The sequence below is a fragment of the Lagenorhynchus albirostris genome, chromosome X (assembly GCF_949774975.1).
Source record: "Lagenorhynchus albirostris chromosome X, mLagAlb1.1, whole genome shotgun sequence".
Classification (NCBI taxonomy): domain Eukaryota; kingdom Metazoa; phylum Chordata; class Mammalia; order Artiodactyla; family Delphinidae; genus Lagenorhynchus; species Lagenorhynchus albirostris.
Window position 1 is genome coordinate 87,553,306 of NC_083116.1, and position 144,179 is coordinate 87,697,484.

The following is a 144,179-nucleotide window of genomic DNA, read 5'->3' on the forward strand; positions in this document are numbered from 1 at the left end:
AGACCCATTGAGGGGAAGCCAAGACCACAAATAAGGCTTCCTAAAATGTTTTTCTGTTTGTTTTTGACTAAGCGAGTTCTTAGTTAGCCTTTATTTTTTTTTGTATCCACCTTCTAATTTGTTTTTTTTCATAGGTACCAACAAAACAGCTCTTCATATGAGAGCTCTCTTAAAATTTACCAATTTAGAAGTTGCTAAAATTTAAAGGATCCATCATCTGGCCTTTGACAAGTAGCATCTTAATAGTGACTCAAACCAAAAAGATGCAAGAGGAGTCCTCACAAGATACTGTAAAGGATTTGCAGCCTTTACAAGATCCAGAAAGTTAACTCCCAAAATTAGTCTAAGAAAGTAAATACCTTCATTGCACAGGCAGATGCAATGAAGGTTGAAATGACAAAGGCCCCTGAGAGTTGGCACAGACAGACAAAAGACTGCTTGGAATCCCATTCTATTTCACTGGCTACCAAATGTACACTGTATGTGTATGTTCCAGATGGCAGAGACCAAGCTCTTATAATCCTAAAATTTATATGGAACCCCAAAACATCCCCCAAATCCAAAGCAATCTTGAGAAAAAAGAACAAAGCTGGAGGTATCGGGCTCCCAGACTTTGGACTACACCACAAAGCTACAGTAATCAAAACAGTATGGTACCTGCACAAAAACAGATATATAGATCAATGAAACAGTATAGATATCCCAGAAATAAACCCACACACTTACGGTCAATTAATCTACAACAAAGGAAGCAAGAATATACAATGGGGAAAGGACAGTCTCTTCAATAAGTGGTGCTGGGAAAACTGGACAGCTACATGTAAAAGAATGAAATTAGAAATTTTTCTCACACCATATACAAAAATCAAGATGGATTAAAGGCCTAAATGTAAGACTGGATACCATAAAACTCCTGGAGGAAAACATAGGCAGAACACTCTTTGACATAAATTGAAGCAATATTTTTTCAATCCATCTCCTAAAGTAAAGGAAATAAAAGCATAAATAAACAAATGGGACCCAATTAAACTTAAAAGCTTTTGCACAGCAAAGGAAACCATAAACAAAATGAAAAGACAACCTACTCAATGGGTGAAAATATTTGCAAATGATATGACTGTTAAAGGATTAAAATCCCACATATATAAACAGCTCATACAACTCAACATCAAAAAAAAACCCAATTAAAAAATGGGTAGAAGAACTGCATAGACATTTTTCCAAAGAGGAAGTGCAGGTGGCCAACAGGCACATGCAATGATGCTCAACATCGCTAATCATCAGGGAAATGCAAATCAAAACCACAATGAGATGTCACCTCACACCTGCAGAATGGCTACCATCAAAAAGTCTACAAATAACAAATGTTGGCGAGGATGTGGAGAAAAGGGAACCCTTGTATGTTGTTGGTGGAAATGTAAACTGGTACAGCCACTGTAGAAAACAGTATGGAGGTTTTGCAAAAAGCTAAAAATAGAACTACCATATGACTATACACACACATACACACACACACATACACACACCCCACTCCTGGGTATATATCTGAAAAAAAACCCCCACTAATTTGAAAAGATACATGTACCCCAATATTCATAGCAGCATTATTTACAATTGCCAAGACATGGAAGCAACCTAAGTGTCTATCAACAGATGAATGGATAAAGATGTTTTATATGTACACAATGGAATACTACCCAGCTGTAAAAAAGAATGAAATAATGCCATTTTCAGCAAGATGGATGGACATAGAGATTATTGTATTAAGTGAAGTATGTCAGAGCAAGGCAAATACTATATGATATCATTTACATGTGAAATCTAAAATATGACACAAATGAACCTATCTACGAAACAGAAACAGACCCACAGACAGAGAAAACAAACTTATGGTTACCAAAGGGGAAAGAGGATGGAGGAGGGGTAAATGATGAGTTTGGGATTAGCAGATACAAACTACTATGTATAAAACAGATAGACAAGGATTTACTGTATAGCACAAGGGACTATATTCAACTTTCTATAATAAACCATAATGGAAAAGACTTTGAAAAAGAATATGTATATATATGTATAACTGAATCACTTTGCTGTACACCAGAAACTAACACAATGTTGTAAATCAACTATACTTCAATAAAAAAATGATATTTTGCCATTTGCAGCAGCTAAGTGAAATAAGCCAAAGACAAATACTGTATGATATTGCTTATATGTGGAATCTAAAAACTACAACAAACTAGTGAATATAACATAAAAGAAGCAGACTCACAGATATAGAGAACAAGCTAGTGGCTACCAGTGGGGGAGGGGCAATAAAGGGGTAGGGGAGTGGGAGGTACAAACTATTGGGTGTAAGATGGGCTCAAGGATATATTGTACAACACGGGGAATATAACCAATATTTTGTAATAACTGTAAATGGAAAGTAGCCTTTAAAATTGTATAAAAATAAAACATTTTTTTAAAAATTAAAAAAGAAGTTAAACATATTTTTACCATATGACCCAGACATTTCACTATTAGGTATTTACCCAAGAGAAAAGAAAGCATGTCTATGCAAAGGGTTGTATATAAATGTTCACAGAAGCTTTATGTCTAATACCAAAACATGAAAAACAAATATCCATCAACACATGTTTGAATAAACAAATTGTGGTATATCCATACAATGGAATACCGCTCAGCAGTAAAAAGTATTAACTACTGATACACACAATTGTTTTGGATGAATCTCAAAATAATCATGCTAAGTGAAAGAGACAAAACAAAAAGGAATATACATTACGTATTTCAATTTATATAAAACTCTCTTGAAAATGCAACACAGTACATAAAGAAAGCAGGTCAGTAATTGTCCATGGATGAGGCCTGGTGGGGAAGGACATAAGGGACCATTGGGGGTAATGTATTTGTTTGTTAACTTGGTGATGGTTTCATGGGAATATATGTATGTCCAAACTTATCAAATCATATGTTTAAATATGTCCATTTATTTTATCTCACTTATACTTCAATTAAGCTGTAAAAAAGGGAAGGGAAAGTAGAGGAAGGGAAAGGAAGGGGAAAGGGGAAAGGGAAGTATGAGGGAAGGAAGGAAGGAAAGGAAAGAAGGAAAAGGAAGGAAAGGAAAGAAAGTGAGAGAGAAAGTAAGAGAGAAAGGGAGAAAGAAGGAAATAAAGAGAAAGATAAAAACACTTAGAGAAAGAAAACAGAAAAGAAAAAATCCTAAAGTTTCTTACAAATGCCTGAGGTCTGTAAAATGCTACCCTTATTTAAGGTTTGTACTGAAAACTGTAGTACTTACTATACAAAATGATATAGAAAAAGGAATTGGAATAATTCCGCCTCAACTCACACCTGAATACCAGAGTGCATCTGGTACCTGATATACAAAAGATGCACATATGTTGGCTAAACAGATAGTATCTAGAATGATCCCCAGATTGGAAGGTAGATATTTTTTGTATAAATGTCACAACAAAAGATTAATTAATTTGACAACTATTCAGTGATCCCCACCATATTTTAGGCATTGGCTTGGATTCTGGCTCTGGCAATGACCAAGGAAGCATGGTCTCACATTCTGTTGAGGAAGGCAATCATATGATCAATAAAGGTCACATGATCATTAGCTGGACTAGATAGTCTTTGCAGGTACAGTGTACTGACATGAAAATAAAAGGCACAGGAGAAGATAAGAAAGTGAAATTGACTGGAGATGACAGGTCATGGAAGAGGGAGGAACACCAGTAGAGCAGGCTCTCTCTGTGTGGAAGTGATCACTTGATTTTCACAGTGCTACTGACTTTTTGGTTCATGTCTTCAATTTTGTCAATTTAAGATCAAATGATATGTAAGCCTTTTACCTATAAAACAAAACATAACAGTTTTAGCTGTAATTAGCTGGTTTTTATTCATCCAACCAGACATCCGTTCAGCAGATATTTTTGAGGGGCTGTTTAGCATCAATAATACTTGTTTGGGAAGCCTTCAGTGTCATATCTAATGCAGTCCCACTGTGAGGCCAGATCTGAGGCTGAGGGAGTAACAGAAGGTCCTAATTATGTTATGAACCTACTATATCTGGGACACACTGATTCTTGATGGTTCTGAAAAAGGAAAAGAATGATAGGTACAAGCCCTCCCTGAGTGAAGAAAATTAAGGTTAGAGAAATATCCTGAGTTCATGCATTTCTTATAGGTTATTTTCAACAAATAAATATTTTGTAAATTAGTTTTTATTCTTTATTAAGCACATAGCTTGTGGTATCACCATTAATTCAATAAATAATTATTTCTGGATACCAGGCCCCAGGGCACTTTCCTGAGTTCTGGGGATACAAAACATTCAGGCTCCATTCAAGTTATCAAAATTCTCACAGTCCAATGGGAGGATGGTTATACAGAAATGTAATTTCCAGAAATGTGTAGAAGGCTCTGGCAAGGTTAAGAACAAGGGGCTCTGGGAATACAGAGGAAAGACCCTAAATCGCAGCTGGAGGGGTGGGTGAACAGGATCAGGATAGGTACTTCTCAGAGGAAGGATTATGTACTAGATACCATTATTAACCCCAATTTACATATGAGGAGACCAAGGGTCTGGTTATATTTGCTCAGAGTCACACAGTAATCCCAAGGTATGGCCAGTTTTCAGACCCAAGTCTGTGTGATCTCAGTGCCCTCTGCAGTTTACATTACCCTTGTTTTATTTATTTATTTATTTGTTTGTTTGTTTATTTATTTAAACTTAACAGCCATTCTTTATTTTTCTAAAAGACCTTAGAAAACAAGGACTAGAAGGACATTTTAAAAATGCCACATAGACGATAGTAAATTTCTCTGGTACATTACCCTTGTTTTAAAATGTAGATTTTATTATTATTCACGTATGGTTAGGCCAACAGACCAAGAGAGGATTGCCATTGAAAAGACAGTTTGTTACTCACAGTTCCCTAGAAGAGGGGGCATGCCATGACAGGCAGGGCCACGGGGAAGCACCATGGTTAGTCAGCAGGCAGGGAGAGGGGGCTGGGGGAGGGCAACATGGGCAAGAGCCTTTATTGTGGTTTTTGCTGGAAGAAATGGTCAGGGCAGGGTAAGCAGGTTTAGGATTGGCAAGTTTGAATAATTTTAGTGGGCTCTGGGGCATAGGGACTCCACCTACTTGTCTGGTACCTGGCTCTTGGGTAATTAGGGCAGGAGAATAGTGACCTAAGTGTGAGAACACCCATGAGAGCCTGATAAAGAATGTAGTTCGGGTGTGGGCTTCTATTGGCTGATTTGCATTTGGAAGGAGTATTATCTCTAGGAATGAGCTAACCCTGGGAGGGGTAGTCCCTTCCAGTGTCAGCAAGGCCACAAGATGGCAAAGCATTGGAATAAAAAATATGCTTAATACAACCCTGCAGTCACTGTTATGACAATGTCATCTGTTTTTTTTTTCTTTTTTTTTCTGAGTTTAATGTTTGGGAGTTTTATTAGCGTTTATATTGACTTATACATTAAAATTCAACACAAAAGGAGAGATCAAAACCATGTGACATATAGAAACACATATCAGACTACCACATAACCCTACTCTCTAAAATCTATGTGTCATGTCTTAATACTGGGCATTTAACAAGTGTGATACAAATCTGAAATAAGCAAATAATAAGTTTCCATTATAGGCATTATTCACTTCTCTAGATTTTGCAATCTTTGTAAAGCTTCTTTTATACCAAATGTTTTGCTTTTTTTATATATGTTCACGGTACTGGCAAATCTTTCCACAGTGTGCTTACCACCACACCATGTTAAACACATATTATAAAGTGGATGTAATTGTAAGCCCACAGATTTAAGCGATAATTCTCTGCCTTGTTTTTACTCCACATTTAATCAACATAATTATTTTTTGATTTCAGACCAATACCCTAAAGTTGAATGTCATCTGTTTTAACTCACAGCCACCACTACATTTCCTGGGACTCTACTTGCCCAGAATTTTTGTTTTAAAAATCCTATAAAATACAGTATTAGGACTGGCTACATAATTTGTGGGGCCTAGTACAAAATGAAGATGCTGGGTACCTTGCTCAAAAAATCATTAAGAATTTTAAGACAATGGTAGCTCATCATTAAACTAATCAGGGGCCTTAGCAACTGCACATGTCACATGCCACGAAACCAGCCCTGTACAGCATAGTAGTCAATCAGCAGGCAACTTCCAGGGAAAAGACTACAGAAGGTCTTTCTGGTATTTCCTGGTTCCTCATCACAATAGAACCCTGGGGTAAAAGCTCAGCTTAGCTGTGAATGATGCAGTTCTCTGACATAGGCCTTTCCCCTTCCCTTTCCCAGTTCACAGCTGTTTCAGGGGATTGGACACTTTTTAGATGCAGGGACACAAAGGAAGACTACATCTTTTCATAATACTAGAGAGGGTGCAAAAATTTCCAAGAAGAGCTCAGTAATGTCACTTTCTAAGTAGCTTGCTCCTGATTCTAGGTAGATTAATCTTCCCTGTACAATAAATTATAATCTCTTGCTATGATCATTTTCACATGTGCCTTTGAGATAATGTTGGCTGAGCTGGAATTTTTCACTTTCCATTTGAAGTTTGTGTGAATAGAGTGATTTTACACAATACAAAACAACACCTTTCTTCGTATTAAACAGCAGCATATTAATGTGTCCGAACTATCGCGTTTCCTTCCTATTATATCTTATTAATCAGTAACCACTGTTCCTGAATTTCATTATCCATAAAACTGAGCTCAGTATGAACACCTATTCCCTAAGACTGTTTTGTGAATTAGAAGAGTTAGTATATGTACAAATATTAAAATTTGTACAGGACTTAGCACAGATAAACATACTATGATTGTTATCTGTTATATCTACATGTCATGCAATGTGTAAAGATAACTTGCAGGCAATAATGTAAATCCCAGGTGTATTCTATTCATCCACGAATTAAGAAGGCAAAAAATTCCTGGAGGAAAATACCCTTCTCATAAGTACTTACATAAATACTTCAAGTGCAAATTTGTTAAATTCCTAGAGTTTGTACTTTGGAAGCTAAACACTTTGCTTTTTACATTTTTATGCAGTGGCTTCTGGTGTTGGCAAAAATGTTGCTCAATAGCCTGTAGAAATATGTACATATTATAAAGTAAGTACAATAATGAGTTGTCCTTTCTATTTTTGAAATAGCTAATTTGATTTTAAAGTATTATTGCTTGACGGGACTTCCCTGGTGTTCCAGTGGTTAAGACTTCACCTTTCAATGCAGGGGTACAGGTTTGATCCCTGGTCAGGGAGCTAAGATCCCACGTGTCGCGTGGCCAAAAAATAAAACAGAAGCCATATTGTAACAAATTCAATAAAGACTTTTAAAAAAATGGCCCACATGAAAAAAAATCTTAAAAGAAATTAAAGGATTATTGCTTGAGAAAGATCTGTAAAATGTTAAGAATCTAGCTGCTGGAGTTAGAAATATCTGGGTATATGATCATAATCCTAATCAGAATAAGAGCCATCTTTACTGGGCACTCACTATGTGCCAGATGCTGTCGGAAGCACTTAACACACACCATCCATTTTAGTCCTTGCAACAATCTAGGAGGCATGCACTCTTATTGTGCTTCATTAACAAATGAGGAAATTTAGGATCCCAGGTTCCTTAACTTATGTAGGAACACATAGTGAGTCAACAGAAAATCAGAATTTAAACTAGGAATTCTGATTCTAGAGCCAAGCACAACTAGCAATGATATATCAAGAGTCAGAAAGTTTCTCTGAGCCTCAATTTCCACATCTGTAAAATGGTAATAAATATAGGCCCTCTGACCTGAGGTTGTGAGACTTCCTGAATTAAAATTGTCTACTTTGAATTCTAGTTTTGATCATCAGTAGAATAATTAAAGAATTAGTATGTTGGAGGAGCTTCAAGATGGCGGAAGAGTAAGACATGGAGATCACCTTCCTCCCCACAAATACATCAGAAATACATCTACATGTGGAACAACTCCTAAAGAACACCTACTGAATGCTGGCAGAAGACCTCAGACCTTCCAAAAGGCAAGAAACTCCCCCACGTACCTGGGTAGGGCAAAAGAAAAAAAAAACAGAGACAAAAGAATAGGGACGGGACCTGCACCTCTGGGAGGGAGCTGTGAAGGAGAAAAGGTTTCCACACACTGGGAAGCCCCTTCGCGGGCGGAGACTGCAGGTGGCGGCGGGGGGAAGCTTCGGAGCCACCAAGGAGAGCACAGCAACAGGGGTGTGGAGGGCAAAGCAGAGAGATTTCCGCACAGAGGATTGGTGCCGACCAGCACTCACCAACTCAAGAGGCTTGTCTGCTCACCCGCCGGGACGGGTGGGCGCTGGGAGCTGAGGCTCGGGCTTCGAAGGTCGGATCCCAGTGAGAGGACTGGGGTTGGTTGCGTGAACACAGCCTGAATGGGGCTGTGCACCACAGCTAGCCGGGAGGGAGTCCGGGGAAAAGTCTGGAGCTGCCGAAGAGACAAGAGACTTTTTCTTGCCTCTTTGTTTCCGGGTATGTAAGGAGAGGGGATTAAGAGCTCCACTTAAAGGAGCTCCAGAGACGTGCGCAAGCCGCGGCTATCAGCACGGACCCCAGAGACGTGCATGAGATGCTAAGGCTGCGGCTGCTGCTGCTGCCACCAAGAAGCCTGTGTGCGAGCACAGGTCACTATCCACACCTCCCCTCCCGGGAGCCTGTGCAGCCTTCCACTGCCAGGGTCCCGTGATCCAGGGACAACTTCCCTGGTAGAATGCACGGCGCACCTCAGCCTGCTGCAACATCACGCTGGCCTCTGCTGCCACAGGCTCGCCCCACATCCGTACCCCTCCCTCCCCACGGCCTGAGTGAGCCAGAGCCCCCAGATCAGCTGCTCCTTTAACCCCGTCCTGTCTGAGCAAAGAACTGACGCCCTCAGGTGACCTACACACAGAGGCGGGTCCAAATCCAAAGCTGAAACCCAGGAGCTGTGCGAACAAAGAAGAGAAAGGGAAATTTCTCCCAGCAGCCTCAGGAGCAGCGGATTAAAGCTCCACACTCAACTTGATGTACCCTGTATCTGTAGAATACCTGAATAGACAACGAATCATCCCAAATTGAGGAGGTGGACTTTGGGAGCAACGAGATACATATATATATTTTTTTCCCACTTTTTCTCTTTTTGTGAGTGTGTATGTGTATGCTTCTGTGTGTGATTTTGTCTGTATAGCTTTGCTTTTACCATTTGTTCTAGGGTTCTGTCTGTACATTTTTTTTTTAATTAAAAATAATTTTTTTTTGCAGCTTCCCTGGTGGTGCAGTGGTTGAGAGTCCGCCTGCCAATGCAGGGAACAGGGGTCCATGCCCCAGTCCGGGAAGATCCCACCCGCCACAGAGTGGCCGGGCCCGTGAGCCATGGCCGCTGAGCCTGCGCTTCCGGAGCCTGTGCTCCACAACCAGAGAGGCCACAACAGTGAGAGGCCCGTGTACTGCAAAAAAAAAAAAAAATGTTATTTTCTTAATAATTATTTTTTGTTTTGATAACTATTTTATTTTATTTTATCTTCTTATGTCTTTCTTTCTTTTTTATCTCCCTTTTATTCTGAGCTGTGGGGAGGACAGGCTCTTGCTACTCCAGCCGGTGTCAGGGCTGTGCCACTGAAGTGGGAGAGCCAACTTCAGGACACTGGTCCACAAGAGATCTCCCAACTCCACGTAATATCAAACGGCGAAAATTTCCCAGAGATCTCCATCTGTGGAGAGGCCCAGCTCTACTCAACGACCAGCAAGCTACAGTGCTGGACACCCGATACCAAACAATTAGCAAGACAGGAACTCAACCCCATCCATTAGCACAGAGGCTGCCTAAAATCATAAGGCCACAGACACCCCAAAACACACCAGCAGATGTGGACCTGCCCACCAGGACAACAAGATCCAGCCTCATCCACCAGAACACAGGCACTAGTCCCCTCCACCAGGAACCCTACACAACCCACTGAACCAACCTTAGACACTGGGGACAGACACAAAAACAAATGGGAATTACGAACCTGCAGCCTGCAAAAAGGAGACACCAAACACAGTAAGTTAAACAAAATGAGAAGACAGAGACACACACAGCAGATGAAGGAACAAGGCAAAAACCTACCAGACCTAACAAATTTAGAGTAAAAAGGCAGTCTACCTGAAAAAGAATTCAGAATAATGATAGTAAAGATGATCCAAAATCTTGGAAATACAATGGAGAACATACAATAAACGTTCAACAAGGACCTAGAGGAAATAAAGTGCAAACAAACAGGGATGAACAATACAATAAATGAAATTAAAAATTCTCTACAAGGGATCAATAGCAGAATACCTGAGGCAAAAGAATGGATAAGTGACCTGGAAGATAAAATACTAGAAATAACTACTGCAGAGCAGAATACAGAATGAAAAGAATGGAGGACAGTCTCAGAGACCTCTGGTACAATATTAAATGCACCAACATTCGAATTATATGGGTCCCAGAAGAAGAAGAGAAAAAGAAAGGGACTGAAAATATTTGAAGAGATTATAGTTGAAAACTTCCCTAATATGGGAAAGGAATTAGTTAATCAAGTCCATGAATCACAGAGTCCCATACAGGATAAATCCAAGGAGAAACACACCAAGACACATATTAATCAAACTATCAAAAATTAATACAAAGAAAAAATATTAAAAGCAGCAAGGGAAAAACAACAAATAACACATAAGGGAATCCCCATAAGGTTATCAGCTGACCTTTCAGCAGAAACTCTGCAAGCCAGAAGGGAGTGGGAGGACATATTTAAAGTGATGAAGGAGAAAAAGGTACAACCAAGATTACTCTACACAGCAAGTATCTCATTCAGATTTGACAGAGAAATTAAAAGCTTTACAGACAAGCAAAAGCTAAGAGAATTCAGCACCACCAAACCAGCTTTACAACAAATGCTAAAGGAGCTTCTCTAGGCAGGAAACACAAGAGAAGGAAAACACCTACAATAATAAACCCAAAACAATTAACAAAATGGTAATAGGAACATACATATAGATAATAACCTTAAATGTAAATGGATTAAATGCTCCAACCAAAAGACATAGATTGGCTGAATGGATACAAAACCAACACCCGTATATATGCTCTCTACAGGAGACCCACTTCAGTCCTAGGGACACATACTCATTGAAAGTGAGGGGATTGAAAAAGATATTCCATGCAAATGGAAATCAAAAGATAGGTGGAGAAGCAATTCTCATATCAGACAAAATAGACTTTAAAACAAAGACTATTACAAGAGACAAAGAAGGACACTACATAATGATCAAGGGATCAGTGCACCCAACAGCAGACCACTTCAATACATAAGGCAAATACTGACAGCCATAAAAGGGGAAGTCGACAGTAACACAATCATAGTAGGGGACTTTAACACCCCACTTTCACCAATGGACAGATCATCCAAAATGAAAATAAATAAGGAAACACAAGCTTTAAATGATACATTAAACAAGATGGACTTAACTGATATTTATAGGACATTCCATCCAAAAAGAACAGAATACACATTCTTCTCAAGTGCCCATGGAACATTCTCCAGGATAGATCATATCTTGGGTCACAAATCGACCCTTGGTAAATTTAAGAAAACTGAAATCCTATCAAGTATCATTTCTGAAAACAATGGTATGAGACTATATATCAATTACAGGAAAAAATCTGTGAAAACCACAAACACATGGAGGCTAAACAGTACACTACTTAATAACCAAGAGATCACTGAAGAAGTCAAAGAGGAAAGCAAAAAATACCTAGAAACAAATGACAATGAGAACACGATGAACCAAAACCTATGGGATGCAGCAAAAGCAGTTCTAAGAGGGAAGTTTATAGCAACACAATCCTACCTTAAGAAAAAAGAAACATCTCAAAAAACAACCTAAACTTGCACCTAAAGCAATTAGAGAAAAAAGAACAAAAGAAACCTAAAGTTGGCAGCAGGAAAGAAATCATAAACATCAAATCAGAAATAAATGAAAAAGAAATGAAGGAAACGATAGCAAACATCAATAAAACTAAAAGCTGGTTCTTTGGAAGATAAACAAAATTGATAAACCATTAGCCAGACTCATGAAGAAAAAAAGGGAGAAAATTCAAATCAATAGAATTAGAAGTGAAAGAGGAGAAGTAACAACTGACAATGCAGAAATACAAAGGATCATGAGAGATTACTACAGGCAACTATATGCCAATAAAATGGACAACCTGGAAGAAATGGACAAATTCTTAGAAAAGCACAACCTTCTGAACCTGAACCAGGAAGAAATAGAAAATGTAAACAGGCCAAACACAAGCACTGGAATTGAGATCATGATTAAAAATCTTCCAACAAACCAAAGCCCAGGACCAGATGGCTTCACAGGCAAATTCTATCAAATGTTTAGAGATGAGCGAACACCTATCCTTCTCAAACTCTTCCAAAATATAGCAGAGGGAGGAACACTCCCAAACTCATTCTACGAGGCCACCATCACCCTGATACCAAAACCAGACAAAGATGTCACAAACAAAACTACAGGCCAATATCACTGATGAGCATAGGTGCAAAAATCCTCAACAAAATACTAGCAAACAGTATCCAACAGCACATTAAAAGGATCATACACTATGATCGAGTGGGCTTTATCCCAGGAATGCAAGGCTCCTTCAATATAAGCAAATCAATCAATGTGGTGCACCATATTAACAAACTGAAGGAGAAAAACCATATGATCCTCTCAATAGATGTAGAGAAAGCTTCTGACAAAATTCAACACCTGTTCATGATAAAAACCCTGCAGAAAGTAGGCATAGACGGAACTTTCCTCAACATAATAAAGGCCATATATGACAAACCCACAGCCAACATCGTCCTCAATGGTGAAAAACTGAAAGCATTTCCACTAAGATCAGGAAAAAGACAAGGTTGCCAACTCTCACCACTCTTATTCAACATAGTTTTGGAAGTTTTAGCCACAGCAATCAGAGAAGAAAAGGAAATAAAAGGAATCCAAATCGGAAAAGAAGAAGTAAAGCTGTCACTGTTTGCAGATGACATGATACTATACATAGAGAATCCTAAAGATGCTACCAGAAAACTACTAGAGCTAATCAATGAATGTGGTAAAGTAGGAGGATACAAAATTAATGCACAGAAATCTCTGACAGTCCTATCCACTAATGATGAAAAATCTGAAATTGAAATCAAGGAAACACTCCCATTTACCATTGCAACAAAAAGCATAAAATATCTAGGAATAAACCTATCTAAGGAGACAAAATACCTGCATGCAGAAAATTATAAGACACTGATGAAAGAAATTAAAGATGATACAAATAGATGGAGAGATATACAATGTTGTTGGATTGGAAGAATCAACATTGTGAAAATGACTCTCTTACCCAAAGCAATCTACAGATTCAATGCAATCCCTATCAAATTACCACTGGCATTTTTCACAGAACTTGAACAAAAAATTTCACAATTTGTATGGAAACACAAAAGACCCCGAATAGCCAAAGGGATCTTGAGAAAGAAACACGGAGCTGGACGAATCAGGCTCTGTGACTTCAGATTATACTACACAGCTACAGTAATCAAGACAATATGGTACTGGCACAGAAACAGAAATATAGATCAATGGAAAAGGATAGAAAGCCCAGAGATAAACCCACGCACCTATGGTCACCTTATCTTTGATAAAGGTGTCAAGAATACAGAGTGGAGAAAAGACAGCCTCTTCAATAAGTGGTGCTGGAAAAACTGGACAGCTACATGTAAAGGAATGAAATTAGAACACTCCCTAACACCATACACAAAAATAAGCTCAAAATGGATTAAAAACCTAAATGTAAGGCCAGAAACTATCAAACTCTTAGAGGAAAACATAGGCAGAACACTCTATGACATAAATCAAAGCAAGATCCTTTCTGACCCACCTCCTAGAGTAATGGGAATAAAAACAAAAATAAACAAATGGGACCTAATGAAACTTCAAAGCTTTTGCACAGCAAAGGAAACCATAAACAAGACCAAAAGACAACCCTCAGAATGGGAGAAAATATTTGCAAATGAAGCAACCGACAAAGGATTAATCTCCAAAATTTACAAGCAGCTCATGCAGCTCAATAACAAAAAAACAAACAACCCAATCCAAAAATGGGCAGAAGACCTAAATAGACATTTCTCCAAAGAAGATATACAGATTGCCAACAAACACAAGAAAGAATGCTCAACATCATTAATCATTAGAGAAATGCAAATCAAAACTCCAATGAGAAATCATCTCACACCAGTCAGAATGGTCATCATCAAAATATCTAGAAACAATAAATGCTGGAGAGGGTGTGGAGAAAAGGGAACACTCTTGCACTGCTGGTGGGAATGTAAACTGATACAGCCACTATGGAGAACAGTATGGAGGTTCCTTCAAAAACTAAAAATAGAACTACCATACGACACAACAGTCCCACTACTGGGCATATACCCTGAAAAAACCATAATTCAAAAAGAGTCATGTACCAAAATGTTCATTGCAGCTCTATTTACAATAGCTAGGACATAGAAGCAACCTAAGTGTCCATGAACAGATGAATGGATAAAGAAGATGTGGCACAAATATACAATGGAATATTACTCAGCTATAAAAAGAAATGTAATTGAGTTACATTTAGTGAGGTGGATGGACCTAGAGACTGTCATACAGAGTGAAGTAAGCGAGAAAGAAAAATCTAATACCGTATGCTAACACATATATATGGAATGTTGAAAAAAAAGGTCATGAAGAACCTTGGGGCAAGATGAGAATAAAGACGCAGACCCACTAGAGAATGGACTTGAGGATATGGGGAGGGGGAAGGGGAAGCTGGGACAGAGTGAGAGAGTGGCATAGACATTATACACACTACTAAACATAAAATAGATAGCTAGTGGGAAGCAGCCGCATAGCACAGGGAGATCACCTCTGTCCTTTATGACCACCTAGAGGGGTGGGATGAGAAGTGTGGGAGGGAGGGAGAGGGAAGAGGGAAGTGATATGGGGATATATGTATATGTATAACTGTTTCACTTTGTTATAAAGCAGAAACTAACACACCACATAAAGCAATTATACTCCAATAAAGATGTTAAAAAAAAGAAGAATTAGTATGTTGGTGGAGGTCATCAAGAGGACGTGATCAACTGCTGACTCTCAAGCTGGACCTGGGCAATCAGAGGCTCCTCATCCCCTCTCCAGTCCTTGGAATGTACCTTCAGTCCACCATTCTCAAAGCTGGAGCCGTTTTCAAGGTCACAGCCTTGAGACAGTAATGTGATGTTGAGACCATCTGGTTGGTATATGTGACCGAACCCCATTAAGGCCTCTATGTATACTTTTAAGATTCTGGGAAGCAGGTATGGAGATCTACTGTTTTGCAGCTGCCCAAGACAAGCCTCAAATGTAAGTCCCTTGTGGGGAATTCCCTGGCGGTCCAGTAATTCGAATTCTGTGCTTTCACTGCCAAGGGTCTGGGTTCAGTCCCTGGTTGGGGAACTAAGATCCCACAAGGCACATGGTGCGGCCAAATAAATAAATACTTAAATGTGAAAGGCCAATATTTTTTGAAAAAAAAGTAAGTTCTTTGCTTACTAAAGTGCCACCTACCTACCTGGAGCGGTCTGTCTCTTTCTTCCATCTCTCCTTGCCCTTCATGTACAGGGGCCAGTTTGTAAGCCACCTACCTACCTGGAGCGGTCTGTCTCTTTCTTCCATCTCTCCTTGCCCTTCATGTACAGGGGCCAGTTTGTAAGCCAACAGAGTAACATGACAAAGTAAAAGTTTTTAAAATGTGTTCTCAAAAATAATTCCTTTAGTTCTAATGATTTTTAGTAGCATGCCCAATAGGTTTTTGTTCCAATTCCTGAATTTAATTCTTTTTTCCATTTTAGTACAGATGATGAATCCCACTGTGTTCCTTCAGAGCTACCAAAGGGTTGACTGGGTGGAACATTTTTCAAGGAGTAAGGACACTTGGTGGTAGAGATTCTGGGAAGATGGTGGCGTCAGTGGCTATATAGCTTTTTGATCTCTCCAAACACATAAAAACAGAGCAACTAGAGAGCAAAAGCAAAATGCATGAATAATATTTTCAACAAATCTAGATTATAAGATGTCCCCTCAGCCTCCAAAATTGAAGTGGATGAGGACAAACCACTAAAAGTTGCATTACTTACATGGTACTGGTGTCTGCGCAGGAAGAAAAAGAAGTAACAGCACAGCATTTTACTAAGTTGATAATAGGAGAACCACAAACTAGCCAGCTCACTGGAAAGAGAAACTGAAACTGGCAGGGTTTCTGCCCTTTTCAATACCAGGTAAGTGCAAGGAGCCCAGCTGAAAAGGCACTAAAGGGGCTTGAAGCATCATAGCCCCTGCGAACTCTGAAAACTGACACTTCAGGGCTCCATTCTAGGACAGGAGCCCAGCATATGAGAAACCTCTGGAACTGGAATCATGATTCAGTAGGAAATGAATAAGAGAGACTAAGGAAATGAGAAGGTCTAAAACTGTGCTGTATACACACGTCCACACTTGTAGCTATTGAGTACTTGAAATGTGGCTGAGATACGCTGCAGGTGTAAATTACACACCAGCTTTTGAAAACTTAGTAGGAAAAATTTTAAATATCTCATAAATTATTTAGTGAAATAAGTCAGAAAGAGAAAGACAAATACCATGTGATATCACTTATACATGGAATCTAAAATATGACACAAATGAATTTATTTATGAAACAGAAACAGACTCAGACATAGAAAACAAACTTATGGTTACCAAAGGGGAAAGGGGGTAGGGAAGTGATAAACTGGGAGTTTGGGATTAGCCGATACAAACTACTATGTATAAAATACATAGACAAGGTCCTACTGTACAGCACAGGGAACTATATTCAATATACTGTAATAAACCATAATGGGAAAGAATATGAAAAATAGTGTATATATATATGCATGGCTGAATCGCTTTGCTGTACACCAGAAGCTAACACAGCATTGTATATCAACTATACTTCAATAAAAAATATTTTTTATCTAAAAAATAAATATCTCAATAATTTTTATATTGATTACATGTTGAAATAATATTTTGGATAGATGAAATTAAATAAATTATTAAATGTGTTTCTTTAGGCATTTTTAAATGTGACTACTAGAAAACGGTATTACATGTGTGGCTAGCATTATATTTCTACTGGACAGAACTCCATTTTACTGAAGTTTGAGACACCTTTTAGACATCTCAAGTGGAAAGGTCAATTAGATAACTGGATATACGTGACTGGAGTACAAGGGAATAGATGGGAGTGGATATACAATATTTTGATTCACCAGCCTAAAACAATACTCAGAGATGTGAGACTAGATGGAATCACCTAGGAAATAAATGTGTATAGGAAAAAAAAAAGGGCAAAAAAGGCAAAAAAACAGAGGCCTTGGCCAATCCAACACTTAGAGGTGTGGAAAATGAGAAAGGTCTAGGAGAATGTGGGGGGGACATAAAGAGAACAGTCTTTAAAGATTAAAGAAGAACATATATAAAGAAAAAGGGAAGGATTAACTGTGTCAAATGCTGCCAAAAGGTGAAATGCTGCCAAAAGGTGAATTAAGATGAAATCTAGGGCTTCCCTGGTGGCGCAGTGGTTAAGAATCCTCCTGCCAATGCAGGGGACACAGGTTCGAGCCCTGGTCCGGGAAGATCCCACATGCCGAGGAGCAACAAAGCCCATGCGCCACAACTACTGAGCCTGCACTCTAGAGCCAGCGAGCCACAACTACTGAAGTCCCACGTGCCTAGAGCCCATGCTCCGCAACGAGAGGCCACTGCAATGAGAAGCCCGTGCACTGCAATGAAGAGTAGCCCCCGCTCGTCGCATCTGGAGTGAGCCCGTGTGCAGCAATGAAGATCCAACACAGCCAAAAATAAATAAACAAATAAAATAAATAAATTTTTTTTAAAATGCTTCATGATGTTGGGTTTGGCAATGATTTTTAGGATTTGACACTAAAAACACAAGCAACAAAAGTGAAAATAGATAAATCGGATTACATCAAAATGAAAACTTTCTGCATCAAAGGACACAGTTTAAATAGAGTGAAAAGGCAACCTATGGGAGAAAATATTTGCCAATCATATATCTGAAAAGAGGCTAACTTCCAGAACATATAAAGAACCCCTACAACTCAATAACAACAAGAAAACTGATTTTAAAAATGGGCAAAGGACTTGAATAGACATTTCTCCAAAGAAGATATACAAATGGCCAACAAGCATACGAAAAGATGCTCAACACCACTAATCATTAAGGAAATGCAAATCAAAACCACAGTGAGATATCACCCCACATTTATTAGGATGGCTGCTATCCAAAAACAAAACAGGGACTTCCTTGGTGGTCCAGTGGTTAAGAATCTGCCTCCCAATGCAGGGGAAGTGGGTTCGATCTGTGGTCGGGGAACTAAGATCCCCCAGGCCACAGGGCAATTAAGCCCGAGCGCCACAACTGGAGAGCCCAAGCGCCATAACTAGAGAGAAGCCTGTGTGCCGCAACTAAGACCGACAAAGCCAAATCAATAAATATTAAAAAAAAAAGAGTAGTCAAACCCATAGAAAGAGAAAGTGGAATGTTGATTGCCAGGGACTTCAGGAGGAGAGGAATGGGGAGTTATGGTTTGATGGGACAGAGTTTCAGTTGGAGAAGATGAAAAAATTCTGGAGATGGAATGTGGTGATGGTTGCATAACAGTGAATGCCATAAAACCGTACACTTACAAAGGGTAATTTTGTTATATGTATCTTATCACAATTAACGAAAAAAAATTTAAAGTGTACAGGGAATTCCCTTGTGGGCCAGTGGTTAGGACTGCCAAGGGCCCAGGTGCAATCCCTGGTCAGGGAACTAAGATTCCACGTGTTGCACAGCCCAAAAAAAAAAAAAAAAAAAAAAAAAAAAAAAAAAAAGATGAAATCTAGGAATTGTCCACTGGATTTTGCAGAATGAAGGTCTGCTATGTGATGACAATTGACACTTTCATGGGGAGGGTCCAGAGAAGGAAGAAATGCTTATGGTCAATAGCAGCTATGTAAATTTTAGTATGGTGGGCTTGAGTTAAGGACACTGGATTGAGGTCCACTCCCAAACAGATCAAATGCCCAAGAGATGCACTAAAACATTAATGTGCAGTAGAGTGGTGGCATCTCTGATTCAGCCCACTGAATGCTAGCTCACTGCAGGAAGGACCAAACCTAGGACCTGAACTATTGCTTCCCTCAACATCTGAGATATTGATGTTGTTGTATGGTCAGAGCCACTTCCAGGGACAAGATGTGGCTTCCTAAATATATTGATATATCCCTTAGTGTCTCTAACTCTCTGAGGCTGGGCTACAGAGCTAACTATACATCCAGGGCAGTCGCTAACATTTGCAGTATGTCTGGCACAAAAGTACAAATGAAGGCCCTTGGTCCATGTCCTTGATCTCTTCCCATTGCCAGCTATGTCCTACACCAAGAGATCGCTCACACCTAACCCAGAGAACACTTCAGCCTACATCTCCAAGCTTTGTCTACCCTTTGATTCTACAGTGGCCACTTGACCACCTTTTGGGCCCGAGTTTGCATACCATAGGCCCAGACCTCCCTTCCTTAGGAAGGACCCTGAAAGTAAGGCCTTACAGGACCTAGAAGCAGCCTCGGGAAATAAGGAAACCTAAACGTTTTACACAAATGTTGTAGGGTGTTGGGACCTGGTGAGAACATCCCATTGTCCTTGTGGTCAATGTCCCTAGCTTTGTGGTCTGAATACAGCACGAAGAGGGCCTGCGTGGGAACCTTTATAATGTGGGGCCCAGGAAGAGGGTTCTTCTTGGCCAGTACTATGCCAGTACCAGCCACATACCAGAAAAGCAAGGAGAAAAAAATATGGGAAAGTAGGGAGGAGTTTCCTTTTACTGGTTTGGTTTAAATTTTTTTCACTCTATTCTTTTAATGTGGTCTCCTACCATGTTTCTACAACTAAACTTAAAAAAACAGCTGAGTTGAGTTTCATCATAGAACCAGCAATATGGTCATGGTGGAAAATGTAGAACATAGAAGACCATACCACCAGTTATTCCAAAGATGAGATATATGCCCTGATCACAGGATGACACGGTGTATGTCCATCCAGTTGTCTCCAAATATGTCTATATGTGCACACACACACACACACACACATACATACTCACCCTCGCATATCTGCTCACACTGTCACAATTTTTTAAATGGGATTATCCATTAACACAATTTTCACTAAATATATGACCATTTTTACATACTCATTAACCTTGACTCACTCTCCCATACCTTCCCCTCCCCTCTAGAGCCCCACAGACCTCAGGAACCCCTGTTCCCAACATAAATTTTTTTCTCCCCTAGAAACTGAGACCTTCCCCCTTCTGCTCCTGACTCCTGCTGTTCTCCCCCTTCCTGATCCTGAGTCTTCCTTCTAGCACCCCCTACTCCCATCTGAGGAGGAAGTATTCTCCCTATCCATACAGGGTCATGCCCTGCCTCTTTCTTCAACCTGGATATCTCCATCGCCCCTCCTTTTCTCTAGCCACCTTGAGTTAAACCCTGCCCCCTTTTCTTGTCCACAGTTGCAAATCACCTATGTAAAGAGCATATATAATATATAAATGGAATTTTCCTGGACAGAACTCCATGTTAGACAGTGGAAATAAATGATTGCTAGGATAATATTTTATTCCCCCTCCCTTCCAATGAGTAAGCTAGTATGCCAACAACTTTCTTAAGTTCTCTAAATAAGACACAGGATTAACTGTTTTTTGGACAATAAAAAATGCTACAATTTTTAAATGAAACCAACATTTTAATTTGTTCACACACAAAGTTAATTAGGGAAAGGCAACTTGGAAAAGGGAAATCTCAGAGGCCAAGGCAGGCCCTTTTGGGGGATAAGGGGGTACTGGAATCAAGTGCCAACAGCAGATAAGTGCTAGGTAGTGCCATTATGGGGAAGGGAGGCTTCAAAACTGCCTCTTCAAACAACAACTTCAAAACTGCCTCTTCAAACAACAACTTCAAAACTGCTCATGATGTTGCTTAATAGCTAGAGCACTTGGAAACCTCACAGTTAACTGGCAGAGCAGGCAGCCCATTCAGGACAGTGGGTGGATGTTGATTTCTTTTGCAGGCCTTATGAGTATGCTCATGGAGGATCACAACATAGGAGATGTAGGAGAGGGAGGCATGCTCCCTACTTCAGCCGGCTCTCCTGAAAAGAGAGGGCTTGGGACATCACACTCGGGCAGAAAGATGCGCCTAAGGCTAGCGGGGCTAGGAGTAGAGATGGACCTCAGGCCAGTAAACCAGTTGGAACTCGTGCCAGAAGAATTAGTGGAGGAGGAGGAGGGACTCTGGTCCAGAGACCAAAGAACAGAGTTGGAGGAGGAGGAGGAGGAGGAGGAGGAGGAGGAGGAGGAGGAGGAGGAGGAGGAGGAGGAGGGGGAGGAGGAGGAGGAGGAGGAAGAGGAGGAGGAGGAGGAGGAGGAAGAGGAGGAGGAGGAGGAGGAAGAAGAGGAGGAGGAGGAGGAGGAAGAAGAGGAGGAGGAGGAGAAACCCTCACCATATGACTCAGGAGGTGTCGGTGACGGTGAGGAGGCACGCATACGAACTGCATGCCAAACCTGCTGGGTAGCAAGGTTTGGGACCTCAAAATCAGAAGAGCTTGAGCTTCCCTCGAAGGCTAGCCTTAAGTCGAACGCAGGGGATGAAGGCAGAGAAGGGCTCCTGCTAGCGGCTGATCTTCGCTGGGTGGCGCGGCTCCAGAGGACAAAGCCTGGAGTCGTGCGGCTGCGGAGAACAGGGCCTGGCAGGCTGGAGTGGTTGTCGATGGCAGTGCCTGGCCCAGATGCACGGCGGCGGGAAGCAGGGCCTGGCGCAGAAGCACGGCGGCGGCGACGAGCAGGGCCTGGTGCGCTGGAGTCGTTGTTGATAGCAGTACCTATCCCAGATGCACGGCGGCGGGAAGCAGGGCCTGGCGCAGAAGCACGGCGGCGGCGACGAGCAGGGCCTGGTGGGCTGGAGTCGTTGTTGATGGCAGCGCCTGGCCCAGATGCACGACGGCGGGAAGCAGGGCCTGGCACAGAAGCACGGCGGCGGCGACGAGCAGGGCCTGGTGGGCTGGAGTCGTTATTGACGGCAGCGCCTGGCCCAGATGCACGGCGGCCAGAAGCAGGGCCTGGCGCAGAAGCACTGCGGCGGCGACGAGCAGGGCCTGGCGGGCTGGAGTCGTTGTTGACGGCAGCGCCTGGCCCAGATGCACGACGGCGGGAAGCAGGGCCTGGCGCAGAAGCACGGCAGCGGCGGTGAGCAGGGCCTGGAGGGCTGGAGTCGTTGTTGACAGCAGCGCCCGGCCCAGATGCACGGCGGCCGGAAGCAGGGCCTGGCGTAGAAGCACGGTGGCGGCGACGAGCAGGGCCTGGCAGGCTGGAGTGGTTGTTGACAGCAGCACCTGACCCAGATGCACGGCGGCGGGAAGCAGGGCCTGGCGCAGAAGCACGGCGGTGGCGGCGACGAGCAGGGCCTGGTGAGCTGGAGTCGTTGTTGATGGCAGCACCTGTCCCAGATGCACGGCGGCGGGAAGCAGGGCCTGGCACTGAAGCACCGTGGCGGCGATGAGCAGGGCCTGGAGGGCTGGAGTGGCTGTTGACGGCAGCGCCTGGCCCAGATGCACGGCGGCAGGAAGCAGGGCCTGGCGCAGAAGCACGGCGGCGGCGACGAACAGGGCCTGGTGAGCTGGAGTCGTTGTTGATGGCAGCGCCTGTCCCAGATGCACGGCGGCGGGAAGCAGGGCCTGGCGCGGAAGCACGGCGGTGGCGATGAGCAGGGCCTGGTGCTGATGCTTGGCGCTGGAGAGCAGCGCCCTGCCCGGATAGATGGCAGCAAGCTGTGCCTGGTTCGGGTGCAAGGTGGTGGTGGTGAGTAGGGCTCTGCTCAGCTGCACGGCTACGAATAGCAGCGCTGGACCCGGATGCGTGGCTACGGAGAGCAGGGCCTAGCCTGGTTGCCTGACTGCGGAGAACGGGACCCGACGGGGTGGTGCGGCCCCGGCGAGCAAGGCGTTGCACTGATGCACGGCTGCGGAGAGCAGGGCCAGACTGGGTGGCGCGGCGGCGGAGGGCTGGACCTGGTCTGACTGCTTGACTGCGGAGAGCAGGGCCTGGTGCTTTAGCCTGGCTTTGGAGGACAGGATCTGGCTGTGATGCGTGGCTCCACAGAGAAACCTGAAAATGGCCGCCGCTGCTGGGCTCAGACCTTGGAGAAGATGGCGGCGAAGACGCCGACCACGGGGACACCTCACCTCCGGAAAACAGACAGCGCCGTGGAAGCTTCAGAGACCCGGAAGCCTCCTCGCGGCTGGGCCGCTTCCTCCCACGTCCATTCCCTGGGCTCGTGGTCTGGGTCGGACGCTGGCCAGCGCCCCAAGCGGCTTGCGAGACAGCGGCCCCACTGAGCACAGGCATTGTCTGGACGCCTTGGCCCCTCCTGGGCACCACACAGCTCAGCTCCGCGTGGGGACTCCCGCCGCCATGGAGGTCGGGGCACCCCCCTTCCTGCACACTGTCCATGGAGGGGGGCCCCGGGTCCTCCCCAGTGAGCGAAATGGCGCCAGCAGCAGCCACCTCGCAGGATGAGGAACCTGCTGTGTCACCGCCTGGGGCGCCGCCACCTGACGGAGATGGGTTGCTCGAGACTGTGGGGACCAAGGCACCGGGATCAGGGTTTTCAGTCCCACGGGTGTCGTCAGGGGCAGAGGCGACCTTCTTCTTCCGCCCTGCGGGCATCTCACCCTGCTGTGGCTTCTGCTTCTTCTCACAGCACGACAGGGTGGCCACAAGGCCAGGTTCTCACTCAGAAACAGGAGAGCGCGGCGGCCGAGGCTACCTCAGAGAAGCTCCGGGCGCCAAGAGGGAGGAAGATGGGCGGGCCCTGTGGAGTCTTCGCTTCTGATTGGTGGGCTGGATGTCACGTGACCTTCGTCTCCCAGGGAGGGGTCAACTTGGCTCCACCTAGCGCCAAACAGGAGGGTGTGCTCCACATGTCAGGAGTTTGGTCCGCCCCACCCTGCTCAGCAGGCTGGGTCAATGCTGGGAATTCCCCATCCTTACCCTAGGAGTGTGTGCATCTCGAAAGATGGGTTGAGGGCCACAAGCCTGTCTATATAAATGATTCAGGTCACGCCGAATCAGCTTAGCTTATAGCACCACTCTGGTGGTTCAACCCTTAGCCAGGTGTCCCTCCTGGAATATAATCAGGACACTGCACCCGTAACTGTGACCCTGGAGGGGACGGTCCTGGAACTGCTCCGGGCATCTGGATGACCCCACAGGAAGGTTTGCTTGGAGAGCGGCCTGAAAGCGAGCAAACGGATGGGTCCTACAAGGGGGTCTTGGCTCAGGATGTTCAGTATGCTGCCACATATGCGGGACGGGGGGGAAGTTAATTCTTCAGCAAGATGCTTCCCCCTGCCCTGCTCCCTGAACACAGACAGGTTGCCTGGGATTAAGGGTGATGCTGTCCTTAAAGATGCATCATCATTTGTATGAGCTGCATAGTAATCCACTGATGAACGTACATTAATTTATTTGACCTACTCTCTAGTTTCTGTCCATATAAATATGGTGTGGTGCACAGGCTTGAAGTGCAATATTTGGACACATTTTTAGTCATTATTATAAAAGTCATTATTACTGCATGTTCAGTACCCAAAACAAAAGTAAATGTAGGAAAACTAGAACCTAGATTCCCACAGACCAGCAGGCAAGTACTTGGAATGTTTAATCATTTTTTGGTAGAACGGCTATTCATAAATAATTCAAAGTCCTTTTGTTTTATAAAAATGGAATTATTCATGCATACATATTATTTTGTAACCTGCTTATTGTGTCCAGAAAACACACTTTCCATGTCAATAAATACATTTCCACAAGGCCATTGTGTAACTACAAAATATTCCTTTTATGGAGGAAGCTTACATTTCTTTTTTTTTTTAAATAAATTTATTTATTTTTGGCTGAGTTGGGTCTTCGCGCTACTGCGGGCAGGCTTTCTCTAGTTGCTGTGAGCGGGGGCTACTCTTCGTTGCGGAGCACAGGCTCTAGGTGTGAGGGCTTCAGTAGCTGTGGCATGTGGGCTCAGTTGTTGTGGCTCATCAGGCTCTAGAGCGCAGGCTCAGTAGTTCTGGCACATGGGCTTAGTTGCTCCATGGTATGTGGGATCTTCCTGGAGCAGGGATCAAACCTGTGTCCCCTGCATTGGCAGGCAGATTCTTAGCCACTGCACCACCAGGGAAGTCCAGGAAGCTTACCTTTTCAAACTGCTATATTGATCAACATTTATGTTGTTTCCAACTTTTCACTCTCTATAACACATCAATGTAAGACATATCCTTTTTACTAAAATTTGTTCATATCCTCGAATGTGAACTTGTTGTAGATAAATTCCCAGAAAAGGATATTCTGAATACAGGCCATACACATTTGTAATTCTTTGATAAGAATTTAGGAAAGTGGTTCTTCTGAAAGTTGCTGTTACAGCGATTTTGGTGGAATGGAATGGGATATTTAGTGGAATGGATGAACAAATGGACTGAACCAACACAGAAATAGAATGGAATGGTGTTTGGAGTGTTAAATAATAGAGAGTAGAAAATGGATTTGAAATGGAATGTAGAATATGATGAAATTGACACTGACTAGTGGAAATTAGAATAAAATGGAAAAGGAATATGGACTTGAACAGGATATGGAATGGAAAATTGAATGGAATATAATGGGAAAATGGAATGGAATGCAAAATGGCAATATCTAATGGCCTACGGAATAAAAGAAAAGTGTTATATGAGAAAAGGAATGAAATGGAGTATAGTGTGAAATAAAATATTAAAGAAAATAGAAGGAAATCAAAATAGGAACGACCATAGTATGGAGTACAATATGCAATGGCCTGAAATAAATGGACCATGAAATACGCACTATAGATTTAAAAGTACCATAAAAGAATGGAATGAAATTTGGAATAAAAAACAGAATCCAAGATTATGAAGGATGGAATAGGAATTGAATGCTAATGGAATATATAAAATCAAATACTGATGAAATGCAGGATGGACTTAAATGAAGAATGAATGAATAGAATGTGTTCTGGTCATCCACCATTCCATAATATAGTGTTGTGGAATAATGTCCATTTCATTATGCTCATGGATTTTGTAGAGCTAGAATTCAGATAGGTTAGAGCAGGAATGGCCTATCTCTCCTCCACGATGTCTGGAGCCTCAGGTGTGAAAACTTGAATGGCTGTGAGGTCATAAGGGAAGGACAACAATCATTTGGCCAGACTATCTGGGTAGATGGTGTCACTTCCTGGAATAGGGAAGGCTTGAATATTGGGGTCACAGTGGGAATCAGTGATCTGTTCTGACCATATTAGCCACTATGTGCTCTGTAGTTGTCCTAGTGATTTAGGGTTATGAACCCCAACTTATCTCATGGCCATTCTCTTAATTCTATAGGTCAACTTTCACCAGTTTCATAGATCCAGTTTTCCTCTTGAGTCATTTCAGTTTATTCTCTGAGATCTTTCCTTTCCTCCTCCTCCTTTCTAGAATCTCTGGGTCTTAGTCATGATCCTTGACTTAGTAATAACTAAAATGCCCCCATCCCTGCTTTCTTTAAAGGAGCTATCTATATAGATATAGAGATGTATATAGTTTTTCCCCACTTATTGATTTGCTCTTCTCTAAGATCTCAAACTTTATGCTAAGGAAGTCCCTCTGTTTAACTCTATTGGTGTGTCTTCAGTGCCCTCTCCTTTTTCTTTCCCTGTGCTCCTGTTTAAGAGATAGTGTTTATGTATGTTTGTGCTCATAGAAAAAGAATCTGGAAGGGTGAGTTTTGTTCTCTCGTACTTTATCTTCTGAATGTTTTCAATGAGCATACATTACTCTTGTACTCAGAAAAAATAGAGCTATTTGCATTTTTAAAACAATTTATAATGTTTGTTTAGATTTTAAGCTGTTGTAAAAACAAAAAAAGAGGCTATCTTATATACTACTGGATGGGGTTATAAATTCATAGCATCTTGCCGATGAAATGTCCATTTGACACTACAATTTCTCTTCTAGGCATTAACTCTAAAGAAATACTCATATATACTCACAATGTTATGTGCTCAAAGGTGATTATTATAGTGTCATTTATTTTAAATAACCTGAAATCCTATTTCCAATAGGATACTGGATGTCCATAAAATAAACCTATGCAGCATTTATAGGATTTTTTAAAAAAATTTTAATGCTGTGGGCTATGATATTTACACAAAAAACACATGATGTATTATATCTACTGATCTATGTTTACATCTCTATATTTATTTTTACATCTACCTAGCTTTCTACATATATTAGAATTTCATTCACCATAGTGCAACAGGGAGGGGGGCATTTTGCCCCCCAGGTGTGGAGATTTGGAAATATCTGGAGACCAGCACAATTGGGGAGGGAGAGGTGCTACTGGCATCTAGTATGCAGAGGCTAGGGATGCTCTCAGTCCCTTCAATGTACAGGACAGCCTCTGACAACATAGAATTATCTGACCCAAAATGCCAAAAGTGTCCAGTTTGACAAACCCTGCAGTAGAGCATTTACATTATTCAAAAAAGTTTAAGACAAAATTTACGTCATGATCAATCCTACCAGTGATTGATCACTATTGCTAAGTTTGATATGTGTATGTATTAAATTTTCTATGATAATTTTGTGCTTTAATAAATAGCAAAAGGGTATTTTTTGAAATGAACTAATTTTTTTTATTTTAAAAATTTATTCTTCTTCAAGCTACAAATGTTTTTCACATATGAAACATACTAGTCATTGCTTAAGAAATTATATAACTTAAGAATTATAATTTCAACTCATTTACATGGAGGAATATTCCACAAAAAATCCATCATCATATATTTACTGATTCTCAACCTTCTAATCAAAGTATTAATATGTAAGTATTTATATATTTGGTTAAAATAAGGAAAAATTGTGGCATCATAATCATAATGCAATGTATTTGATATATAAAGGGCAGTGTGTTTGACTAACCAGCTCATAGTAACCTCATTACTACTCCAGTGACTGGTTTGTGAATGTATATTTCCCAGTTGTGGTTAATGAGATATAAATGTAAGTAGCTTTGGGGTCTTTGGGGAATGGTTTCTCAGCTTTTAAAAAATAGAAGAGATATAACAGATTGTTTACATAAAATAACTTAAAGAATGTATATATCAAATATTACAATTAATAAATGAATTTAGCATGATTGCTGGATATAAGGTCAATATTACAAAATTGAGTTGTATTTCTATATTTTAGCTTCAAAAATTATAAAGAAAAAAATTTTAATGCCATTCACTATAAATCAGAAAACATCAAATACCTAGGAACAAATCTAATAAAAGATATTCACAAGACCTCTGCCCAGAAATCTATATAACATTTCTGAGAGATATTAAAGAAGACCTAGATAAATTGGAGATATATCATGTTCATTGATTAGAAGACAACATTATGAAAATTAAATCAAAGAGAGATTTCTCATCAAAATGATTTATGGATTCAATCTAACTTCAGTTGAAATCCCAGCTGATTTTTTTGTAAATGGAAATTAGCCAACTGATTCTAAAATATATGTGAATATCAAAGATCCAAGAACAGCCAAAGCCATCCAGAAGAAGAAATTTGAAGGAATTTCAAAGCTACATTGCAAGGGCAACTATAAAGCCATAATCATTAAGATAGTGTGATTAAAAAAAATGGTCATGAAGAACCTAGGGGCAAGATGGCAATAAAGACGCAGACCTACTAGAGAATGGACTTGAGGACACGGGGAGGGGGAAGGGTAAGCTGGGACAAAGTAAGAGAGTGGCATAGACATATATACACTACCAAATGTAAAATAGATAGCTAGTGGGAAGCAGCCGCATAGCACAGGGAGATCAGCTCAGTGCTTTGTGACCACCTAGAGGAGTGGGATAGGGAGGGTGGGAGGCAGGGAGATGCAAGAGGGAAGAGATATGGGGATATATGTATATGTATAACTGATTCACTTTGTTATAGAGCAGAAACTAACACACCATTGTAAAGCAATTATACTCCAATAAAGATGTTAAACAAAACAAAAGATAGTGTGATTTGTGTAAAAGAATAGACAAATAGACCAATGGAACAAAGAAAAGAGTCCACAAACAGACGCACACATATATGGCTATACACACACACACACACACACACACACATATTTTCACCTGATTTACAACAAAGGTACCAATGCAGTGCTTGGGAGGAAGGACAGTCCTTTAAATAAGTGGAACTAGACTAATTGTATATCCATCCTTATGGAAAAAATAACTTTGGCTCCTAACTTACATCATACACAAAAATTAATTCCAGAAAATAAAGCTGGAAAATAATGTATAAGCATATTATCAACTGTACTTCAATAAAAGAAAGAAAGAAATGTATACATGTATAATGTATAAACATATCTTCATGACCTTGGAGTAGATGATGATATCTGAAACAGGACAGAAAAAGCACTGACAATAAAGGAAAACGTTGAAAAAATATATATCCACACACACATCCAAAAAATATCTTACGTACAGAATAAAATCAAGAAGAAAAAAAGCCAATGCAATTGAACATTGGCGCAATATTTCAACAGGCACGTCACAATATGGGACATCCAACTGACCAATAAACAAAAAATTGCCCAAACTCAGTCATGAGGGATATGCAAATTTAAATTACAATGAGATATTAGTAAACATCTACCAGAATAGCCAAAATGACAACCAGTATCAAGAGGTGGAGAAAATAAAGAAGTGGAACTCTAACTGCTGGTGGGAGTATAAACTGGTACTACCACCTGGAAAACTGTTTGGCAGTATCAAAGCTGAATTTATGCCTTTTCTATAACCCAGCAACTCCATCTGTATTAGCTTTCTATTCCTGCATAACAAATTACCACAAACTTAGTGGCTTAAAACAATGTCCATTTATTAGCTCCCAGTTTTGTAGGTTCAGAAGTCCATGCATGGCATGGCTGGGTTCTCTGCTCAGTTGTCGCACAGGGTGATGTCAGCCTGAGAAATCATTCGGCCAGTGCTATGGACTGAATGTTTGTGTCTCTCCTAAAATCCACATGTTAAAACCCTAATCCCCAATGTGGAGGTGGAGCCTTTGGAAGGTAATTAGGTTTGGATGGGTCATGGCAGTGGAGCCCCATGATGGGACTGGTGCCCTTATACGGGGATGAAAAGAACAGAGCTCTCTCTGTGTGTGAAGATACAGTAAGGTGGCCATCTGCAAACCAGGAAGCAGGCCTTCACCAGACACCAAACCTTTGGCTCCTTGATATGGGACTTCCCAGCCTCTAGAACTGTGAGAAATAAATTTTTGTTGTTTAAGCTACTCAGTCTATAGTAATTTGTTACAGCAGCCCAAACTAATTAAGACAGCCAGGCTGTGTTTCTTTCTGAGTGCTCTTCAGAAGAATCTACTTCCAAGCTCATTCAAGTTATTGGCAGAATTTAGTTCCACTTTTAGCTCCTAGAGATTTCTAAGAGTTTCTTGTAACATCAATCTCTCCATATAATTCTCTCACACTTGAATCTCTTAGAAAGCACACAGGCCAGTTTAAAGTCTCACCTGGTTGGGTCTGACTCACTCAGGATACCTCCTTATTTGAAAGTCCTGATTTGGGACCTCAATATATCTGCAAAATCTTTTCCCATATAACGTAACATAATCACAGAAGCAATATGGCATCATAATACCAGGCTCTTCTCACACTTAACGAGAGGAGTTTATACTAGGTCAAGGGTCATTAGGAGTCATCTTAGAATTCTTCCCTCTGGCGCCAGGCAATCCAGTCCGTCCCACATAGAATAGTCATTCACCTCATCTCACAGTTTCCAAATTTCTCATGGTATAGCATCAGCTCAATTCCAAAAGCTCATCTAAATCTCATCAGCTCAAAGTCCAAAATCTTATCATCTCAACCATCTAAATCAAGCATGCATGAGGTTCCTTGGTATATAATCCATGCAGTACAACTCCTGGGGCACAATCCCTCTCCAACTGTGTACTGGTGATACTAAAGTGACAAACTATCTTCACCTACACACAATAGTGGAACTGGCATAGGGTAACAGCTATAAACATTATGGTTTAATATGGGGGGACATAGAAGGCAGAAAGCAGTCAGAATTCCAAAGCAGTCTGGAAATTCAGCTGATTTCTACTAACAGTCTGTCCAAGGCAATTAAGGAAGACAACTTAGTCTTTCTCTAGTATTTTGACATCAAAATTCTTTCAGTCTTCAGCCAATACTCAGTTCCAAAGCCACACCCACATTTTTAGGGGTTTGCAATGGCGGCACCCCACATCCAGGTGTCAAAACCTATATTAGTTTTCTATTGATATGGAACAAATGACCACACTCAGCAACTTAAAACAGCCCTCATTTATTAGCTCACAGTTGTGTAGGTCAGAAGTCTGTGCTCAGTGTGACCAGCTTCCCTGCTAGGGTCTAACAGGATGAGATGATGGTGGACTTGCTGTGTTCCTTTCCGGAGTCTCTGGGGAAGAGTCCCTTCCAAACTCTCCCATCTTGTTAGTTGAATTCAGTTCCCAGTTGCTGGAGGAATGAGGCCCCCATTTCATTGCTGTCTGTCAGCCTGGAGCAGCACTCATCTCCTAGAGGCTGCCTGCACTTCCTCACCCTGTGGTCCCCTCCAAATACTCTCTCATGCTTCAGATCTTTCAGCAAGGGCCAAGGCCCTTGTAAGTGCTCGCTGAATTAGGTCTGGCCCACCCCAAAAATCTCCCTGTCCTAAGATCGACTATCTGTGACCTGAATTACATCTGCAAAATCCTCCCCCCGCCATACAATTTAACACAATCATGGGAGTGATATCTTATTGATTATTTATTATATCCACAGGTTCCATCCACATTCAATGGGAGGAGATTATACAAAGTTAAGCATCATTGGGTATCATCATAGAATTCTGCCTACTGCACAAAGTATATATCAAACAGAAATGCATAAATATGTCCTCCAAAAGGCATGAACAAGATGTTCTTGGTAGCATTATTAGAAATAGTCACAAACTGGAAACAGTGTGAATGTTTATCAACAGTTGAGTGAATAAATACAAGTGTGGTATCCATATAATGGAATACTACACAGCCATGAAATAATCAAATATCCCTACCTGCAACAAATATGGACAGATCCAAAAATCAGTGTATTGAGCAAAGGAAACCAGCATAAAAATGTACATGAGTGATAATTCTGTTTGTATAAAGTTTAAAAAACAAGCAAAATGAATATATAGTGACATAGGTCAGAAGAGTGGTTAACTTTCAGGTGTAATGACTACATAAGGTCATAATATAGGTTTCTGGGCACCAGTAATGTTCTATGTCTTAGTCTTCGTGGTTTTACATGCATGTGTTCACTTTGTAAAATGTCATCAAGTTGTTGCCCCTTATGATTTATGAACTGTTCTCTTTGTATGTTCTACTTCAATGAAAAAAGAAAGCTAACATAAAAGAAAAAACTTTATAAAAGGCAAGAAGAGTTGACAGAAATATACTTCAGAATCACACCCCTTATAGGCAATTTAAAAATGGAAAAATGGAAATGCTTTTAACCCTTCCAGACTTCAGACTATATTATAAAGCTATAGTAATCAAAATAGTGTGGTATTGGCACAAAAACAGACATATAGATCAATGTAACAGAATAGAGAACCCAGAAATAAACCCACACGCCCTACAGTAAATTAATCTATGACAAAGGAGACAAGAATATACAATGGAGAAAAGACAGTCTCTTCAACAAGTGGTGATGGAAAAGCTGGACAGCTACATATAAATCAATAAATTAATATACTCATACCATATACAAAAATGAACTCAAAATGGTTTAAAAGCCTAAATATAAGACATGACACCATAAAATTCCTAGAACAGAACATAGGCCAAACATTCTAAGCCATAAATCATAGCAATATTTTCTTAGGTCAGTCTCCCAAGGCAAAAGAAATAAGAGCAGAAAATAAAGAAATGAGACCTAATCAAACTTAAAAGCTTTTGCACAGCAATGGAAACCATCAACAAAACAAAATGATAACCTATGGAATGGGAGAAAATATTTGCAAGTGATGTTACCAACAAGAGGTTAATATCCAAAATATATGAACAGCTCATACAACTCAATATTGAAAAAACAAGCAACCCAATCAATCAAAAAATGAGCAGAAGACCTAAACAGACATTTCTCCAAAGACATATGGATAGCTAACAAGTACATGAAAAGATGCTCAACATAACTAATTATTAGAGAAATGCAAATCAAAACCACAATGAGGTATCACCTCACACCATTCAGAATGGCTAACATCAAAAAGTCTACAAATAGGGCTTCCCTGGTGGCACAGTGGTTGAGAGTCCGCCTGCCGATGCAGGGGACGCGGGTTCGTGCCCCGGTCCGGGAAGATCCCACATGCCACAGAGCGGCTGGGCCCGTAAGCCATGGCCGCTGAGCCTGCGCGTCCGGAGCCTGTGCTCCACAACGGGAGAGGCCGCAACAGGGAGAGGCCTGCGTACCGCAAAAAAAAAAAAAAAAAAGCCTACAAGTAATAAATGCTGGAGAGGATGTGGAGAAAAGGGAACCCTTATACACTGTTGGTGGGAATGTAAATTATTGCAGTCACTGTGGAAAATAGTATGGAGGTTCCTTGAAAAACTAAAAATAGAGCTACCATATGATCCATCAATCCCATTCCTGGATAAATATCTGGAAAAAAAACCCCAGAAAACTCTAATTCAAACGATACATGCACCTCAATGTTCACAGCAGCACTATTTACAATAGCCAAGACAGAGAAACAACCCAAGTATCCATCAACAGACTACTGGCTTAGGAAGATGTGGTATACATATATACAATGGACTATTACTCCAGCCATAAAAAATGAAATATTGCCATTTGCAGCAACACAGATAGACCTAGAGAATATTATACTTAGTGGAGTAAGCCAAACAGAGAATGACAAATAATATATGATATGAGTCATATGTGGAATCTAAAAAAATAATACAAATGAATCTATATACAAAACAGAAGCAGACTCACAGACATAGAAAATTATGGTTGCCAAAAGGGAAAAGGAGGGGGGAAGGGACAAATTAGGAGTATGGGATTAACAGATACAAACTACTGGGACTTCCCTGGTGGCACAGTGGATAATACTCCACGCTCTGAATACAGGCGGCCCGGGTTCAATCCCTGGTCAGGGAACTAGATCCCACATGCATGCCACTACTAAGAGTTTGTGTGCCACAACTAAGGAGCCCGCCTGCTGCAACTAAGGATCCTGACAGCCACAACTAAGGAGCCCTGGTCCCAAGAGTTTAGGATTTTAACATAACTCTGTCAGCAGAGTAAACAAGAACTAAGAAAAACCGCAAAATTTATCATTTGATTGAATTTATTGAATTCTTTGTTCAGTGCTTCAGATGAACATATGATCTTTCTCCTTTGACTTATTGATATAGATTATTAAAATTTTCAAATATTTCCTAATACTACACCATGCTTTTATGACTAGGAAACTACCAGATTGTGGTAGATTTTTATAAACTGTTGAATTTTATTCACTCAAGCTTTATTGATAAAAAAATGTAATTTATGTTCGTAAGTGAGATAGAGCCATATTTTTCTCTGTGTGGGTGGTATACCATCTCTTCCAGGTTTTAGAATCAGGGTTTAGACTCCCTTCATAATTTTGGAAGATTTCTATCTTTTCTTCTAGCTTCTAGATCACTTTTTAAAATTGTTTTAGGAATTTGTGATTCATTAAAAGAATGGGATGATTGTATTCAATTTTCCTTGTACATTCAACAGTAATTTTGGTTCCCAATCCTAGTGGAAGAATAACACCGTTTTCTGATAAAGGTGTGGCTATTCAAAAGTGCATTCTAGGAAAGGGAGAGAGATACACTGTAAATAACATAGATGCTGATTACAGAGGGACTTGGGTGACTGTCCTAGTTCCACCACTTAGTGTATGACTTTCCCCAAATTAATCTTAATCTTTCAACCCTGAGTTTCTTCATCTGGGAAATGGGAATATAGTCCCCTCTCTTGCAGTGTTTACCCCAAATTTAGCAAAGGGCAATTTTCATGTTATTACTCAAGTCAATTAATGTGCAAGACTGCTGGGATCAAGAGTAAAACATGTGGTAATTTACAAAGTAACAATTAACATCAACAAGTAGGAGGTAATAACTGTTTTAGGAAATTGTATGTATTTCTGAGATTTTTTAAATCTTCTTGAAGTTATGCTTATTATTTCTATGTATTTTCCACATACAGATTATTTCTACATAAAATGCATCACCTATTTTTTAATTTTCTGAAAATAGCACACATGCATGCTCTTAAAAGTTAAATAGTAACACTAGCCTTTAATGAAATCAGAAATCATTTGATTCTAAATTCTCTTACACACACATAACCTACCCACTCCTGCTGCTCCGGCCCCCTGAGACAACTTTCATCTTTTCTGTTTCTCTGAAATTTACCATGATATTTCTAAATTATAGCCTTATAATGATTGTAGCATATTGCAAAAATGACCACAGGTGAGGACTTCTGGTTCTCGCTCCCTCGTGTAAAGAGGTTGGAAATCCTCACCCCCTTTCTTATAAGAAGAAGCTGGACAAACTGAATCAACATAAAAAAAATCATTGGCGAGCCGAGGTTGCAGAGCAAACCACCACCGCGAAAGACAGATTCAGAGTCACGATGGAGATCTGCTTACCTGGAGATGTCTCTAGAGCCATAAACATACAACACTTAAATGGTAAATTTGCTGAATTGCTTAAAGCTGAGCATGGAATAGTACGAGAGTAAGGGGGCCTCCACGTGTCTGTGAGCTTTACCTTCAGGAAAATTTCCCCTCGTCCAGGCAGTGTGAGGCGACGCTGTAAATCCCCGGGTCAGAGATGGACGCGTGGAAACTCTGCACCCTGCACCTGCTGCAGAAGCTGTGCAGCGCCGGGTGGGTGTGGGATAGGTAAATAATGATGTTCTCAGCGCCCAGGAGGAGCATGAAGCGTGAGAGCGGGAGGAGGGAGTATCTGTGCTGCTTCTTCCTGCACAACCTGCAGCTGCAAACCAGAGCTCACAGGTTTGCAGGGGCGAGGCTCAAATTTAACCGGGAAGCAGTGGCAGCCCGCGGTGTAGTTCACCAGGCCTGGGGACTCGAAGTGTCGAGCAAACTTGACCATATGCATGCAGCCGAGACCTCACAGTTTCCCCAAGGTCTCCCAGCGCTCTCGCTGCGCGCTCAGGTTTATCTTCTTTGAGAACACGGCGAGTTCCAGGGCGGCGCATGTGGCTATGGATCTTTAGGAGTCCGCTTCACTAGCCTGCCGACTTTTGTCAGTAATGTTCTTTGCCGCCGCCGGGCTCCTGACCTTAGACAAGACGGTGGCTGCACGCACCCGGCACCAAGACCAAAGTGGCTGCGCTGGTGGGGGCAGTGAGGGTGAGGGTGAGGTTGGGGGGCGGGGATCAAGGGGATCAGGGATCCCTGGCTGCTCTTCGCTGTGCGATTGAGCCACAGTTCTCCTCCTTACCTTGCCTATGGCATCCTCAGCCATAAAAGCAAATCTGGCCAGGTCGTCACCCTGCAGTACAGGGTGGGGGGGTGTGCTCAGGTTCTAAGAACTTACCAGGTCGCCCCTTTGTCTGCACTACCAAGATTGACCACTTATTGGAAATGAGGCCAAGAGGCTCTTCACCCTGAACCTAAAACAACTTCACTGCTGTAACATTTTGGCCTGTATATTTTGCTGTATATTGTAGCCCTTTCTCCAAAGAGATTTTTTAGATCATCCATACACACCTGGAGATTGCCTGTATCCATGTTCATTCTGTTACATATCTGCCCTGCGACCATGGAAATGGTCCTGAAATTCTTGGCTCCCAGTTATCTCATACGAGAAAAGGGGAATAATATGCTATATTCTGAAGTGGTGGGTAGTAAAGTCAAAAATGTATTTGAAGTACTATTTAATACAGCAGAAGGGAAGTGGATTTATTATGACTATATTATTTCTAAATTCATTTTCCAATAATTTCCTAAGTTTTAAAACTTTTGTTGGATTTATTTTAGTTTCCTGCAATGCCAAGATTCAGGAAGTGTTCTGGATGCTGGATGCATAAAAACCAACATAACTTGATCCTTTTTCTCCAGTCTAGTGTGGTAGGCAGACACACAGACAAATTACAAGAAAAGGCTTTACATGAGAATTATCAGTCTTTTAGAGGTATTGTGAGACTGCACAAGAGAGACACAAAGAAAAAGGTTGAAGACTGGAATGGACTGGAGATGGGTCACCAAAAAGGAAACAGGATTCCCAAGAGGAGCCATGAACTTGGGAGCAAAACAGAAGCAACTGTTGCTCCAACACCCACTACTATCATTGAGGTCAGTAGCCATCAGGTGTTCTCCAGACAGGTGGGGCAGGCAAAACTGCTATACTACTTTCAAGGGCTTTACAGGAGTAGCACCTGAACTCTACTCACTTTTATCAGACTAATTTCTCTCCAGATGTGTGTCTTAGTTATCATGTCCTTGATAACTTCATAACATTCACTGAGGACTGAGTTGGGCCTGATGGTCAAGAAAGGCTGTGGGATTCTAGCATAGTTTCCTATTGCTGTTGTAACAAATTGCCACAATCTTAGTGTCTTAAAATAACCCAAATTTATTATTTCACACTTATGGATCCACAGGGCTGAGTTCCTTTTGATGCTCTAGGGGAGAATCTGTTTCTTGCCTTTTGCAACTTCTAAAGACTGCTACCTCTTGCTGCATCTTCAAAGCCAATAGCATAGTCTCTCTCTCTCTCTCTCTCTCTCTCTCTCCCTCCCTCCCTCCCCCTCTCGCTCTCCCTCTCCCTCCCCCCTCCCCTTCCATTGTCACATCTTCTCTTCACTGACCCTTCTTTCTCCTTCTTATAAGGACCCTTGTGATTATACTGTGCCCACCTGGCTAACCCAGTATAATCTTCTCATGTCAAGATCATTAACTTAATCACATCTGCAAAGTCCCTTTTGCCATATAAGGTAACATCCACAGGTCTGGAATTAGGATGTGGATACTTGGGGGAGGGGTATTTTTCAGTTTACCAGAATTTCCTTTCCCAGAGGCTAGGGAACCCCAGGCATTTTCACTCTCATATTTGCAAAAGGTACTCCAATTGTCTCAGTCAGACTGAGATCTGACTTCTGCCTGCCAAGACTTCCCACAGCTGAACACTGGCCCCCGGAGACAGATGTGGCTTATGGGAATAGGGGAGGTTTACCCTGGTGTGACAAATAAGCTGGACAGTCTAGGTTGTACCTGAAAGTGGTGGGCTACTCTCATCCAGATATTTACAAATCCTGCCCCACCAAGAGGCAGAGTACAAAGGAGAAATATCCCAGGAAGACTGTCCCTCATGTGTGGGGAGTCCTGCTAACTCCGTTTTAGGGTGCCCCCTTCGCTTTATACCTCTTATTCATTTCAAGTCTAAGCTTAGACCTCATTTTCTCTAGGAAAACTTCCATGGTTCCTCAGCTGAATCTTGGATTGGTGCCCCACCTATTGTTTTCACAGCACCCTCTATGGTACACCTAATAGCTATTACTGATGATTAGCAATGCTGAGGATCTTTTCATGTGCCTGTTGGCTATCTGTATGTCTTCTTTGGAAGAATGTCTATTCAGGTCTTCTGTTCATTTTTCAATCAAATTGTTTGTTTTTTGATATAAAGTTGTATGAGCTGTTTATATACTTTGGACATTAACCCCTTATCAATCATACCATTTGCAAATATTTTCTCCCATTCATTAGGTTGTCTTTCCTTTTGTTGATGATTTCCTTTGCTGTGCAAAAGCTTTTAAGTTTAATTAGGTTCCATTTGTTTATTTTTGCTTTTGTTTCCTTTGCCTTAGGATACAGATCCAAAAAAAAAATTATGTCAAAGAGTGTTCTGCCTATGTTTTCCTCTAGGAAATTTATAGTTTCTGGTCTTACACTTAGGTCTTAATCCATTTTGAGTTTATTTTGTATATGGTGTGAGAAAATGTTCTAATTTCATTCTTTTACATGTAGCTGTCCAGTTTTCCCAGCACCAATTATTGAAGAGATTGTCTTTTCTCCATCGTATTGATATATTCTTGCCTCCTTTGTCATAGATTAATTGACCATTAAGTGTGTGGGTTGATTTCTGGGCTGTCTATTATGTTCTGTTGATCTATGGTTCTATTTTTGTGTCATTTTGAGAAGGATAGGTATTGACTCTTCTTTATGTATTTGGTAGACTTCCTCTGTGAAGCTGTCCAGTCCTGGACTTTTGTTTGCTGGGAGTATTTTTTTTAAAGATTTATTATTTATTTATTTATTTATTTTTATTTATTTTTGTCTGCATCAGGTCTTTCGATGCGGTATGCAGGCTCTTCGTTGAGGCACACAGGCTTCTCTCTAGTTGTGGCGTGTGGGTTTTCTCTTCCCTAGTGGTGGTGTATGGGCTCCAGAGTGCGTGGGCTCTGTAGTTTGCGGCATGCAGCCTCTCTAGTTGAGGTGTGTGAGCTCAGTAGTTGTGGTGCACGGGCTTAGTTGCCCGAAGGCATGTGGGATCTTAGTTCCCTGACCAGGGATCAAACGCATCCCCTGCATTGTAAGGCGGATTCTTTACCACTGGACCACCAGGGAAGTCCCTCTGGGAGTATTTCTTTATTACTAATTCAATTTCACTCCTGGTGATTGGTCTGTTCAGACTGTCTATTTCTTCCTGATTTAGTCTTAGGAGATTGTGTGTTTCTAGAAATTTATCCATTTCTTCTAGGTTTTCCAAGTTGTTGGCCTGTAATTGTTCATAGTATTCTCTTATGATTTATTGTATCTGTGATATTGGGTTGTAATGTCTCCTTTTTCATTTCTTATTTTGTTTATTTGGGTCCTCAATCCTTTCTGCATGATGAGCCTGCCTAAAGTCTTATCAATTCTGTTTATCTTCTCAAGAAACTGGCTCTTGGTTTCATTGATCTTTTCTATTGTATTTTTTGGTCTCTGTTTTATTTATTTCCTCTATGATCTTTATTGTTTACTACCTTCTGCTGATTTGGGGCTTTGTTTGTTCTTCCTTTTTTAATTCCTTTAGATGGTAGGCTAGGTTATTTCATTTTTTTTTTTGTTTCTTAAGGTAGGCCTTTATCACCATAAACTTCCCTCTTAGAACTGCTTTTGCTGTGTCCCATAAATTTTAGAAAGTTGTGTTTTTATTTTCATTTGTCTCGAGTATTTTCTGATTTCCTTTTTGATTTCTTCATTGACATATTTTTTTTATTTTTAAAAAATATTTATTTATTTGACTGCACTGGGTCTTAGTTGCCGCATGCAGGCTCTTCATTGAGGCATGTGGGATCTTCATTGTGGCATGCAGGCTTTTAGTTGTGGCATGTGGGATCTAGTTCCCTGACCAGGGATTGAACCCAGGTCCCCTGCATTGGGAGCATTCAGTCTAAACCACAGGACCACCAGGGAAGTCCTGACCTACTGGTTTTTTAGTAGCATGTTGTTTAACCTCCATGTGTTTGTGTTTCTCCCATTTGTCTTCCTGTAATTGATTTCTATTTTCATACTGTGCAGTCAGAAAACATGTTTGATATAATTTCCGTCCTCTTAAATTTGTTGAGACTTGTTTTGTGGATAGAATGTGATCTATCCTGGAGAATGTTTCATGTGTACTTGAAAAGAATGTGTTTATGCTGTTTTTGGATAGAATGTCCTGTAGATATCTATTAAGTTCAACTGGTCTACTGTATCATCTAAGGCCACTCTTTCCTTATTGACATCTGTTTGATCAGTCCATTGATGTCCATAGGGGGTTAAAGTCCCCTACTATTATCGTATTGTTGCCAATTTCTCACTTTATGTCTGTTAATATTTGCTTTTTATAATATTTCCCAACTAGCTGTTGTTTATATGTGTCAGCATTGTGTTTTGTGCTTTACATACAGATCAACACTGTGGGGTTGGTTTTACCAAACCCATTTTGTCTTTTTAATTTTTTAATTGAAGTTTAGGTGACTAACAGTATTGCATTAGTTTCAGATTACAACATAGTGATTCAGGGGTTTTTTTGCAGATTATATTACATTATAAGTTATTATAAGACATTGAGTCTAATTCCCTGTGCTATACAGTAAATCCTTGTTGCTTATCTATTTTATGTATAGTAGTTTGTATCTGTTAATCCCATACTCCTAATTTGCCCCTCCGCCACTTTTGTAACCATAAGTTTATTTTCTATGTCTGTGAGTCTGTTTTGTATATAGAGTCATTAATATTATTTTGTAGATTCCACATATAAGCAAAATCCTATAGTATTTGTCTTTCTCTGAGTTACTTCACTAAGTATAATATTCTCTAGGTCCATCCATGTTACTGCAAATAGCAATATTTCATTCTTTTTTATGGTTGAATAATATTCCATTATATATGTATACAACATCTTCTTAAGCCAATTGTCTGTTGATGGACACTTGGGCTGTTTCCATGTCTTGGCTATTATAAACAGTGCTGCTATGAACATTGGGGTGCATATATCTTTTCATATTAGAGTTTTCATTTTTTCTGGATATATACCCAGTTGTGGGATTACTGGATCATATGGTAGCTCTACTTTTAGTTTTTTGATAAACCTCCATACTGTTCTCCATAGTGGCTGTACCAATTTACTTTCCCATCAACAGTGTAGGAGAGTTCCCTTTTCTCCACACGCTCTCCAGCATTTGTTATTTGTAGACCTTTTGATGATAGCCATTCTGACTAGTGTGAGGTGATACCTCATTGTTGGGCTGTACCCCACAAGCCTACAGGGCCTGTGCTCACCCAGCTTTAAGACTGAAGAAAGAGCCTGGAGTCAGTAACAGAGACATCAGTGGTTTAACGGATAGGGGAGATTACACATCTGAAGCAAGGTCCTGGAGTCACACCGCACCATGTGGGGCTGATTGCAAGCAGGACATGGTGGCAGTCTTTGCTGGGGGAGGGGGTGGGGAAGGGGAGATTACCAGTTATAAGGGAATTGACATCAGGTGGGCTCATTAGTTACCAGGGAAACCAGTAGAGGGGGAGGGACATGCCCCTCACCACACCTTTGATAAGAACAATCACCAGCTGGAGCCTAGGGCAAGCATGTAGGAAGGTCAGTCATATGAGTAGGGTTTAGGTGAAGCAGGCACTGGTCGTGCAGGTGATATACAGAGAACAAGAGAACAGCCATCTTGAGTGGCCTGAACATGTACTCATTGTAGTTTTGATTTGCATTTCTCTAATAATTAGTGATGTTGAACATCTTTTCATGTGCCTTTTGGCCATTTATCTGTATGTCTTCTTTGGAAATATGTCTATTTAGATCTTCTGCCCATTTTTTTAAACATCTTTATTGGGGTATAATTGCTTTACAATGGTGTGTTAGTTTCTGCTTTATAACAAAGCAAATCAGTCATACATAAACATATGTTCCCATATGTCTTCCCTCTTGCGTCTCCCTCCCTCCCACCCTCCCTATCCCACCCCTCCAGGCTGTCACAAAGCACCGAGCCAATATCCCTGTGCCATGCGGCTGCTTCCCACTAGCTATCTACCTTACGTTTGTTAGTGTGTATATGCCCATGACTCTCTCTCGCCCTGTCACAGCTCACCCTTCCCCCTCCCCATAACCTCAAGTCCGTTCTCTAGGAGGTCTGCGTCTTTATTCCTGCTTTACCCCTAGATTCTTCATGACATCTTCTGCCCATTTTTTGACTGGGTTGTTTGTATTTCCAATATTGAAGTTTATGAGTTGTTTGTATATTTTGGAAGTTTGTCCCTTGTCAGTTGCATCATTTGCACATATCCTCTCCCAGTGCATAGGTTGTCTTTTCATTTTGTTGATGGTTTCCTTGCTGTGGAAAAGCTTTTAACTTTAATTAGGTCCCATTTGTTTATTTTTGCTTTTATTTCTTTTGCCTTGGGAGACTGATTTAAAAAAATATTTCTATGATTTAAGTCGAAAAATGTTTTAAAATGTTTTGCCTGTGTTCTCTTCTAGGAGTTTTATGGTGTCATGTCTTACATTTAGGCCTTTAAACCATTTTGAGGGACTTCCCTAGAGGTCCAGTAGTTAGGACTCCACACTTTCACTGCAGGGGGCACGGTTCAATCCCTGGCTGGGGAACTAAGATCCCACATGCTGACATGCCATGCAGCAAGGCCAAAGAATTAAAAAAACAAAGAAAACCATTTTGAGTTCATTTTTGTATATGGTGTAAAGTAGTATTCTAGTTTCATTGATTTATATGTAGCTATCCAGCTTTCCCAAGACCGCTTATTGAAGAGATCTTTTCTCCATTTTATATTCTTGCCTCCTTTGTCATAGATTAATTGACCATAGGTATGTGAGTTTATTTCTGGATTCTCTATTCTGTTCCATTAATCTATATGTCTGTTTCTGTGCCAATACCATGCAGTTTTGATTGCTGTAGCTTTATAGCATTGTCTGAAGTCTGGAAGAGTTATACCTCCAAGTTTGTTCTTTCTTATCTGGATTGCTCTAGCAATTTTGGGTCTTTTGTGGTTCCATATACATTTTAGGAGTATTCTAGTTCTGCAAAAGATGTCATGGGGATTTTGATAGGGATTACATTAAATCTGTAGATTGCTTTGAGTAAATATTTGCTTAATATCTTTAGATGATCCTGTATTAGGTGCATATATGTTAATAAATGTTATATCCTCTTCTTGTATTGGTCCTTTTATTATTACATAATGCCCTTTTTTGTCTTTTGTTATAAACTTTGTTTTAAAGTCTACTTTGTCTGATATGGGTATTGTTACCCCAGCTCTCTTGTCATTTCCATTTGCATGAAATATCTTTTTCCATCCCCTCACTTTCAGTCTGTGTGTGTCTTTAGTTCTGAAGTGAGTCTCTTGTGAGACCCATATAAGTAGGTCTTCTTTTTTATCCAATCAGCCACCCTATTTCTTTTGATTAAAACATTTAGTCTGTTGATGTTTAAAATGATTGCTAATAGGTATGTACTTATTGCCATTTTGTTACTTATTTTCTGGTTATTTTTGTAGTTCTTCTTAGTTCTTTTCTTGTTTTTGTTTCTTCCCTTCTGGTTTGATGATTTTCTTTAGTGGTATGCTTGTGTTTCTCTCTCTCCAGTTTTTGTCTATCTATTGTGGGATTTGATCTGTGGTTACCATGGTGTTGATATATTTTGACCCATATCTATCTATATCTACTTGTTTTAAACTGATAGTCATTTAAGTTCAAACAAATTTTAAAAGATCTACATTTTTATTTCCCTCCCTGACGTTTAGTGTTTTTAATGTCATATTTTACTCATGTTTATCCATTAACTGTTTATTGTAATTATAGTTGATTTTATACTTTTTGTCTTTCAATCTTCATACTAGTTTATTTAAGTGGTTGATCCACAGCCTCAACTATATATTTTCCTTTAATGGTGGGATTTTTCCTTTCATACAAATACTTCTTATTGAATCCTTTTCTTTTCTACTTATAGAAGACCCTTTAATATTTTTTTAGGGTTGGTTTAGTTTTGATGAACTTCTAGTGTTTGCTTGTCTGAGAAGTTCTTTATCTCTCCTAGTCTACATGATAATCTTGCTGGTTAGAGTATCCTAGGTTTTAGGGATTTTTTCCTTTCAGCACTTTAAATATATCATGTCACTCCCTTCTGCCACAAAGTTTCTGCAAAAAGAGCAGCTGATAGCCTTATGTGGATTCCCTTGTATATGACTTGCTGTTTTTCTCATGCTGCCTTTAGAATTATCTTTATCTGTAAATTTTCCCATTTTAATTATGATATGTCAGTGTGGGTCTCTTTGGGTTCATCTTTTTGGGGATTCTCTGTGCTTCTTGTACCTGGATATCTGTTTCCTTCTTCAGGTTCGGGAAATTTTCAGCCATAATGTCATCAAATACCTTTTCAACCCACTCTCTCTCTCTTCTCCTTCTGGTACCCCTATAATGTGGATGTTAGTATGCTTGCTGTTGTCCCAGAGGTCCCTTAACCTGTTCTCATTAAAAACTTTTTGCTGTTCTGATTGGATTATTTTCATTATTCTATCTTCCAAGTCACTTATGTGTTCTTCATATCACCTAGTCTGCTGTTAATTTCTTCTAGTGTGTTTTCATTTCAGTTTTTGTATTCTTCAGCTTTGACTGGTTCTTTTTATATTAAAATTTTTATATTAAATTCTCACTGTGTTCATCTATTATTTTCCCTAGTTCAGTTAGCATTCTTATTACTAATTGAAATTTTTATCTGGTAAATTATTTTTCTGTTTCATTAGTTGTTTTTTCAGGTTTTTTTTCTTGTTCTTTCATTTGGAACAGATTCCTCTTTCTCCTCATTTTGCTTAACTTCCTCTGTCTCTATGAAATTAGGTGAAATGGTTACCTATCCCAGTCTTGAAAGTGTGTCCTTGTATGGAAGCATCCCTACACAGTCTACGTGTGCCCAGTGGCTTTGGTGGGAGAGCTGGATCTGAAGTGAGCACATGTTAAATCTTTCCCCAGGGTGTACTGGCAGCTACCTCCTTAATGGGAGGTCAGGCTGGAGATGGAGGGGCTAGAGCCAGAGCCAGGTGTGAGCTGGGCTTTTCCTATTTTCTCCCTATGCTCAGTGGCTATCTCCACCCTATCAGGGGTGGGGTAGTGTCCCAAGGTGCTGGAGTGGAAGTCCTGAGGATTGGGTCTGTGCTGGTTCCTTTTCCTCTAAGTGTGCACACTCCCCGCTCCCAGCATCAGCACTTATGCCCAAAAAGGGAGCAGTGCTGGAGCAAGAGGGGCCATAACGAGCACCTGGTGTGCTCCAGGCATGTGCTGGGGTGGTTCCCTCAAGCCAGTCAGAATTCCAGACCATTCCAATCTGTCAGCAAATGCCAGTAATGTCCATCCTCGCCCCTTTCAGATGAAGTGCTGGGTGCAAGCCAAGTCTGTGCTTCCCAAGTGTGCATTCTCCTTTGCAACAGCTGCCTTCCCCCTACTAGGGAGCTCCACTGGAACAAGAGGGGCCAGAGCAGGCATTTGACATTGATGGGAAACCAGCCAGAGTCCTGGGAAGTTTCATTCTGCTTCCTCTGCCTTGTTCCCAGGAGTATGTGTGCTCTTTATGAGCAGAGTCTCAGTTTCTTACAGCCATCCTTGTAGTCCCATTGGTTTTCAAACCAGCTTAAGGGACTCTTCTTCCTGGTGTTGGACCCCAGAGCTGGGGTGCCAAATATATAGCTTGAGCTGCTCACTCCCCAGGGAGGGTCACTGAGCCTGTGTGATCCCCCTCATCTTCAATAATTTTTTTATATATGTATACATTGTGAAAAGATCACCACAATCAAACTAATTAACATATTCATCACCTCCCATAGTTACCTTTTTTGTGTTTGATAAGAACACTAGAGGTCTACTCCCTTAGGAAATTTCAAGTATGCATTATTATTAACTATAATTACCATGCTGTACATTAGATCACCAGAACTTATCCATTTTATGACTGAAAGTATGTACCCCTTGATCAGTATATCCCCTTTCCCCCCACCACCCAACCAACAAACTGATACTGTAAGTTCAACTATTTTTTTTTTTATTCCACATATAAGTGAGATCATTGGATATTTGTCTGTGTTTGACTTATTTCACTTAGGATAATGTTCTTCAGGATCATCTGTGTTGTCTCAAATGTCAGGATTTTCTTCTTTTTAAAGAATATAAAATACTCCAGTATATGTGTGTGTGTGTGTGTGTGTGTGTGTGTGTGTGTGTGTATCAATCACATTTTTTTAGCCATTCGTCTATTGAGGGACACTTAGGTTGTTTCCATACTTTGGCTACTGTGAATAATGCTGCAGTTAAGATGGGAGTGTGGATATCTACTTGAGATATTTTATTTCCTTCAGATATATACTCAGAAGTGGGATTGGTGGATCATATAGTAGTTTTATTTTTAATTTTCAAGGACCCTCCATACTGTTTTCCATATGGCTGAACTTACATTCTGCCAGTCGTTCACAAGAGTTCACTTTTTTCCATATCCTCACCATCACTTATCTTTTGAGTTTTTGATAATAGCCATTCTAACAGTGTGAGGTGATATATCTGTGGTTTTGATTTGCATTTTCCTGGATATTAGTGATGCTGAGCACCTTTTCATGTACCTGTTGCCATTTATATGTATGTCTCCTTTGGAAAAATGTATATTCAATTCCTTTGCCCATTTTTAATTAGGTTGTTTTTTGTCTATTGAATTATATGAGTTCCTTATAAGTTTTGGATTTTAACCCCTTATCAGATATGGTTTGCAAATATTTTCTTCCATTCCATAAGTTGCCTTTTCATTTTTTTTGATTGAGTCTTTGCTGTTCAGAAACACTTTAATTTTATATAGTCCAACCTGTTTATTTTTGCTTTTGTTGCCTATGCTTTCAATGTTAAATCCAAAAATTCATTGCCAAGACCTGTATCAAAGAGCTTATGCTCTATGTAGGAATTTTATGTCTTCAGATCTTACATTTAAGTCTTTAATCCATTTTGAGTTGACTTTTATGTATGGTATAAAATAAGCATCCAGTTTTATGTGGATATCTAATTTTCTAAGCACCATTTAATTGAAAAGACTATCCTTTCCCATTGAGTATCCTTGGCTCCTTTGTCAACTATTAGTTGACCATATATGCGTGGGGTTATTGTTAATCACTTTATTCTGTTCCATTGGACCATGTGTCTCTTTGTATGCCAGTAACATATGCGTTTGATGACTATAGCTTTGTTATTTAGTTTGAAGTCAGGAAGTATGATGCCTCCAACTTTGTTAATCTTGCTCAAGATTGCTTTATCTAGGAACTTCCCTGGTGGTCCAGTGGTTAAGACTCTGGGCTCCCAATGCAGGGGGCCCAAGTTTGATCCCTGATCAGGGAACTAGATCCCACATGCTACAACTAAAAAAGATCCCACAGTCAGCAATGAAGATCCCATGTGCTGCAACTAAGACCTGGCACAGCCAAATAAATAAATATTTTAAAAAAGATTGCTTTATCTAGGGAATTCCTTGGTGGTCCAGTGGTTAGAACTCCATGCTTTCACTGTACGGGGCACAGGTTTGATCCCTGGTCAGGGAACTAAGATCTTGTAAGCCGTGCAATGCATCTGAAAAAAAAAAAAAAAGATTGCTTTAGCTACTTGGGGGCTTTTGTGGTTCCATACAAATTTTATGATTATTTCTATTTCTGTGAAACATGCCAATGAAATTTTGAAATGGATTGCATTGAATCTGTAGATTGCTTTGGGTAGAACGAACATTGTAGCAATATTTATTCTTTTAGTCCATGAGCACAAAATATATTTCCATTTATTTGTATCTTATTTGATTTGTTTCATCAATGTTTTATAATTTTCAGTGTATAGATCTTTACCCTCCTGGTTAAATTCATTCCTAAGTACTTTATCCTTTTGATGCTATTGTAAATAGGATTTTTTTCTTATGGATATTTTTTTCTTATGGTCTTTTTGGATAATTTATTGCTACTACATAGAAATGCAACTGATTTTTGTATGTTGACTTTGTATCCTACAACTTTACTGAATTTGTATATTAGTTTTAATAGTCTTTTTGCTATGTTTAGGGATTTCTATAAATAAGCTCATAGTATCTGCAAATAGAGACAGTTTTACTTCTTCCTTTATGATTTGGATGGCCTTTATTCCTTTTCTTGCCTAATTTCTCTGGCTAGGCCTTCTAGTACTATATTGAATAGAAGTGGTAAGAATGGGCACCCTTGTCTTATTCCTGATCCTAGAGGAAAAGCTTTCAGGTTTTCTCCATTGAGTGTGATGTTAGTGGTCATATATGTTTTTATATTGTTGAGGTACATTCTTACTACGCCTAATTTGTTGACAGTTTTTATCATCAGAGATTGTTGAATTTTGTCAAATGCTTTTTACCACATCTATTGTGAGGATCATATGATTTTTATTCTTAATGTTAATGTGGTATATCATATTTCTTTATTTGCATATGTAGAAGCATTCTTGTATCTTAGGGATAAGGCCAACTTGATCATGTTATGTAATCCTTTTAATGTGCTGTTGAATTTAGTTTCCTAGTATTTTATTGGATATTTTTGCTTCCATGTTCATCAGGAATATTATCCTATAATTTTCTTTTCTTATAGTGTCCTTGTCTGGCTTTGTTATCAGGGTAATGTTGGCCTTATCAAGTGAGCTTTGGAATCTTCCCTCCTCTTTAATATTTTGGAAGAGTTTTGGAAGAGTTGGTATCAATTCTTCCTTAAATGTTTGGTAGAATTCACCACTGAAGCTATCTGGTTCTGGACCCTTCTTTGTTGGGAGATTTTTGATTACTGATTCAATCTCATCACTGGTTATTGGTCTGCTCAAATTTTCAACTTTTTCATTTTGGCGTTGGTGGTTTGTATGTTTCTAGGAATTTATACATTTCTTTTAGATTTCCTAATTTATTGGTATAAAATTGTTCATAGTAGCCTCTTATTATTTTTTTATGGTGTCAGTTGTAATGTCTCCTCTCTCACTTCTGATTTTATTTATTGTGCTTTCTATCTTTTTTTCTTGGTCTACCCAAAGGTTTGTCAATTTTATCGTTTCAAAACACATCTAAATTTCATTGATCTTTTCTATCATTTTTCTAGTCTTAATTTCATTTATTTCTGCTCTGATCTTTGTTATTTCTTTCTTTGTGCTAACTTTGGGCTTAGTTTGTTCTTCTTTTTCTATTTTCTTGAGGGGTAAAGTTAGCTAGTTTATTTGAGATCTTTCTTTTTTCTTAATGTAGGTGTTTATAGTTATAAACTTCCCTCTTAGAACTGCTTTTACTGCATATTATAAGTTCTGGTATGTTGCATTTCCATTTTTGCCTTTTTCTCAAGATTTTTTTTATTTCTTCTTTTACCCATTGTTTGTTCAGGATTGTGTTGTTTAATTTCCACCTATGTGTGAAATGTCCTGTTTTCCTCCTGTTTTTGGTTTCTACTTTCATACCATTGTGTTTGGAAATGATACTTGGTATGACTTAAATCTTTTAAAATTTGCTAAGAGTTGCTTTGTGGCCTAACATATGATATATCCTGGAGATGCTTGAGAAGAATTTGTATTCTGCTGCTGTTGGATGGAATGTTCTATATATGTCTGTTAGGTTCATTTGCTCCAAAGAGTAGTTCAGGTCCAATGATTCTTTATTGATTTTCTAGATGATCTATCCATCGTTGAAAGTGGGTTATTGTAGTCCCCTACTATTATTGCATTGCTTTCTATTTTTCCCTTCAACTCTGTTAATATTTGCTTCATATATTTAGAAGCACTGTTGCTAGGGCATGTATATTCACTATTGTTATTTCCTCTTAATGAATTGACCCTTCTATCATTTTATAATGACCATAGGTGTTATTATCATTTTGATTCAAAGTGTATTTTGTCTAATATAAGTATAGTTATTCCTGTTCTCTTTAGGCTTCTATTCACATGGAATATCTTCTCCCATCCTTTCACTTTCAGATATGAGTGTTCTTAATAGTGACGTGAGTCTCCTGTAGGCAGCATATAGTTGGATACTGTTCTATTATTCCTTCAGCAACTCTGTTTTGATTGGAGAGTTTAATCCATTCACGTTTAAAGTAATTATTGATGGATAAGGACTTACTGTTGCTATTTTGTTCATTGTTTTCTGAATATTTTGCAGATCCTTTGTTCCTCTCCTTTTCTCTTTCTTCCTTTGTGATTTTGATTTGATGATTTTCTATAGTGGTATACTTTGATTCCTTTCTCTTTCTCCTTTGTGTATCCACTATTGCTTTTTGCTTTGTGGTTACCATGGAGCTTACATAAAGTATCTTATAGTTATAACAGTCTATACTAAGCTGATAAAAACAACTTTGTTTGCATGTAAAAGCTTAACACTTTTACCCATCTCCCACATTTTATATTTTTGTTGTCACAATTTACATCTTTTTATATAGTGTATCCATTAACAAATTATGTAATTTTTATTAATTATAAATTAATTTTAATTCTTTTGTATTTTAACCTTTATACCAGAGTTATGTGATTTACACATCACCATTACAATATTAGTGTATTCTGAATCTGACTCTATATTTACCTTTACCAGTGAGTTTAATACTTTTATATGATTTCATGTTACTTGTTAACATTCTTTCTTTCAACTGAACAACCCCCTTTAGCACTTTTTGTAAGGCAGGTAGTGGTGATCAACTCTTTCAGCTTTTGTTTATCCAGGAATGTCTATATCTCTCCTTCAATTCTGAAGGTTAGCTTTGCCAGTTAAAGTATTCCTGGGTGGCACGTTTTTAAATTTTCCAGTTAGAACTTTGAATATATAATTCCACTCTGTCTAGGCCTGCAAGATCTTTGTTGAGAAATCTGCTGATTGTCTTATGGAAACTTCCTTGTTTATGATAAGTTTCTTGTTGCTTTCAAGTTTCTTTTTCCTTAATTTTTTATAGAATTTTTTTTTTTTGGCTGTGCCACGTGGCTTGCAGGATCTTAGTTCCCTGACCAGGGATCAAACCCGGGCCCCCTGCAGTGGAAGCATGGAGTCCTAACCACTGGACCACCAGGGAATTCCCTCTTTGTCTTTAATTTTTAACAATTTTATTATTATACGTCATGGTGAAGTCTTCTTTGGGTTGAAAGTGATTGGAAACTTTTGAACTTCATTTATTTCCCCAGAATTTGGAGGTTTTCAAGCATCATTTCTTTATATAAACTTTCTGCCCCTTTCTCCCACTCATTTCATTTTTGGATTTCCATAATGCAAATATTGTTTCATTTGATGGTGTCACATAAGTCCCATAGCTTTTTTATTTTCTATTCTTTTTTTCTTTTTGTTCCTCTCATTGGATAATTTTAAATGATTTGCCTTTGAGTTTTCTGATTCTTTCTTTTGCTTGATTGTGTCTACTGTTGAGACTCTCTATTGCAATTTTTAGTTAATTCATTGTATTTTTCAGCTCAAATATTTCTCTTTGGTTCTTTTTCTTTATGTTTTCTATCTCTTTCTTGAACTTCTCATTTTGTTCTTGCATTGTTTTCTTGATTTTGTTAAATTATTTATCTGTGTGCTTTTGTAGCTCTCTGGGATTATTTAGAACAATTATTTTGAATTCTTTGTCAGGCAGTTTATAGATCTCCATTTCTTTGGGGTTAGTTACTGGAAGTTTATTATGTTCCTTTGGTGGTATCATGTTTCCCTGATTTTTCATGATCTCTGTAGCCTTGCATATGTGTCTGCTCATTTGAAGAAGCAATCACCTCTCCCAGATTTTATGGACTGACTTCTGTAAGAAAAATCTTCATCTGTGGGTGGGGGCATGCTGGAGTGTGTTGTGGTCCTGGGTCTGTGATGTGACATGCCAAGTGCAGGGCCATGTCCAGGGGTTGTGGTGTCTTGTTAGCTTAGGCAGCTGGTGTTCACATTAACACCTGTGTCATCCTTGACAGCAAGTGCTGCAGGGAGTCTTTGGTGGCTGCAAGCACTCTTGGGGTCCTCAACAGCACCTCCAGGTCCAACAATGAGGGCTAGGGTCCAGTGACAGGGGCTGTGGCCAACTGTGGGCACATGAAGAGCAGCAGAGGCCTGGCCTATCAGCGTGCACTTGTTTGGCTGCAGAGTCTAGGAGACGGCAGACATACAGCAGTGGGGGCTGGTGACAGGAGTTGGTGGAGGGGACATGCAGGTGCACTTCTGCAGAGGCTAGCTGTGAGTATTATGATGCAGGCCAATGACAGGATCAGGGCCAGATCCAGGTGCACAAGCACACATGGGTACCTGGGCTATTGGCATGCAGTCATGCATCTGCAAAGGTACCTGCTGGTGAATGCATGGCAATGATAGCCAGTGACAGGAGTTGAGGCTAGCAAATGCATGTGGACAGCTGTAGTGGCTAGTTGTGGGCATGCACATTGGTGCAGGCCAGTGACAGGAGCTGGTGCTGTATCCAGACCCGCAGGCATTTGTGGGGCCTTGGTTGTTGGCATGTACTCATGTGGCTGCAAGGGCTAGCCATGGGCACGCACACAGTGGTGGAGGTTGGCTATGGGGGTCTAGGCTGGTGTCATGAACACATGGATCTGCAGAGGCTGGGGTTGGCAGAGATCCAACACTGAGGTGTCTGTGATGGCACTGGCGTGGGTGGCTCTGGTGTGTGGTGGGGAGGGGGTGAGGATGAATTCAGATAGGTAATGTCTGTGAACCTGAAAACCTGTGGGGCCCTGAGTGATGAAATCTGATGAGGGTTCACAGTGGCTTTTCTGGCCATTGGTTTCCTCAGCAGTAAATTGCTGGGATCTTCTGCAGAGTAGTCTGATAGGGCCTGTAATGAGGTCCTCCGTGATGAAAGCTGCAGGGGGAGGGGGTCACAGCATCCTCAAGGGGTACTAAGTCATCAGAGGCTAATGCTGTTGGAGTCTTTTGCAGAGCAGGCCACTGAGAACCATGGTTGTTCCCACTGTGTGGCTGACACTGGTAACCCCTGCCCTTCTTCCTTGTTCCTAGCCATCTCTAGATGTCTCAGATTTGCTGGTCTTTGGGTGGGATGAAACCAAAGAGGGTCCTTTTTGTAGTGCCCTGAAAGGCTGGGAAATCTGGTGACTCACGCTGATCTCCTTTTTCTGGCAAGGTGAACTCTCTTGGGCTAGGGAGTTCCATCTTGGCACTGAGCAGTGCTGGCCTGGGGGATAGGATAATGTAGGCAAAATGAAACTGTTCTTATTACCATTTCTATATGGTTATTCACAGTTTTTTTTGCTCCTCTGTGTTGCTGAAGCTTCTTTAGTGTACTCCTGAGATCTCCCAAAGTTATTTTCATTTGTGGATAGCTATCTAATTGTTGTTCTTTGTGGAAGAATGGAGGCTAGGGTTTCTTACTCTGCCATCTTGGTGATGTCATTCAATTCAGTTTTTTAGCCTTAGCTGGACAGCTTGGAGTCTGCCCATATATTTAGAGTTCAGAGGTCAACCAAGAATTTAGCAAATATCATGTGAAGAACTTCGCTTCCTCCTCTCTGGCTATTTCCATATCAGCATATACTCTCCTCACCTTCTATCTGCTATGGTTACCCCCAAACAGTGTACTCCAGTTTGTCAAGCCATCAAGACTGTAGATTTTCCATTTGAGTTTTTGGTCATTCTGTAAAAGAAGACTGGAACCTGCTCTCAGACTAAAATTCATAATAATGGTAAACATATTTCTTTAAACATGTCATTCTCCTCTAATTTCTGCCTACTTTTATTCATTCCCATACCTTCAGGTAAGTGTATGACTCTATGTGTGTGTGTGTGTGTGTGAATTTATATAGTTGTTACCTGTAGGGAGGTTTGTCTGATAGGAACATTTAAGCGATACCAGAAGCCGAACTTTGTGAATTAATTTTGTTAATTTCCTAAATTTAATAATAAAATACTACCATATTAAGTACAGATGAAAAGTTTTAGCAACAACCTGGAAAATTCATGCTAACATTAGTCAAAATAAAGCTGGAGAAGCAATATTAATTCAGATAAAGCAGACTTCATAGCAAGGAAAATTACTGGAGGTAAAGAGGCACATTACATAATGACAAAGGGGTCCATACATGAAGAAGACACACTAATCCTTAATGTATATGAGTTTAACAATAGATCATCAAAATATGTAGGCAAAAGCTGATAGAAGAACAAGGAGAAATAGAAATCCACTGTTATAGTTGGAGAATTTAACACCACTCTATCAATACACAGCACATCCACATGCAGAAAATCAGTAAAGTTATAGGTGAGCAGAAGAGCACCATTGATCAACTGGATCGAATTGACATTTACAGCATACTTCATCCAAGAACATTAGAGTACACATTTTTTCTCAAGCTCGCATGAAACATCGCTAAGATCATATTCTGGGCTATAAAACACACTCTAACAAATTTGAAGGAATAAAATTTATACAAAGCATGCTCTGAGACCACAATGGAATTAAACCAGAAATCAGTACCAGAAAGCTGGAAATCCTAAAATCTTGATATTAAACAACAAACTTCACTTTGTAATAACGCATGAGTAAAGGAGTAAGTCTCTAGAGAAATTAAAAAGTATTTTGAACTAAATGAAAATGAAAACACAACTTATCAAAATCTTTAGGGTGCAGTGAAAGCAGAGCTTGGGAGGAAGTGTATAGCATTTAATGCATATATGGCAAAAGAAGAGATATCTAAAATCAATCTAAGCTTCCACCTTAGGAAACTAGAGAAAGATGAACAAATTGTATCTATAGTAAGCAGAAGAAAGGAAATAATAAAAATTAGAGCAGAAATCAATGAAATTAAAAATAGGAAATTAACAGAGAAAAATCAATGAAACCAGAAGCTATTCATTGAAAAGATCAATAAAATTGATAAATTTCTATCTAGGTTAACCAAAACAAAGAAAGATGACAAATTACTAATATCAGAAAATTTAAAAGAACTATCACTACTGATCCCATGGACATTAAAAAGAATGATAAAATATATTATTAACAACTCTATGTCCACACATTTGAGAATTTAGATGAAATGGACTAATTTCTTGAAAGACACAATCTACCAAAACTCATGCAAGGAGGAATAGATAACCTGAATAGGCATATATCTATTAACTAAATTGAATAATAATTAATAACCTTCCAAAATAGGAAGGACCATGCCCAAGTGCATTCACTGGCTAATTCTACCAAACATTTAAAGAAGAAATGATACCATCGTCTAAAATTTCTTCTAGAAAATTGAAGCAGAAAGAACACGTTCTAACTCATTCTATGAGTCCAGCATTATCCTAATACCAAAACCAAAAAAAGATATTACAAAAAAGGGAAATTACACACCAATATCTCCCATGTATATAGATGCAAAACTCATCAAGAATTAATAGCAAATCAAATCTGACAATGTATAAGAAGGATTATACACCACAATCAAGTGAGATTTATTCCAAGTATGCAATGCTGGTTCAACATTTGAAAAATAATTAGTTTAATCCATCATATGAATAAGCTAAAAAAAAAAAGATCACATCAATAGATAAAATCCAACACCCATTCATGAAAAAAAAAAAACCCTGGAAAAGTTGGCATAAATGGGAACTTCTTGAACTGATTAAGAACATCTACAAAAAAAAGCTATAGCTAATATTACACTTAGGATGAGAAATTGGATGCTCTCCCCCTAAGATTAGGAGCAAGACAAATATGTCCCCTCTTCACTCCTATTCAGCCTTGTACTGGAATTCCTAGCTAATGCAATAATACAGGTAGAAAATGAAAAGGTATACAGTTAGTAAAGGAAGAAATTGAAATGTCTTTTTTCACAGATGACAGGATTGTCTGTGCAGAAAGTCCTAATGAATTGACTAAAAAACCCTCCCCTGGGACTTCCCTGGCAGTCCAGTCGTTGACTTCACCTTCCAATGCAGGGGGTGAGGTTTTGATCTCTGGTTGGGGAGCTAAGATCCCACATGCCTCACAGCCAAAAAACCAAAACATAAAACAGAAGCAATATTGTAACAAATTCAGTGAAAGACTTTAAAAATAGTCCAAATTTAAAAAAAAACCCTCACAGAACTAATAAGTGATTATAGCAAGGTTAAAGGATACAAGGTTAATATATAAAGTTCAATCACTTCCCTATATACCAGCAATAAACAACTGGAATTTGAAATAAAAAACACAATACCATTTACATTACTACCCCCAAAAATGAAATGCTTAGGTTTAAATCTAGCAAAATATGTACGAGATCTATATGAGGAAAACTATAAAAGTCTGATGAAAGATATCAAAGGACTAAATAATTGAAAAGATATTTTATGTTTATGGATAGAAAGACTCAATATTGTCAAGATGTCATTTCTTCCTGAATTGATCTATAGATTCAATGCAATCCCAAGCAAAACTCCAGCAAGTTATTTTGTTGATATCAACAAATTTATCCTAAAGTTTATACAGAAAGACAAAAGACATAGAATAGCTAACACAATACTGAAGAAAAAACTTCAATACTTACCATAAAGATATAGTAATCAAGACAATGTGATACTGGCAGAATAATAGCAAATAGATCAACTGATTAGAATAGACACACACATATATAGTCAGCTGTGGTTCAACAAAAAATCAAAAGCAATTTAATGGAGAAAGGATAACCTTTTCAACAAATTGTGCTGGAAGAACTAGGCATCCACATGCCAAAAATATGAATCTAGACACAGACCTTAAAACTTTCAAAAAATTAACTCAAAATGGATCATAGATCTGAACGTAAAGTGCAAAACAATGACTGCTAGAAGATAACACAGGAGAAAATCTAGGTGAACTTGGGGGTTTGGTGATGACTTTTTAGATAAAACATCAAAAACACAACCCATGAAAGAAAAACATGGTAAGTTACAACTCATTAAAAGTAAAACTTACGCTTTGTGATAAACACTGTTAAGAGCATGAAAAAAAGCCACAGACTGAGAGAAAATGTTTGCAAAACAAACATCTGATAAAAGACTGGTAACCAAAATATATAGAGAACTATTCAAACTCAATAAAAAAACAAGCATCCCAATGAAAAACGGTCAAGAGATCAGAACAGATACCTTACCAAAGAAAAAATACAGATGGCAAATAAGCATATGAAAAAATGCTCAGCATCTTTTGTCATTAGAGAATTGAAAATTAACAACAGTGAGACACCACTTCACATTGGAATGATTAAAATCCCAAACACAATACCAAATGCTGATAGGGATGTGGAGAACCAGGCTCTGTCATTCATTGCTGTTCAGTATGAAAAATGATATGAGCACTTTGGAAGATACTCTGACAATTCTTTCAAAGATATTGATTTTCTTTAACATCTTTATTGGAGTATACTTGCTTTACAATGGTGTGTTAGTTATAACAAAGTGAATCAGTTATACATATACATATGTCCCATATCTCTTCCCTCTTGCATCTCCCTGCCTCCCACCCTCCCTATCCCACCTCTCTAGGTGGGCACAAAGCACGGAGCTGATCTCCCTGTGCTATGAAGCTGCTTCCCACTAAAGCCACACTCTCACTTCAACCCAGCTTACCTTTCCCCCTCCCCGTATCCTCAAGTCCATTCTCTAGTAGGTCTGCATCTTTATTCCCGTCTTGCCCCTAGGTTCTTCATGACCATTTTTTTTTTAGATTCCATATATATGTGTTAGCATACGGTATTTGTTTTTCTCTTTCTGACTTACTTCACTCGGTATGACAGTCTCAAGGTCCATCCACCTCACTACAAATAGCTCAGTTTAATTCCTTTTTATGGCTGAGTAATATTCCATTTTATATATGTGCCACATCTTCTTCATCCATTCATCTGCTGATGGACACTTAGGTTGCTTCTATGTTCTTGCTATTGTAAATAGAGCTGCTGTGAACATTTCAGTATATAACTCTTTTTGAATTATGGTTTTCTCAGGGTATATGCCCAGTAGTGGGATTGCTGGGTCATATGGTAGTTCTATTTGTAGTTTTTTAAGGAACGTCCATACTGTTCTCCATAGTGGCTGTATCAATTTACATTCCCACCAACAGTGCAAGAGTATTCCCTTTTCTCCACACCCTCTCCAGCATTTATTGTTTCTAGATTTTTTGATGATGGCCATTATGAATGGTGTCAGAGGATATCTCATTGTAGTTTTGATTTACATTTCTCTAAAGATTAATGATGTTGAGCATTCTCTCATGTGTTGCCAATCTGTATATCTTCTTTGGAGAAATGTCTATTTAGGTCTTCTGCCCATTTATGGATTGGGTTCTTTGTTTTTTTAATATTCAGCTGCCTGAGCTGCTTGTAAATTTTGGAGATTAATCCTTCATCAGTTGCTTCATTTGCAAATATTTTCTCCCATTCTGAGGGCTGTCTTTTCGTCCTGTTTATGGTTTCCTTTGCTGTGCAAAAGCTTTGAAGTTTCATTAGGTTCCATTTGTTTATTTTTGTTTTTATTTCCATTCCTCTAAGAGGTGGGTCAAAAAGGATCTTCCTGTGATTTAGGTCATAGAGTGTTCTGCCTATGTTTTCCTCTAAGAGTTTGATAGTGCCTGGCCTTACATTTAGGTCTTTGATCCATTTTGAATTTATTTTTGTGTATGCTATTAGGGAGTGTTCTAATTTCATTCTTTTACATATAGCTGTCCAGTTTTCCCAGCACCACTTATTGAAGAGGCTGTCTTTTCTCCACTGTATATTCTTGCCTCCTTAATCAAAGATAAGTGACCATATGTGTGTGGGTTTATCTCTGGACTTTCTATCCGGTTCCATTGATCTATATTTCTGTTTCTGTGCCAGTACCATACTGTCTTGATTCTTGTAGCTTTGTAGTATAGTCTAAAGTCAGGGAGCCTGATTCCTCCAGCTCCGTTTTTCTTTCTCAAGATTGCTTTGGCTATTCAGGGTCTTTTGTGTTTCCATACACATTGTGAAATTTTGGTTCTAGTTTTGTGAAAAATGCCAGTGGTAGTTTGATAGGGATTGCAGTGGATCTGTAGATGCCTTTAGGTAGTAGAGTCAGTTTCACAATGTTGATTCTTCCAATCCAAGACCATGGTATATCTCTCCATCTATTTGTATCATCTTTAATTTCTTTCAGTGCATTATAATTTTCTGCATACAGGTCTTTTGTCTCCTTAGGTAGGTTTATTCCTAGATATCTTATTCTTTTTGTTGCAGTGGTAAATGGGAGTGTTTTCTTGATTTCACTTTCAGATTTTTCATCATTAGTGTATAGGAATGTCAGAGATTTCTGTGCATTAATTTTTTATCCTCCTACTTTACCAAATTCATTGATTAGCTCTAGTAGTTTTCTGGTAGCATCTTTAGGATTCTCTATATATAGTATCATGTCATCTGCAAATAGTGACAGCTTTACTTCTTCTTTTCCAATTAGGATTCCTTTTATTTCTTTTTCTTCTCTGATTGCTGCAGCTAAAACTTCCAAAACTATGTTGAATAATAGTGGTGAGAGTGGGCAACCTTGTCCTGCTCCTGATCTTAGTGGAAATGGTTTAGTTTTTTCACCATTGAGGACAATGTTGGCTGTGGGTTTGTCATATATGGCCTTTATTATGTTGAGGAAAGTTCCCTCTACGCCTACTTTCTGGAGGGGTTTTATCATAAATTGGTGTTGAATTTTGTTGAAAGCTTTCTCTGCATCTATTGAGACAATCATATGTTTTTTCTCCTTTAATATGTTAATATGGTGTATCACGTTGATTGATTTGTGTATAGTGAGGAATCCTTGCATTCCTGAGATAAACCCCACTTGATCCTGGTATATGATCTTTTTAATGTGCTGTTGGATTCTGTTTGCTAGTATTTTGTTGAGGATTTTTGCATCTATTTTCATCAGTGATATTGGCATGTAGTGTTCTTTCTTTCTGACATCTTTGTCTGGTTTTAGTATCAGACTGATGGTGGCCTATAGAATGGGTTTGGGAGTGTTCCCCCCTCTGCTGTATTTTGGAAGAGTTTGAGAAGGATAAGTGTTAGCTCTTCTTTAAATGTTTGATAGAATTCACCTGTGAAGCCATCTGGTCCTGGGGTTTTGTTTGTTGGAAGATTTTTAATCACAGTTTCAATTACAGTGCTTGTGATTGGTCTCTTCATATTTTCTACTTCTTCCTGGTTCAGTCTCGGAAGGTTGTGGATTTCTAAGAATTTGTCCATTTCTTCCAGCTTGTCCATTTTATTGGCGTAGAGTTGCTTGTAGTAATCTCTCATGATCCTTTGTATTTCTGCAGTGTCAGTTGTTACTTCTCCTTTTTCATTTCTAATTCTATTGGTTTGAGTCTTCTCTCTTTTTTCTTGATGAGTCTGGCTAATGGTTTATCAATTTTGTTTATCTTCCAAGGAACAAGCTTTTAGTTTTATTGATCTTTGCTCTTGTGTCCTTCATTTCTTTTTCATTTATTTCTGATCTGATCTTTATGATTTCTTTCCTTCTGCTAACATTGGGGTTTTTTGGTTCTTCTTTCTCTAATTGCTTTAGGTATAAGGTTATGTTGTTTATGTGAGATGTTTCTTGTTTCTTAAGGTAGGGCTGTATTGCTAAAAACTTCCCTCTTAGAACTGCTTTTGCTGTATCCCATAGGTTTTGGGTCGTCGTGTTTTCATTGTCATTTGTTTCTAGTTATTTTTTGATTTCCCGTTTGATTTCTTTAGTGATCTCTTGGTTATTGAGTAGTGTGTTGTTTAGCCTCCACGTGTTTTTATTTCTTACAGATTTTTTGTTGTAATTGATATCTAGTTTCATAGCTTTGTGGCCGGAAAAGATACTTGATACAATTTCAATTTTCTTAAATTTACCAAGGCTTGATTTGTGACCCAAGACATGATCTATCCTGGAGAATGTTCCATGAACACTTGAGAAGAATATGTATTCTGTTGTTTTGGATGGAATGTCCTATGAATATCACTTAAGTTCATCTTGTTTAATGTATCATTTAAAGCTTGTGTTTCCTTATTTATTTTCATTTTGGATGATCTGTCCATTGGTGAAAGTGGGGTGTAAAAATCCCCTACTATGATTTTGTTACTGTCGATTTCACCTTTTATGGCTGTTAGTATTTGCTTATGTATTGAGGTGCTTCTATGTTGGGTGCATAAATATTTAGAATTGTTATATCTTCCTCTTGGATTGATCCCTTGATCGTTATGTAGTGTCCTTCTTTGTCTCTTGTAATAGTCTTTGTTTTAAAGTCTATTTTGTCTGATATGAGAATTACCACTTTTGGTTTCTTTTGATTTCCATTTGCATGGAATATCTTTTTCCATCCCCTTACTTTCAGTCTGTATGTGTCCCTAGGTCTGAAGTGAGGCTCTTGTAGACAGCATATATACGGGTGTTGTTTTTGTATCCATTCAGCCAATCTATGTCTTTTAATTGGAGCATTTAATACATTTACATTTAAGGTAATTATCGATATATATGTTACTATTACCATTTTCTTAATTGTTTTGGGTTTATTATTGTAGATCATTTCCTTCTCTTGTGTTTCCTGCCGAGAGAAGTTCCTTTATCATTTGTTGTAAAGCTGGTTTGGTGGTGCTGAATTCTCTTAGCTTTTCTTGTCTGTAAAGCTTTTAATTTCTCCATCAAATGTGAATGAGATCCTTGCTGGGTAGAATAATTTTGGTTGTAGGTTTTTCTCCTTCATCACTTTAAATATGTCCTGCCCCTCCCTTCTGGCTTGCAGAGTTTCTGCTGAAAGATCAGATGTTAAACTTTTGGGGTTCCCTTATGTGTTATTTGTTGTTTTTCCCTTGCTGCTTTTAATATTTGTTCTTTGTATTTAATTTTTGATAGTTTGATTAATATGTGTCTTGGCATGTTTCTCCTTGGATTTATCCTGTATGGGACTCTCTGTGCTTCCTGGACTTGATTAAATATTTCCTTTCCTATATTAGGGAAGTTTTCAACTATAATCTCTTCAAATATTTTCTCAGTCCCTTTCTTTTTCTTTTCTTGTTCTTGGACCCCTATAATTCGAATGTTGGTGCACTTAATGTTCTCCCAGAGGTCTCTGAGACTGTTCTCAATTCTTTTCATTCCTTTTTCTTTATTCTGCTCTGCAGTAGTTTTTTCCACTATTTTATCTTCCAGGTCACTTATCTGTTCTTCTGCCTCAGTTATTCTGCTATTGATCCCTTCTAGAGAATTTTTAATTTCATTTATTGTGTTGTTCATCCCTGTTTGTTTGCTCTTTAGTTCTTCTAGGTCCTTGTTAAACGTCTCCTGTATTTTCTGCATTCTATATCCAAGATTTTGGATCATCTTTACTATCATTATTCTGAATTCTTTTTCAGGTAGACTGCCTATTTCCTCTTCATTTGTTAGGTCTGGTGGGTTTTTGCCTTGCTCCTTCATCTGCTGTGTGTTTCTCTGTCTTCTCATTTTGCTTAACTTACTGTGTTTGGGGTCTCCTTTTCATCAGCTGATGGTTCGTAATTCCCGTTGGTTTTGGTGTCTGCCCCCAGTGTCTAAGGTTGGTTCAGTGGGTTGTGTAGGCTTCCTGGTGGAGGGGACTAGTGCCTGTGTTCTGGTTGATGAGGCTGGATCTTGTCCTTCTGGTGGGAAGGGCTGCATCCGGTGGTGTGTTTTGGGGTGTCTGTGACCTTAATATGATTTTAGGCAGCCTCTCTGCTAATGGTTGTGGTTGTGTTCCTGTCTTGCTAGTTGTTTAGCATGGGGCATCCAGCACTGGAGCTTGCTGGCCATTCAGTGGAACTGGGTCATAGTGTTGGGATGGAGATCTCTGGGAGAGATTTTGCTGATTGATATTACCTGTGGCCAGAGTTCTCTGATGGTCCAATGTCCTGGACTTGGTTCTCCCACCTCAGAGGCTCAGGCATGACACCCAGCCAGAGCACCAAGACCCTGCCAGCCACACAGCTCAGAAGAAAAGAAGGAAGAAAAGGAAAAATACTGACTAGATATAACCCTAAACCAAATGGTAAAAATAAAACTAAACAGAGAATATCGCATATAGAAACATAAACACACACTCATAAAAACAAAACAAAACAAAACAAAACAAGAAACAAACAAAAAACAACAGTCAGAACCCTAGGACAAATGGTAAAAGCAAAGCTAAACATACAAAATCACACAAAGAAACATACACATACACACTCACAAGAAGGGAAAAAAGGAAAAAAAATTTTTAAATAGTAAAAAAAAATAAAATTTAAAAAATTAAAAATACGGAATATAAAATAAAGAAAAAGAAGAGAGCAACCAAACCAGTAAACAAATCCACCAATGAAAACAAGCTCTAAAAACTAAGCTAAGATAAACATAAGACCAGAAACAAATCAGATACAGAAAGCAAACCCCAAGTCTACAGTTGCTCCCGAAGTCCACTACCTCAATTTTGGGAGCATTCGTTGTCTATTCAGGTAGTCCACAGATGCAGGGTTCATCCAGTTGATTGTGGGAATTTAATCCACTGCTCCTGAGGCTACACAGAGATATTTCCCTTTCCCTTCTTTGTTTGCACAGCTCCTGAGGTTCGGCTTTGGTTTTGGCCCTGCCTCTGCATGTAGGCTGTCCTCAGGTGTGTGTTCTCTGACCAGACAGGAGCGGGTTAAAGCAGTGGCTGATTAGGGTTCTCTCAGGTCGGGGAGAGGGAGGGGTATGGTAGTCATAATTGGAATGTGGCGTGAGCCTGTATCGGCAGGACATTGCACCAGCCTGAAGCATGCTGTATGTTCTCCTGGGGAAGTTATCCCTGAATCTCGGGACCCTGGCAATGGTGTGCTGCACAGGTCCCCTGGGGGGAGGGGTAGTGACCTGTGCTTGCACACAGGATTCTTGGTGGCAGCGGTGGCAGTGTTAGCGTTTCATGCCCAGCTCTGGAGTCCGAGCTGATAGCCATGGCTCACGCCCATCTCTGGAGCTCGCTTAAGCGGTACTCTGCCTTCTGTGGGCACACAGAGCAGAAATCCCCTCTCCTCACGCACCCAGAAACAATGGTCTCTTGCCTCTTAGGCAGTTCCAGAATTTTTCCCTGACTTCCTCTTGGCTAGCTGTGGCACACTAGCCTGCTTCAGGCTGTATTCACACAACCAAACCCAGTCCTCTCCCTCGGATCCGACCTCCGAAGCCCGAGCCTCAGCTCGAGCCTCCACCTGCCCTGGCGGGTGAGCAGACAAGCCTCTCGGGCTGGTGAGTGCTGGTCGGCACTAATCCTCTGTGCGGGAATCTCTCCGCTTTGCCCTCCGCACCCCTGTTGCTGCACTCTCCTCCACGGCTCTGAAGCGTCCCCCCACCCCTCCCATCCCCGCCCCTGTCTCCACCAGTGAAGGGGCTTCCTAGTGTGTGGAAACTTTTCCTCTTTCACAGCTCCCTCCCAGAGGTGCAGGTCCCGTCCCTATTCTTTTGTCTCTTTTTTTTCTTTTTTCTTTTGCCCCACCCAGGTACGTGGGGATTTTCTTGCCTTTTGGGAAGTGTGAGGTCTTCTGCCAGCATTCAGTAGGTGTTCTGTAGGAGTTGTTCCACATGTAGATGTATTTTTGATGTATCTGTGGGGAGGAAGGTGATCTCCACGTCTTACTCCTCTGCCATCTTGAAGGTCTCCATCAAGAGGCACAACATTTGATAGACTTGTTTGGTATTTGAGGTACAGCATACCTCATATGAGGATCCTGTTCATCCCATTACATAAGATCACTCAAAAGTAGCCATCTTTGAATGTGGTCCTGACCAACAACAGGCTAAAGAAACTATCCAGCAAGCTGTATAGACTTCCACTTGGGCTAATCAGCTCTAAGGAGCCCTTTCAGCAACAGGTGTCAGTAACTGACAACTATGCAGACTGAAGCTTGTGACAAAAAGATCTGGCCACTAGGCAACAGTACTCCCTGGAGTTTGGCACCCCCTCCTCACCCAGGTAGCAGGTGACCACCTGGTATACCCCATTTGAGAGACTATTACTGGCTTGTTCTGGGGTGTTCATAGACTCTGAGAGACTAACAAAGAAACAGTAGTGTTGTTAAACCCTGATATTTATTGAGATGGGTCAGATATGAGAACACCAACAAAGTAGATATTGCCCAATAAGCATCCATTACTAAGTGGAAGTGGTATATTCAGAGAAAAAGCAAGCTAGGCATTATGGAGTCTCATGGTTACATGAAAAAGTGGCTGGTCACCTTCAAGATGAGGCTGTCTCAGATATGGGGCTCTGTGCCAGCACCTTGAGCTTCTTGGGGGCTTTAGTACTCTTGAGGTTCCTGAGGATACCTGGGCCAGATTCACCGATGGATCAGCTATGTTCAAGGCCAGTAGGGTATAATGGGCCACTGCTGCTGTGTAGCCCCAAAGAAAACTGTGTACTAAAACTGTGCATGGAAAAGGAACACTGTTCAAAAGTGAATTTCCATGGTGTTTTACCTGGAAACCACTGCCCAAAATGTACTGTGTTATATGTTCACTGACTCATGGGCAAAAGCCAACAGGCTGTCAGTGTGGTGCCTGGCAGTAGGACAACTCTCAGCCTCCATAGAGACAAACACTATATGGCAGCAAAGTGTACAAGACACACAACCCCTGCATGTGTGTGTGTGTGTGTGTGTGTGTGTACACATTTTCACCTATTTGGTCTATGCAAAGATAGATGGTCATGGAGAATGACAATGGATTATTGTAAGATTAACCAGGTGGTAACTCCAATAGCACTTCAATTCTTTTGGAGTGTAGCGCACCTGTTTAGGGGTCACACTTTGTACCTCACCTTTAGGGGCCTGCTGAGAATTGAGTCTGGTTATAGATGTAGAATCAAAGAGGGGTGCTGGTGTGGGTCTTGAGGAAAATCATCTTTGTCTTGCATGGCAACCGCCTAGAATGAAGACATTACAGTTTCCTCAGGCAGTGCAGGGTTAATCTCCTCAGATGGGGTGGAAAGCTGCTAACACTGGCAGTGGGAAAGCTGTTACCCCTGGGGGTGGGGAGGCCGCTTCTACTGTAGATGGGGAGACTGCTTTCATTGACAAAGCAGACATCAGATTTTAGGGACTGCACATCCCCGATTTCATCAAGGTCTTCCCACATGTTCCCATCCCAACTTATAAAATCCCATTCTTTCCTAATCAATGCCCTCACTTTAATGGTAGATACCCTGTGATGCTGGGAGTTCATGTTGCAATTCAGCTAATTAGCGGGTGAAATTCTATGTTTCATTTTCAGCAATATCAGTGCTGCAACAGCAGGAGATTAGGGTCTCCTTCTCGGCACACATAGAAGCTTTCAGGTAATTTATGTGGTTCTGGAGTTGGGAATTTGAATTCCCTGAACCCATCCTTTTCTTGCACTGCTTTGTCCAATGACATTAGAAGCAACCAGCCAACCTCACTATATTCACTAATTTTCCAAAAATGTTCAAAAGTATAATATAGACAGTCACCCAGCCTCTTGCTTCTTGTAAGTGGTGGGTTAGGAACATACAATACAGATATTTTACATATCTGTATTGCCATATCATACCATGTTCTATCAGTGTTCTCTTTACTACTAGAAATAGTCATTAGTATCTTTAAATCTAATAAGTATAGAGAGCCAGTTCCAGAACTTCTGGGCCAATTCAGAAAACTCATTCTTACTATCTATTCCTCTAGAACCACTCTCAGTACCAAAATCTTTATTAGTCAGGGTTCTCCCGAGAAACAGAACTAATAGGATATTAATTACTTAATTAAGAGGAATTGGCTCAAGTGATTATGGAGGCTGAGAAGTCCCTCAATCTGCCATCTATAAGCAGGAGACCCAGGAAAGCTCTGAAGACCTGAGAACCAGGTGGAGCTAATGCTGCAAGTCTTAGTCTGAGGGCAGGAGAATACTGATGTCCTATCTAAACTAGTAAGGCAGAGAGGGAACAAATTCTCCTTTCTTCTGCTTTTCTTTTTTCTACTCAGGCCCTCAACGGATTGGATGATGCCCACCCACATTGAAGAAGGCAATCTGATTTACTCAGTCTACCAATTCCAATGTTAATCTCATTCAGAAATACCCTCACACATACTCAGAAATAATATTTAGCCAAATATCTGGGCATCCTGTGATCCAGTTAAGGTGACCCATGAGATTAATCGTTACACTGACCAAATCTACAGTACCCATAAGAGGACACCTGGATACAGCATGCATCTGGATATAGCATCACACAGGGTATGGTAATTCATCCACAGTTCAGGGCTAGGTCCAAAAAGCAAAGCCTAGTGTTTCCAGAACATGAGGCCAAGAAGCCTAGTAAATGTGCCCAGTTTGCCAGCTACACAGTTGCATGGCAAAGGGAGCTTTAGAGCACATATCCAGAGGTACTAAACCTCGCCAGTCCTGGCAAATAGACTATATAGCCCCAATACCCTCCTCTTGAGAATACCACTGGGCATTACTTCACAGACACTTTTTTCAGAGTATGGCATTGCCATCCCCATCCACTTAGCAAGAGGGAACCGTACTATTCAGTGCCTCTTAGATGGACTCTGATACATGTTTTGGTTCTCTAAACATGTGTTTAGACATTGGTACTGTCTTCACAGCAAAAACAAGTAAACAACCCCCCTCAAAACAGTGGGCAGCTATATAGACATCCTATGTACCTTTTATGCCCCATATCATGCCCAGGCAGTAGGTAAATTGAAAGATAAAATGAACTCTAAAAAGAGAAGGTGAAAAAGATAACTGGATAACCAAGGCTTCTCAGCTTCCAGTGGAACACACACTTAAGATAGGCAGTTTGGGCTCTAAATATGGTAATTCCTCAGAAGGGTACCTCCCATTAAATAAAATGCTTAAGTATGAGGTTGGGGAGGGGAGGAGGAGGCCCAGACTGGCTGTAAGAAAATCCAAACCACATAATTCACTCTTCTCACTCTATCATTTTCACCACTATACCTACTCCTGGGAAATCAGGCTACTAGAATTTGCAAGAAGCAAGAAGATGTGGGGGTGGGAGACTCTAACCTGATGCTTCTTTGGCTGTCTGGCTATGCCTGCTGAACTTGGGCAATTGTGGATATTGATAATAATAATCATAAATATGAGGTGATAACCTCTAAGAGGTGGGAGATAATCTCAGATGATACAAAAAATATAAAGAAATTTCTGAACCACATAGGTATGAGATTGGGGATATGGTTCGGGTAAGACATTGGGGGGATTGGAAAAAATGGTGAAGTGATTGCTGCAGGAACCAGACACACCGATCACATGGCTGTGGAAAGAGAATAACAACCCTGGCTGGTGAGGAGAGAAAATCTTTGACCCTGGGTGGTCAAGGGTGGGGAAGAGGACATTAATTTCTCTCACTCTCTCTCAGTTCTTATTCACAGTGCATCTGGTCAGTTTAACGCAGACTGCTGCCATCACTTATAACTTAACTTCTGACCAAGAAAGAATCTTAATCTAAGAACTGTCAGAAACCTCCCAATACCCACTGACTCCACAAAGAACAGCCTTCACTTGAAACAAAGAACAAGATTAACATTCTGGACACTGATATGATTCCTTTTATCCTTATGCTGTTATTGTTGGACTCTTTTCTATGCTTTTACATATTTCACTTGCTTGACTGAAGCTTGCTGAGGTCTCTCCTCTCTAGATGGGCCCAATCATCTTACTAGGAGTTATAGTTGTGGTCACTCTTGCCCAATGTTGCCTAAGTCAAACAGAACAGACCTGGTACAAGCCCCTATCAGTACAGTTAATTGAGATTTCTGATTGGGTGGTGTAATAAAGAGTCTGACTCCATTTTTTTTAAAGTAGTTGACTGCTGACCCTCTTTTTCATCTATGCACATTTGGGCAAGCTGATAAGAAACCTGAGTGTACCCTCCATTGATGCTGATGGGAATTTCAAAATATGCAAGTCCCTGGTCACCCTGGCCCTACCCTCTAACCACAGTAAAACCTCCTAGCCAGTCTTCTTATTTTGCTCTCTTAAGACATTTTCAGACCTGGCTGGGAAGCCCACCCACCTCTCCTTCAAAATCTTCATTATGTGACTAATAAACCTTTGAATACTCTCTTGGTGTGTATGTGGCATCATCTGAACGTAATTTTGGGTGGGGGGTCCATCCTGTGTCTTCAGAGTGGCCCAACTATTGACAATGTGAGCAGCATAGTCTACAAGATGACCACCACCACTGGGGGTCTTTTTTTTTTTTTTGCAGTACGCGGTCCTCTCACTGTTGTGGCCTCTCCCGTTGCGGAGCACAGGCTCCGGACGCACAGGCTCAGCGGCCATGGCTCACGGGCATAGCCGCTCCGTGGCATGTGGGATCTTCCCGGACTGGGGCACGAACCCATGTCCCCTGCATCGGCAGGCGGACTCTCAACCACTGCACCACCAGGGAAGCTGGGGGTCTTTTTTGTCTTGGCTTGGCTTGCTAACTGGCTCTGCTATCTGATGGAAAGTGTAAAATTTTAGATGCTACTAACTGGCTGGCTTGTCTTTTGAGTTGTCCTTTTTTTGTGTTGCATTTGTTAAGTTCTACCAAGTTTCTGTTATAGATTTAACCAACATAAGTTGAAAGTTTTGATAAGTAATTAGTATTTAGGGACTGAATTTATGGAATTGATGCCCTCTTTAAAGTAGCCGTGGTCCAGACCCATCTATGACCCAGGTGTCTTAGAATGAATGGTGTGTCTCAAATGCAGAATAAGCTGTCAGTGACACTAGGTTCAGGGGAATGACTTTTACCCTGTGACCAATTAGTTGTGTATCTCAATCAGGCACTGGTTCCCCTTCTATAAAGCACTCAGCGGAAAGACTATAGAATGAGCAATATATGCAATATATGGATTGGTCAAGTGGTCACCTGTGTGAAGGAAGAACAGTCACTATTTGAAGAGCAGTTGCTGTTGGAAGAATTCAGTTTTTGAGGTCCACAACCCTAAAGGCAGATGGATCACTAGAATGCTACAAAATGCTTTTGCTTCTGCTGCTGCCTATGTGTCACCAAAAATGATCCTGATCCTGAGGATAATATGGTAAAACACCAGTGATACTCCTGTAACATACCAAGATATTAATACAAACCCAACTTAAGCTCAGGGTCCTTAAACTTTAAAAAGCAAATATTGCCTAACCCTGATAATACAATTTTGAGGCTCTCTGATAAAAGAAAGTTATAAATAGATAGTATATGCAGAGAGAGAAGAAGAAGAAATGAAAAGTGGATATAGAAGGAAGAAAAAACAACTGAAACAAAGGTCCAGAATCTGACCCAGTTGGAAATTCAACATTTACTAAGTGAATTCATACAAGAAAAAGATAAAGGGGCACTGACTGGCTTTTGTGCTTCTACAACATAAGTACTGAATTAACTTTAACAACTGCTGAAATGCAAAATTGGCAAAACTTCATGGCCCACACTGCAAATTTTGTACTCACTGGCTTCTATAACCTTGTGAGCCAATTCCTTTAATAAATCTCCTACCATATATATATGGTACACACAGATTTTGGTAAAGAGTGGTTCTAGAAGAACAAAATCTTAAGCATGAATCTTCTGAATTAGTTCTGGGGTTTTGGAATTGGCTCTCTAATCTGATTAGACTTAAAAGCCCTAATGACTCTATTTCCAGGAGTAAAGAGAGAACTGATAATCCCTGGCATTATCTGGCAAAAGCCTGAGGAAACTATAATGGCCTCCCTGGAGGCAACTGTCATACAAGACAATGCTGATTCTCCTCAAGACTCACTCCCACTAATGCTCTTTGCTTCTAGACCTATAACTAGACACAAGTCCCAGCAGGCCCCTAAAGGTCTGGTACAAAGTGTGACCCATGAGGAGGTGTGCTACACTCCAAAAGAACTACTTGAGTTTTCTAAGTTATACAGACAGAAATCTGGGGAACATGTGTACGAATAGATACTAAAAATATCCATGGAATATGCAATAACGGTGGAAGGAACATATAGTTGTGTTAGGCTAAATTTATTGATATGGGTCCACTAAGCAGAGATTCTGCTTTTAATGTTGCATCTCAGGGAGTTAGAAAGGGCTCTAGTTCGGTTTGTTGGCTGAAACATGGACCAAAAATGGCCCACAGTGAGTGAACTGGAAATGCTGGACCTGCTTTGGTTTAATGTAGAGGAAGAGATTCAAATGTTTAGGGAGATTGGAATGTTAGAATCATTTATGACCTACTCACCTACACTGGGGAGGGTCCTGAAGCCATACCTTTTACCAATACTGTGAGAAATAAGTTTGTGAGGACAGCCCCAGTATCCCTGAAGAACTTTGTGAATGCACTTTCTTTTTAGGCCACACATCACAGTAGGAACTGCGGTCACTGCATTGGAAAACCTAAATGCAATGGGAGTAATTGGATCCATGGGTGTCAGGGGCCAAGTGGTGCCACTCATCCACCAAAGGCAAAGTGGGTATGGTTGCTGTAATGGACAACAGAGTCAAAACAGTAATCAGAATAGTCTGACTCATGCAGACCTATGGCATTGGCTAGTTGTTCATTGTGTTCCTACCAGTGAAATAGATAGGAAGTCTACCAAATTCTTACTTGATTTGTATAAGCAGAAAAGTTCTAGGCCAAGTGAACAAAAGTCTGGTCTGAATCATAAAAACAGAGTTGTGGTCCTTCAATCAATTCCCAGTTTACAGGCCTAGAAACCCCTGAATGAAGGGGAGACTGGAACTCCTTGAGGAAGGACCCTCGTACACTACCAAAAATTTATACTGTTAATCTTTTTCTCAGCCTTCCCCAAAGAGACCTATAGTCTTTTAACTGGGTAACTGTACATTGGAGAAAATAAAGTAATCGGACCTTTCAGGAACTACTGGACACTGGCCCTGAACTGACACTGTTTCCGGGAGACTTGAAATGCCACTGTGGCCCACCAGTCAGAGTAGGAGCTTATGGAGGTCAGATGATCAATGGAATTTTAGTGCAGGTGTGTCTCACAGTGGGTTCAGTGGGGCCCCAAACCCATACTGTGGTTACTTCCCCAGTTCCAAAATGAATAATTAGAATAGATACACAGTTGATCCTTGAACAATGCAGGGGTTAGAGGTGCCAACTCACCGCACAGTTGAAAATCCATGTATAACTTTGGACTCCCTCAGAACTTAACTACTAATAGCCTACTGTTGACCAAAAGCCTTACCAATAAAATAAACAGTTGATTAACACAATTTTGTATGTTATGTGTATTGTATACTGTATTCTTACAATAAAGTAGGCTAGAGAAAAGAAAATGTTGTTAAGAAAATCATAAGGAAGAGAAAATACGTTTACGGTACTGCACTGTATTTGTCAATACTTAAGTTTATGTTGTCTGTTTACAAGATGAATCATCTGTCTGTCAGTACCTATGTTAATATTGTCTTATATGATAAAAAACACTGTAACACTGTAGATGTTATATGTATTACTAACACTAGACATCAAAAATGAAAACATAATGTGAAAAAGGAATTCATATTTATTTACAGGTATAATGATTCATGCATTGATAATGAAGAAGCAGCAATATGATTGCTTTATGGTAGCCTAGCCTATACACTAATGAATGGTTATAAAATTTTGATGGCATTCAGTATTTCAGTTATGTTCATAGTACAGTATTGGAAACATAGTCATATTAAAAAAAAAAAAAAACAACCCCGGACTTTCCTGGTGGTGCAGAGGTTGGGAATCCACCTGCCAATGCTGGGGACACGGGTTCGAGCCCTGGTCCGGAAAGATCCCACATGCCACAGAGCAACTAAGCCCGTGCACCACAACTACTGAGCCTGCACTTTAGAGCCCGCGATCCACAGCTACTGAAGCCCACGGACCTAGAGCCCATGCTCCGCAACAAGAGAAGCCATCGCAATGAGAGGCCCGCACACCGCATCGAAGAGTAGCCCCCCGTTTGCCGCAACTAGAGAAAGACCCTGCGCAGCAACGAAGACCCAATGCAGCCAAAAATAAAAATAAAATAAAATATAAATAAATTTAAAAAAACCACTTGTGATAATAGGCTGATTCACAGTTTCTCCAATCACGAGAGGGAGAGGAATATCATACAATAATGAAATTCTTTGAAAGCAAAGTTATAAAACAGCAAGAAAACTAACACTTTATTCATTTTATACTAAATAGCACTCACCTTATGCATACGTAAGGATAAGCTATCCACTTCAATACTTCAAGCCTTGCACACAATGTTCTACATGTATATTTTCGTATATTTAATTTAAAAATCCATGTGTAAGTGGACCTTACAGTTCAAACCTGTGTTGTTCAAGAATCAACTGTACTCAGCAGTTGGCAGAATCCCCACATTGGTTCCCTGACCGGTGGTGTGAGGGCTAATATGGTGAGAACAGCCAAGTGGAAGCCACTAGAACTGCCTCTACCTTGGAATATAGTAAACTAAATGCGGTACTGCATTCCTGAGGGATTGCAGAGATTAGTGCCACCATCAGTGACTTGAAGGATGCAGGGGTGGTGGTTCCCATCACAACCCTATTCGCCTTGCCTATTTGGCCTGTGCAGAAGATGTATGGATCTTGGAGAATGACAGTCAATTGTCATAAGCTTAACCAGGTGGTGACTCCAATAGTAGCTATTGTACCAGATGTGGTTTCATTGTTTGAGCAAATTAACACATCCCTTGGTACCTGGTACACAGCTATTGATCTGGCAAATGCCTTTTTCTCCATGCCTGTCAATAAGTTTCACCAGAAGCAGTTTGCTTTCAGCTGGAAAGGCCAGCAATACACCTTCACTGTCCTACCTTCACAGGTACACCTTCACAGGCCTATATCAGCTCTTCAGCTGTATGTCATAATTTACTCAGCTATGATCTTGTTTGCCTTTCTCTTCCACAAGATATCACATTGATCCATTATGTTGATGACATTGTACTGATTAGGTCTAGTGAGCAAGAAGTAGCAACTACTCTAGGCTTATTAATAAGACATTTACGTGCCATGAAGTAGGATATAAATCTGACAAAAATTAAAGGTCATTTTACATCAGTGAAATTTCTAGGGGTCCAGTGGGGTGGGGCATGTTGAGATATCCCTTCTAAGGTGATATCTAAGGTGCCCTCCTACAACCAAAAAGAGGCACAATGCCTCTTGGGCCTCTTGGGCCTCTTGGGATTTTGGAGGTAACATATTCCTCATTTGGGTGTATTACTCTGGGCCATTTTCTGAATGACACATAAAAGGTACTAGTTTTGAGTGGGGCCCAGAACCAAGAGAAGGCTCTGCAACAGGTCCAGGCTGCTCTGCCATTTAAGCCATATCATCCAGCAGATTCAATAGTGCTTGAAGTGTCAGTGACAGATCGGGATGCTGTTTGGAGCTTTGGGCAGGCTCATCTAGGTGAATTACAGCACAGGCTCTTAGGATTTTGGAGTAAAGCCCTGCCATCATCCACAGATAACTACTCTCTTTTTGAGAAACAGTTGTTGGTTTGCTGTCAGGCCTTAAGAGAGACTGAATGCTTCACTATGGCCACGAAGTCACCTTCACGGTGGAAATGACCCACCAAGCCAAGTTGGGCATACACAGCAACACTCCATCATCAAATGGAATTAGTACATATAATACGTGATCGGGCCCGGGCAGGCCCTGAAGGCACAAATGTCCACAGTCCCCAGTCCTCCTACACTGCCTTCTCTCCCCGAGACTGCACCTATGGCCTCATGGGGAGTTCCCTACGATCAGTTGACAGAGGAAGAAAAGTCTCGGCCCTGGTTTATAGATGGTTCTGCACAACATGCAGACACCACCCTAAAGAGGACAGTTACAGCACTACAACCCCTCTCTGGGACATTCCTGAAGGACAGTGGTGAAGGAGATTCCTCCCAGTGGGCAGAACTTTGGGCAGTACTCCTGGTTGTTCACTTTGCTTGGAAGAAGAAATGGCCACACATGTGATTACATATCGATTCATGGGCTGTGGCCAATGGTTTGGCTGCATGGTCAGGCACTTAGAAAGAACATGATTGGAAAATTGGTGACAAGGAAATTTTGGGAAGAGGTATGTGGATAGACCTCTCTGAATGGGCAAAAACCATGAAGATATTTGTATCCCATGTGAATGCTCCCTAAAGCGTGACCTTAACAGAGGAGGATTTTAATAATCAAGTGGATAGGATGACCCATTCTGTGGACACCAGTCAGCCTCTTTCCCCAGCCACCCGTCTCATCGCCCAATGGGCTCATGAACAAAGTGGCCATGGTGGCAGCAATGGGGGTTGTGCACAGGCTCCGCAACATGAACTTCCATTCATTAAAGCTGACCTGGCTACGGCCACCACCGAATAACCCATCTGCCAGCAGCAGAGACCAACACTGAGCCCCCTCTACGGCACCATTCCCCGGGGTGATCAGCCTGGTGGCAGGTTGGTTACATTGGACCACTCCCATCACGGAAGGGGAAGCATTTTGTCCTTACTGGAATAGACACTTACTCTGGATGAGGGTTTGCCTTCCCTGCACTTAGTGCTTCTGCTAAAACCACTATCCATGGACTTACAGAATGCCTTTCCACCATCATGGTATTCTATATAGCATTGCTTCTGATCAAGGAACTCACTCCATTGCAAATGAAGTGCAGCAGTGGGCCCACACTCATGGAATTCACTGGTTTACCATGGTCTCCACCATCTTAAAGCAGCTGGCTGCTTTGGAATGACCAGCTTTGGAATATGGAATGGCCCTTAGAGGACTCAGTTACATTGAGTAATACCTTGCAGGTGATAATACCTTGTAGGGCTGGGCAAGCTTCTCCAGGAGGCTGCATGTGCTCTCAGTCAACATCTAACATATGGTGCTGTTTTTCCCATAGCCAGGATTCATGGATCCAGGAATCAAGGGGTGGAAATGGTACCTCTAGTGACCCATTAGCAAAATTTTTGCTTCCTGTTCTCATATTATGCTCTGCTGGCCTAGAGGTCTTAGTTCCTCCAGCAGACACAACGATTCCATTGAACTAGAAGTTAAGACTGCAACCTGTCCATTTTGGGCTCCTTACGCCTCTGAATCTGTAGGCAATGAAGAGAGTTACTGCGCTGGCCGGGGTAATTGATCTTGACTACCAAGGGGAAATTGGGCTGCTATTCTATAACAAAGGTAAGGAAGAGCATGTCTGCAATACAGGAGATGCCCTAGAGTATCTCTTGGTATTATATGTCCCATGATTCAAGTAAATAGAAAGCTACAACAACCCAATCCAGGCAGGATTAGTAATGGCCCAGACCCTTCGAGAATGAAGGTTTGGGTCACCCCTCCAGGTAAAGAACGATAACCACTTGTGGTGCTTGTTGAAGGCAAAGGGATTATGGAACAGAGGAAGAAGGTATTTATGAACACCAGCTGTTACCACATGACCTGTTACAAAAATGAGGACTGTAACTGTCCTGAGTATTTCCTCCTTTTTTGTTATATGTCTGTGTATGTATAATACCTTTCTTTCCTTCCCTCTGTTAACCCCTTATCATGTAACATAAGATGTATTCACTTTATATCATAGTATTTAAGTATTGTTATTAACTTTGCATCATAGTATTTTAGTTACGGGATAATCAAGAAGAGTAAACTTGACTCAAGGACTTTACCTTCTCTTCTGGGGAAGGACTTAGTGCATTTTTGGTGTACGCAGGATCCTTGTATCATGTTAGGTGGAAAGATGACCTTGTTACTGTCTTCATTTGGAGAGTAAGCATGACTTTAGGAGTTGTGTACAAGTGCCGAGTTGACCGGGCTGGGGGTAGATTTGTGATGGTTAATTTTATGTGTCAACTTGGAGGGTGTTTTGGATGAGATTAACACTTAACTCAGTGAACTCTGTGTAAATAGGTTGCCCTCCATGAGGTACGTGGGCCTCATCTACTCAGTTGAAGCCTGAATAGAACAAGAACAACCTCCCCCAAGCAAGAGGGAATTCTCCAGCAGGCGACCTTCAGACTTCATAACGTACCATCAGCTCTTCTGGGTCTCCAGATTGCCAGCCTTTGGACAGAAACTGTACCACTGGCTCTCCTTCATTTCTCAGCTGCTAGCCCACACTGCAGATTTTGGACTCACTAGTCTCCAGAAATGTGTGTGGCTGTGCATTGCAATGCTCACTTCATCCCCACCCTGTAACTGCAATAAAAATCCAAGTCAGTCTCCTTTCCTGTTCTCTCAAGACATTTTCAAACCAGCTTTGGAAGCCTGTCCTGCTCTCTCCATAAAACCTTTTTTTGTGAGTAATAAATCTTTGAATATCCTCGTGGTGTGTTAGTAGTATCATCAGTCTTGACATCTGAACCAAATTTTGGATGGAGGTCCATTGTGTCTTTATAGAGTGCCCACGACTGGTGGCCTCTGTTTACAGAAAGACTTCCTAGCTGGACATGTGAAGGGAAAGTGGAGTTGTAGGGGAATGGCTCCTCCATGGTGGCCTGACACCCTTGCATGTCTCCACATAGGCTTGAACTGCAGTTAATCTGAGGCTTGGTTAAATGCCTCATGACCTCCCAGAACATGAGGAGATGGAATGCTGTAAGGAGCCGCTACAAGGCCATCTCCCACACACCTCCTTATCTCCTCTAGGAGTCTGTCATGAGGCAGTTTCTCATCACATACCAGTTTCTGATGAGGTATGGGGCACTCTGTCCTGTGCCCCTTAGAACAGACCTGGAGAACATAAAATCACTCAGCTGCAGTCTAGATGTGGCTGTTCAGTAATGGAGTATCCCAAAACTTGCATTACCATCACACAGCCCCCTTTGTTTCTTTGTTGTCTTTTAGGGAATGTGGGGCAAGCACCTGGGGAGCTGGCACCTTTGGCTCATTTTTCTTTGCACTGTATATTTAAGTAATAAACTGTCTATATCTAAAAGTAGCTCATTGTATCTTTACCAGTCCAATCAGTCAGGTCTTGGCCTTGGCTTGTCTTGTATGTGTGAATTTGTTACCATATAATCCTGATTGTTAGTTATATCTTTTACCCATAAAATAAAATAATTAGCATACCTGTATTCATTCAACAGTTCTTAAACTTAATAAATACTGAGGGCTTACTATTTCTTTCAATCATTTGTATTTGGGAAGCCTTCAGTAAATTATCAAATGCAGCTGTGGGGCCAGTTCACCACCTGAGCGAATATCCCATAGTACTTTATGAAGCTAAGACGTTACAAATAATTGGTACTGGAAGATTCTGAAAAATGGAACCATCCTTTATAGACAAAATATTCTTCCCAATAAAGAGAAATTGGAGTACAAACCACAGTCGTCTTATGGTGTCTCATTTTTCACATTTCCAGTAAACAAATACCTGGTAAAATAACAGCAATATATTTTTGACATGTAGGACGTATGACAATCATTTATATAATAAAAATGTTATGGGCACCTGTGGGGCACCATGTTCCAGGCTCTGTGCCAGACTCTGGGGACACAGAGACAACCTAGTCTGGGTCACAGAGCCAGGGGACCTCAGAATTTAGAAGGTAGAGACATGCTAGCTAATAAGTATAATTTTGATAAGAACTATCAAATAACAAAGCAATGGGGTACCTGGGAACATCAGAGTATACCTCACCCCAGGAGATCAAAAATGGTTTTTCAGAAGCAGTGCTGTTTACAAAGGCAGGGGCTATGATTGCCCCCATTTTTCAGATGAGGAAACTGAAGATTAGGCAGGTAAAGTAACTTGGCAGAGGCCACACAGCTAGCAGATAGTCAGGCCAACTTTGAACCATGGCCTGTTGGACTCTAAAACCACTATTTGTTGTAATTACAACCATCACCTACCATTCTATTCCCCTAGCTCTGTTTGCCTCCAAATTAAAAAAAATCTGCTAAAATCAGAGTAAACTCAAGTTAGGAAGAAACTTCCAGGGAAAGATGAATGAAAAACTTTTTGTAATTTTTCTGTTCCTTCTAACAGGGGAACCTTTAAAGTGAAAGCTCTGCCCAGCTGTGAGCAGTAAAGCGCTCTGAGGTAAACCTTTCATCTCCTCTCTTCCAGGAAACAGTTGTTTCTGGGGGAACTGCTTGCTCATGTGATTGGAACACAACCTAGAGGACAGTAAGGAGTAGAATGGGCAGCTTCATCTTCACAGCCCTTCACACTTATGAATTTATTTATTTTATTTATTTTAGGCTGCATAGGGTCTTTGTTGCTGCGTGAAGGCTTTCTCTGGTTGCAGTGAGTGGGGGCTACACTTCATTGCGGTGCCCAGGCTTCTCATTGCAGTGGCTTCTCTTGTCGCGGAGCATGGGATCTAGGTGCACAGGCTTCAGTAGCTGTGGCTCACGGGCTCTAGAGCACATGCTCAGTAATTGCGCCGCACAGGCTTAGTTGCTCCACAACATGTGGGATCTTCCCGGACCAGGGCTTGAACCCATATCCTCTGCATTGGCAGGCGGATTCTTAACCACCGCGCCACCAGGGAAGTCCCTTCACACTTACGAAGGTGTTTATCTTCCCTGGAAGGGACCTCCAATGCTGTTCTCACTTTCTGCCTGCTGCTCCTTGACCCACAAAACAAGTCAGGACAGACCCTATGTTTGTTGATTTCAGTACAGCTTCATTAACTCTGACCTAGAAGGTTTTAGCCTTTACAGAATTCTAAGCACAGTTCAAAACTGAAGGAATATCTGCAGTCTGTGAAACACAAAATGGTTCACTGCAGTCAAGAATGTTAACTACTTACTTTCTTGTGTCACCTACCTTCAAGTATAACTTTAAAATTAATGAATGTGTAACTAACACATTCTACAGCCATTATTCTTCTAAAAAACTATTCAAAAAAATCATTTTGTGGATTTTTATAATTCCATAAATTTGCTCTCTGGAGACTTCACCCCTTTGATTTTCACATTGATATGAACTGGACTTAAGTGTTGTCAAACATCTTGCTCAAGAGAACATGAGGATCCATTCCCATTTTCCAAGAGACATAAATAAAAATTTAACTCTTCTTATTTCCATGGGCCAAATTGAGAAAAAAACTCCTAACAATGGTCTGTAGCAAGGGAAACACTAACTATCCCAGGGTATGCTGCCCCTCTCTTTTTGGGCATTTGACCTCTTGGGCCAGAAATGGCACCCCAGAGCCCACATTTATTAAACAATCTAAAATTTTTCTTCTTCTCAATGCCTCATATATTAGCTTTAATAAGAATTCTGATAACTTTTTGTTAACTTTTTATTATGGAAAATGTCAAATATACAAACGTGGAGAGAAACATATATAATGCACCATCATTTAACCATCACCCAGCTTCAACAATTATCAAGTCAAGGCCAGTCTTGTTTCATCAATATCTCCAACACAATTAACATCCAGACTTATTATTCTGAAGCAAATTCCAGACATCATTTCAACTGTAAATAGTTGAGAATGTATCGCTTAAAGATAAGGACTCTTATTTTCAACATAACCACAATACTATTATTCCAACTAATATCAAATATCAAGTCAATTTTCAAATTATCCAGATTGTATCAAAATGTATTTATTTTACAGTTTAGTCAAATCAGGATCTGAAAAAGATCCATATATTACAACTGGAAAAAGATCCATATATTACAACTGGTTAAGTCTCTTAAATCTCTTTTAATCTATAGGTTCATCCTCCATTTCTTTCATTCTGGCAATCATTTACTGAAGGTACTAGGTCATCTGTCCTGTAGTTTCCTGCAGTCTGGATTCTGCTCATATCATCTCTGTGATGTAGAGTAATGTTTCTCTGTTCCCTGTATTTTCTACAGATCAGGAGTTATGTCTAGAGGCACAGTCAGATTTAGGTTAAAAAATATGAAATATATTTTTTCATAGGTAGTGTAGTGTACTGCCATTAGCAGACACATAATGTCTGGGATGACATAGACATATGAGTAAGAATTTTTGCTTTCTAATATCTCACAAATGCCTTTAAACACTTGTGTGACACCTGATGTACAAAAGCCACATATAAGCTAAACAGACAGCATTTGCTGTACTAACAGCAGATTAGAAGGTAAATGCTTTACCACTCAGTGTCATTACAAAATATTAATTTTTTAGACAAACCTTCAGTGATATCTACCATATTTCTAGTGATGTCTTATATGCTAGATATATAAAAAAGACGAAGGAAATAAGTAAGGTCTTTGCACTCAAGGTCACATAACCTGGTGGGAAATACTGACATATAATCATAAAAGCACAAAAAAGGCCATAGGTGCAAAATTAGAAGTCTGTACAGATATAGTAGTAGTGCAACAACCTGGAGAGTAGTCATTGTAATAAACAGGGAGGAAGTGTCCAAAAGGATAGGACGAGCTGTGTCCTTGGGAGTGTGAAAGAGCTCACCTGTCTTCACAATTCCATTCATCATAGGGTTCACATACTTGATTCTTTCAAAGTAAATCTGAACAACATCTATGCCATTCACCTAAAAAAAAAATCTCATTAATAGTTTTATTGGTTCATCAATTCCTCTAGTCAACAAATATTTACTGAATTATGGTTCATCAACCACTTTGTATTGGAAAAGCCTTCAGTGAATTATCTAATGCAGTTCCACTATAAGGCCACATGAGAGCCTGAGGAATACAGATTGTCCTAGTTAAAATATAAAGCTAAGAAATCAATACACTAGTATTACAGTGTTATAGAAAACACTAGTAGTAGACATTTATAATCTGTGGATCAATGACAGATGTCTCCAAATTTTAGCCACTGTTCTAGGCTCTGAGGATATGGACAGGCTGAGTCCTAGTCCTCAAAGAGTTCATAGTCTAACAGGCCAAACAGTCATTCAGAAAGATGATTACAATACTAGAACAATGCTGAAAATATTTCCTGTTTTGCTTGGTGCTTCCACAAAAGGAACCCTGAAAAAGAGAACTCTGGCCAGTTGTTAGTACTATAGGTTGAAAGCAGCATTTTCACCTTCCTTTTCCCAGTTAACAACTATTGATGGAGGAATTGCTCTTTCTTCCACCTAAAGGGAAGTGGGAGGAGCAGCTCCAGCTTCAGAACCCCTTACCCATCTGTCCCAGAAGGGCCCTCTAATGTTGCTAGTACTTTAGAAGCTGCCTATTCCTGTTGCTTACACGTGTGTGAGCCCGTGTGCAAGCACACATACACCAATATTTATTTGATGTTTCTAAACACAAAAATGTTGAAATATTTACAGTTCTTTTAAAATTAAACCATACAACAGAATTCAAAATATTTATAGCCACCCCCATCCCTTTCAGAGTTACTTCTTTCAACAGTGATCTGATCAGCAAAACAGGTTTCTTAGAAAATATAATATATTGGGCATCCAGGGAAACGATATATCAAACATATCAATATTACCTTTACTCCAACATGTCTTCTTAAAACTTTTGTTAAGGCACTTGCCCAGTTTGGGGGAAAAAACCTAGTCTTTAAAAAATATGCTGGAAACAAATTTCTACCTCATGTCTGAAAGTCTTAATTATCTTTGATCAATGCACTATTTCCTTTCTGGAGAGAATGAATTGAAAGATTCATCTGTACATTTTTAGTGTAATAATCTTATAAATAATGCATGGGTGCTATGTAATGACTGTAGGAAGAAAATTCCAACTGTTGATGGATCAAGTTCTTGGAGGATGGAGGTTAACTAGATACCATTTGGTTTGTTACCTCTGTGTCAACTGTTTTAAGCTGAATTCTTTGGATTTCTGTTTTAAAATGAAAGACTTTTTAGGTTCTTTCATTTAACTTTTTCTTGACTGAACTCCAAAAGCATAACAAGACCTGCCCATGTGAATTTGAAAGCTTAAAGTGTGATAACTGTAAAATGTTCTTTTGCAATTTAGAAATGAAAGGAGTCTTACAGATTGCATAAATTGAAGATAACTGGGAACTGAAGATAATCCTAGCAAGTGATAGAACTCAGTACAAATCTTTCAGAATTAAATACGGCAAATATCTGCAGGCTAACAAGAGTTGATTAACATCAACACTGTACTTTTCACATTTGTCAAATACGAGTTGAAAAGTCAAAACAAGATGGTGCATTATTATCTCTAAGGATGCCATGTACAAGTTAAACCTCCCAGGTGCTTGTAGCAACATTTTAGATGGAGGCAGTATTATATATGAAATGGTCATAAAACAATAATCCAATTTCACTGCTGTTACTGTATACTTTGAAAAATTTCAGGTTACTGAGAATATCATTCATTGATTTGGATTGTTAGAATAGGAAACGTCAACTTGTGGGATTTAGAAAGTTTGTTTAAAAAATAAAATATCTTTCTGTACAAAAACATATTTTTGAAACACATATTTGATAATTCTACATAATTTTGAATATGAAATAATAATTGGTTTTTAAAATGTGTTCATTCTCTACTCATTCCTTTGGCAACATTAGTTTTGTCAATTACAATACGTACTTTATTTAGACATATTTCTATATAGCAAAGACCTTATTTTAAAAATTGGCACCGAAGTTGAAAAAGAAAACGTAGTGATATTCAATTCTACCAGTGATTGTGTTCTTTATAAAAGGTTAATTTATAGAATAAAAATGTGTTTAAATTACAGTTATTATCCACTTATATTATTATTGATCTGTAGAATATTTTTAAGATGTTAAGTGTTATATATAGAAAGACATCCCCCACCCATACTCTTTTCACAAAGTAGGCATTTCCTCAATCTTCTTGAGAAAAGATCAAGAGTTCCAAGTTTCTAAACTTTCAAAATTTCTTAATACAGAGTGCATTAACAGTGACCCCCCCCAAAAGTTAGTTGACTGACACAAAATATCTATCAATAATGATTAAGAAATATGACACATTCTAGGTTGCCCTAGAAATTAAAAATGATCTTTCTAAGTGCCAATATCCACTTCATGAAGTAGGCTTTACTCTACCTACTTACTATGGCTAGGGGAATAAAGGTAGTCCAAAAGAAACCTAAGCACTTTAGATAGGATCCCTAATTTCAAGCAAGTACTGAAGCAAACATAAGCGCTTTTAACTTGGCACCCAAAAAAGTCTGTCATGTGACACAAAACCTTTATCTTAAATCTTTAGGAGAGATCGGCCAGGCGTCCTAACATTTTGAGAAGTCTGTAGCAGCTGAATATCAAGAAAGCTAACTCACTCAACTGGGATGTAATTACCGTATACTATTCTAGTCCTTTGGCTACTGGTATTCAGACAAGTTTAAGTGGACTATCACAAATTCAAATATGCGGACTTTCATTCAAAGACTAATTTGTATTGAGAGAATGTTGTTCTAGGGCACTGAGACAGGAGCAATGGGAGTTGGAACTCAAGCATGCTAAATCACACTCGGAATACAGTTTTCATAATATGTACATATTAGGATATGTACATAACAATACCTTCCCGAGAGGGCGATTACTCTATAAAATAATATTTTGCTAAGCTACATTTGGGCTAAATGGGAAATGGCTATTTCAAGTAAGAAGTAAAAAACTACCAGTTGTGAAAATGTTCTGAAAATCGAATTATCCACATATGAATTAAGCAGTTTCTGAAAAGGGCAAATTAGATCACATATCTGAAGATAAAATTATTGTTCAGTGTGGAAAGAGCACATGATGTAAAATTTCCCTGGTGGTGCAGTGGTTAAGAATCCGCCTGCCAATGCAGGGGACACAGGTTTGATCCCTGGTCCAGAAAGATCCCACATGCCACGGAGCAACTAAGCCCATGCGACATAACTACTGAGCCTGTGCTCTAGAGCCCACGAGCCACAACTGCTGAGCCTGCGCACGACAACTACTGAAGCCTGCACGCCTAGAGCCCATGCTCCATAACAAGAGAAGCCACCGCAATGAGAAGCCCGTGCACCACAACGAAGAGTAGCCCCCGCTCGCTGCAACCAGAGAAAGCCAGCACGCAGCAACGAAGACCCAACGCAGCCAAAAAAAAAAAAAAATTCTTAAATACTTCTTTGAAATTCAACACTGGTCCTTCAAACCAATCCCCATCACAGAAGGGCTTGCTGACAAGGACTAATGCTGTGAATGAGAAAACAACTTAAGAGAAAAAGTTAATGAAGTTGCCATACAACCAAGGTGATCAGATTTTAAAGGCCTTCACTACAAAAAACCCACAAGACTGGTACCAAAAGTGCACATACGCACACAGACACACGCAGACACATACGGACACACACACACGTGTGAACTGTAAAGAAAAAACAAAACCACAACACGTATACACGTGTACACACACACACACACACCCGCCCCCCAAAGACTGGGTCAGCAGTTAAGGCACCTTTATAAAAAACAAACAAACAAACAAACCAAAAAATCCCATGTGGCTTTGGCTTTCCGAAATGTGTTACAGTGCTACCAAGAAGCGATTCTGAAAGCATCTGAAAACGTGCAAAATGTCTGAAAACAGTGCCTGGCAACTGAGACAGTTTGCAAGCGTGATTCAGAGGTCTGCCAAGGAAACAAAAGAAGCCTCCCTCCTCCCGGTGAGACCTCACACGGCACCAGGGGCGCTCCGGGCACTATTTACTGTCAGGTAGGTGGAAAGCAAGAGTCTGTGCAGGAGCGGTACATACTAGGGATCGCTCTCTGGCGGGGACGGGGCCATGGAGTTTCCACTGGTTGGGGAACCGCCCAGCTTTAGTTTTTGCAGATATTCGGCATGCACGGGCTTGTGGCACTGGAGAACCTTGATCGCATCTTCGACTTTGAACCACTCTCGCTTCCTCCCAATGCTAACCGAATCTTCCCAATCCTCCAGAATCTCAGTGACAGTCAGTACATACACGTACGTTCTGTGCTTGCGATCTTGGTTCTGCTCGAAAATGCCCAGGAGCCGGCCCAACTTCCCCTTGACTCCCGCCTCTTCGTACACCTCGCGGACTGCAGCACCGCCCGGCTCCTCCTCGGGCTCCATGCCCCCGCCCGGCACGATCCAGCGGTCCGGGTACCGACTGCTACTCACTAACAGCACCTCGTCTTCGCGCTCGCTCCGGAAGCACAGGCACGCCGCCCGCTTCTTGAACCCCTCCGGGTCGTAGGTCCGCGTCTGGTTCGGCTTGCACTTCATCCTCGAGGCCGCTCGCCGCTGCTCGGGTCCCCGCTGCCGCCGCCACCGGGACGAGGGACTCCGAGGTGCTGCCGAGAGAAAGGGCCGCGGCGAGGGGCGGCGAGAGAGACGCGCCTCAGCCCGCGAGCCCCGGGCGCTCGGGGAAGATGAGGCGGGGGCGGGGACGGAGGCGGGGGCGCGCGAGGTACGTCAGTCGGTCCGTCCCCCCGCGCGGCCGGGGGGTCCCGGGCGCAGACGCCTGAGTGGAGGAGGCGCCACCGCCCCCGCCCCCATCCCCGCCTCCGCCCCGGAGCCCGCCACTCTGCGCGGAGCCCACCCGCGTCTCCGGTGCGCGTCCGCGTCCCTCCCTCCTCAGCCGACGGGGCCGGGGTTGAGCGAGGTGAGGCGCATTCGCGGGCGCGTCCGCGTCCCCGGGCACGTGCGCGTTCCCGTCGGAGGGCGGGGGGCGGGGGTCTCGTGGCTCCCGCGGCGCGCGGCGCCTGGGGCGCACTGCGCAGGCGCCCCGCACCTCCGGGCTGGGAATCTGCAGCCCCCGGGGTGAAATGCACCGCCTTGTGACCTGGGCCAAGCTTGCTTCCACGTGTGCCTTCGAGCCAGACGTGGCTGTGGCGCGGCCGGACGTTTCTCCTCACCCTCCCCACCAGGTTGCAGGAAACACACACGCAATCGTTTTACACACAGGACGGACGGTCAAGTGCGTGTGGTCCTCGTCATCACCCATAAGGTAGAGTGCCGGCTTACTTACAGGAAGGCCCCGGTTTTGTCAAGACGATCCTCGGTATTCTTGACAAAACAGTACCTAATCTTTGCTGAGTCATATCATGCAGTTTTGTTTCTTCAGCAGGTTCTTCACCTTGCCAGGCATCTTGGCACAGCCCATAAGTGAACACCTTTCTTGAACCCCTATTGACATCTTACCCAACCTCTGGTCCTCGGTTTGCTCAGCAGTAAACTCCTCACCTACTTGGTTCAGACCTTTGCACTTTGGGTCATGTTCACCCAACAGCTGGAGAACCACCCAAAGCAGTGTTTTATTAAATCCCAGGAATCTCTCCCCTCCACACACTCCACCCTTGTCTCTCTTTCTCATTGAGAAGTACTGGTTGAGGCTTTGGGAAACATGCCTCTGGCAACCCCTTCATATTTTGCATGTTGATTTTTAGAAGCCTCCTGGCCAGGGACTCCAGCAAGGCCACTTGGTGCTCTCTCCCCTCTGTCTGGTCATCCTGTCCCCTTGGCCAAGAAGTGGCCCTCCCACAGCCCCAGATGTAACAGCCTAAAGCCTTCCCCCTCCTTCGTATTTTTTCTTATTGTTTCCCTGCTCTCACAGTAACCTGTGGAGAAGACCTCTGATATCCCCTCCCTTTTGCCTTATTGCAACCTAGGCATCTTTGTCTCTCTCTTACCCACAGACCGTCTGCTGGCATCAGGCAAGCAGGGTCACAACACCTCACTTTTCCAGTGAAATAATCCATTCATCAAGGAGAAATTGAATCGGAAAGGTATGTGGAAAATGGTTACGAAACATACAGTCCGGTTTTTAAATAACAAGTTAGTTCAGCTTGCCAGTTCAGCTTGTTCCACGCCGTGTGTATCCAAATAGCTCATAAAATTGATTCTGTTCCTGGTGGCAAGACTACCCTCAATATCTAGAAGTATAATAAGACAAAAATATATGGGCATAATATAATAAAACTGTATGAAGAAAATGGTAAAATGGAGAAATGAAGAGAATGACCTCAACCAATAGCGATACTAGTGCTAATGACCACATTTTACCGATATATGGATGATCAAGGAACATTTGGAGGAAGGCAACATACCGTGATTAAAAACAAACTAGGAGGACTTCCCTGGTGGCCCAGTGGTTAAGACTCTGCGCTTCAATGCAGGGGGCACGGGTTGGATCCCTGGCTGGGGAACTGCCTCACGCCGCGAGGTGTGGACAAAACAAACAAACAAACAAAACACAACAAAAAAACCCCCAAAACACTAGGAAAATAGATTTCAGCACAGGCTGTATACCTCAGTGTGCCCATACTCACAAATAAATGATGTTAAACAACTAGAAACAAAATCCATTATAGTCAGGATCTAGGCAAATATACCAATTATCACCCATATTATTACATATCATTTTAGATTTTCTTTCCCGTGCAATGAGATTGTAAAGAGAAAAAAGCCTACCATTTTGATAAATAAGACAAAATTGTCATTCTTAGCAGATGGTAGGAATATATTCTTGGGAAACACCTAAGAAACGATGTAAAAATAAATTTCTTTAGGGCTTCCCTGGTGGCGCAGTGGTTGGGAATCCGCCTGCCGATGCAGGGGACACGGGTTCGTGACCCGGTCCGGGAGGATCCCACATGCCGCGGAGCGGCTGGGCCCGTGGGCCATGGCCGCTGAGACTGCGCGTCCGGAGCCTGTGCTCCGCAGCGGGAGGGGCCACAATGGTGAGAGGCCCGTGTACGGCAAAAATAAATAAATAAAAATAAATAAAAAATAAATTTCTTTAAATGGTAGACGTTAATAAACATTAACATTTAAAATCCCAAGAGCTTTCATGTATGCCAGCAATAACCCTGTAGAAAATATAATGTGGAAACGATGACATCACAGTAGCAATATCAACCACTACAAAGTAAACGAAATACCGAGGGATCCTAAAAAATATGGTTAGGGCATTGTAGTAGAAAATGATAAAACTTGTACTCAACTCTAAAAGATATTTGAATTAATCAAGAGGAACTTTAGCAAAGCTGGGAGATTGGACTGGTGTCTGCAGGGAGGTGTGGACCAAACAGGCCCCAGCCACATCACCAGTCTGCTTCACAGTTACCAGGTAGTATGTCCTTGTCTCACCAGAGGTGCCGTTTTATAGTCTGCTGCATCACTCCCACATCAGATTATACCTATGCAATATGTCTGTGCTGGGGGTGGGGCATATTTATTGGAAGGGGGAGGAGAAGCAACATTATAATATGGAAGGAGATAGAGACTGAATTCCTACTGGCAAAGTCATAACATGTTCCTGGATAAAGAGATCCACAGGTTGTAGGTTTAGTGCAATGCCAAGGAAGTTTCCAAATTAGTTTTTTTCCAAATTTCATAAAATAATTTTATTTTCCACCTGTTAAAACAATAGGGCAAGACAGTTTTAACTTTTTCTAAAGAAGAGTAGAAATCTTTTTTGGGAGACTAGCACTCTGCTGTCTGGTTTATCTATAGTTCATTGTTTCTCCACTGATGAACAGGGTTGTTTCATGAGCCACTGTGGTAGCAGACTGTTACAGCAACAGCTGTGATACGTGCATGCCTCCCACATTGTCCTTGGCCTTGGCACGGAGCTTGCTTTGTGCCATGGGACCATAGCAAGTGTGAAGCAAGCAGAGAATTGAAAAGTGCCTGTGCACTGGGGTTTGCCCTCTCTTGCTGCTCTTGAAACAAGATGACAACAATGTGAAGAAGCCTGGGCTAGGTGAATGATGAGAGATCCACAGTCCATGCATCGCCTTCACCCCACCTTACAGTGGATCCTTTGCCAGAAATGTAGGTGAGACCATCCTAGACCATACAGCCCGCAGCAGAGCCAGTTAGCCGATAGAGCACTGACCACGGATGCATAAGTAAGCCCTCTGAGAAGAGCAGAAGGACCAGTCACCCGAGCCCAGCTGAAGTCGTTGGGCTGCAGAATTATGAGCAAAAGAATCAGTTGTTGTTTAAAGCCACTAAAATTTGGGGTGGTTTCTTATACATCAAGAGCTAGCTGACACCACCATTAACTGCCATCCATCAAAATCCAACCAAAAATAAAGCAAGTATGTTTCCCAGTAGAAATTCCACCTCTTCTTGAAGAGGTTGCCATTGAACTTTCCCTGGAGTCAGAAGGAGAGGGATGAAGTTAAGACATGTAATATTTGTACGTGTCAGTCTTTGTGCCAGACCCTGTGTTGAGCCCTGTATCCTGTTTAACTGACAGCCCATTAAATCCTAAGGAGACAGTTATTATTTCCGTTTCATAGAAGAGAAGGCTTAGAGTGGAGTTAGTATTTGAATTCAAGTCTTCATGTCTCTATAGCTGTGCTCTCACAAAGTCACCATGTCTTGTCAAAAGGATTCTTTTTATCAAGAGCTACGGTTTGTTGTGGCATTTAAAAAAATTTATTTTATTGAAGTGTAGTTGATTTACAACGTTGTATTCATTTCTACTGTATAGCAAAGTGATTCAGTTATACATATGTATACATTCTTTTTCATGTTCTTTTCCATTATGGTTTATCACAGGATATTGAGTATAGATCCCTGCGCTGTACAGTAGAACCTTGCTGTTTATCCATTCTATATATAATACTTTGCATCTGCTAATCCCAAACTCCCAATCCATCCCTCTCCCAGCCTCCTCCCCCTTGGCAACCACGAGGCTGCTCTCTATGTCTGTGAGTCCTTTTCTGTTTCGTAGATAAGTTCATTCGCGTCATATTTTAGATTTCACATATAAGTGATATCACATGGTATTTGCCTTTCTCTATCTGACTTCCTTCACTTAGTATGATAATCTCTAGGCCCATCCATGTTGCGGCAAGTGGCATTATTGCATTCTCTTTTGTGGCTGAGTAGTGTTCCATTGTATATAGGAACCACATCATCTTTATGCATTCCTCTGTCGATGGACATTTAGGTTGTTTCCATGTCTTGGCTGTTGTGAAGAGTGCTGCAGTGAACACTGGGGTGCATGTATCTTTTCAAGTTATGTTTTTCTCCAGATATATGCCTGGGAGTGGGATTGCAGGATCATATGGCAACTCTGTTTTTAGTTTTTTTGAGGAACCTCCATACCGTTTTCCACAGTGGCTCCACCAGTTTACATTCTGTTGTGGCATTTTTGGATGACGTTCAGAGTTGACTTCTTAGGTAAGGTGTTCATTTGCTAAGGGTCACTGAGTTCAAAGGAAGCTATTTCCGCTCTGGATGTTCTTCTCCTGAGAAATATAGTGAAAAGCCCACCTGAGGGCCCATCTCACTCCCACCAATGAAGGATGTCACCTTGACACGTTACTTAACAACTTGAAGTTCAATTTCCCCTGCAAGCATAAAATGGAATTAGTGTTACAGAGAAGAAGGCGTTCTATTTTGTCATCATCCTGGGCATTGATTTTGATTTGTCGAGGGTCCGCTTTATGCATGTAATATTTATTTACCAGCAAAATTGAAAAATGAGTATCAAAATCTCCTTTCAACAGATTAAGAGACAGGCTGAGATGGGTTTAAGGAGGTGAGGCAGCAAGTGATGGAGCTGAGTCACACGCTGGTCTGCCTGACACCAAAGGTAATCTTCCCTTCACTATGACAGATTTCGCACGTGTTGAGAGTTGCTGAGATACACACACAGTGCATGTCATTCCTTGTGGCGCAGACTTCCTCCGCTCTCATTTTTTTCTGCCTGGGAGATCTGGGCAGCCAGGAGAACACAGCTTCTATGTAATGTTCTAAAACTGAGAGGATCTGCTCTGAGCGCAACTAGTCTGGGATACATATTTCCACATGTTTTCTGATTTAGGAAAGAGCAGGCAGATTGGAAAGTGACAGCAACATTAGAAGCATGGTCCTGGGAAGTTGGGTGCCTTTCTTGGTGAGATGGGCATGGAACCTAGAGCTGCCTCTTTTGTGATTAATTTTAAGTGGAATGCAATTCTAAGAGGGAGGACCTCTCCAGAACAGCTGTCACCGCAGATGGAGAACGTTACAGACCTTCTGAGAGCCTTGTGGTCTTCACAGCTGCACCCAGCTTTCAGGAGAGTGACCACACATACCTGAGAGGATTTCTAGACGTACTAAAGGGAAGCAGAGTCGGGAAATGTGATTTTAGTAGTAGTCAGTGAGTGGGAAAAAAATTGGTGTTTTGTAAACCAAATGCCCTAGAACTTAAGTCTGGCTCTCTCAGTAGCTGTGCAGCCTTAAGCAAGTGAATATCTTGGACCTTGATAGTTCTCATCTGTAAAATGGGGATAGTAAAAGTACCTAACTCATTAACTTCAACCCTCCCCCAAAGGCTTTCCTGACCATGTGTACTCACCCACCCCTTACACTGCGATTAAATGACCCTCCTCCATTTTACCGGGCTCCCTTGACTTTAATTCTGTCATGGCTCTAATCAAGGATCGAGCGCTGTGATGATCTGTCTGTATGTTTGTAAGAAATTGAAAGGCTAGGGTCCAGCCTGATACATACCTGTTCCCCCTGAGTCAGCACAGTGACCTGAGCTCGGCATCCAGCAGGGATTCAAAATACATTGATTGACTGAAAGAGTGTGACAGAGCCTACATGGATCATAAAGGATGGTTCTCATTGTACCTAATAATTGTTTATTACAAATATAAAATGAAAGACGAGTGAAGAGAGGCAACTCCACACATAGCTTTTCACGTGTGTGAAAAGGGAGGCTTCATCATGTTCCTTGGATAATCTGTTTTTCCTTGAAACACAGCAAGGGCTTCAGAGTGGGGCTACAGTAGGTAGTTCAGTAGAAACTTCTCAAATACAAAGGGATTGGAACAAAAAAATACCTCCCCATTTTTTTTTCTTTGCTTAATGGATGAACCATGGGGATGAATACAGGACTTGTAAGTTTGTGATTTTGTGAGTAACGGCACACGTGTGCACAGTCACGGGCGTGAGCCCAACGGTCAATGGAGGTCAAGTCCAGGTGAGTGTTTCCACTCTCTCGCAAAGAGGCAGCACTCCTTGATTTCTCCTGCTTCTTTGATCACTCCCTCTGGTCCCCTGACTGCTGTATCCCTGCTCTTCACTGATACTGTCCTCTGTACAGACCTCTAATTCAGCAACTAAACCCTTCCTAGCGCTGTTCCGTTCATGGCTCAGAGTCAAATGCGAAACCCTCAGAAAGGTGTACGAGGCCCTACAAGATCTGGCCCCATTTCCTCTCTGACTTTACCCCACCAGCCTCCCTTCAGTCACTCAGGTCCAGGACTCTGCAGTTTCTGGATCTTGTCAGCCAGGCTCCCTCCTCAGGGTCTTTGCTCTAGCTCTTCCCTTTGCCCGGATGCTCCTCACCCACATCTGCCTGGCTGACTTCCTCATTTCCCTGGAGGCCTTGCTCAGTTCTCGCCTTCTCAGTGAGGGCTAACCAGGCCACAGAACAGCATATTGCCAAGTGCACCCGTCTTTCCCACCCTCCACCCTATCCCTGATCCCCTTTGCCTTGGCCTAAATTGTCCTTTTGTTATAACACTTATCAACTAACAGACTCTGTTATTTACTTCTTTGTTATGTTTGTTGCTTATCTCTGTCCTCCCCCAGAGCTCCCAGCTGTGAGGTCCTTGGTCTTAGGGATCTTTGTCTCTTGCTCACTGGTCAATCTCCAGCAGCCCAAAACTTTGCTGAGCACACATTGTAGTCATGCAGAGGATATCTGTTGATGTAATGAGTGTGTCTGCCTCCCTTGGTACATTGTGATACCCTTGAGGGCAAGGGCCATGTTTCATTGGTCTTTGTCAGTCCATGATCCAGGACACTTTCTGATACAACTGGGAAGGCACTACGGAATATTCATTGAATTAATCAATCCGTTAATTAATTAATTTGTGAAAGCGATACTAACAGGGAAAACATTCTGTTTACAAACTGCAGTTATTCCAGTAGGTGCCATCTGTGTGAGCACCATGTCTGTATCAGCTGCCATGCAAACTCTGCTGGTCGGCGCGGCCAGATGTCTGACTCATTTTCCGTGGATCCCTCCTAGGCTCCAGCCCTGTGCTTACTACACAGCATGACTTAGGGTGGCGTTTCCAGACCTCAGGCCTTCGTCACCTAAATAGACTTTGCTTTATCTGCGCAGAACATGTACTAATTTACATAATATATTTTCTTCAAATAAAAGTGTATCTTTGAGAATAAAAGGTAATCATACAGTTAAACGTGGTGAACGCAAAAGAATGTAATGAGCTAGTTGAAATGAAAGTTGAGATTAATGTGAAGTAATAGTACATGCAGCGATGGGCACCAAGCTAGGCTCTTCATTGATCTTCTGTAGTTGAATCCTAGGACTACAGGATTTGTAGTTGAATTCCTTCAGAGGAAATATTGTCATTCCCACTTCGTAAGGGAGACTGTTGAGATGACGGACATTCTGTAAGTTGCCCACGATCTGGCAGTAGATAGCCCAAATGAGAGGGAAACTCGGGGCTCACCGATGATAACACCCCAGAAAGAGTGCAGCATAGGCAGACCCCCGCTTAATTTGCTCCCAGCAGTCCTGTCCGGTTCCCTTCCTTTTTTCACTGATCCAGCTCTCCAAAGCTTTCATCCCATCTCCTAACACTTGCAGAAGCTCTTCATCCCAGAGGTCTCGCCCCAGCTGCTTTGGCCAAATGTTGGTATATTCAACACTGATTCCTGCTGCGGCAGATGGAAGGTGACTATTCTGAGTCCTTGTGAAGGAACAAAGTAATTGTTGTTTACACTCCTTCATGACTTTTGATGATTGTGGATCCTGGGGAGGGTCCTTTGTTGCAGAGCTAGTTTCCTTGTGTGAGAATCCTGTTCTTGGCAGGATGCCCTTTTCTTCCACAAAGACATCCAACTGGCCCAGGAGGGAAGATCAGGAGTTTACTGATCAATGCTGCTGTGCACCCACAGGCCCAGGCACCGTGAGACCAGTTCCCTCAGAAGCAATACTACAGATTTCTCAGGGTTACCAAGCTGTTCTGCACATTTCGCAGGCTCCTTTGATGAAGACCACAAGCGAGGTATAGAATCAAAATTGGGATCAGGAAAACGGCCACATTCTCCCGGTACCCCCAGTAAAATCCACCTGTGCTGGGAAGGTGCACCATTAGTGAGCAGCATGGTAGGGTGGCTCTGACCAGGGGTTCTGAGCCGGGCATCATCCTCTGGAATTCGAGATTAGTAGGAAAACGGCTTTTCCTTTACTCTTTTCCCCCCATCTTCTCCTCGGGTGTTTATTATTTCAGGGCACATTGGAAAATCGGTGGTTTTCTTAGCAGTTTTCCCCAAATACGAGATCTCCTAGGAGAGGACACCAATTAGACTCTTAGTTTCTGAGCTTCGCTTTAACTTTGATCAGATAGCTTTTAGTACCAGCCTACGTCTCAAAGGAGGTATCCTTGATTTGTTGCTTCGGATGAACTTTCTGCTGTGTGTAATTCCCAAAATTCTTGTAAAGGAATCCTGTTTTTCTGTTGTTGCTTTTTCCTAACTACATATCAGAAGAGATGATAAAATCTCTTTGAGGGCCTACCATGTGTCAGGTATTTACATATCTCACTGACAATTTTCATAAAATCCCTGTGGCGTAAGTACCATTATTCCAGTTTCACAAATGAGGAAACCAAGGCCCAGGAGGGTAGATACCTTGCTCATCACAGAGCTAGGAAGTGGCAGAGCTGGGATTTAGGAGAACTGCTGTCACAATCCATTGTCTGCATATCTCCACATTTTTTTAAAGTTTTTGAAAAAAATTCCTGTGTTCTTGAGAGTCACCAATGTAAATTTTAAAATTCCACACCGTTGCTATGTCATCATTCTATTTATTTTTCGAGTTTTTCTCATGACAAATAGTACCTTCCTTTACAGAAAACATTAAGCTTATAACATTAGAGTTGGGGGTGGCAGACATGGAAAGGCTTACACATGGCTAAGTTCTGGGAATTGTTGCTTTTAGCCATATTGTGGGCTAAAGACCGTGCCACGTGCTGTGTAGAGGCACATGGACAAATGAACCAGATCTCGTCCTCCAACACCTCCTAGGTTCTAGAAGAGTTTGCATGATACTCAAAGACCACACACATGCTACCTATATAGAATGCATCTACTGTCCTACTCCCAGATTGCAAGTGGATGCTTTTGCTGTCAGAGTTTCAGTATGAAAGAAATGCCTTCAGCAAACCTTCAGCAATGCCTACCATGTTTCATGCAGTGTACGTCATACAGGATAAGCAAAGAGCAAAGAAAATATGGTACCAGCCCTTAAGGATCTCACAGGAAAACAAACATAAAAAAGAATGTAATTTCTGAATTAGAAGTATCCACGGAGTACATTTACAGTGCAAGAGAGGAAAAGAGGAAGAGGAGACACAGACTGGGGTGATAAAAAAAAAATAGAGGCAGTAGGATCAGGAGTCAGATCAGGGGAACTGAGACCTTGTGACTGTGAACATGAAGGCCTCTATCTGAAAATTCGACTGTTTGGGGGCTCATGGATGTGATTCCTTAATCCCGAATATTTGTGATTTTCAGCAAAACAAATAATCAAATTACCAGTCTTATATTCACTAATTAATTTCTGCAGTTAAATTTCTTTAAATGATTTTTATGCTTCAGTCACTTTTCACTTGCAAAGCCTAGGGGCTTTAAAAAGGCTCCCACCGGGCTTCCCTGGTGGCACAGTGGTTGAGAGTCCGCCTGCCGATGCAGGGGACACGGGTTCGTGCCCCGGTCTGGGAAGATCCCACATGCCGCGGAGCGGCTGGGCCCGTGAGCCATGGCCGCTGAGCCTGCGCGTCCGGAGCCTGTGCTCCGCAACTGGAGAGGCCACAACAGTGAGAGGCCCGCGTAATGCAAAAAAAAAAAAAAAAAAAAAAAAAGGCTCCCACCGTGAGGATATTTCAGAAACTGAGAGATTGTTAGAAAGGCCAACACTGATCACGAAGCCAGGAAGTCAGCAGTGCACTGGTACTAGAAGCTGCTGAATACAGGGAGCTGGTGTAAAAGTCAGAAAATGCGTATGTTCCACGTGCCGTGGTAGGCTCTGGGGTTAGAGGGATCAGGCAAGCTGATCCAGCTGTCTTCGTACAGAAAATCACGCAGGCAGATCTTAAACCCAGTGGTCTGTAAAGATGTGTCAGGATTATCGAGGAGGCGTCTCACCTGCGCACACACGCGCGCACACACATACACACACTCACACACAGTTAATAACTTAGAATTCTGAAACACAGCTAGGATCACAGAGTGTTGGAGCCAGTCTGTCTACCTCTAAAGCCTCAAAGAATGTCTATGGCACCAAACCCTTTTTCATAAAACTTTATTTCCATTTAATTCAGAGCCACTACCTGCAGTTCCCCTGACTGTGCTTGCCTGCTGTTGCCCTGTAGGGAGCCTGGGAACTGAGTGTTCTGCTTTATCTGAAGTGCAGGGACTGAGTGGGCAGCTCCAGTGTCCAAGCCCTTCACACTGAGTATGGCCCTATCTTACCAGGACGTGCCCTCATGTTGCTGTCACACTGCAGGCTGTCTGTTCTTGCCTCTGTATTGCAGTTAATCTTCCACTACACTAGCGTTAGAATTCTCTGCCCTGCGACTTTGGTGGCGCTTATTTTAATTTGCACCTTAGAGGTTCATGTGGTTATGGCTGGGCCAGAAGTGATTCCTCACCCTCCCCAGTAGGTTGGATACTACAGAGAATTACCTTACGCACAACAGATTCAATACGCTAATGACCTGAATACCGGTGTGTCAGCTTTCTAGTGCTGCGTAACAAATTGCCACAAATTTGGCAGCTTAAACCAGCACGTATTTATTATTTCACGGTTTCCACAGGTAACACGTGTGGCATGCATCAAGTGAGTTCTCTGGTTAGGGTCTCACAAGGCTGAAATCAAGGTGTCAGTGGGCCTGGGACCTTACCTGGAGGCTCCGGGGAAAAAGCAGCTGCCAAGCTCATTCATCCAGGTGAGTGGCAGAATCCAGCTCCTGTGGTGGCAGGACTGAACTATGTCCTTGCAGGATGTCGTCAGGGCTGCTCTCAGATCCTAGAGGCTGCCTGTGTGTGGTTCCCTCCATCTTTAAGCAAACAGTGGTGTGTCAGATCCTCCTTGGGCTTCAGATCTCTGTTGCTTCCCTCTGCTGCAAGCCAGAGAGAACGGTCTGCTTTTAAAGGGCTCCTGTGGTTAGATTAGGCCCTTTTGGATAATCCAGGATAATCTCCTTATTTTAAGGTCAGGGGTTTAATAACCTCAATTACAACTGCAAAATCCTGTTAGCCATGCAGCATAGTGCAAATGTGCACGTGATTCCTCCTCTAATTCGCAATACCTGGGATTATGGTGGGATATGTTGGGAGACCAGTTTTAGAATTCTGCCTACCACAGCCTTTACTAACCATCAGATGATTATTTGTTAAAACCCTGTTTTGCGACCCTGATGGGGTATCTGTAATTCCTGTGATCATACTGCCCACTCTTTACTGAGTTCCATCATGTCATCATGTAGTTTTACTTGCACCAGGTGCTTGTGCCTTCCCAAGTGTATTGGTCAGGGTTCCAGAGGAACAGGACCAATAGGATATTTAGAGAGAGAGAGAGAGAGAGAGAGAGAGAGATTTTTTTTATTAGGAATTGGCTCCCATGTTTGTGGAGGCTGACAAGACCCAAGACCTGCACTTGGCAAGGTGGAGACCCAGGAGAGCTGATGGTGTAGTTCCAGTCCGAGTCCAAAGGCCTGAGAACCAGGAGAGCCAGTGGTGTAAGTTCCAGTCCCGAAGTTGCTGGCATCGTCTCAAGAAGATGCGCTTTTCCAGTTCAAGTCCGCAGGCAGGGAAAGACCGGTGTCCCCCCTCAAGCAGTCAGGCTTGAGTCCCTCCTGCTTGAGGGAAGGTCAGCTTTTTTTGTCCTATTCAGGCTTTCGAGTGATTGCCATGGGACACTCCCACTAGAGGGCCACCTGCTTTACTCAGTCTACCTATCCAAATGGTGATCTCATCTAAAACTCCCTCACAGACACACTCACAATAATGGTCGACCTAATATCTGGGCATCCTCCGTGGGCCAGTCACGTCGACACATAATATCACACATCACTCCAGGCACCTTGACACAGTCCATAATTTAACATTTATTTAAAAATTCCTATTCTATCTCAATTAACTGTTCGGTTTCCCAGCTTCGTCGCCTGTAAGACGGAGTTGTGAATAATTTCACTTGGTTCGTTGCATTTAAACTAATTACCTTTAAGGTTATATGTGTGAAAGGGAAAAACGGATCAGGAAGCAGCTTACATTCTTTACCGTATAGGAGAATTCTGCATCATGTGGCATGCAGATTTAATAATACCTAATATTTATGAAATATTTACCATATTTAGCAAGTCCTTTTGTAAGCTCTTTAAATGCTTTACCTCATTTGTTCAGCAAAACACCATGAGATACATGCCATTGTTAGTCCCCTTTCCGTATGAAGAAACTGAAGCACAGAAGTTAAGTAATTTGTCCAAGATGACAGCTGGTAAGTGGCAGGCCCAGGATTGGAATCTATGGCTTCAGAACCAATGTCCCTAACTAATTAGTGTGACCATATAATTTGTCATCCACACCAGCATGAGAGCACTATTAAAAATTATACCTCAGTGGGCATAAAACAGGAAAGACTTACACGTATGAAGACACTGCTCACTCTGTTAGTGAACATTCTTTGGGTTGCAAGTAGCAGAAAATTCTTTCCTAGATTGGCTCAATTCAAAAGGAAGTTCATGATCTCAGAGTATTTGCAACATCAGCATCACTTTTCCTCCCTCTGCTCGATTATTCCTGTCAGCATACAAACTGGTGTTGTTATTATTATTATTATTATTATTAAAAAACAAACACAAAACGACGTTCTTTTTGCCTCACTCCCTCTTACCTCCTATGGGGCCTTTTCTCCTCCCCTTGGTAGCAGACCTCCCATAAGGAGCGTCTACACTCGCTGTCTCCAGTTCCCCTCCTCCCATTCTGTCTTAATCTCACTCTGATCGAACAAGTACACCTTCACCTAAACTGCAACTGTTGCGGTCAACGTAAGAATGACATTGATATTTCTAAGTCAATGGCTGTGTCACAGTCCCCTCCTTAAGTGACATAATTTTGGACCCAGTTGATCCCTCCCTCCACCTGGAACTACTTTCTCCTCTGATGTATTATTCAGCATTCTCTAGAGACGTGGAAACAATAGGATATGTATACGGGAAGTGATTTATTAAAAGGAATTGTCTCACACAGTTGTGGAGGCTGAGAAGTCTCCCAGTCTGGTGCCTGCAAGCTGGAGACCCAGAAGAGCTGGTGGCCTAATTCAGTTTGACAGTGGCCCGAGGACCAAGAGAACCAACGATGTAGATTCCAGTCGGGGTCTGAAGACCTGAGAAACTGTAGTGCCGAGGACAGAAGAAGATCAATGTCCCAGTTCATTCAGTCAGGCAGGAAAGACTCAGTTTTTCCTTCCTCCACGTTTTGGTTCTGTTCAGGCCTCGAGGGATTGTTTGATGTCCACGTGTGCTGGGAAGGGCACACTGCTTTCCTGAGTCCACAGATTCAAATGTTAGTTTCACCTGGAAAGAGCCTTACGGACATACCCAGAGATGACGTTTAGCCAAATATTTGGACACCCCGTTATCCAGTCAAGTTGACACATACACACCTGCGTTCCAGGACAGTACTTTCCTGGTTGTTCTCTGATGTCATGCAGCTGTAGCTCCTCAGTCTTCTTGGCTGTTTCTCCTCCTGTTCCTGTGACCTCTTGATACCGACAAACCTCAGAACTGAATCCTTGTCCTCTTCTCCTCTCTACCTACACTCATTCCTTTCGTGATCTCATCCAGTACTGTGGCTTTCTATGCCATCTGGACCCTCTTCTTTCCCCAGTTTAGATATCCAACTTAGACTCCAGCGTCTGTTGCCACTGTCCACTTGGAAGTCCACGTGGATGTCTAATAGACATTAGATTTTAGCCCTGTAAAAACTGAACTTATTTCAAACAGTCGACTTCTGTTCTTTGTCATCTCAGTTAACATTATCCTTCTAACGACAGCCTCTTCAATAAGTGGTGCTGGGAAAACTGGACAGCTACATGGAAAAGAATGAAATGAGAACACTCCCTAAGACCATACACAAAAATAAACTCAAAATGGATTGAAGACCTAAATGTAAGGCCAGACACTATAAAACTCTTAGAGGAAAGCCTAGGCAGAACACTCTATGACATCAATCACAGCAGGATCCTTTTTGACCCACCTCCTAGAGGAATGGAAATAAAAACAAAAATAAACACATGGGACCTAACGAAACTTAAAAGCTTTTGCACGGCAAAGGAAACCATAAACAAGACGAAAAGACAACCCTCAGAATAGGAGAAAATATTTGCAAACGAAGCAACGGACAAAGGATTAATCTCTAAAACATACAAGCAGCTCATGCAGCTCAATATCAAAAAAAAACAAACAACCCAATCCAAAAAATGGGAGGAAGACCTAAATAGACATTTCTCCAAAGAAGACATACAGATTGCCAACAAACACATGAAAGGATGCTCACCATCACTAATCGTTAGAGAAATGTGAGTGAAAACTACAATGAGGTATCACCTCACACCAGTCAGAATGGCCATCATCAAAATATCTACAAACGGGCTTCCCTGGTGGCGCAGTGGTTGAGAGTCCGCCTGCCAATGCTGGGGACACGGGTTCGTGCCCCGGTCCGGGAAGATCCCACATGCCACGGAGCGGCTGGGCCCGTGAGCCATGGCCGCTGAGCCTGTGCGTCCGGAGCCTGTGCTCCGCAACGGGAGAGGCCACAACAGTGACAGGCCCGTGTACCGCAAAAAAAAAAAAAAAAAAAAAAAAATTTACAAAAAATAAATGCTGGAAAGGGTGTGGAGAAAAGGGAACCCTCTTGCACTGTTGGTGGGAATGTAAACTGATACAGCCACTATGGAGAACAGTATGGCGGTTCCTTAAAAAACTAAAAATAGAACTACCATACGACCTAGCAATCCCACTCCTGGGCGTATACCCTGAGAAAACCATAATTCAAAAAGAGTCATGGCCCACAATGTTCATTGCAGCTCTATTTACAATAGCCAGGACATGGAAGCAGCCTAAGTGTCCATCGACAGATGAATGGATAAAGAAGATGTGGCACATATATACAATGGAATATTAGCCATAAAAAGAAGCGAAACTGAGTTATTTGTAGTGAGGTGCATGGACCTAGAGACTGTCATACAGAGTGAAGTAAGTCAGAAAGAGAAAAAAAAAATACCGTAGGCTAACACATATATATGGAATCTCCAAAAAAAAAAAAAAAGAAGTGGTTCTGAAGAACCTATGGGCCAGAAAGGAATAAAGACACAGACGTAGAGCATGGACTTGAGGACACAGGGAAGGGGAAGCTGGGACGAAGTGAGAGAGTAGCACTGACATATGCACACTACCACATGTAAAATAGATAGCTAGTGGGAAGCAGCCGCATAGCGCAGGGAGATCAGCTCGGTGTTTTGTGACCACCTAGAGGGGATGGATAGGGAGGATGGGAGGGAGACGGAAGAGGGAGGAGATATGGGGATAGATGTATTATGTATAGCCGATTCACTTTGTTATACAGCAGAAACTAACACACCATCGTAAAGCAATTATACTCCTATAAAGATGTTGAGAACAAGCAACAGCAACAAAACAAGCAAACAGAAAAACACGTTATCCTTCTAGATGCTCACTTAGAAAGATTGGGGTCAGTCTTGCCATTATATCCATCCAGAAATCCTGTTGCTTCCATGGTCTAATGCCTCCTCCCGTGCTACCACTTGATTCTAAGCCACTACACTTTATTGCCTTAGAACAACAACAACTTGCAACACCTTTGAAGTATTTACGTGGTCTACCATTTTCTACAAGATTTGCTCTTGTGTTACTTCTCTGAAATCCAACTACACTACCACTAGATCCCTCCACACCTACCTTAACCCTAGTAGTTACACTTTAACTGAAGCCTCTTGCACTGGCTGTTCTCTGTGTTGCAAAGATTCTTCCTCCACATATTTAACAGCTCGCCCCGTCAACTCCTTCAAGACTTTACTCAAATATCACTTTCTGAGGAAGGCCTATCCTGACCGCTTCACAAAATTTCCAGTTTCTCAGCATTCCAGACCTAGTTTGCTTTTCATAACAGTGTAATCTTCCTACATACAGTATAATTTAATCATTTATTTTATTTATTGTTTATACAGTTACCCCAAAATATGAGTTCTATGAGGGCAGAGACAGATGTCTGTTTTGTTGACTACAGTATCTTCAGGGTCAACAGGAGTGCCTGGCAGTTAGCTGGCAGTCACTACCGTTTGGTCCATTTCCCAAATAGACTGGAAGTGCAAAGTAGGGTGGGTTCTAGACATGGCGAAGTCTAGCTCAGGGATGTCATCAAGGGTTCAGATACTTTCCCTCTCTTTTTCTCAGCCACCTCAGTGTCCTCATCATTCTGGTCCCCAGATGTCTGTAGCAGTTCAGGGCTCGTATCTAGGCATGGTAATATTTAGGCAAAAAGGGAAAATATCTTCCAGTGTTCCTTTTCAAAGAGAAAGAAAACTGACATGATACTTTCCAGAAGATATCCACCCGCATCGACCCAAACATATGAGACTGAATCTGGTCACATGACCAACCTAAAATCAGAGATTGTCAAGGATATTGGATGCATCGTGACCGGCTTAGATGAACATGAGATGATGAGGAGTTTATCACAGTGTTCCCTGAAACACATCTGTGCACTGGTGTGATAAGATGAGAGCGAGGTCGGGGGCGGGGCGGGGAGAGAGAGAGAGGAGAGAGAGAGAGAGAGGTTGTGTGTGTGTACTTGATAGGGGGCGGAATTCTGGTACTCAGTGGTTTCAGATTGTAAAGAAACAGATTATGGTAATTCAGGAGGCAGAAGATGGGGGAAAGTTGACGTCTTGCATACAAACTCCTGGTCTGTTAATGGCATGAGGCTAACATCATCTGGGCCATCTGATATGTCCATCTCATACTAGGTAATGCTTTGACAGAGGCACCAGAAACGCTCACAGTCAAGTTGGTAGAGACACTTTTACCCACACAGTGTTTAGATAGGCATTAAAAGTGTTTTATTTCATGGATGAGTAACCAACCCTTTCTGACTGATAACATCTTCACGTAGCCATGTTAATACCTTTATTCAAATCTCAAGGCTTCCCTGTCTTGGGACCTTCCTATTCTCTTTTGTTGGGTTCAGTTTTGAAATAATATATACGTGCATACAAGAGAAGCGTAAAACATATATACGGAGATTTATAATGAGGAATTATAACGTGAAAACCTATGTGACCACCACCCAGGACAATGAGTCAGATAGTATGAAAACCCCAGAGCCCCTGAGGCTTCCCTCCCTGACCACAACCGTGTGTCTCCTCAGTAGAGAAATCTGCCATCCTAATCGTTGTTCAGTATCTCTTTTCTTTTAATTCATTCATTCATTCATTCATTTTGGACTGCGTTGGGTCTTTGTTGCTGCGTGCGCGCTTTCTCTAGTTGCGGCGAGCGGGGGCCACTCTTCGTTGCGGTGCGCGGGCCTCTCATTGCGGTGGCTTCTCTTGTTGCGGAGCACGGGCTCTGGGCCCACGGGCTTCAGTAATTGTGGCACGCGGGCTCAGTAGTTGTGGCTCACGGGCTCTAGAGCGGAGGCTCCGTAGTTGTGGCATGCGGGCTTAGTTGCTCCGCGGCGTGTGAGATCTTCCCGGAACAGGGCTCAAACCCGTGTCCCCTGCCTTGACAGGCAGATTCTTAACCACTGCACCACCAGGGAAGTCCCCAGTATCTCTTCTTGTTGCTCATTGTAGCTTCACCTACCACCTATGTAAACTACACTAAACTATCTAGTTTCATTAAAGAACAAAAACAAAAAGCCCTTATGGCATCAGGCATCCCATGTCTGCTTTGTTTTTAGTGTACACTCAGAAAACCACCTCATGTAACTTGTGTCTAGAGGCTCCTTGAAATGTATAAAGAAATCCCTCTTCCCAGGTTAAAGGGACAAACCCTCTTCCCAAATATGTGCTTGGGGGTGAATTCAATGCCAGGGTATACATGAGAGCTAAACGGTGTTCTCTACCTCCAGTGAGTCTATAGTCTAGGTAGGAGGATGGTGCTTACCGACGCTGTGCACTGGCAGAGCTGAAGACAGCTCAGGTTAGCAGCAAGGCCATGGGTGAGATATTCTCTGTGCCGCCTCTCCCTAGTTTGTGATTTGGGGCGAGGCTCTCTACCTCTCTGAGCCTGTGTACTTACTTCTTAAAGAGAGATTTAAAACCTGCTCCCCAGGGTTGCCATGTGTGGAAGTTTGTAGCTCTCTGCTGTAACCCACTGCACTGCTCCGAAGGAAGGGTGAACAATATTTCGGTTCTCCCTGAACAGTCTACACGGCATACATACGAGCCTAGTGACTTTAGTACCTACTAGGTGTTAATGTGAGGATTTCTGTGGCCCCAGGAACACACCAAGGCAGCTAAGTGGAGTGGTAGGAGGCTGGACATTAAGATCAGAAATATCGGGCTTAATGATGATAATCATGGTGAAAGCTAACTTGCATTGTGCACTGTAAGCCCCCACAGGCACAGGGAGTGTGCCTCGTAGCGGGCACCTCAGTGACACAGTAAGTTCTGAGTACTGAGACTAGAAGCGTCTAGGTTAATGATGTACTTTACTTTTTAAAGAATCAAAAATGTTAGAGAGGCTTAAGTTCTGTTGAGTATTCCCTGCATCCAATCTATTGCTCAAAACATATTATATGCACCATCTCCTGAGGAGGTAGGTATGCTCTGAGGAGGTAGGTATGCTCAGTGATTACCCCTATTTACCAGTCAAAAACCTTGAATTCAGAGATTAAGTAACTTTTCTGTGATCACACAGTTAATAATGAAGGACACAGGAAATGATCCCAGTCGGTATCTAGAACCCACATTACTTTTTGTGAGGGAGATACTTTTTGGGGGAAATAATTTCAAACTTAGAGAAAAGTTTCAAAAATAGTGCAAGGAACTCCCATTTCTACTTCACCCAAATTCCACAATAGGTAATAGTTCCCATATTTGTTCTCTCTCTCCTCCACCTTTCTCTTTCTGTCTGTCTCACTGTCTTGTTTTCCTGTCGATACACACACCACACGCAGGCGCACATACGTACAAAATTTTTCTAAATCGTTTGAGAATAAGCTGCAGACATGTCCTTTGACCCCTAAATACTGCAGTGTTACTTCCTGAGAACTAGGGCATCTTTTGGGGTAAGCACTGTACAATTATCAAAGTCAGGAAGCTAACATTGATACAGTACTATTATGTATCTCATCACAGACCTTATTCAAATGTGGCAATTATCTCAACAATGTCATTTATAGAAAGTTTTATAATTTTCTCTTCTCCTCTCCAGTCTAGAATGACGCTTGTATGTATTTGTTGTTTCACTTTAGTCTTCAGTCTGGGACAAGTCCTCAGACTTGCTGTCTTGAACGACCATAAAAGTTTTGAAAGTATGAACCATGCCCCTCAATTTGGGTTTGCCCGATTTTCGATTCTCATGACTAGATTCAGCTTGTGTATCTTTGCCAGGGAAACGACAAAAGTGATAGTATATCCTTCTCAGTGCATTATATCAGTCGGCACATGCTATTTATTTATTCTGTACTGGTGAGGTTAAAGTTGATCACTTGGTTAAGGTTGTATTCACCAGGTTACCCCAAACTAAAGTGATTATTTTCCCTTTGTCCACTTAAATATATTGTGGGGGGATACTTGGAGACTATGGAAATATCCTGTTCTACCATCATTGATGATTCTTCCCTAAACCCACTAATGAATGGTGGTTGAAAAATCATGCATTTCCAACTCCATCATTTCCCCCCCATTTACTAGTTGGGATTCTTCTGCAATGAAGAGCTTTTCTCTGACCCTCATTTGTGAATTATTCATGTCTTCGTTGATATCCTATGAGCTCATGGACATATATTTTATTCACTGGCTATATAAACCCATTACCATCGCGATTCAGTTTGATGCTCCAATTTGCCCAGATTTGGTCAGTGGAACAATGGAAGCCCCGTAAATCTTGTTCCTGTATCCTTTTAGGTGTACCCCTATTTTTCTTTGAAAATTTCTTTTGGTACAGCAAGGTATTCCTGGCTCTTCTTGTACTTTCCCTGTTCCGGCCCTGGAATCAGCCATTTCCCAAGGAGCTCTGGTTTCTTTTGTGTAGAATGGTATTTAGAATCAAGTCTGTGCTTTTAACTATTGTTCTCTTACTGGCAGTATGAATTTACACCCCCCTACATTTCCCTTAACTTCATTACCCAATATGTGGAATTGGCATAAAAATAGGAATTTTTTTTTTTTGGCTGTGTTGCGCAGCTTGTGGGATCTCAGTTCCCTGACCAGGGGTCAAACCCAGGCCCCAGCAGTGAAAGCGCTGAGTCCTAACCAATGGACCGCCGGGGAATTCCTAAAAACAGGGGTTTTGTTATTGGTATGTTGTAAGGTTTAGATACAGTAATGAAGCATGTAGTACAGTGCCTGGCACACAGGTAGTTTTTAAAAAATAGCATAATTTCGGCATCAGAAAGAATAACAACAATAATAATAATAATGGTTTATCACCCAGTGAATAAAATAAGAATCTTTAAGTCCATTTGAAAATAAGTGGTAGCTATTTTCATCATCATTTTTGTTACTACCAAGTACTTCTGACTGTCAATAAGAGATACCTCTGGGAAAACCCTCAGGTTTACAATAGTAGCCTTGTCAAGTCAAGGCCAACTCAACAGCATCACAGAGCTTGCAAAAATAGAAACATGAAGAATGATCGCAGAAGCAGGCCTCAGGCCTTGGTGACTGACACCACTTCAGTATTAGAAACAAAGGACATGAAGTGAAGAGCACCAGCTAGTCCTACAGCCTGCCTCTGGCACCCAGGACCTCCCTTATCATGGCCCTAAGAGCACTGTACTGTGAACAGTTGTTTGTCTGCTTCATTCATTAGACTGTGAGCTGATGGATGTAACTTGTTTATGACTTATTCTCGGCACCTAAAACAGTACCTGTCCGATAGGAGACATTCGACAAATGTTTGCCGACTGAATGAATGGAAGTGTTGAGCAGTTTCAAATATCTCATTAGGATAACTAAGGAAAGGAGGAAACTAAGGCTCAAAAAGGTAGAGAAGCATCCCCAAGGTCATACAACTAGTAAGAGATAGAGGTGGAATTCCATCCTGGTCTGACTCTAGAAGCCTGAAGTCTTAAGTTGTATTGGCCTCTTTGGACAATGGGCCTTCCCAGAAAGATTAACTTGTCCAGTTTCCATGTTTCCCAGAGTCAGGTGGGAGACCCGTAGGCACCAGATTGCATATCCGAGACTGCTTCAAGGATCAGGCATTTAAGTCAACAAATATTTATGGATCACTTACTATAGGCCTTTCCATCTCGGGGGACAGAGCTCTGAGCACAATAGTCAGATCCCCTGTGTTCATCAATATTTCATTGTAGTGTGAAAAGACAGACAGTGAAGAAAGGGATAGATAAGATTTAATATGGTGGAAAAGTTATAGCTTGATTATCAAATAGGTAATCATCCATCATGTGTGTGTGCAGAAGAGAGAGTGGATGTGGAGGTGAGAGAGAGCTTGCTGGGTTCAGGGAAGTAGGAGTAGTTTGTAATGGCTGGAGGTAGAATGAGATGTAGACTGGGGACTGAGGTGGGAAATTGGAAAGCAGAATCCACAAGAAGGTGAGTCACTTAACTTCCCTGAGATGAAGTGTTCTTTTCAAGAAAATGGGGATTTGAATATCTGAGAAAATGCATGGAAATGTCTAAGGCTGAAATCTAAAAACAGTAATGTTATTAAATTATTAACCAATAAAGATAGTAATACTAGGTGGTGAGTTGGAATCCATGGTATGTAGCTTTTTCAGTTTCACTTATTTTATGAAGTAATATTCATTTGAAGGTCCTCCATGTCTTTCCATAGCTTGATAGTTCATTTCCTTTTGGCACTAAATATTTCGTTGTTTGAATGTACCACAGCTTATTTATCTGTTCACCTACTGAAGGCCATTTATTTCTTCCAAGTTATGGCAATTGTGAATTAAGTTGGTATAAACATTTGCATGCAGATGTTTGTATGGATATAAGTTTTCATTTCATTTGGGTAAATACCAAGGAGCATGATTTTTGCATCATATGGTAAGAATATGTTTAGTTTTGTAAGAACTGCCAAACTGTTTTCCAAACTGCACCAGTTTGCATTCCCATCAGTAATGAATGAGAGTTCCTGTTGTTTGACATCCTTGCCAGCATATGATGTTTGTCAGCATTTTGGATTTGGCCATCCTAATAGGTGTGTAATACTTATTTGCCTTCTATACATCTTTTTTGGTGAGGTGTCTCTTCCGATCTTTTTTTGTTTTAAATTGGGCTGTTTCCAAGCTTTATTGAGGTATAATTGATATACAAAAATTGCACATATTTAATGTATATATTTTGATGAGTTTGGACACATGCATACACCTGTTATATCATCACTGCAACCAATGTATTAAATATATCCATCACATCCAAAAATTTCCTTGTGCTCTTTTCTGTTTTGTTTTTTGATGTGTGTGGGGTAAGAACACTTAACATGCGATGTATCCTCTTAACATATTTTAAAGCACACAGTATTATACTGTTAACTATAGGTACTATGTTGTACAACAGATCTCTTGTTGAGTTTTAAGAATGCTTTGTATATTTTGGATAACAATTTTTTATCAGATGTGTCTTTTGCAAATATTTTCTCCTAGTCTGTGTCTTACCTTCTCATTCTCCTGACATCATCTTTTTTTTTTTTCTGACATCATCTTTTGAATAGCCGAAGTTTTTTATTTTAATGAAATCTAGCTTATCAATTATTTCTTTCAATTGTTCATCAATTATTTATTTCTTTTGTTTTCCAGCTAAAAAGTCATCATCATATCCAAAGTCCTCTAGATTTTCTCCTATATTATCTTCTAAGAGTTTTATAGTTTTGCATTTTACTTTTAGGTCTATGATCCATTTTGAGTTAATTTTTGTAAAGTGTGTAAATTCTGTGTCTAGATTTATTTATTTTTATGTGTGTGTTCAATTGTTCCAGCACCATTTGTTGAAAAGGCTATTCTTCCTCTATTGAGTTGTCTTTGCTGCCTTGATGATCACTTCTATTTATTTGTGAAAATCTATTTCTGGGCTTTCTATTCTGTTTAATTGATCTATTTGTCTGTTCTTTCACCAGTACCACATTCTGTTGATGGCTGTAGCTTTATAGTAAGTCTTAAATTAGAATAATGTCAATACTCTGATTTTTTCCTTCTCTTTCAATAGTAAGTTAGCTATGTTGGATCTTTTCCCTCTCCATATAAACTGGATCAGTAGTCAATAACCATAAAATAACTTGCTGGGATTTTCATTGGTGTTGTATTGAATCTTTAAGCCAAATTGAGAAGAACTGACATCCTGACAATATTGAGTCTTCTTATCCATGAACATGGAACATCTTTTCATTTATTTAATTCTTCATTGATGTCTTTCATCAGAGCTTTGTAGATTTTCTTAGATAGGAATTGTACATATTTTGTTAGATTTATATGTAAATATTTCATTTTTGTGTGCTAATATAAATAGTATTGTGTTAATTTCACTTACACTTGCTCATTACTTGCATATAGGAATTATTGACTTTGGCATATTAACCCATATCTTGCAAACTTGCTATAATCACTTGTTAGTCCCAGGAGATTTTTGTTGATTCTTTCAGGTTTTTTGTTGATTCAGGTTTTTTGTTGTTTCTTTCTACATAGATGATTATGTCTTCTGACAACACAGATAGTTTTATTTCTTCCTTCCCAGTTTATATACATTTTGTTCCCTTTTCTTGTCTTATTGCATTAGCTAGGACTTCTAGTACAATGTTGAAAAGTAGTGGTGAGAGGGGACTTCCTTGCCTTGTTCCTAATCTTAGCAGGAAAACTTGTAGTTTCTCACCATTAAGTATGATGTTAGCTGTAGGGTTTTTGTACATGTTCTTTATCAAGTTGAGGAAGTGCCCCTTTATTCCTAGTTTCTGAGACTTTTTAGCATGAATGAGTGTTGGTCTTTGACAGATGCTTTTTCTGCACCTATTGATATAATCATACGGTTTTTCATTATTTGCCTATTAATGTGAAGATTTACCTTAATTCATTATTGAGTGTTGAACCAGTCTTGCATGCCTAGGATAAATTCCACATGATTGTGGTGTATAATTCTTTTTATACATTGTTGGCTTTGATTTGCTAATATTTTTCTGAGGATTTTTATATTCCTGAGAGATATTGGCCTGTAGTTTTCTTTTCTCCTCTAATGTCTGTGTAGTTTTTATATTAGCATAATGCTGGCCTCATAGATGGGTTAGGAAGTATTCCCTTAGTTTCTATCTTCTGGAATAGATGATAGAGAATTGATATAATTTCATCCTTAAATGTTTGGTAGAATTCACTAATAACCTATCTGGGCCTGTCACTTTCTATTTTGGAAGGTTATTAATTATTCATTCAATTTTTTATTGATAGAGGCCTATTCAGATTGTCTATTTCTTCTTGTGTGAGTTTTGGCAGATTATGTCTTTCAAGGAACTGGACCATTTTATCAAGGTTATCAAATTTGTGGACTTAAAGTTGTTCTTAATATTACTTTCAATTTTATTTTCAATGTCCATGGGATTTATAGTGAAATAAAAATTGCGACTATACAATGGAGAAACCTGGCAAACTCTACCTGAGCCAAGTGATCAAGGTTAACTTTATCAGTTACAAGTCAAGTTTATAGAATATACCCCGGATATGTTGTATTGAGAATGTCACTTCATGTCTGTGGTCTTCCTCCCCAAAATCCATAAGCTCAGTCTAACCATGAGAAAAACATCAAACAAACACAATTGAGGTGCATTCTAAAAATTACTTGAACAGTATTACTCTACCCTGTCAAGGTTATCAAAAACAAGGAAAGTCTGAGAAACTGTCACAGCAATGGAATACTATTCAGCCTTTAAAAAGAAGGAAATACTGCCATTTGTGACAACATGGATGAATATGAGGGCATTATGATAAGTGAAATAAGCCAGACACAAATACAGCATGATCTCACTTGTATGTGGAATCTAAAAAAAGTCAAACTCATAAAAGCAGAGAGTAGAATGGTGATTGTCAGGGACTGGGCAGTGGGAGAAATGGGGAGATGTTAGTCAAAGGGTATAAAAGTTCAGTTATGCAGGATGAATAATTTCTGGAGACCTAATGAACAGCATGGTGACTGTAGTTAATAATACTGTATTAGATACTTGAAACTTGCTAAGATAGTTGATCTTAAGTGTTCTTACCACACACATACAAAATTGGAACTATGTGATATGATGGATATGTTAATTAGCTTGATTGTGATAATCATTTCACAATGTATACATGTATCAAAATATCATTTTGTAAGCCTTAAATATATACAATTCTTATTTGTCAAGTATATCTCAGCAAGGCTGGAAAAAAGAAAATTAATAACTGTTACCCCCCCCTCAATAAAGAAGAGCCTAGGGAGACATGATGACTAAATGTAATGTAGTGTCTTAGATGAAGTCTTGGAACAGAAAAAGAACATTCGATAAAAATTGAACAAATATGAATAAAGTATGGACTTTAGTTAATGTGTCAGTGTTGCTTCATAATTTCTGACAAATGTACCATAGTAATGGAAGATGTTAACAACTGGGGAAACTGATTTCTGTAAATCTGAAATTGTTTTAAAATAAAATTTCATTAAAAAAAGACTAACCACACTGTTAGTCAGGATGTGGAAGAGCTGGCATTCTTATAAACTGCTGTGGGAATATATAATGGTACAACACTTGGAAAACAGTTTAGAAATTTCTTTTAAAACAACCCTGGGCCTATGTCTACCATTTGATCCAGCCATTCTAGTCCTAAGCATTTAGCCGAGAGAGAAGAAAGCATATGTCCAAAGGGATCAAGTATACTTCAATAAATTTTTTTTAAAAAGCTAAGGATAATTTCACTTTGTGATTATTAAAATTACTTGATTCTGAAAAAGAGAGAAAGCATATGTCCATATGAGGAATTGGGAATCATTGGGAGGCAGGGAGCATAGAAGGCTTCCTGGAGAATATATGTATCAACTGAGTGTTGATATGAAATAAAATCCCTAAATGACTGAGATGTTAAAAATGTCGCCTTGGTTTATGTTGATGCCAAGAACTATGCTAACTGCTATATCAGAAGCTGTATGAGTTTGCTAGGGCTGCCATTATGAAGTTATGACTTAAACAACAGAAATTTATTGTTTCACAATTCTGGAAGCTAGAAATCTGAAATTCGAAATAAATGTGTCAGCCTGGTTGATTACTGCTGAGGACTATATGGGAAAGACTGGTTCCAGGCCTCTCTCCTTGGCTTGTAAATTCATCACCTGGATCTCTGGCTTCATTCTCCCTTTGTGTTTGTCTATTTCTTTACATGGTGTTCTTTTATAAGGACACCAGTTGTATTGGATTAGGAACTAAGTACCTCTGCAATGACCCAGTTTCCAAATAAGATCATATTCTGAGGCAGTGGATGTTAGGATTTCAACATATGAATTTTGAGGGGACAAAATTAAACCCATAACAGAGGACAGAAATGGAGCAGAGTTCTGGATCTCCGAAACCTCAGATTTCTTGTACAAATTAAATGGCATCTAATACACAGAAGCTGTTCGTATGGTGTCTTGGAAAGATAGCATCTACTATACCAATACCAGTTTGGAACATGAATTTTCTCCTTACAGTATATTTACAAAATATTTGTTAAATCAGAACCTCTTCAGGGGGTCCTACCATATTTCAGGCAGTTTCAGGTGCTAGACATGAAAGCATAATGAAACATGGTTCCTATCTTGAAGGATCTCACAGTCTAATGAGGAAGTCAGAAATATACTTTTAAAAGTAAAACCAAAGGTTGTAGTTGTTGAATTCAATATCTGTATTTGTACAGTAGCAGGACTAAGACCATGGGAAGTAAAATAGAAAAGCAGTGTCGAAATGTATAGGAAGAAAATAAAAGCAGTTGTGTCCTCTAGATTGTAAGAGAGCTCACCTGGATGTGACGATTCCATTGTGTATTCATTTCACACTTTTGAGTCTTACTATGTGAGCTTGAAGGAAAACCATGCTTTTCACCTAAAAAATCCAATTAACATATTTGTATTTGTTCAACAGTTCATCCATATAGACATAATTTATTAAGGGCCTCATATGTGTGCTTAATAGCATTGTATTTGGGAAACCTTCAGTGAACGTTCAATTTAATTTGAAGATAAGGCCAGCTCTGAGACAGAATGTAATGGGGAGGCTGGAGTCTTTCACAAATCTACAATGTCAGGATACCAGAAGTCCCATTCTAGAAGTTTTAGAAGTTTAGAGATACAATGGAGAGTGAAAATGAAACTGAATTCTAGCATATCAGCTATTCACTAATTTTTCATGTACATTCTCAAGTGATGAAATATTAAATACAATAATAGTGATCTGTCATTCCCTGACCACTTGTGAGAATCTAGACTGGGACTCTGCCATGCTCTGGGGAATACACATGGCAGGTCTTATCCCTTAGAAACCGTACCATCTGTAACACAGACAAGCAGACAGATAATTGCAGGATTACTATTGGAAGAGCATGACTGAACCCTAGGACCACACAAGAGGATATCTTATCAAAAGTTGTCAGGAGAGACTTCTTAGATACTGTGGTATTTAATAATGAAACAGATCTGATTATCCCCATTTTACAGATGAGGAATCTGAGGATAAGAAAAGTTGTTGGCCAAGTTCACACACCTGGTAAATCTGTGGAGCCAGTTTTCACTCTTGGTCTGTTTAACTCTAAACCACTATGTGCTTTAAATGGTAGCCACCAAGTAGAAGTCCTATGAATTTTTTGTCTTAGAAATTACTAAAACTGCTAAGTCTAGAGTAGTTTTGGATCAGGAGGCATCTTCCAGGGAGAGATTACTGTAAATGTCTCTGTATTTTCCTGGTGTCTCACCACAGGGTAATTGGTTTGAACAAGCTGTGAGTATTGCAGGACTCTGAAGCAGGCCTTTCACTTTGCCTTTTCTAGTTAACAGCTGTTTCTGTGGAACTGCTCCCTCTTAGGATTAGACATGACTTCTTTTTTAAAATTGAAGTATTGTTGATTTACAGTATTAGTTTCAGGTATACAGCATAGTGATTCAGTATTTTTACAGATTATACTTCATTAAAAGTTATTACAAGATGATGGCTATAATTCCCTGTGCTGTACAATATATCCTTTTTGCTCATTTATTTTGTGCATAGTAGTTTGTATCTCTTAATCCCTACCCCTATCTTGCCCCCTCCCCTTCCCTCTCCCCACTGGTAACCAGTAGTTTGTTTTCTATATCTGTGAGTCTGTTTCTGTTCTGCTGTATAATTCGTTTATTTTAGTTTTTTGATTCCACATATAAGTGATATCATGTAGTATTTGTCTTTCTGCCTGACTTATTTTACTAAGCATAATATTCTCTAGGTCCATCCACGTTGCTTCAAATGGCAGAATTTCATTATTTTTATGGCTGAGTAATATTCCATTGTATATGTGATATATATATCACATATTCTTTATTCATTTGTCTGTTGATGGGCACTTGGGTTGCTTCCATATCTTGGCTATTGTAAATAATGCTGGTATGAACATTGGGGTGCATGTATTTTTTCGAATTAGTGTTTTTGTTTTTTTTGAATATATACCCAGGAGTGGAATTGCTGGATCATATGGTGGTTCTTATTTTAGTTTTTTGAGGAGCTTCCATACTTTTTTCCATAGTCCTTGACACAATAGAACAGTTGGACTTATCTACAGATATCTACAGGACAGTACATCCAAAAACAGTAGAATATACAGTCTTTTCAAGTGCATGGAACATTCTCCAGGATAGATTACATACTAGGCCACAAAACAAGTCTCAACAAATTTAAGTGGGCACTACTTTAAGTGACAAGGACAGAAGTTGTATATCCAGTTTCCAAGCCCCTTCACTGGATAAGACACCTGTCTTCCCCAGAAGGAAACTTTAATGTTGCTGTTTTCTTCCAAGATGCCTACTTCTTCCTGATCTCACAAAAAATGTGAGGAAAAAAAAAAGCAGATCTGTGGTTTCCATACAAATTTGATAGGGTGTCTTAATGCAATATATAATATGCAAATATCTTTTAAACTTTCTATTTTGAAATAACTGCTGACTCACAGGAAGTTCAGAAATGGTACATAGATTCCTATGTGCCCTTCAACCAACTTCCCACAATGGAGACATCTTATATTTAGAGTACAGTATCACAACTAGGAAATTGACATCGGCAGAATATCATTAACTAGACTTTTACAAAACACTCAATTTCACTATTTTTTGCAGGCATTAAAAATTGTGTATGTATAGCTTTATACAGTTTTATCCCATGTTTAGATTCATGAAATCATCACCACAGTCATGATACAGAATTATTTCATCATTGCAAAGGAAGTTCCTCATATTGCCTCTCATTTAGCAACAACTCTCCCCCATCTCCGTTCCCTGGCAACAACTAATCTGTTCTCCATCTTTATAGCTTTGTCATTTTGAGAGTGTTATATAAATAGAATCATACAGTACATAACCTTTAGAGTATTTTTTTCATTGAATGTAATGTCTGTGACATACAGGACGTTGCATTTATCGATAATTCAATTATTTCTTTTTGCTAAATAGTATTCAGTTGTAGGGACGCACTAGAATTTGTTTAACTACTGAAAGATATTTAGGTTGTTTCCAGTATTTTTGTTGTTATGAATAAAGCTGCTATGAACATTCACATGAAGATTTTTGTGTAAAGATAAGTTTTCATTTCTCTGGAATAAATACTCAAGAGTGTGATTGCTGGGTTATATGGTAAGTACAGGTATAGTTCTATAAGAAAATGCCAAATTACTTTCCAGAGTAGTTGTACCATTTTACATTACCACTAACAATGTATGAAAGATCTAGTTTCCTAATTCTCACTAGCATTTGGTATTGTCACTATATTTTATTTTAGCCAGTCTGCTATCTGTGTAGTGATATTACATTGTGGCATTAATTGGCAATTCCCTGATGGCTAAAAATGTTGAACATCTTTTCATGTGCTTACTTTCCATCCATATGACTGACTTCGGTAAAATGTCAGTTCATGTCTTTTACTTCTTTTCTAACTGAATATTGTTTTACTGTTAAGTTTTGTGACTTCATTATATATTGTAAATATAAGATCATGTTTGATATGTAATTTGCACAATGTTTTCTCCCAGTCTGTAGCTTGTCTTTTCATCATCTTAACAGTGTTTAGCAGCACAAATGTTTTTGATTTTAATTTTGATAAAATCCAATTTATGTTTTTTTTAATGGATCATGTTATTGTGTCATGTCTAAGGACTTTTCATCTATCCCCAGGTCATCAAGATTTTTCTCCTGTTTTTTTTCCTTAAATTTTTAAAAGTTTACTCTTGACATTTAAATCCACTATCCATCATGCATTTGACTTTTGTACATGATGTGAGTTTTAGGTTCTTTTTTTTTCCTATAGATGTCTAATTGTACCAGTACAATTTTTTAAAGAGGTATCATTCTTCCACTGAATTGCTTTTGCCCTTTGTCCAAAATCAGTTTGGCATATTTGTGTGAATCTATTTCTGTGTTCTCTATTCTGCTCAGTTTACATGTGTGCCTATTTCTCTGCAATACCACATTGTCTTCATTATTGTAGCTATATAGTGAGTCTTAACATTAGCAGAGTGATTTCTCCCACTTTATTTTTCTTTCTCAGAATCGTTTTAGTTATTCGAGTTTATTTGTCTTTCCATAGTAAGTCCCCTACATATGAATGAGCTCTGTTCCAAGAACGTGTTTGTAAGTCCAACAAAGTTAGCCTGGGTACCCAACTAACACAATTGGCTATATAGTACTGTACTGTAATAGGTTTAAAATACTTTTCATACAAATAATACATAAAAAACAAACACAAAGGGGCTTCCCTGGTAGTGTAGTGGTTAAGAATCCACCTGCCAATGCAGGAGACACAGGTTCGATCCCTGGTCCGGGAAGATCCCACGTGCCACGGAGCTACTAAGCCCGTGCATCACAACTACTGAGCCTATGCTCTGGAGCCCATGAGCCACAGCTACTGAGCCCGCGAGCCACAACTACGGAAGCCCATGTGCCGAGAGCCTGTGCTCTGCAACAAGAGAAGCCACCACAGTGAGAAGCCCGTGCACTACAACGAAGAGCAGCCCCCACTCGCCACAACCAGAGAAAAGCCCACGTGCAGCAACGAAGACCCAATGCAGCCAAAAAAAAAAAACACCCACAAAAATTAAAGAAAACGTTTTTAATCTTACAGTACAGCACCTTGAAAAGTACAGTAGTACAGTACAACAGCTGGCATACAGGGACTGGCATCGAGTGAACAGGAAAGAAGAGTTACTGACTGGAGGAGGGAGAGGAGGTGGGAGATGGTAAAGCTGAAGGATCGTTAGCAGTAGGAGATGGAAGGCAAGCTGCAATTTCACTCATGCCTGACGGTGATGGCACAGATTCTGGTTCCTTGCTGGATTCAATTCTATCTTCAATTCTATCTTGAATACCCTCTTGAAAAAAGGATCCAGTGATGTCTGGGTAGTAGCTCTTTTTTCTCATCATAGATGACACAGTAGCAATGGGTTGCATTCTGAATGGCTGCTGCAACCATCATGTACCGTTCTATGTTCAGGTCCTGTGCCTCAAAAACTAACAGTGCGTCCTCAAAGAGAATCCCCTTGCCATTTCCTGTGTCATGAATATCTTCGGTTCTTCAGTTACTTCTTCCTCATATCTCTCTTCATCCTTTCTCTGGGTGTCCAACTCCATCAAGTCTTCATTAGTAAGCTCCTCGTGTTGCACAGCAACGGTATTGTACAGTAAAGTACACAAAAGCACAACCACTTGTAGAGGATGCATGCACATGACAGTGTATACCAGACATGCGAACTAACTTACATGATTCAACATGTGAAGGTATGTTCACATCTTTGAAAGTTTTCAGTTTGAAGGTTTGTATGTAGGGGACTTACTGTATAAATTTTAGTACTAACTTGTCTGTATCTATAAATAATCTTGCTGGAATTTTTGATGAGAATTGTGTTAAACCTATAGATCAATGTGAGAAAATTGACATATTTTCTGTTTTCATTCTTCCAGTCCATGGAAATGTTATATATCTTCATTTATTTAGTCCTTGTTTTATTTATTTAATCAGCATTTTAATTGGCTGCAGTCATAGATGGTGAAATTGCCCCTGACAGTGTTTCATCCATTGATCTTCACAGACATCTTACCAGCTATGTGGTTTGGAATAGATCAAGGGAGACATGGAAGGGATCTCCATTGACATCAGAAGCTGTGATATCAGGACCTCTTGCTCATCTTCATGTAAGAGATCAACGTACAGATGCTTTACAAGTCTTACTATTAAAATTACACCTAGTATTTCTTTTTTAGGAGTGATTGTAAATGGTATTTAGTTTTTGTTTCCACATATTCTTTGCTAATATAGAGAAATAAGGTTGGTTTTTGGCTGATGATCTTGTAGCCTGTAACGTTGCTGAATTCTCTTATTAGTTCTAGAAGTTTTCTGTGTTTTTTTTTTTTGTAGACTCCTTGGGGCTTTGTACATAGATAACAATGTTATCTGCCATTAAGGATAATTTAATTTTTCCTTTCCAATCTATATCCCTTTTATTTCCTTTTCTGGCCTTATTGTGTCAGTACTTGCTAAGACATCCAGTAATATGTTGAATAAGAGTGGTGGGACTGGACATACATTCCATGTTTCTAATCTTAAAGAAAAAGCATTCACTCTTTACCACTAAGTATGATCTTAGCTCTAGGGTGTTTATAGATGTTCTTTTTCAAGTTGAGGAAGTCCCCCTCTCTTCCTAATTTGCTGAGAGTCTTTTTTTTTAATCCTGCTTGGGTGTTGAATTTTTTCAAATGCTTTTTCTTTATCAATTGATATGATTTTTCTTCTTTAACCTATTGTTACAGTTTTTATTTTAAAATATTGAACCAGGGGCTTCCCTGGTGGCACAGTGGTTGAGAATCTGCCTGCCAATGCAGGGAACACGGGTTCGAGCCCTGGTCTGGGAGGTTCCCACATGCCACGGAGCAACTGGGCCCGTGAGCCACAACTACTGAGCCTGCGCATCTGGAGCCTGTGCTCCGCAACAAGAGAGGCCAAAATAGTGAGAGGCCCGCGCACCGCGATGAAGAGTGGCCCCCACTCGCCACAACTAGAGAAAGTCCTCGCACAGAAACGAAGACACAACACAGCCAAAAATAAATAAATAAATTAATTTAAAAAAAATATATTGAACCAGCCTTGTATTCTTGGAATAAACCCCACTTGGTCATTGTATATAATTATTTTGATATATTACTAAATAAATTTTGCTAGTATTTTTTAGGGTTTTTGCTTTTATGCTCATGAGAGATATTGGGTTTTAGTTTTCTTTTGTTGTACTGTCTTTATCTGTTTTTGGAATAACACAGGTCTCATAAAAGTAGTTGGGAATTGTACTCCTATATTGTGGAAGAGATTTGCAGAATTGGTGTTAATTCTTCTTTAAAATTTTGGTAGAATTCTCTAGTGAAAACCTTCTGGGTCTAGATGATTTTTTGAAGCTTTTAAATTACAGATTCAATTTATCTTACAGATATAGGACTCAATGTTATCTGTTTCATATGGGGTGAGTTATGGTAATATGTGGTTTTTAAAGGAATTGTTCCAGACTTGTGGTTGCCAAAGGGGAGTGGAGGGGGGAGGGAAGGACTGGGAGTTTGGGATTAGCAAATGAGAACTATAATATACATGATGGATAAACAAGGTCCTACTGTATAGCACAGGGAACCGTATTTGATATCCTGTGACAAACCATAAGGGGAAAGAATATTTTAAAAAAGAATGTCTATATATAACTGAGTCACTTTGCTGTACAGCAGAGATTGGCACAACATTGTAAATCAACTATACTTCACTAAAAAAATAAATTAAAAAAGGAATTGTTCTATTTTATTTACATTGTCAAATTTGTGTTTGTACAACTGTTTATAATCATCCCTAGGTATCCTTTTAAAGGATCTATAATTATATTCCCCAGTTCAAACTTGATATTAGTAATTTTTGTTTTCTTTCATGTTATTTTTTGTCAAACTCATTAAAGGTTTGTCAATTTTATTGCTATTTTCAAAGAAAGAGCTTTTGGCTTTATTGATAATGGGTTTTCAATTTTATTGATGCCTAGTTTTATCTTAATTATTTCCTTTCTTCTGATTGCTTGGGATTCATTTTACACTGCTATGTTTTACCTCATTCAACTAGTTGGGGTAGGGTAGTTAAGCTCCCCTCTTGGCCTTCCTGACATCAGTCGAGATAATTTTACCATTGGTGCTGGCGTGGAGTAGGGCAGGTATTGTCAAAAGTTTTCTGTTTTGCTAGGTTGCCCTGTTCCAATACCTTTGGCTAAAAGGTTTATTTAAACATCTTCTTGTTTGTATGTTTTTATTTTTTAAATTTTTTTACATCTTTATTGGAGTATAATTGCTTTCCAATGTTGTGTTAGTTTCTGCTATATAACAAAGTGAATCAGCTATATGTATACATATATCCCCATACCCTCTCCCTCTTGAGCCTCCCTGTCACCTTCCCTATCCCACCTCTCTAGGTGGTCAGAAAGCACCAAGCTGATCTCCCTGCACTATGCAGCTGCTTCGCACTAGCTATCTATTTTGGTAGTTTGGTAGTTTGGTAGTATATATATGTCAATGCTACTCTCTCTCTTCATCCCAGCTTACCCTTCCCCCTCCCCGTGTCCTCAAGTCTATTCTCCATGTCTGCGTCTTTATTCCTGTCCTGCCCCTAGGTTCATCAGAACCATTTTTTTTGGCTCCATATATATGTGTTAGCATACGGTATTTGTTTTTCTCTTTCTGACTTACTTCACTGTGTATGACAGACTCTGGGTCCATCCACCTCACTACAAATAACTCAATTTTGTTTCTTTTTATGGCTGAGTAATATTCCATTGTATATATGTGCCACATCTTTTTTATCCATTCATCTGTCAGTGGACACTTAGGTTGCTTCCATGTCCTGGCTATTGTAAATAGTGCTGCAATGAACATTGTGGTACATGTCTCTTTTTGAATTATGGTTTTCTCAGGGTATACGCCCAGTAGTGGGATTACTGGGTCATATGGTAGTTCTATTTTTAGTTTTTTGAGGAACCTCTATACTGTTCTGCAAAGTGGCTGTATCAATGTACATTCCCACCAACAGGGCAGGAGGGTTCCCTTTTCCCCATACCCTCTCCAGCATTTATTTTTTTGTAGATTTTTAATGATGGCCATTCTGACCAGTGTGAGGTGATACCACATTGTAGTTTTGATTTACATTTCTCTAATGATTAGTGATGTTGGATTTCATGGGTTTGTTGGCAATCTGTATGTCTTCTTTGGAGAAATGTCTGTTTAGGTCTTCCTCCCATTTTTGGATTGGGTTGTTTGTTTTTTTGATATTGAGCTGCATGACTTTCTTATATATTTTGGAGATTAATCCTTTGTCAGTTGCTTCATTTGCAAATATTTTCTCCCATTCTGAGGGTTGTCTTTTCGTCTTGTTTATGGTTTCCTTTGCTGTGCAAGAGCTTTTAAGTTTCATTAGGTCCCATTTGTTTATTTTTGTTTTTATTTCCATTTCTCTAGGAGGTGGGTCAAAAAGGATCTTGCTGTGATTTATGTCAAAGAGTGTTCTGCCTATGTTTTCCTATATTTAGGTTTTTAATCCATTTTGAGTTTATTTTTGTGTATGGTGTTAGGAAGTGTTCTAATTTCATTCTTTTACATGTAGCTGTCCAGTTTTCCCAGCACCACTTATTGAAGAGGCTGTCTTTTCTCCATTGTATATTCTTGCCTCCTTTGTCAAAGATAAGGTGACCATATGTGCGTGGATTTATCTCTGGGCTTTCTATCCTGTTCCATTGATCTATATTTCCATTTTTGTGCCAGTACCATACTGTCTTGATTACCGTAGCATTGTAATGTAGTCTGAAGTTAGGGAGCCTGATTCCTCCAGCTCTGTTTTTCTTTCTCAAGTGTACCTTGGCTATTCGGGATCTTTTGTGTTTCCATACAAATTGTAAAATTGTTTGTTCTAGTTCTGTGAAAAATACCATTGGTAGTTTGATAGGGATTGCATTGAATTTGTTGAATTTGAATTGCTTTGGGTATAGTCATTTTCACAATGTTCATTCTTCCAATCCAAGAACATGGTATATCTCTCCATCTATTTGTATCATCTTTAATTTCTTTCATCAGTGTCTTATAGTTTTCTACATACAGGTCTTTTGTCTCTTTAGGTAGGTTTATTCCTATGTATTTTATTCTTTTTGTTGCAATGGTAAATTTTATCGAACATTTAGAGAAGACCTAACACCTATATTTAAATATAGCCATTAATAACTATATAAATTTTAAAAATACAAGTATTTAAATTTATCATGTACTTGTTTTTAAATATGTAAAACAATGTCCATGGCAAAGACTCAATGCATGTTCTATGTGTATCTTAGCAGATATTGATAGTTGGATGAAGAGTTGCCACTTGGATAGATAAGTAAGTTGTCCCCAGTGGTAGCAAAATACATACTTAGTGGACAGCCTGAGGAGGGGAGGTTTTGGAAGATGTTGGTTTCTGTTAACATGAACTTTTCAGTACTTGTCATGGAGTCAGATGAGGGCAGACTAATATTTCTTGTCTGTCCAGGCTCTCAGACTGTGACCTTAGGCAAGTTATTTGAATTTCTTGTAGCTGGATGTTGTTACCTATAAAATGTAGCCAATAATAGTACCTACCATATAAGGATTATTCTGAGTAGTTAAAGTGCTTAAAATAGTGCATGAACATGATGTATTATCATATTTATATATAAGAATGCTTGCATCTGTATTCATGAAATATTTGGTCTGTAGTTTTTTTTCTTGAAACATCATTTCTTGGTTTTGGTACCATTGTATTGCTGGCCTCAGAGAATGAGTAGGGAAGTATTACCTCCTCTTCAAGTTTCTAGAAAAGCTTGTAAAAAATTGGTATTATTTCTTCTTTAAATATTTGGTAGAATTCCCCAGTAAAGTGATCTGAGCTGAAAGAGTTCTTTCTTGGAAGGTTTTTTAAAAAATGTTACTTATCATAATCAACCTTTAAATAATACTGTACTGCTTCATGTATGAAATAAAAACCATGCAGTATTCTACTTTCATTTCTTTTGCCTCCAACTTTATGCTAATATTGCTATGTTCTACTTCTACATGTGACATAAAACCTAAACTATGTTATTATGATCTTTGTTTTACATAGTTGATTACTATTTTTTATAGGTAAGGATTTTTCCAAGAGGGGGGGAAAGAGACTATTGCATAGGGAAAATTCTCTGACCATGAGATCTGCAAGCATCTCAAAAGTTAGGGAGAAAGAGCTTTTCTTTTTTTTTTGACTTTTGTATTTTGGGACAATGTGACTTATTTTTAAAAAGTGTGGTAACATAAGGTAAAATTAACCATTCTAACTAGTTGTAAATGTACAGTTGCAGCAGCATTAAGTTCATTAACATTGTTGTGCAAACATCACCACCATCCATCTCCAGAAATTTTTCATCTTCCCAAACTGAAATTCAGTATTCGTTAAACAATTATGCATTCCCCTCTCCCTCAGCCCCTGAAAACCACCATTCTACTTTCTGTTTCTATGAATCTGACTACACTAGTAAATCATGTAAGTGTAAACATACAAAATGTCATTTTCTGACTAGTTCTTTCACTTAGCATAATGTCTTCAAGATTTATCCATGTTGTAGCATGTGTCAGAATTTTCTATCTTTTTAAGGTTGAATAATATTCCATTGTCTGTATATACCACCTTTTATTTATCCATTCATATGTTGATAGACAACACTGAGGGTTCCATCAACCTTTTGGCCATTGTGAATAATGCTGCTATGTTCATGAGTGTACAAAAATCTGTTCAAGCCCTTCCTTTCAGTTCTTTTTGGTAAATCCTCAGAAGTAGAATTAATGGATCATACACTAATTCTATTTTTAATTTTTTGAGGAACAGCCAAACTGTTTTCTGCAGCAGCTGCACCATTTTATGGTCCCACAAGCAATGCACAAGGGTTGCACTTTCTCCACATCCTTACCAAATTTGTTTTCTCCATTAAAATTTTTAAATTAAATAACTAAAATAATTTTAATAATTAAAATAATTTTCATTGAGGTAACATTGGTTTTAACATTATATGTTTCATGTGTATACCATTATATTTTGACTTCTGTATATATTTTGACTTCTGTATATACTACAGTATGCTAACCACCAAAAGTTTAGTTTCTATCCATCACCAAACAATGACCCCTTTTACCCATTTTGCCCTCCCCCTACACCCCCTCCCCTCTGGTAAACACTACTTTGTTCTCTGTATCTATGTTTTAGTTTTAGTTTTGTTTGATTTGTTCATTTATTTGTATTTGTTCATTTAAAAATTTTTATGTTCCACATATGAGTGAAATCATATGGCATTTGTCTTTCTCTGTCTGACTTATTTCACTTAGTGTAATACCCTCAAGGTCCATCCATGTCATTGTAGATGGCAAGATTTAATCATTTTTTATGGTTGACTAGTATTCCATTGTGTGTATATATGTGTGTATAAATCCTGTCTTCTTTATTCATTCATCATCAGTGGGTACTTAGGTGGTTTCCATATCTTAGGTATTGTAAATAATGCTATGATAAACATAAGGGTATTTTTCAAATTAGTGATTTTGTTTTCTTGGGGTAAACACCCAGAAGTAGAATTGCTGTATCATGTGATAGTCATTATTTTTAATTGTTTGAGGAATATCCATACTGTTTTCCATAGTGGCTGCACCAATTTACATTCCCACCAACAGTGCACAAAGTTTCCCTTTTCCACACATCCTTGCCAACAAATGTCATTTATAACCTTTTGGTAATAGCCATCCTAACAGGTATGAGGTGATATCTCACTGTGGTTTTCATTTGCATTGCCCTAATAATTGGTGACGCTGAATGTCTTTTCATGTGCCTGTTGTCCTTCTGTATGTCTCCTTTGGAAAAATGTCTATTCACCTCCTATGCCCATTTTTAAAATTAGGTTGTTTGTTTTTTTGTTATTGTTGAGCTGTATGAGTTCTTTATATATTTTAGATATTAACCCCTTATTAGACATATAATTTGCAAATATCTTCCCCCATTTGGTAGGTTGTCTTTTTATTTTGGTGATGGTTTCCTTTGCTGTGCACATGATTTTTAGTTTGGTATATTTCCATTTGTTTACTTTTTTGCTTTTGTTTCCCTTGCCTGACGAGACATCCAGAAAGATATTGCTAAGACCAATGTAAACGAGCATGCTGCCTATGTTTTCTCCTAGGAGTTTTATGGTTTCAGGTCTTACATTCAAGTCTTTAATACATTTTGAGTTGACTTTTGTGTATGGTGTAAGATAGTGGTCTAGTTTCATTCTTTTGCATGTGGCTGTACAGTTTTCCCGGCACCATTTATTAAAGAGACTATCCTTTCTTCATTGTATGTTCTTTGCTCCTTTGTTATAAATTAATTGACCATATATGTGTGGGTTTATCTGGGGTCTCAATTCTGTTCCATTGATCTGTGTGTTTATTTTTCTGCCAATGCCATGCTGTTTTGATTACTATAGCTTTGTTGTATGATTTGAAACCAGGGTGTGATACCTCCAGCTTTGTTCTTTTTTATCAGGATTGCTTTGGCATTGGTTATTGCATAAATTTTAGGATTTTTTGTTTTATTTCTGTGAAAAATGTCATTGTGATTTTGATAGGCATTGCATTGAATCTGTAGATTGTTTTAGGTAATATGGACATTTTAACAATGTTAATTTTTCTAATCCATGAGCACAGATATTTCCAGTTCTTAGTGTCTTCCGCCATTTCGTTCAATGATGTCTTATATTTATTAGTGTACAGGTCTTTTGCCTCCTTGTTTAAATTTATTCCTAGGTATTTTATTCTTTTTGTTGCAATTGTATCAATAAATGGGTTTGTTTTCTTAATTTCTCTTTCTGCTAGTTTGTTGTTAGTGTATAGAAACACAACAGGTTTTTGTATATTGATTTTGTACCCTGCAACTTTACTATATTCATTTATTATTTCAAATTGTTTTTTTTGGTGGAGTCTTTAGGGTTTTCTATATATAAAATCATGCAATTCACAAATAGTGACAGTTTTACTTCTTCCCTTCCAATTTGGATACCTTTTACTTCTTTTTCTTGCCTAATTGCTCTGGCTAGGACTTCCAATACTATGTTGAATTGGAACAGAGTGGGCATCTATGTCTTGTTCCTGATTTTAGAGGGATAGCTTTCAGTTTTTCACCATTGAGTATGAAGTTACTCAATATGGGTTTGTCATAGTTGTCCTTTATTGAGGTATGTTCCTTCTATACCCATTGTATTGAGAGTGTTCATCATAAATGGGTGTTGAATCTTATCAGTTGCTCTTTTGCATCTATCGAGATACTCATATGATTTTTTATCTTTCATTTTTGTTAATGTGATGTATCACATTGATTGAATTGTGGATTTTAAACCATCCTTGCATCCCTGAAATGAATCTCATTTGATCATGGCATATTATCCTTATAATGGATTTTATTCAGTTTGCTAATATTTTGTTGAGAATTTTTGCATCTGTGTTCATCAGAGATATTGACCTATAATTTTCTCTTTTTTTGTGGTGTCTTTGTCTGGTTTTGGTATCGGGGTAATGTTGGCTACATAAAATGAATTGGGAAATGTCCCCTCTTCAATTTTTAGAAGAGTTTGAGAAGGATAGGTATTAAATCTTCTTTGAATGTTTGCTAGAATTCTCCTATGAAGCCATCTGTTCCCAGACTTTTGTTTTGGGGGAGGTTTTTGATTATTGTTTCAATCTCCTTACTAGTGATCAGTCTATTCAGAATGTCTGTTTCTTCATGATTCAGTCTTGTATGGTTGAATGTTTCTATGAAATAATCCATTTCTTCTAGATTGTCCAGTTTGTCGGCATATAGCTGTTTATAGTATTCTTTTATAATAATTTGTATTTCTGTGTTATATGTTGTAATTTCTGTTTCATGTCTGATTTTATTTATATGAGCCTTCTCTCTTTTTTTCCTTAGTGAATCTAGATAAAGGTTTGTCAATTTTGTTTATCCTTTCAACGAACTATCTCTTAGATTCATGGATCTTTTCTATTGTCTTTTTAGTCTCTATTTCATTTATTTCCACTCTAATTCTTATTGTTTTCTTCCTTCTACTAACTTTGGGCTTTACTTGTTCTTTTTCTAGCTCCTTTAGTTGTAAGGTTAGATTGTTTAAGATTTTTCTTGTTTCTTGAGATAGGCCTTTAAAATTCCATCTTAGTAGCACTGCTATAAATTCCCTCTTAGTAGCACTTTTGCAGCATCCCATAGATTTTGGTATGCCATATTTTCATTTTCATTCTTCAGTTTTTTTTTTAATTTCTCCTTTGATTTCTTCATTGTACCCAATAGTTGTTCAGTAGTATGGTGTTTAGTCTCCACATATTTGTGATTTTTTCAACTTTCTTCTTGTAGTTGATTTCTAATTTCATACCATTGTGGTTGGAAGGGATGCTTGACATGATTTCAGTATTCTTAAATTTATTGAGACTTGTTTTATGTCCCAATATTTGGTCTATCCTTGAGAATGTTCCATGTGTACTTGACAAGAATGTGTGTTCTGCTGCATTTGGATGGAGTGTTCTCTACAAATCTATGAAGTCCATCTGGCCTATTGTTTCACTTAAAGGTACTATTTCCAGACTTCCCTGGGGCACAGCAGTTAAGAATCTTCCTGCCAATGCAGGGGACACAGGTTTGGTCCCTGGTCTGGGAAGATTCCACATGCCATGGAGCAACTAAGCCTGTGAGCCACAACTACTGAACCTGCACTCCAGAGCCCGCAAGGCACAACTACTGAGCCTATGCGCCACAACTACTGAAGCCTGTGTGCTTTAGAGCCCGCAGGCCACAACTACTGAGCCCACACGCCACAACTACTGAAGCCCGCGTGCCTAGAGCCCATGCTTCGCAGCAAGAGAAGCCACTGCAATGAGAAGCCTGCACACCACAATGAAGAGTAGTCCCCGCTCGCCGCAAGTAGAGAAAGCCAGCGCGCAGCAACAAAGACCCAACACAGCCATACATAAATAAAATTTTTAAAAATAAATAAAGGTACTATTTCCTTCTTGACTTTTTGTCTGGATAATCTTTCCATTGGGTGTTAAAGCCCCCTACAGTTATTGTGTTGCTGTCGTTTTCTCACTTTAGGGGTCTGTTAATAATCGCTGCTTATATTTTGGTGCTCTGATGTTGGCTGCACATATATTAATAATTTTTATGTCCTCTTAATGAATTGTCCCATTTATCATTATATAGTGTCCATCTTTGTGTCTTGTTGCCATTTTTGGCTTGAAGTCTATTTATTCTGATATGAATATGGCTATGCTTGCTTTCTCTTGGCAGTCATTTGTTTAGAGTATCATTTTCCATCTCTTCCCATTGAACCTGTGTTTGACTTTAGAGCTGAGTCTCCTGGAGGCAGCATATAGTTGGGTCTTGTTTTTTAATCCATCCAGCCACTCTGTGTCTTTTGACTGGTGAATTAAATCCATTTACATTTAGGGTGATTATTGATACATGAGGGCTTAATACTGCCATTTTATCTTTTGTTTTCTGGTTATTCTATATCTCCATTGTTTTATTTTTCCTGTGTTTATGTCTTCCATTTTAGTTTAGTGGTTTTCTGCAATGTTTTTCTCAGTTTATTTTTTTTATGCCTTGTGTCTTTGCTCTAGATTTATGTTTCATGGTTGCCATGAGGTTTGTATAAAACATATCATAGGTAAAATAGTTATTTTTCTGCTGATAGCATCTTATTTTCACTTGTCTATGTGGCTTCCTTCATTTTCCTCTTTCCCTTTTATATTTCTGTTGCCTCAAATTATCTCTTTTTATGTTGTGAGTTAGTTGCCAAATTGAATTAGGTATAGTTATTTTTATTGCTTTTTCTCCTTTAAACTTTATGCTATAATTGTTTAAGAACATACTTTTTATATAGAGTTGCAACTTTCTGATTCTATTTATCATTTTACTCAAAATTTTGTGTACTCTTGCCCTTTATTTCAGGTAGAAGAACTCCTTTCAACAATTCTTGTAAAACAGGTCTAGTGGTTATGAACTCCCTCCATTTTGGTTGTCTGGGAAAGGCTTTATTTCTCTTTCATATCTGGAGGATAACTTTGCTGGATAGAGTATTCTTGGATGACAACTCTTATCCTTCTGTATTTTGAGTATGTCATTCCACTCTCTCCTATAGAGTTTCTGAGAAACCTACTGGTAGCCTAATGGCCTTTCCTTTGTAGATTACCTTTCTTTTTTTGCTGACTGTCTTTAAAATTCTTTCTTTGTCATTGACTTTTGACAGTTTTAAAATAATGTGTCTTGGAGAAGGTCTGTTTGTGTTGTGGTAATTAGGTATTCTATTAGCTTCATGGACTCGAATACCCGATTCCTTCCCCAGGTTTGGAAAGTTCTCAGCTATTATTTCTTTAAATAATGTCTTCGTTCCCTTCTCCCTCTCTCCTCCTTCTGGGATACCAATTATCCTTATGTTGACCTTTCTAATGAAGTCAGATAGTCTCATAGAATTTCTTTCTTTCTTTCTTTCTTTCTTTCTTTCTTTCTTTCTTTCTTTCTTTCTTTCTTTCTTTCTTTCTTTCCTTCTTTCTTTCTTTCTTTCTTTCTTCTTTTTTTTTTAGTTCTTAGTTCTTTCTCCTTTTATACCTGTATCATTTCTAGATTTCTGTCTTCAAGCTCACTAATTCTCTCTTCCATATTGTTGGCATTATTTCCAATGATTTCTAGTGCAGTCTTCATTTCATTTATTGAGTTCTTCAGCTCCAGAATTTCTATTTGGTTCTTTTTAGTTTCAATCTCTTTGGTAAGGTATTTATTATGTTTGTTCATTTTACTCCTTAGCTCATTGAACTGCCTTTCTGAGTTTTTGTTGTAGCTCACTGAGTTTCTTCATGACAGCTATTTTGAATTCTCTCTCAGTTAGATTGCAATATTCCATGATATTAAGTTTGGTTTCTGGAGTTTTGTCTTTTTTGTGTGATACCATGTTACTGTGGTTTTTCATGGTGTTTGATGAGTGGTTCCTCTACTGGTACATTTAAAATAACAAACACCTATCTTCTTTACATAAAGTTTTTTTTTTTTTTTACTTGATTCTAACAATTCAAGGGATTAGTGATTAGAGGCCTTTCTTTTGTTTTTCAGTAGGTGGCGCTAAAGCACAAGTTTTTAGTTTCTCTTACCTGAGCTGCCTCTGGGTATATTTGAGAATCTACACTTTCTACACTCTACTACCTCTGATAGAGGTGTCATCTGATGCCCTCTTTGTCACTGCTTGTGCCTCTGGGGTTGCTGGTGCCTTGTTGCTGCCAGTGTCACTGCTGTTGATGGCATTGACGCCTGGGGCACTGGGTTGGTGGGTGCTTCTGCTGTGTCTGGGTTGCAGGCTCCACTGCCTCAGGGAGAGGGGGAGGTTCGGGGGCATGCCTCTGCCACATCTGGAGTTAAGTTTGAAGGTGCAGCCACTGTGGGCTGAGGGGCTGGAGAGGCAGGTGCCTCTGTGGCTGGAAGGATGGGGTTGCAGGCTCTGCTGCCACTGCTGTTTGGTTCCTGTGGTAGAGAGCGCTGCTGTCCCTGGGAGGCTGGAGTCATGTGTGCTGTTCCCGCTGCTGCTACCAGGTTCTCTGGGGCTGGGGGACCCATCACTGTACCTGAGGGGCTGGGATTGCAGGCACAGCCTCCACTGTTCACCCTGGTTCCGCCTCCTCTATGTATTCTAGGCCACCCACCTTTAGATCTACAGATATGTAGAACTTTCTGTGTTGGGCAGAGGAACCTTTGTTGAATTATGGATGATTTACTGGTTGTAGATTGAAGGGGAGAGACAAAGGAAGTGTTTCATTCTCCATTTTTTTTTGGTAATAGCCATCCTAATGAATGTTAACTGCTATCTCATTGTGGAATTCATTTGCATTTCCTTAATGATTAGTGATGCTGAGCATCTTTTCATGTGCTTATTGGCCATTAATCCATCTTCTCAGGATAAGTGTCTATTCAAGTTCTTTGCCTATTTTTAGTTGTTTTTGTTTTTGCTGTTGAGTTGTAGGAGACCTTTACATATTCTATTAATCCCTTATTAGATACATTTGTAAGTATTTTCTTCCATTCTGTGGGTTCCCTTTTCATTCTGTAGATAGCGTCCTTTGATGCACAAGAGGTTTTAATTTTCATGAAGTCCAGTTTATCTGGTTTTTGTTCTTTTGTTGCCTGTGTGTTTGGTGTCATATCCAAAAAATAATTACCAAATCCAATGACATGAAGCTGTCCCCTTATATTTGCTTCTAAGAGTTTTACAGTTGCAGCTCTTATGTTTAGGTCTGTGATCCATTTTGATGGATATAGTGTAAAGTAAGGGTCCAAAGTAAGGGTTCATTCTTTTGCTTGTGGATATCCAGTTTTCCCAACACCAATGGTAGAAAAGGCTGTTCTCTCTGCATTGAATGGTCTTGGCACACTTGTCAAAAATAATTTGATGATATACAGAAAACATAATGCTATTAAACCAAAATATTCTACAACAAAAATCTGTTAGGACTAATAAATTCAGCAAAGTTACAGGATACAAATTCAACACACAAATATCAGTTGTATTTCTATATACTAAGAATAAACAATCCTAAAAGTAAATTAAGAAGACAATTCCATTTACAATAGAATCAAAAACAACAAAATACTTAGGAATAAACTTAACCAAGCAGGTGAAAGCTTGCTCACTGAAAACTATAAAACATCACTGAAAGAAATTAAAGGCACAAATAAATGGAAGGACATCCTGTGTTCATGGATTAGAAGACTTAATATTGTTAGAAATCAATACTACCAAGTGTGATTGACAGATTCAATTCAGTTCCTATCAAATCCCAATATTTTTTGTAGAAATAGAAAAATAAATCTAAAAATTCATGTGGAATCTCAAGGGACTTCAAATTGCCAAAACAGTCTTGAAAAACAAGGACAAAGTTGGAGGTCTCACATTTGCCAATTTCAAAACTTACAACAAGGCTACAGAAATTAAAACAGTATAGTACTGGCATAAAGACAGACATGTAGACCAATGGAATAGTATGCAGAGCCTAGAAATAAATACTTGTGTTTATCAAAGTGATATCAAAGTCTTGTGATGAGGACTTTTAACATCTAATCTCTTAGGAACATTCAAATACACAGTACAATATTGCTAACTATAGTCACCATGCTGTAATTTCAGCCCCAGGACTTATTTATCTTATAACTAGAAGTTTGTACATTTTGACCGCCTTCACTCACTTCCCCCACTCCTCACTCCCCACCTCTGGCAACCACCAATCTGTTCTCTCTTTCCATGAGTTCAGTTGTGTCTGTTTTTGTTGTTAGATCCCACATATGAATGAGGTCATTCATTATTGGTCTTTCTCTGTCTAACTTATTTTACGTAGCATAATGAACTCAAGTTCCATCTATGTTGTTGCAAATGGCAGGATTACCTTCTGTTTTATGGCTGTATAGTATTCCATTGTAAATATATACCACATTTTTTTACCCACGCAATCATCAATGGACATGTAGGTTGTTTTTATGTCTTGGCTATGGTAATTAAGGCTGCAATGAACACAGAATGCAGATATCTCTTCAAGATAGTGATTTCATGTTCTCAGGTATATAACCATAAGTGAGATGGCTGGACCATATGGTAGTTCTATTTTTAATTTTTTGAGGAACCTTTCCAATGGCTTCCAGTTTTCCCAGCACCATTTTTTTCTTTTTTTTTAAACATCTTTATTGGAGTATAATTGCTTTACAATGGTGTGTTAGTTTCTGCTTTATAACACAGTGAATCCGTTATACATATACATATGTTCCCATATCTCTTCCCTCTTGCATCTCCCTCCCTCCCACCCTCCCTATCCCACCCCTCTAGGTGGTCACAAAGCACCAAACTGATCTCCCTGTGCTATGCGGCTGCTTCCCACTAGCTATCTATTTTACGTTTGGTAGTGTAAATATGTCCATGCCACTCTCTCACTTTGTCACAGCTTACCCTTCCCCCTCCCCATATCCTCAAGTCCATTCTCTAGTAGGTCTGTGTCTTTATTCCCGTCTTGCCCCTAGGTCTTCATGACCTTTTTTTTTCTTACATTCCATATATATGTGTTAGCATATGGTATTTGTTTTTATCGTTCTGACTTACTTCACTCTGTATGACAGACACTAGGTCCATCCACCTAACTACAAATAACTCAATTTCGTTTCTTTTTATGGCTGAGTAATATTCCATTATATATGTGCCACATCTTCTTTATCCATTCATCTGTTGATGGGCACTTAGGTTGCTTCCATGTCCTGGCTATTATAAATAGAGCTGCAATGAACATTTTGGTACCTGACTCTTTTTGAATTATGGTTTTCTCAGGGTATATGCCCAGTAGTGGGATTGCTGGGTCATATGGTAGTTCTATTTTTAGTTTTTTAAGGAACCTCGATACTGTTCTTCATAGTGGCTATATCAATTTACATTCCCACCAACAGTGCAAAAGTGTTCCCTTTTCTCCACACCCTCTCCAGCATTTATTGTTTCTAGCTTTTTTGATGATGGCCATTCTGACTGGTGGGAGATGATATCTCATTGTAATTTTGATTTGAAATTTTCTAATGATTAATGATGTTGAGTATTCTTTCATGTGTTTGTTGGCAATCTGTATATCTTCTTTGGAGAAATGTCTATTTAGGTCTTCTGCCCATTTTTGGATTGGGTTGTTGGTTTTCTTGATATTGAGCTGCATGAGCTGCTTGTAAATTTTGGAGATTAATCCATTGTCAGTTGCTTCATTTGCAAATATTTTCTCCCATTCTGAGGGTTGTCTTTTGTTCTTGTTTATGGCTTCCTTTGCTGTGCAAAAGCTTTGAAGTTTCATTAGGTCCCATTTGTCTATTTTTGTTTTTATTTCCATTTCTCTAGGAGGTTGGTCAAAAAGGATCTTGCTGTGATTTATGTCATAGAGTGTTCTGCCTATGTTTTCCTCTAAGAGTTTGATAGTTTCTGTCCTTACATTTAGGTCTTTAATCCATTTTGAGTTTATTTTTGTGTATGGTGTTAGGGAGTGTTCTAATTTCATACTTTTACATCTACCTGTCCAGTTTTCCCAGCACGACTTATTGAAGAGGCTGTCTTTTCTCCACTGTATATTCTTGCCTCCTTTATCAAAGATAAGGTGACCATATGTGCATGGGTTTATCTCTGGGCTTTCTGTCCTCTTCCATTAATCTATATTTCTGTTTTTGTGCCAGTACCATACTGTCTTGATAACTGTAGCTTTGTAGTATAGTCTGAAGTCAGGGAGCCTGATTCCTCCAGCTCCTTTTTTCGTTCTCAAGATTACTTTGGCTATTCGGGGTCTTTTGTGTTTCCATACAAATTGTGAAATTTTTTGTTCTAGTTCTGTGAAAAATGCCAGTGGTAGTTTGATAGGGATTGCATTGGATTGTAGATGCCTTTGAGTAGTAGAGTCATTTTCACAATGTTGATTCTTCCAGTCCAAGAACATGGTATATATCTCCATCTATTTGTATCATCTTTAATTTCTTTCATCAGTGTCTTATAGTTTTCTGCATACAGGTCTTTTGTCTCCTTAGGTAGGTTTATCCCTAGGTATTTTATTCTTTTTGTTGCGATGGTAGATGAGAGTGTCTCCTTAATTTCTCTTTCAGATTTTTCATCATTAGTGTATAGGAATGCCAGAGATTTCTGTGCATTAATTTTGTATCCTGCTACTTTACCAAATTCATTGATTAGCTCTAGTAGTTTTCTGGTAGCATCTTTAGGATTCTCTATGTATAGTATCATGTCATCTGCAAACAGTGACAGCTTTACTTCTTCTTTTCCGATTTGGATTCCTTTTATTTCTTTTTCTTCTCTGATTGCTGTGGCTAAAACTTCCAAAACTATGTTGAATAAGAGTGGTGAGAGTGGGCAACCTTGTCTTGTTCCTGATCTTAGTGGAAATCGTTTCAGATTTTCACCATTAAGGACGATGTTGGCTGTGGGTTTGTCATATATGGCGTTTATTATGTTGAGGAAAGTTCCCTCTATGCCAACTCCCTGCAGGGTTTTTTATCATAAATTGGTGTTGAATTTTGTTGAAAGCTTTCTCTGCATCGATTGAGATGATCATATGGTTTTTCCTCTTCAATTTGTTAATATGGTGTATCACATTGATTGATTTGCATATATTGAAGAATCCTTGCATTCCTGGAATAAACCCCACTTGATCATGGTGTATGATCCTTTTAATGTGCTGTTGGATTCTGTTTGCTAGTATTTTGTTGAGGATTTTTGCATCTATGTTCATCAGTGATATTGGCCGGTAGTTTTCTTTCTTTGTGACATCTTTGTCTGGTTTTGGTATCAGGGTGATGGTGGCCTCATAGAATGAGTTTGTGAGTGTTCCTCCCTCTGCTATATTTTGGAAGAGTTTGACAAGGATAGGTGTTAGCTCTTCTCTAAATGTTTGATAGGATTCGCCTGTTAAGCCATCTGGTCCTGGGCTTTTGTTTCTTGGAAGATTGTAAATCACAGTTTCAATTTCAGTGCTTGTGATTGGTCTGTTCATATTTTCTATTTCTGCCTGATTCAGTCTTGGCAGGTTGTGCATTTCTAAGAATTTGTCCATTTCTTCCAGGTTGTCCATTTTATTGGCATAGAGTTGCTTGTAGTAATCTCTCATGATCTTTTGTATTTCTGCAGTGTCACTTGTTACTTCTTTTTCATTTCTAATTCTATTGATTTGACTCTTCTCCTTTTTTTCTTGATGAGTCTGGCTAATGGTTTATCAATTTTGTTTATCTTCTCAAAGAACCATCTTTTAGTTTTATTGATCTTTGCTATCGTTTCCTTCATTTCTTTTTCATTTATTTCTGATCTGATCTTTATGATTTCTTTCCTTCTGCTAACTTTGAGGGTTTTTTGTTCTTCTTTCTCTAATTGCTTTAGGTGCAAGGTTAGGTTGTTTATTCGAGATGTTTCCTGTTTCTTAAGATAGGATTGTATTGCTATAAAATTCCCTCTTACAACTGCTTTTTTTGTATCCCATAGGTTTTGGGTCATCGTGTCTCCATTGTCATTTGTTTCTAGGTATTTTTTGATTTCCTCTTTGATTTCTTGAGTGATCACTTGGTTATTAAGTAGTGTATTGTTTAGCCTCCACATGTTGGTATTTTTTACAGATCTTTTCCTATAATTGATATCTAGTCTCATAGCGTTGTTGTTGGAAAAGATAGTTGATGCGATTTCCCAGCAGTTTTTTTTTGTGTGTGTGGTACACGGGCCTCTCACTGCCATGGCCTCTCCCGTTGCGGAGCACAGGCTCCGGATGCACAGGCCCAGCAGCCACGGCTCACGGGCCCAGCAGCTCCTTGGCATGTGGGATCCTCCCAGACCGGGGCACGAACCCGCCTCCCCTGCATCGGCAGGTGGACTCTGAAGCACTGTGCCACCAGGGAAGCCCCCAGCACTGTTTTTTAAAGAAACTATGCTTTCCTTGCTTCATTACGTATTCCAGGTTCCTTTGTTGTAGATTAATTGACCATGTGTACATGGGTTTATTTCTGAGCTTTCTATTCTGTTCCATTGATCTATATGTCTGTTTTTAAGATGATACCATACTGTTTTGAATACTATACTTTTTTAATATAGTTTCAAATGAGCAAGTGTGATGCCTCCAGCTTTGTTGTTCTTTCTCAAGATTGCTTTGGCTATTTGGGATCTTTTGTGATTCCATACAAATTTTAGGATTTTTTTTTCTATTTTTGTGAAAAATATCATTGGAAGTTTAATAGAGATCACATTGAATCTGTAGATTGCTTTGTGTGGTATGGATATTAATTCTTCTGTCCATGAGCATGGAATATATTTCAATTTATTTGTGTCTTCAGTTTTTTTCATCAAAGTCTTATAGTATTCAATGTAAAAATTTATTCCCAAGTATTTTATTTAAATTTCTTCCCAAGTATTTTAGTCCCTTTGATGCCATTGTAAATGGGATTGTTTTCTTAATTTCTCTTTCTGATAGTTTGCTACTAGTGTATAGAAACGCAAGTGATGCTTGTATATTGATTTTGTATCCTGTAGCTTCACTGAAATAATTTGTTAGTTCTATCAGTTTTTTGTAGAGTCTTTAGGGCTTTCTATATATAATATCATGTCATCTGCAAATAGTGACAGTTTTACCTCTTCCTTTCCAATCTGGATGGCTTTTCTTTCTTTTTGTTGCCTAATTTCTCTGACTAGGACTTCTGCTACTCTGTTTAGTAAAAGTGGCAGGATTGGGCATCCTTGTCTTTTTCCTGATCTTAGAGGAAAGCTTTCAGCTTTTCATAATTGAATATGATGTATCTGTGGGCTTGTCATATGTGGCCTTTATTATGTTATAATTATTTTTATTTCTGTAAAATTGGTAGTAATAGCTCCACTTTCATTTCAGGTTTATTTATTTCAGTCTTTTCTCTTTTTTCTTAGTATAGCTAAAACTTCATCAATTTTGTTGATACTTGGACAGATCAACTATTGGTTTCATTAATTTTCTCTATTGTTCTTCTATTTCTATGTTATTTATCAATGCTCTAGTCTTTGTTATTTCCATCCTGTGCTAGCTTTGGATTTAGTGTGTTCTTTTTAAATTCCTTATGGTGTAAAGTTAGGTTGTTGATTAGAGATCTCTCTTCTTTTTAATGTAAGCATTTACAGTTATAAACTTCCCTGTTAGCACTGCTTTCACTACATGCTATAAGTTTGGGGGTTGTGTTTTTATTTTCATTTGTCTCAAAATATTTTATAATTTCACTTGTGTTTTCCTCTTCAACCCATGGTTGTTTAAGAGTGTGGTGTTTAATTTCCTCATATATGTGAATTTTCCAGTTTTCCTTCTGCTTCTGATTTTACTTTCATTCTGTTGTGATCAGAAAAGGTACTTTGTACGATTTTAATCTTTTCAATTTATTAAGATTTGTTTTGTGTCCTAACATGTATCTATTATGGAGAGTATTCCATATACACTTGATAAAAATGTTTATTATGCTGTTGTTGGGTGATGTAGCCTTCATATGTCTGTGGGTTCAATTAATTTACAGTGTTGCTCAAGTCTTCTATTTCCTTGTTGATTTTCTGTCTGGGTGTTCTATCCATTATTGAAAGTGGGGTATTAACGTCTTCTACTACTTTTGCAGAGCTCTCTATTTCTCTCTTTAATTCTGTCTATGTTTACTTTGCCTATTTTGGGACTCTGATGTTTGGTGCATATATGTTTATAATTGTTACATCTGGCAAAATTGACCCTTTTATCTATGCATAATGTCCCTCTTTGACTGTTGTAACAGTTTAAAATTTTTAACTTAGAGTCTGTCTTGTCTGATATTAGTATAAACTCTCTGCTCTCTTTTGTTTACTCTTTGTATGTAATATCTTTTTTCATCCTTTAATTTTCAACCGATAGGTGTCCTTATAGCTAAAGTGTCTTTGTGTGTATTGATCTAAGATATAAAAATGAGAACTCCTTTTGTCCCTCATTTCTTCCATTACTGTCTTCTTTTTTGTTTAGTTAATTTTTAGTAGTGACATATTTGATCCCTTCTCATTTATTTTTGTGTATTTCTATAGATATTTTCTTTGAGGTTCCCATGGGATTTCATATAACATCCCATCCTAAAATTATAAGTCTTTTAAAAATTAATATTAACTCCTCTTCAATCACATACAAAAACACTACTTTACAGCTCCACCTCCCCCACTTTATGTTACTGATGTCACAAATTACATCATTATTTAGTGTGTAACCATTAACATCAATTTATAATTATTTTATGCATTTCTCTTCTATATCCTATAGGATATAAAAACTACATAAAAAACAAATTACAATACTACTGTCTTTCATATTTGCTCATGTATTTACCTTTAATGAAGAACTTTATTTCTTCATAAATGGCTTTGAGTTACTATCTAGCGTCCTTTCATTTCAATATGATAGACCCCCTTTTACATTTCTTGTAGGGCAGGTCTACACATAACGAACTCCTTCAGCACTTGTGTATCAGGGAGTGTCATAATTTCTCCTTCATGTTTGAAATATAGTTTTGCTGGATGTAGAATTTTTGTCAGTTTTTTTCATTTAGCATTTTAAGTGTCATCCCATTGCCTTCTGTCCTCCATGGCTTCTGATGAGAAATCATAAATTTATCTTATTGAGAATATCCTTTATGTGAAGAGTCATATCTCTCTTGCTACGCTCACAATTCTTTGTTCATATTTGTCTTTTGACAGTTTGCTTAAAATGTATTTCAGTGTGGATCTTTTTGAGTATATCCTACTGGGAGTTTTTTGAGCTTTTTAATACGTAGATACATGTATTCCATTAAACGTCTTAAGTTTTTGGCTAGTATTTTGCCAAATATTCTTTCTGTCCTTTTCTCTCTCTCTTCCTCCTTGGATTCCTATAATGTGTATGTTGCTCTGCTTGATAATACCCCACAGGTTCCTTAGGCTCTCTTCACTGTTCTTCATTATTTTTCACTCTTCTTTTAGACTGGATAATTTGAATTGTTCTGTCTTCAAATTTGCTGATTCTTTATTCTGGCTGCTCAGATCTACTGTTGAATTGTTCTAGTGAATATTTTCATGAATCCACTGCTGTACCTTTCAGCTCCTGAATTTCTATTTGTTTCCTTTTTACAATTTCTATCTCTTCATAGATTTTCTCATTTTGTTCATATATTGTTTTCCTGATTTCCTTTAGTTCATTGTCTATGGTTTCCTTTAACTCTTTGATCATATTTAATACAGTTGATATGAAGTATTTTTTTTTAGTAATTCAAAAGTGTAGAATTTCTCAGGGATTGTTTCTTTCAATTTAGTTTTTTTTTTTTCCTGTGAATGGGCCATAGTTTTCTGGGTTTTTTCTTTGTTTGTTTGTTTTTTTATACCTTGTGGGTTTTTGTTGAAAACTTAACATTTGAATAATATGATGTAGTAAGTGTTGAAGTCAGATTCTCCTCTTTCCCCAAGGTTTTCTATTTATGATTGTTGAAGGCTGAAATCATTCGTTTAGTGACTTTCCAAACATAATTTTTTTTTTTTTTTGCAGTACATGGGCCTCTCACTGCCGTGGCCTCTCCCGCTGCGGAGCGAGCACAGGCTCCAGACGCGCAGGCTCAGCGGCCATGGCTCACGGGCCCAGCCGCTCTGCGGCATGCGGGATCCTCCCGGACCGGGGCACGAACCTGCGTCCCCTGCACCGGCAGGCCGACTCTCAACCACTGTGCCACCAGGGAAGCCCCAAACATAATTTTTAAACATCTTTATTGGAGTATAATTGCTTTACAATGGTGTGTTAGTTTCTGCTTTATAACAAAGTGAATCAGCTGTATGTATACATATATTCCCATATCTCCTCCCTCTTGCATCTCCCTCCCACCCTCCCTATCCCACCCCTCTAGGTGGTCACAAAGCACCAAGCTGATCTTGTGCTATGCAGCTGCTTCCCACTAACTATCTATTTTACATTTGGTAGTGTATATAAGTCCATGCCACTCTCTAACTTCATCCCAGCTTACCCTTCCCCCTCCCTGTGTCCTCAAGTCCATTCTCTACGTCTGCGTCTTTATTAATATGCTTGGATTTAGGTCTAAATTTAAACGTTTTCTCTATCTTCCCCCAATCTATATTCCTCTGTTTCCTCATATTACCTTCTTTTGTTTAAACATTTATTAGTATTCCATTTTAATTTGCCTGTTATGTTTTTTACTTTATATCTTTGTATAAATATTTCAGTGATTGTTCTAGGGATTTCCGTATAGATACTTAACTTTTTACAATCTACTTATGATCCATATTTTTCATTTCAAGTGGAGTATAGAGTCTTTAACACCTTATGAATCCATTTATTTCTCCCTTTGTTATATTTGTCTTATATATTACACATGCATACACGGAAAATCCCTTTGAACAACATTATAATTTTTTCTTTCAACCATCAAACATATTTTAAAGAATAGTAGATGAGAAGATTAGTTCATTTTATTTACCCAAATATTTATCATTTCTCTTGTTCTTTCTTTATTTTCAATATTCCAAGTTTCCTTTTGGTTTTATTTCTCTTCAGTCTAAACTTCCTTTAATATTTCTTTCAGAGAATGTCTATTGGCAGTGAATCCTCTTAGTTTTCCTTCCTCTTGGAATGTCTATATTTATTGCTCATTCATTAAAGGTATTTTTTCTGGATATAGAATTTGGGGTTGACAGTTCTTTAACACTTGAAAAGAGTTTTGCTTCCTTTTAGCCACTGTGGTTTCTGATGAGAAATACACAGCCTTTCAAATTGTTGTTCTCCTATTGGTAATGTGTCATTTTTTGTTCTGTCTGCTTCAATGTTTTTTATTTGTGTTGTTTTTCAGCAGTTTGATTATGTTGAGTGTGGGCATGTATTCCTATGAGGTATTTTGTTTGAGGTTTCCTGATCTTAAATTGGTTGGTTTGTGATTGTTACCAATTTGGAGAAGCTTTTAGCAATTGGTATATCTAATAATGTTTTAACACTAGGCTCTTTTTTCTCTATTTCTGAGACTCAGTTGACACAAATGTTAGACCTTTGATATTATATCTGAGTCTCTGTTCATTTTAAAATATTTTTTATATTTACTTTATTTTCTTTATCTTTCTGGCTATGTCGGGTCTTAGTTGTGGCATGCGGGATCTTTCGTTGCGGTGCACGGGCTGTTCGTTGTGGCACTTGGGGTTCTCTCTAGTTGTGGCATGCAGGCTTTCCCTCTAGTTGTGGCTTGCGGGTTTTCTCTCTCTAGTTGTGCCTCGTGGGCTCCAGGGCGTGTGGGCTCTGTAGTTGTGCCGCATGGGCTCCAGAGTGTGTGGGCTCTGTAGTTTGCGGCACTCGGGCTCTCTCGCTGAGGTGTGCGAGCTCAGTAGTTGTGACATGTGGGCTTA

The 144,179-nt window shown here is 39.8% G+C and overlaps 1 protein-coding gene and 1 pseudogene across 2 annotated transcripts; one reads left to right on the forward strand and one right to left on the reverse strand.

Moving 5' to 3' along the window:
• Positions 1-36,678: 36,678 nt before the first annotated feature.
• Positions 36,679-76,893, forward strand: LOC132513162 (uncharacterized; annotated as a pseudogene).
• A 5,301-nt stretch (positions 76,894-82,194) lies between these two features.
• LOC132513507 (diphosphoinositol polyphosphate phosphohydrolase 3-beta) lies at positions 82,195-87,025 on the reverse strand. 2 transcript variants are annotated; one of them, XM_060137935.1, is made up of 2 exons: positions 86,473-87,025; positions 82,195-82,330 (listed from the first exon to the last, which is right to left on the reverse strand). In XM_060137935.1, coding segments are annotated over exons 1-2 (495 nt in total). In that variant the 5' UTR covers positions 86,967-87,025; the 3' UTR covers positions 82,195-82,329. The 2 variants fall into 2 exon arrangements, with proteins under 2 accessions (XP_059993918.1, XP_059993919.1); XM_060137936.1 differs by lacking the exon at positions 82,195-82,330 and having other exon boundaries at positions 86,472-87,025.
• Between the last annotated feature and the right edge of the window lie 57,154 nt (positions 87,026-144,179).

Coding starts and splice junctions, on each gene's coding strand:
- LOC132513507 (XM_060137935.1), bottom strand. CDS start 86,966: ATGAAGTGCAAGCCGAACCAGACGCGGACCTACGACCCGGAGGGGTTC.